This window comes from Protobothrops mucrosquamatus, unplaced genomic scaffold, assembly GCF_001527695.2.
Source record: "Protobothrops mucrosquamatus isolate PMUCROS unplaced genomic scaffold, P.Mucros_1.0 scaffold4, whole genome shotgun sequence".
NCBI classification, from domain to species: domain Eukaryota; kingdom Metazoa; phylum Chordata; class Lepidosauria; order Squamata; family Viperidae; genus Protobothrops; species Protobothrops mucrosquamatus.
Window position 1 is genome coordinate 1,996,369 of NW_015386391.1, and position 120,000 is coordinate 2,116,368.

The 120,000-nt window shown below is 42.9% G+C and overlaps 4 protein-coding genes across 4 annotated transcripts in view; 2 read left to right on the plus strand and 2 right to left on the minus strand.

The window, feature by feature from the left end:
* The first annotated feature begins 25,997 nt into the window (after window positions 1-25,997).
* LOC114922195 (coagulation factor IX-like) lies at window positions 25,998-33,333 on the plus strand. The gene is made up of 6 exons (XM_029282947.1): window positions 25,998-26,096; window positions 28,164-28,305; window positions 29,547-29,672; window positions 30,393-30,580; window positions 31,688-31,802; window positions 32,789-33,333. Exons 1-6 carry the CDS (start codon window positions 25,998-26,000, stop codon window positions 33,331-33,333), a joined length of 1,215 nt encoding a protein of 404 aa, XP_029138780.1.
* Window positions 33,334-34,031: 698 nt separating this feature from the next.
* F9 (coagulation factor IX) lies at window positions 34,032-45,845 on the plus strand. The gene is made up of 8 exons (XM_015832430.1): window positions 34,032-34,140; window positions 38,768-38,931; window positions 39,780-39,804; window positions 40,000-40,113; window positions 40,948-41,076; window positions 42,133-42,347; window positions 44,838-44,952; window positions 45,301-45,845. Exons 1-8 carry the CDS (start codon window positions 34,032-34,034, stop codon window positions 45,843-45,845), a joined length of 1,416 nt encoding a protein of 471 aa, XP_015687916.1.
* A 5,185-nt stretch (window positions 45,846-51,030) lies between these two features.
* On the minus strand, window positions 51,031-75,881 carry MCF2 (MCF.2 cell line derived transforming sequence). The gene is made up of 29 exons (XM_015832431.1): window positions 75,776-75,881; window positions 70,716-70,784; window positions 70,017-70,131; window positions 69,644-69,734; window positions 66,171-66,290; window positions 65,105-65,221; window positions 64,627-64,776; window positions 64,294-64,412; window positions 63,427-63,541; window positions 62,714-62,833; window positions 61,792-61,983; window positions 61,454-61,645; window positions 61,183-61,354; window positions 59,495-59,532; window positions 59,190-59,278; window positions 58,494-58,560; window positions 57,875-57,990; window positions 57,713-57,782; window positions 57,442-57,534; window positions 56,672-56,764; window positions 56,366-56,491; window positions 55,335-55,556; window positions 54,223-54,315; window positions 53,656-53,734; window positions 53,415-53,472; window positions 52,478-52,584; window positions 51,728-51,840; window positions 51,320-51,432; window positions 51,031-51,166 (listed from the first exon to the last, which is right to left on the minus strand). The coding sequence occupies exons 1-29, from the start codon at window positions 75,879-75,881 to the stop codon at window positions 51,031-51,033; spliced, it is 3,291 nt and encodes a 1,096-aa protein (XP_015687917.1).
* Window positions 75,882-80,536: 4,655 nt separating this feature from the next.
* ATP11C (ATPase phospholipid transporting 11C) overlaps window positions 80,537-120,000 on the minus strand; it is a 44,470-nt gene continuing 5,006 nt past the window's right edge. Inside the window, exons 2-30 of the mRNA XM_029282948.1 lie at window positions 107,029-107,148; window positions 105,518-105,607; window positions 104,661-104,741; window positions 104,318-104,425; window positions 103,688-103,816; window positions 102,339-102,442; window positions 102,122-102,172; window positions 101,066-101,130; window positions 100,785-100,866; window positions 99,675-99,825; window positions 99,372-99,569; window positions 98,587-98,727; window positions 97,841-97,998; window positions 97,267-97,338; window positions 96,197-96,270; window positions 95,888-95,991; window positions 95,100-95,281; window positions 93,995-94,246; window positions 93,017-93,191; window positions 92,679-92,781; window positions 92,319-92,464; window positions 91,421-91,480; window positions 89,266-89,393; window positions 88,851-88,986; window positions 88,497-88,562; window positions 88,066-88,169; window positions 87,507-87,660; window positions 82,201-82,305; window positions 80,537-80,555 (exon numbers count right to left, since the gene is read on the minus strand). Of these exons, the coding sequence (XP_029138781.1) occupies window positions 82,204-82,305; window positions 87,507-87,660; window positions 88,066-88,169; window positions 88,497-88,562; window positions 88,851-88,986; window positions 89,266-89,393; window positions 91,421-91,480; window positions 92,319-92,464; window positions 92,679-92,781; window positions 93,017-93,191; window positions 93,995-94,246; window positions 95,100-95,281; window positions 95,888-95,991; window positions 96,197-96,270; window positions 97,267-97,338; window positions 97,841-97,998; window positions 98,587-98,727; window positions 99,372-99,569; window positions 99,675-99,825; window positions 100,785-100,866; window positions 101,066-101,130; window positions 102,122-102,172; window positions 102,339-102,442; window positions 103,688-103,816; window positions 104,318-104,425; window positions 104,661-104,741; window positions 105,518-105,607; window positions 107,029-107,148 (3,336 nt within the window). The 3' untranslated portion in view covers window positions 80,537-80,555; window positions 82,201-82,203. The remainder of the gene's footprint in view (window positions 80,556-82,200; window positions 82,306-87,506; window positions 87,661-88,065; window positions 88,170-88,496; window positions 88,563-88,850; window positions 88,987-89,265; window positions 89,394-91,420; window positions 91,481-92,318; window positions 92,465-92,678; window positions 92,782-93,016; window positions 93,192-93,994; window positions 94,247-95,099; window positions 95,282-95,887; window positions 95,992-96,196; window positions 96,271-97,266; window positions 97,339-97,840; window positions 97,999-98,586; window positions 98,728-99,371; window positions 99,570-99,674; window positions 99,826-100,784; window positions 100,867-101,065; window positions 101,131-102,121; window positions 102,173-102,338; window positions 102,443-103,687; window positions 103,817-104,317; window positions 104,426-104,660; window positions 104,742-105,517; window positions 105,608-107,028; window positions 107,149-120,000) is intronic.

Consider the following 120,000-nt stretch of genomic DNA (forward strand, 5'->3'; position numbering starts at 1 on the left):
TAAATTCTTAATAAAAAAAAGAAAAAAGAAAAAAAAGAAATACAACGGAGGACCAGTAAACTTCTAACCTCCTTCAGAGCTGAGCAAAAAAAAAAGTCCTGGCACACTTGCAGATTTTGTTACTTGTTACCGCGAAGACCAGAAATTGGATTCTCAAGAAATGGAACCTGCTTATGTTGAACTGTGTCTTCAGCTGTCATATTTTCCTACAAGCTAGGGGGGGCTTACTAGTTCTTATGATCTACTGCTCCCAGTTTTAATGAGGCCAATCTCTCGAGCTACTTATACAAGCCAGCTCTTCTTTTTTAAATTCTCTTATCATGGTGCTTACTTATCTCCCTGAGCAAAGAATCCTTTAAACAGTCACACAGCTCTTTAGCATTGTCATGTAACCTTGCCTTCATTTTTTCCAAAGCTATAATACCATTTTTTGGGGGTTTTTGTTTTTTTTGACAAGGACACCCAGAACTCTAGATTGATTTTCACTAAGGCTTCAAGCCTGCCCTTTCTGTGCAATCTCTCCCACTCCTTTGTGTAACTTTCCAGGGACTCAGGCAATATGTGTGGCTTTCCATTTTCCACTTTTTTTGTGTTTTTGTATACAGAGATAGCCTGGAAGAAAATATCCGGTAGCCACGATTCAACATGATCTTAGTCCAGAAACTCAAGAAAGAGTGAGAAAGAGGCTGAAGATTTTCTGGCCTTGATTCTCTTTGGTATAAGAGAGAGGGAAGGAGAAACATTCCCAGATTTCAATACAGGTAGTTCTTGACCTACAACAGTTCATTTAGTGACTATTCGAAGTTCCAACAGCACTGAAAAAAGGGACTTATGATGGTTTTTCAAACTTACAATCATTGCAGCATCCCCCCATGGTCATGTGATCAAAATTCAGACGCTTGGCAACTGACATGTACTTATGACGGTTGCAGTGTCCCAGGGTCACGTGATCCCCTTTTGCAACCTTCTGACAAGCAAAGTCAATGGGGAAGCCAGATTCATTTAACAACTGTGGCAAGAAACATCGTAAAATGGGGCAAAACTCACTTAAATGTTTCACTTAGTAACATGTATTCTGTTATTTTAGCCCGTATCAATCAAGTCGAGTTTTGTGCTGATTCTTTCTGCCTTACCTCAAAGGTATTATAGTTTTCCACCTGTCCCTGCCTCTATTTTTCTTTTCCACCAAACGGGGCTGTTAAGAAGAAGCAGAATGGAACAGCAGCAAATATATATACTGTATATATATATAATCTTTTGACTGTAGTGCTAAAACATGGCTATAAGAACAACGTTCTTGAGAGCTATAGCCTTATTCTCTTGGTTTAAACAGGCAAAAGAGACCTTTATCTCTCTGGGTGAAGAATCACCCATTCATTTCGGCTTGGAATTTTGCAAAAGAGAGAAGCTTTTTAGTAACAATCAATATTTGGCCTTCTCTGGCCATTATTTCAAATGGTATTTTCTCATATTTTAGTCATCTGCTCAATATAAACTTGGAGTTATGCCCAAAGACATTGTCACTGCTTGGGCCTTTCCAAAAATAAAATTAATCATGAAGAAACAGCTTTTTTTAAAAAAAATAAATCTAAAAAATCCTAGAGAAAGAGCTAGAAAATGAATACGAAGTAGGTTTTCATTATAAAATCATTGCACGTCACCCCTGGACAGAGACCACATGCTTGTCTTCAAGTTTAGGCGGATCTTGAAGGAGTGTGATTGACTGACGAAAAGACTTTGTGAAAAAAGAACCACCAGTGAACGGGACCCATCGCTTATTAAAAAAGCAAGGAAATTGAATTCCCCTGCTGAAGTCATGCCTGTTTCAATTCTAAACACCACCGGTGATGTATGCAGCCTTTTATATAACACTGAAAATGGTCACACTGGACTGCAGTTTGAAAACATAAAAGCCCGGGTACAAATTCAGGGGTGCCTCTTTTCATACCTAAGTGGTAGATGAAGCAGAAGACCAAACACTCAACCTTAACCCTTGCATAGGTTGCTGGTTACAAATTTTCCCGGATCAGTTTTAATTCTTCAAACTTCGCTTCTAGCCCTATAGGAAGAAACAGGGACCAAGCTACCTATTTCTTTTTACTTTTATTTTTCATTATTATTTTTTTAACCAAATGTGTTTTCAGGGGGCTGCCAAGAAGGTTTGAGAAGGCTAAGCGATGAGGTTTCTGGCCCTTGATAGAAGGATTGGAGCTTTCTGGGCCTGCTTAGTTTAGGAAAGAGGAATGTAGCCTTTTTTTTTAATCGTTTAAGGATCATGTTTTTAAAAAGCCTAAGTTCTTCCCTGTAATTAGGATATTTAAGCTGTGACAAGGTTTGCGGTAGGAAGACACCCTTTCATCTTCAACTTGCCATGCAGCACAACGTCAGCCCAAACAGCCAAGCTAAGGCTTTGTGTTAATTACTCCTTTCATAAGCAAAGCTCAACAAATGAGGCTTGTTAACCCCAGTTTGCAGATGGAGGGCCCAGGAGCTACCCAGAGATTCTCCATCACCTGGTTGCTTTGCCTCCAGAGTTTGGGGGTTTGTTTATTTATATCCCACTGTTTTTATTTTTTTACAAATAACTCAAGGTGGCAAACCTATCCAACACACCTTCCTCCTGCTGTTTTTTCCACAATGAGGTGGGTTGGGCTGAGAGAGAGGGACTGGACCAAGGTCACCCAGCTGGCTTTCCATCCCTAAGGCAGAACTAGAACTCCCCGTCTCCTAGTGATTGACCTAATGGCACCCAGCTGGCTTTCATGGCTAAGGCAGAATTAAATAGAGAACTGCCAAAAATTCATTCCACAGTTTTAGTTTGTCAATTGACCCATTGCTGATGTTTTACAATCTGTTTCCTCAACTGCTTCCTTTTTTCTCCTCCATGTTTAGAGGGGAAGGAGGAGGAGGAGGAAGGAGGAGGAGAAGGAGAAGAGGAGGAGAAGGAGGAGGAGGAGGAGGAGGAGGAGGAGAAGAACGAGGAAGAGGAGGAGGAGGAGGGAGAAGGAGGAGAAGGAGAAGAGGAGGAGAAGGAGGAGAAAGAGAAAGAGAAGAACGAGGAGGAGAAGGAGGAGGAGGGAGGAGGAGGAGAAGGAGAAGGAGAAAAGGAGGAGAAGGAGAAGAGGAGGAGAAGGAGGAGGAGAAAGAGAAGAACGAGGAGGTGGAGGGAGGAGGAGGAGGAGGAGAAGGAGAAAAGGAGGAGAAGGAGGAGGAGATGTTACACAATGTTTAGGACCTCACTGTAAAAAGAAAGTTCTCATGCAACAAAGAAAAAAGTGAAGGATTCTCTAATCCAGGAATCCAGCTTTCCCCTCCATCCCAAGTAGGTTTCTTCAATCTTCTGAGAATCAGGGATAAACAACTACTGTATAATATTATTGGAAAAACACTGACTTCAATTATCGGATATTTGTCTAGGCTTTGCTGCAGTGCTGTCGCTCCCCGTGGAGGATCAGAATGAAAATTTGCCAAAACAATTCTGCAGGTTGTCCCCAAATTGCCAACTTTTTTCATTGCTAGCAGTTATGAAGAAAACAACTGCAGGTTAAGTCAGCTTTGGTCCAGCTTCTTCAGCCAGAAGTTCCCCAGCTTTTCTGTCTAAGGTGGGTCTTTCCGTGGGGCTGTGCAAATTTTTCCAAAGAGAAGTTTTGCAATGCGTCAAAGCTAAGCCAGACATCCAGGATCACATCAAGAAGCAGCTTCAGGAATCTGCAAGGAGCAGCAGCTTTGGAGAGAAGTTCTCCTGAAGCTCAAGAAGCATCTCATGTGAAGGACTGGGCTGCCTTAAATGTCTCCTCACCGCCAACCAGATCCTTTGATTGGCATGAACCTTTGAATGTGAAGCAAGTCAAGGAGATTAAGCACCGTTCCAACAGCCCAGGAATCATGGTTTCTTTCCATTTATCACAAGGTTATGAGATTATAAGAAGAGCTGAACTGGAGGAGCGATAAAATTCCAGCAATTTTTGAGTAACATCCAAAATGAAAACTGGGTTCTCCCAACCCACCTAATCATCTCATCCTTCTCAAATACAACATCCTCCCTCTCAAACACACTGGTTGATTGTATGAACAGAGCCTAAGGAGATGCCTAGATGAATACATCAAAAAATATACAACACATCCATTTTCTGTTCGCTCATCAACTCAACCAATTCATGCAATTCGAAATTCCCCGAATTGCTTCTAGCTACAAAAGCTTGTACAGCAGGACGTGATGCTAGAGAAACGTGATGATAAAGGCCGGGGACAGCAATATGAAAAACGTGCCTTCTACGAATTGCAAGACTTTTTAGGTAAAAAATATAATTGTCCCCCTACTCGTCTGCACACGTGCTCATACACTCATGTTAGATATGACTCAGAAACTTAATTGGGATTCGTCAGATGACAGCACCAAACAAAGCTAAAAGAAATAAATGATTGGCTTTTTTTTTAATTGAGCATATTGCTCCAAATCTTCAATTAACTGCACAACGAAAGAAACCAACATCTCCAGCCTGCAAAGGGAAAGAGCAAAAGTAAGCCTCATGTATAGCAATCAATCTAAGAGGCAGATCATTTTTATATCTTTTAAAGAGATAATTGAACGTGGTTGGCCGACGCATTGAATCAGTAACTTGTTATCGTTTGAAGGACCAAAATAGCCGAAATGGAGCCGATTAAGAAGAGAAAGACAAAAGGTGGGGGAGGAGAGGAATCCCATATTTGGAAAGTTGATTCAAGGACTCAGTTGGTCTATAAGGAAGAGAAGTCCCTTTGAATCGTATCTCAGTCTGCATTTTGCTATAGCCCTGGGATTTTGGAGAACTGGCAACCGTTTTCTTTAGCTCAGGCTGCTGCCACTTCAACACCTGGTTTCACAGAAGAATTGAACCAATTCAAGGAGATCGTGGGGATCAATGGTTATTAGCCATGAAGGTGGTCCTGGCTATCTGGTGGGAGATTTGTAGGCTTGCTTGTGCAGCTGGTTGGTTAGTTGCTGAGGAATTCTGGGAGTTGAAGTCCACACATCTTAAAGTTGTCCAGTTTGGAGAAACCTGATCTAGGCAAACAATTTTTTGCACACTAACCAACCAGCTACACAAGCAAACCCACAAATCTCCCACCAGATGGCCAGGGCCACCTTCATGGCTAATAACCATTGATCCCATTTAAGACTTTTGGACTTCAACTCTCAGAATTCCTCAACCATGCTGAGGAATTCTGGGAGTTGAAGTCCACAAGCCTTAAAATTGCCGTGTTTGGAGACCCCTGGTCTACATGAGTGATGAGTTTAATCTGGCTTATCTTCTTCTTATTTCCTTCAGGTGTAATAAGATCTCCAATTAAGACACCAGGAAGGTCCTCCATGACTACTTGTTTTCAAGAGAGAAAATTTCAAGATGTAGGCTGCTCCATCAAATGCAGTTAAAAAGGATGAATCACAACACACTAGCTCTATAAATATATTGCCAATTAAGCAGGGAAGATGTGCCACAGAATGGTGAGGAGTCCTACCAACTTCAAAAGGAATTTCGGATGAACTGAATTTCAACACAGGGGGGAAGAGTCAGTTCTGTCTATTCTCATTGCCTACAATATTAGATGCTGGTGAAGAAGGCTATTGAGATTAAAGATATCATGATCTAAAATCAAACCCAATTGATCAAATCTACATCTTTTGCCAAAAAGATGTCCCACAAGAGTGTACAATAACGATGGATAAAAGATGGGTAAAAGATGCTACCTATGCTTGCACTAGGACCAGCAAGATCCTGGTTCAAGTCCATGGTTAGCCATGGAAACTGACTTGGTGACTTTCAGTTGGTGAGACACCCAACTGATTACAAAGAGGTGTTGAAAAGATCAAAGGGAAGAGACTAGTCCACATATCACCTTGAGCTCCTGCAGGAAAAGCAAGATCTAAATTCATTAAATAAATAAATACATCAAGGAATATATTAAAAAAAGGAGTGAAACTTGAGATACCCCTGGTTGAATCCAGAGGAACCTTTGAAGAAACATCTATGCTAAGCTCCTACAATCTCACTGCAGGAAAGCGGGATTATATTATTTTGAAGGTTACCATGCATACCTTTATTTTATACCAAGTTGTTATGTTAATCGCAACAATATTAGCTCTGTCACAGTGCTTAGTTTTGTCAACAAGGAACCTGATTTAATACCATCCCTTTTTTTCTGCCAAGCTAATGCATCTAAATTCTAGAACATTGCTAGCTGATTGTTTTTCAAAGAGCTCTTTGGCATTTACATCCAGACTTGGTTAAAAAAAAAAAACACCTTTTGAAAGATGACACGGGCCAGCCAAGAAGTGCAATTTCATGGTCAAATGCAACTTTTACTTTTCATCTGGTTGTGGGCGATTAAAAACAGAAACCGGAATGGGAAACAGATGCAAATGATTTGATTAAAACTCATTTGACAAGGAAATTATTATAAAATCCAGATCTAATGGTTTCTGACTCTGCATAAATGAAAAGAGATATCACACTTGGCCAAGTCCATGGCTACAGATGTTAACGTTTCTCCTGCCCAACCCAACCCTTTTCATTCGTATTCAAGGCTCATCCTTCAGTGCCTAAGTGTGGAAGACAAATGCTGGAATGATTTACTTAAATCCTCTTTACAGTCAAATCTGATCAAAGGGATTTCTATATTTATGAACTTTTTTATGTACTTTCTTATCAGCAGGACCGTTAGAGTCTCAAAGTTTTACTTCTGAACAGATCCGTGCATTGCTTGAAGCTCTGCAGATCTTCCCTCCTGGAGACTTGTCATGGGTGGGGCAAAGGCCAAGTGACATATGGGCATAAGAAGGTTCACAAAGCCCAGGGTGCAAATTAATTTGCATCAGTCTGATGCAAATTATGTGTGTTATCTATGTGGTGACTTCATGAGACACGTCCGTGTGGACTCTACCAGGCACCTACGATGCTCATTGGAATGTATTACAGGTAGTTCTTGACTCACAACAGTTTGCTTAGAAGTAACTCTTGAGTAACAGTACTAAAATATAAATCTTGCAATTACAGTGTATCTTTTGCTTTTCATATGCCACTCATCTCAATCTTTTGTCTCACTGATTTTGATGGTGATTAGGGGGCTGGAGGCTAAAACGTATGAAGAACGGTTACAGGAGTTGGGTATGTTCAGTCTAGTGAAAAGGACTAGGGATGACATGATAGCAAAGTTCCAATATTTGAGGGGCTGCCACAAAGAAAAGGGGGGTCAAGCTATTCTCCAAAGCATCAAAAGGCAGGACAAGTAGCAATGGATGGAAACGAATCAAGGAGAGAAGCAACCTAGAACTAAGGAGAAATTTCCTGACAGTGAGAACAATTAACCAGTGGAACCACTTGCCTCCAGAAGTTGTGGGTGGAGATTTTTAAGAAGAGATTGGACAGCCATTTGTCTGAAATGGTATAGGGTTTCCTGCCTGAGCAGGAGGTTGGACTAGAAGACCTCCAAGGTGCCTTCCAACTCTATTATTATTATTATTACTATTATTATTATTATTATTATTATTATTATTATTATTATTATTATTATTATTATTATTATTATTATTATTGTTGTTGTTGTTGTTGTTGTTGTTGTTGTTGTTGTTGTTGTTCCATTCAAAGTTACAACAGCACTGAAAAAAAGTGACTTTGGACCGTTTTTCATAAAAGAGCCAAGGTTGCCTACCCCTGGTCTAGGGCATGCCTGTATTGCAATAAGTCCAGTTTCTAGCTTTAATTGTGAACTCCCTGCTAGAAACCTTGGATTGTCCTCTTAAATACAAGTAATTTTCTCCCAACTCTACTGTTTAGGGTTGAAGAGGAATTCTGCTAAAAATTTATCCATGGTGCCTCTGGGCTGTCATGAAGGTCATGGCAGCTGTTGACTCCTAATTCATCTCTCCTGCTGCAACTGCACAATGGTGAGTTGATTAAAGGCCTGGAGACTAAACCACATGAAGAATTATTATTATTATTATTTATTGACTTTATATACTGCCCTATCTCCCTTACGGGACTCAGGGCGGTGAACAGGCGATAATAAAAACCACAATAAATATACACAAATTTCTGTCTAAAATCAAATTAAATAACAGGCCTGCTCTAAAAATACCCCATACAAAACCCCCACTAAAACATAATCAAACTACGCCAGGCCGGCCGCACGGAATAGATGGGCCTTCAGGTGCAGGAATTGGGTATGGCCAGTCTAGAGAAAAGAAGGACTAGGGGGGACATGGTAGCAGCATTCCAGTACTTGAGGGGCTGCCACAAAGAAGAGGAACGGGTCAACTTATTTTTTAAAGCATCAGAGGGCAGGACAAGAAACTAATCCAGGAGAGAAGCAACCTAGCGTAGCAAAGGTCTTTAAGATACCCATGTCTTCTGTGGCTACCTCAGATGGACCCCAATTCCCTGTTGGATTGCAAGGCAAACTGTATAAACACTTTCTTTCTTACACACTTTCTTACACACACACACACACAAAATCAGAGAGACGGAGACACACACCCAGCAAAAACCCACATCTTGGCTCTTTCGTTTTCCAAACCAGGCTGTCTAATCAGCTCTTGGCAATGCTGATTAGGGATCTCTTAATTACTGTGGCTTGGCCCAAACACTTTTGCAGGCCTGCAACGGCTGCAGAAAGCTTCTGCAGCTCTTTCGAGGCTAACAAGCTTATTATAACAGGAAGTTAGTGGATTCCAGGCCATTTCATCTAGCCTCAGTTGGAAATATTTTTAGATCCGTGCTTGGTGGAAGACAGAAACAACTTGGGCCGGAGAGAAATTCAGTGCCAAAAGTACAGATCGTGATAATTACTTTTTAAACAGTGGCAATTCACAATATCCTTGCTGGGTGTGACAGAAACATACATTATTGAACTGATTAATACCTACAGTATTATAAAAAAAACCCCAATGCATTCCTAGGCTGCATTAATAGAGGGATAGAGACAAGATCACGTGAAGTGTTAATACCACTTTATAAAGTCTTGATAAGACCACATTTGGAATTCTGCATCCAGTTTCGGTTGCCCCGATATAAAAAAGATGTTGAGACTCTGGAAAGAGTACAGAGAAGAGCAAGCAAGATCATTAGGGGACTGGAGGCTAAAATATATGAAGAACAGTTGCAGGAATTGGGTATGTCAAGTTTAGTGAAAAGAAGGACTGGGGTGACATGATAGTAGTGTTCCAATATTTGAGGGGCTGCCACAAAGAAAAGGGGGTCAACCTATTTTCCAAAGCAACAGAAGGCAGGACAAGAAGCAATGGATGGAAACTAATCAAGGAGAGAAGCAACCTAGAACTAAGGAGAAATTTCTTACAGTGAACTGGTGGAACAGAACTTGCCTCCAGAAATTGTGAATGCTCCAACACTGGAGGTTTTTAAAAAGAGATTGGCAATGATTTGTCTAAAGTGGTATAGGTTTTCCTGCCTGAGTAGGGGGTTGGACTAGAAGGCCTCCAAGGTCCCTTCCACCTCTGTTATTTTGTTATTGGGGAGAGAAATCTGATCAGGTATATATTTAATCTCTTGCAATGCAACTGTCTGGGTAATGGGTATAAAATGCCACAGAGGGAAGGGAAGACGTAAAGAACGAGGCTATGAAATCCATCCAATTCTACACCAATGATTTTACTGACTGTGTTGGAATTGACTCCAAGCACTTCCAAGCATCTCACAGTATAGGGCTGTTTCTCATGATAAATATTAATCAATCAATAGCTGCCTTTTTTTCCTAGTCTTTTTTGTGGGCAGGATGACATTCCAGGAGTTTCTGCTCATAAGGAGCTTTCCTGATTATCACCATCTCTTCAATGCCAAAGCTGTCCGATTCCATTTTTCAAATAAAAGATATTTGGTAGCGAAGATCCCTGGGAAATATAATTTCCCAAGATTCCTGGGAAGGTAATTTAATTTAATAGGCTCCCAGTAGCCAAATTACTGTTGCAGCTTAATGAACGCTGTTCAGCATCACCATCCAGTAGAGATAATTTAGCCTGGGGTGGGAGAGGTTTGTTTTGCCTCTGTGCAAAGAGATGCCTGCAGAATTCATTATGTTCCAGATAACATCAGTAACATTAGACAGAAGCTGGAATTTGGCGTAATCATGGGCTTTATAAATGAACACATCTGGACCTGCTAAGAACTGTGTTTAAATCAGCTCATGTTTAAATCAGCTCGTGTAGGCTAGCCTGTTTTCTGTCAAAACCAGGAAACATTATCTGGTACTTATGTCAGTCAATGGCTATCTTTGCAACAATAGGTGGAGAAAAACTGTGGTTTTTCGTGGAAGATCTGTTCATACGCTCTCATGCACAATTACTAAAACTCCTGCTGGATGTATGTGGTTGGCTTGACTACCATCCAGACCAACCATCGTATTTTCTGGCAGGAAATTTTACTATTTATGCATGATTCCGTGCCTTTTAAATGGTGCTGAACAAGGCTTTTGTTCCTTAAAACCGGGTTCTTCATTCTAAGCTTCGTTTCGAAGGACCAAATGTGGAATTGTAAAGGAGGCTCACAATGGCTTCCCGTTACCAACTAGATGGAGCAAGGATTTCTCCTTTCTGTCAAAATAGAGCTGGAAGGGGCCGTGGAGGTCTTCTAGTCCAACCCCCTGTTCAAGCAGGAGACCCTATACCATTTCAAGCAAAGGATTGTCCAGTCCCTTTTTAAAAGCCTCCAGTATTGGAGCACCCCCACAGCTTCTCAAAGCAAACTGTTCCACTGGTTGATTGTTCTCACTGTCAGGAAGTTTCTCCTTAATTCCAGGTTGCTTCTCTCCTTGGTTAGTTTCCATCTGTTGTTTTTTGTCTTTCCTTCAGGTACTTTGGAAAATAATTTGACCCCTTCCTCTTCTTTGTGGCAGCCCTTCAAATACTGGAATACTGCTATCATGTCCCCCCCCCCCTACTTCTTGTTTTCTCTAGACTGGCCATACCCAAATCCCTGCAACCGTTCTTCATATGTTTTAGTCTCTGGATTTGACATACAAAGTTTGTTTTTTTAACTTTTAAAACTTACTTTGGCTTATTTGAGGCGAACCACAACATTCGCCTGTTGCTTCCTAATTGGGGCAAGGGTGCCGCCCGGATTTAGAGGGCACAAGGTTTGTGTAAATATGATTTGCAGACCCTGATTTTACCTCCTGGGGTCACGTGATCCCCTTTTGCAACCTTCTGACAAGCAAAGTCAACGGGGGAATTCACAAATGTTTCACTTGGCAACAGACGTTTTGGACTCAGTTGTGGCCGTAAGGTCGAGGACTACCTGTACTGCTACGATGGCAGACTCAACTTCTGGGTCCTGTTCTCAGGTGCTGCTTGGAAGGCCACTTCTAGCAAAGTTTGCAAAGTGTAAACTGTGACCCGAAGAAAGTTGTGTGGTATTGATCTGAGCCAGTGTTTCTCAACCTCAGCAAATTTCAGATGTGTGGACTTCAAGTCCCCGAACTGAAGTCTACACACATCTGAAATTTGCTGAGGGTGACAAACCCTGATCTAAGCAAAATAATAATAATAATAATAATAATAATAACAACAACAACCACCCAGCTTTCTAGGTGGAGTGATCCTTAAAAAGGTTTACTCCAAGTCTTTCAGCAAAGATGCTACAATAAAAACACAACTGGTTGGGATTTGTTAAGGAGCTTTCCGTCCAGAAACAATGCTTTCTGGAGTCCAATCAAATCTTTATTACAGTCACAGATCAGCCTAAGGAGGGTGGGGTACAGTCTATTAAAAAGCACATAAAATACACCAGAATCTAAAAATAAAAACGATGAAACATAGAGTAAACCCCACTCTCTCCTAGCACTGATGATGTTACTCAGTTGGGTTATGAAATGTCTGCAAGAAAACAGCCAAGCTTATAGAGCACCAAGGACCCCACAATCATTCTCCTCCCCCCCCCAAAAAAATGTTGAAAAACTAGAAGGTATAAAAATATATTAAAAGAGAAAATCGAAATGCTTTCTGAATTTTCCAGAATACATCAGGGCATCTTCCAAAACTATCCATTCAGCTCTCCCAAATCATGTGTGAATGAGCGATAAGTAGTTTTACTCATCTGATGACAGATCAATCAATGTCCACACACGAAACAACAAATCATCTTGTTCCTTAAGAGACTGCCAGCAGTCTGCCTTGCGGGTTTTTAACCTAACTTTAACACAGATGGATTTTTTTCAACCCCTTCTATTAACCAGCGTGAAAAATGAGCAGGATTCAAAAAGACGGTTGAACCCCAAAACGCAAAACACTGGCAGAATCGTCACATGAGGATGGACACCTTCCTTCTTCTGCCTCAAAGGAGTCAATAAAAACCTAGCTAGCACTGATGATGTTACCTAGTTTGGATCATGAAAGGTCTGCAAGAAAACAACCCAGCTCAGAGAGTACCGAGGACCCTTCATTTCAGCCCTGAGCTACAAATATTCTCCTTTATTGGTACAACAAAAAACGACGAAATGGAGTCTGGAAATGGCTGGAACCGACCACCACACAGCTTCCCACAGCAACACCCTGCCCCCCCCTTCAGAAACACAAAGCTTATAAATGCACATGCCTGTCATGAACGCATCTCAAGAACAAAAGAAGTTAGCGCACGGATCGCTTCGCCAAGAATGACGTGTGCTGAGGCCGAACCGGTCTCTGCAAATCAAAATTGCCCTGTTGGAACGTAATATTTAGTCTAAAAATAAAAAAGGCACATGGGAGAAGGCATCTGAAGGAGCTTCTCTCTTTCTCTGTCACACACACACACACACACACACACACACACACACACACACACACACACACACACACAGAAGGAACAAACTCGTTCAGATGATATGGACCCGGGTGGGGAGGGTGTGGGGAAAGAAATTGCCAAGGATTGTAACCCCAGACGGATTTACGCCTCTCCTGCCTGTTTCCCTTTGTCTAACAAAAGCAGAAAGTTAATCAGGAAAAAGATGGCTTCTAGGAAGCCCACCCCCAGCGTTAAAGGACCGAAGCTCATTGTGGGGGTTTCAAATGACTGAAGCAGCCGTGTCCATAGCCAGGAGTCCTCCTGTCTTTTCTGGCAGAGCTGGGCACCATGAGAGTTTGAATCCAACTACTTGGTGGTCACCTCACTGGAGAAGGAAGGGCTCATGCAAGAGGAACAAAGCAATTTAATCCCCCCCACCCCCACCCCTTGGTTTTCAACACAATAGTGCTCAGATCACAAAGCCTCTTTTCTTAGGCCCTGATTTACCTGGGAAAAAGGGGAGCCATTCACTCAACCGCCCTTCCTGTCTCGGCCGAGACATTCAGGTCGGTGCCCAGTACAAACATCATGACTAGGATGGATGCTGAAGATCAAACCATGAACACAGATTTCTATTACTTTTGGAGCATAAGAGGAAAGGGGAGAGAATGTCTCGATGGGTTGAATTCACCAAAGAGGCGACAATAGAGACCTTGCACCAACCTGGCTGATGTGAGACGATCATGTAGAAAGCCTCTTTTGATGCTGTCTGCCCCCCACACCTCTGAAAAGGGGGAGGAACCTTCCAGACATCTGGATTTTGTCTGCCCTTTTCCCCTGGACAAATCCAGAGGTGGCCAGACAAGAAGCGTAAGAAGAAGGCTACGGAGCTGTCCCTGGGAACCATCCAGCCTCCTCTTCCTCCACCTCCTCTACGTCCACCTCTTCCACCTCCCCCCTTCCGTCTCCATAGCAATTGTTGCCCAGTTTATATATTCAGAAGCAAGTCAGTCCACTGCAAGAGAAAAATATTTGCAAGAAACCTGGGGCAAAGCACTTCTCCTCCTTCGATTGTGAACCTTAGTAAGATTTTTGCGCCTCAGCTTTCTGCAGACACCACCAGCACCACCAATGCAGTGCCCAGAACCGGATGCCCACATTATTCCAACGTAGGAAACCAAGTTCTAATCTTGGGAGGGGGGATGGGAAAGCTCAATGGCACCCTGCTAGGACATCCCTTCCCTATCCATTGCAGCTTGATCAAAGGAGACAACCCCATCAGTCTTCAGGAGATCCTAAGGACTCTTTTGTTTCTCCTTGAACAGAGAGAGGGACCATATCTCCCTGGCCCAAGCTTCAGGGGAGGGTGAGAGCTAAGGTGCTACTTCCTAACCCTACCAGATGCCTTCAGGTGTCTATCAGGTGGAAGTACGGCAGTCAAGAGGTGCAGGAAGACTTCCGACTTTGGCCGAGGAGCACATAATGTTCCTTCTCGCTCCTGACTCAACCCCGGAAAAAAACAGTGTTGTTTTTTTATTTTAACAAAACAACTCCAACTCCCCCCCACCTCGTATAGGCTACATTACAGACCCCTCTTGGATTCCTCCTTGCAAAGATCCCCAAAGTGGGCTTTGCTTTCTGTTTCTCACACCCCCCTCCTCCTGGCGATGGGGAAGGTCTGAAGCCCCAGCCGTGCCAGGAGACAGCCTTGTGGAACACCATGCTCGCTCTCTCTCACACACAAAAGGGAAGTACAAGGGAAGACTGCAGTATTATAGGAGGTCTCTCTTTTACGGGGGTGGGGCGGGGGGGGGTGTAAATAGGTTAGTTTCCCCCCCTCCCCTCTTCCAGGGGCTGGGATGGGGAGGCAGTGAGGTGGAGGGAAGGAGAAGGCTGAGGAGCTGGGAAACAAACAAAACCCCCCAAAACGCAAAGGCTGAGGAGAAGGAAGAGGAGGAGGAGGAGGAGGAGGAGGTGGAAAAGGGATGGGTGAGCTATGGGGCTGACATGCCACTGCTCCCCCATCCCTTCCTTCCCTCATTTCCCCCCCCCCCCAAAGTTTAGCCAAGCCAGGGAAGATGGAAAGAGAAGAGGTTTTTTTGGGGAGGAAAAACTGAAGGACATTCAGACAGCTGGAGGGATGGAGGGATGGATGGAGAAGGGCGAGAAAGAAGACCGGGAAGGATGTGAAGGAAGACTCTTTCCGAGCCGAGATCCTTACCTTTAGAAGCATCTTTGTCTTCCTTCGGCTTGATCACCTTCCCGCTCATAGATCCCAGTTTGGTTGTAAAGATCCCCCAGGATACCGCGTGGCAGAGCGAACCAGGTTTCCAAGAAATCAGGGAATGAGACGCGCGCGCACACAGAGAGAGATGGATGGATGGATGGGGTTTTTTCTTCTTCTCCCCTCTTCCTTTTCTTTGGTCCTTTTTCTTTTCCCCTTTGTTGTTGCTCTTTTCCTTCTCTCGTAGATGGGGGGGGGAAGGAGGGTTGAAGAGGAGGGNGTTGAAGAGGAGGGAAACCCTAGAAGTGGGGGGGGGGCGAGAGAGAGAAGAGAGAGCGAGGAATAAATCACGGATCAAACCGGGACCTGACTGGCTGCCTGGTTCCTACGGTGGCGGGTGCCGAAGAATGCGCCCAACACCACCACGGAAGCTTGGAGGGCTTGGTGACCGCTGCTTGGGGGGGGGGGAGGTGGGGAGGGAGAGGACGGGGCGGGGGGCGGCGGCTGCCTTCTTCCCACCCCCTTCCCTTTGGGGAAGGATGAAAGGGGATTCGTGCTTCCTGCACTTTTGCCAGATTTCTCTGTCCCCTTGGGCTGGGAGGTTTGCAGGAGACAAACGCCGGATCTCGACCCTCCCTTCCCTCCGCGCACCCCTACACCCCCACCCTCCCCGGTGTTTTTTTTGCTGGAAGAAATCCTCCTCCTCCTCCTCACCAACCCCTTTTTTCTCAGGAAGCAGCAAAAACCGGCAGCCCTTCGGCCAGGTTCCCAAGCCCAACAGAGCTTTGGCAGAGGAACCCACCCTCAAAGGCTTCTGGAAGGCATGACACGCCCCTCTCTCCTGGCCCTGCTCCAGCCACCCAGGTTGGATGGTCTGGACTGGAGGGATGATGTGGCAGACAGCTGGCTAGGATCCCCTGGCTGGGATTGTTCCTCCTTCCCCTCCCCTTTGGAGAGTCTAAAGAAGTGCCCCCAGGAGAAAGGAGGGCGGGGGGGGGGTTGTACTCCACAGGAAGAGAACTTGCTGAGTTCCCAAAACCAGGAATCTCAAGGAAAGACTAGAGGAGATGTTGGGGCGAAGCTCTTTCAGTTCTCCAGGTGAGGCAAGCAGATCTACCAGTTTGGGACCCAGAGCCAAGTGGGATTGTAGTCTCAAACAGGAAAGGCAGTGGCGTATGAAGTCCTTCCTGATGCAGTTGGAGGAGGAACAAAGGAGCAGGGTTCCAATATTTGAGGGGCTCCCACAAAGAAGAGGGGGTCAGCCTATTCTCCAAAGCGCCTGAAGGCAGGAAAGGAGCAACGGATGGAAACTAATCAAGGAGAGAAGCAACCTAGAACTAAGGAGAAATTTCCTGACAGTGAGAACAATGAACCAGTGGAACCGCTTGCCTCCAGAAGTTGTGGGTGGAGGTTTTTAAGAAGAGATTGGACAACCAATTTGTCTGAAATGGTATAAGGCTTCCTGCTTCCTGAGCAGATCCCTTCCAACTTTGTTATCATGTTATTTTGAGCAAAGAAGTCCATCAGTGACCACTAGCTAATGAATGGGAGGGAAGAAAGGAATAAACAATACAACACTTTTATCTTCCATCCTTCCATGGAAGTAAAAATGCATAGGCAGATCCATAAAATTCTCTTGGCAATAATATAACTGTCTATGGAGATTCTCAGTCATGCAGATCGTGGTTGCCTGAAAGATGCTTTTTGCAAAAGGCAATTGGACTTTCTTGTTGTTGTTTTTTTCCTGGAAGACATTTCTCTTCTCGTCCAAGGAAGAAGCTTGGATGAGAAGTGAAATGTCTTCCAGGAAAATGCCTTTTGAGAAGAGCACTTTTGGGGCAATACAATATAATCTTCTTCCAGGATAATTTTCAACATCCCACTCTAGACTTCTGAAATGTTCTGGTAGATTCCACCCAAGTATAACCAACTCCGTTTTTTCAAATCAGCCAAGAAAAGTAGGCACTCACACCCAGGAACATCATCTTGAAAGATTTCCAAGGGTGGTAGAGAAAGAAATTCTTCCCCATATTTTTTCTGTTGGCTCTCCAGGAATTTCACAGGAGGAAGAGCTTCATCTTGGTCTTCCCATCTTTGTCCAATGGGAAAGGGACAGTCCTGATTCTCCTCAGATTTGGGGAATAGGCTAAACTATTTTCAAGGGCAGAGGGTGCAATGTGATCTGGATTGAGTGGTGTGGTGTGTCCTTAAATGATGCGTTGAAAGCCACATTCTCAAAAGGGACAACTGGCGCCAGGGGGGAAAACAACAATTGATTTCATGTGGCTTGATGCTTAATTCAAATTAAATATAGTTAATCAAATTCCTCTTTATGCATGTATTTAATAGCTTTCTTTGCAATTCAGAAAGAGTTTTGGAGGCCACCAAAGACCACACCTGAGCCTTTGAGGGCTTCATTACAGCTTTTGATGGTGGACCTCTGTTTCAGGGAAGGTCCCCTTGTCCATCTGGACTTTTGGGGGCAGCTGATCTGAAGCTGTGGAGTTGTGGTGCCTACAAATCAGCACGAACACGCAACCTCTCCTTCTCCCTTCCTCCAGTTATAAATTTGGTTTTGCAGTTTAATAACATATGTCCACCTCCATATGTCAGGATAACCTGATACGCTTCCGAGGATTTCTTCTACAGTAGGAAAAGAAGATATAAGATTATGTCTTTCTTGATGCTGACTTTTGGAAATCTGGACTTTTCCTCCCTCCCTCCCTCCTAAAACACCACATTGACTTTGGTCCAAGCTGGCTGTAATTCAACCATCTTGTGATCTAAATATTCATACTGAGTTTCAAGAAGAGTCATTACTCCCTGTACATTATACAGGAATGAAAACTGAAGAGTTGTACCACACTGCTTGTTATGGTTAAGTATTTTCTTCAGTCATTCTCTCATGATAATTCAGTATCTAAACATAGCTGGATATACCATTGTCCACAAGGACCTGTTGATTTGACTCCCAGCGCAGATGTTTTGCGAGGAAAGCAATCAGAACCCTTTGACTAACCACAGATTATTCAGGGCTATTTTGAGGATAAAATTAGTTGGAGGGGATTCTCAACCCTGAGCCGGAAGAGACTTTGAGGGGTCCTGGGTGCTCTCTGAGCTTGCTTGTTTTCTTGCAGACGTTTCATTACCCAAACTAGGTAACATCATCAGTGCTAATGACTAGTGATGTTTCCTAGTTTGGGTAATGAAACATCTACAAGAAAACAAGCAAGCTCAGAGAGCACCAAGGACCCCTCATTTCAACTCTGAGTTGCAAATATTTTCCTTTATTGGAGGAGAGTGTAAAAATACAAAAAAATAAGTAACCATATTATTATGGTTTTAAGCTTAATTTGCTCCTCAGAAGATATAAGACAGCCAAGACGGATGTGTCTTGCTTAACCAGAAAGCCCAAATCTCCAATGCAGGAAGAATGCAAGAAATATTTCTGGAAGGATTTATATTTTCAAAAAGGTAGGTAGAAGTTCTCAGAATTTCAAGCAAAAGGGTGTCAGGAAATAGCAAACTCTCATCTTCTCGTTGCTGGCCGTTCTCCAGTTTTGCAGAGTTTTCCAATATGGTCATGTATTATTTTTACTGCCTGTGTAGGGTTATTGTTGACAAACACTAGGAAGGCTAGGGCTGTTCCCTTGGGGAAACTGAGGAAGAAAGAAGGCTAAATATTTGTGAGAAAGAACTAAAGAAGGTGGGGTTGAGACTCTTTCCTTTCAAAAGAAAAGCATTCTTTCTGCATTGAGGGAAAAAGATGAAGAGACCAAGAGGTGGACAGAAGAAGTTTCATAAAGCCACGTTTGGAGAAAGTAAGTAGGGAGAAGTTCTTCCTCTTTCTGGGTGCTAACCTTATTAAACAATTTTATGTGGTTGTCCAACTCTAGATGACCTTCATGATCAAATGTTCTGATTGCACAGGGGAAATGCAACTTAAGAGTTCCCGTTACGGAGCTGGCTTCCATCCGTTGAAGTTATAATCACGGGACTCTTTCACACTATAAGGGGATGTCCAATTGCCCCCACCCTCTGAATTATTGCTGCCACCTACCTTAATCAGAGAAAGAGGAGAGCTGAAAGTTGAGAGGCTAGTCTTTGTTCTCAAAGACCACCATAGGTTTTAGAAAAACCCTGGATTAATCCAAGATGCCACACTTCTTTCTGGCTCGTTGTCCATGAATACAAGAAGCATCAACCTTGGATCTTCAATATCGCCTCCTGGCTTCCCCTGAGACTTGGGCTGCAGAAAATAATCCCAGCAATCTCCAGCTCAGAAGAACGATGGGATGGAAGCTTTGTTCTCTTCCCCAAATTGGTGAAGGTTTGGGGGGGGGGTCCACTCTGGAGATCTGTTGCTCCCAGGCAAAGAAGTGACAAGTCACAGGGTGCTTCTTCCTGCTATTTTTAGCGAAACAGAATTCTCCAAGCTGTTTTGGCTTCCAGAATTGCCCTGCCAGAAAGTGCCTGGAAAAGCAGCTGCGAATCGTCTCATTTTACAGCTTCAAGGCAACCTCTTCAAGCACTCGGAATACACTGGGGAGGTACAGACGGTGAAAGAGAGACAAACCCCAGGCCTTGTCTTTTTTTTTCTTCTAGATGCTAGTCATCGTCCTCGTTCTCACTTACGACATTATTTTTCACAGACTCGTCCCCCATCGTTCCGCTAGGCATTCGAGGCAGCAGCAGGAACTCTCCAAAATTCCAATTTTATCTCAGCTAGAACAGCCCTCCCGTTTCCAACAGGTGATGTAACAGACTTCAAAAACCAAAGGCTCAAAATAAACCATCATCATCAGAAGGACCTGGATTTGAAGAAATCTGTGTTTTGGTCAAGATTGTCTGGCCAGGAATCGGGTGCCCAGACCATTGGCACTTTTGGATCCAGAGACACTTTTGGGTCTTCAGACTGCAGTAAACTATCCCTCTCCTTGGTGGTGGAGGAAGATCCCCTCCATAGGAAATGCCCCTCTGAAAATGCACCCCCTCCCCCAGTCCAAACCTTTTCTCTGACTCAGAGAAATAACCAGAGCTACATCTGCCAAGGGTTAAGAGGCAACGAAGCCTTGGTCAATTCCTGACTGTAATCCAACCCCACGTGTGACGCAGACAGGCGAACTTGCCAACAGGTGTATGCCAAACATATTGGCAGGGAAGGGATTTCAAGAGGATGGGGACGCTTGTGATGATCCAGGCTCATTCTTGGAACCAGCCAGATCCTTGTGAAGACTGCAAATCCTGGAGGGAAAAGGTGGGGTGATTTTTAAACCGGGTTAAACTAGAGGCATTGCAAGCATTCACAAGGAGCAGAGACTCGTCTGTAGGCCGAGAAGCAGAATCCACCCGCAGTCATTTGAAACCGCATTTCTCTGACTTCCCAAATGCAAATTTCAACAACAATCCTTATCGCCAAAATGCAGGTTTTAGGAGAATATGGCCAAAATGCACCACATGATTAAAAGAATGTACACCCCTTTAGTGTGAAGTTACTAAAAAAGAGAGTTCAGTGATAAATCCTGGAGGGAAAAAATGGATGGGCTATTCTAGGAGCTGAAGTCCACACACATAGACTAGACTGGATGATCTTTGTGGACCCTTCCAATTCCACCATTCTATGCTCTGTGATCATAACAGAATAACAGAATAAATGAGTTGGAAGGGACCTTGGAGGTCTTCTAGTCCAACCCCCTGCCAAAGCAGGAGACCCTATAACCGTTTCAGATAAATGGTTGTCCAAGCTCTTCTTAAAAATCTCCAACGATGGAGCACCCACAACTTCTGGAGGCAAGAAGTTCCACTGGTTAATTATTCTCACTGTCAGGAAGTTTTTCCTTAGTTCTCGGTCTCCTACAACCCTTTCAAAAATTCTCACTTGGCTCCCAGTAAAAGAACTTTCCCTTCCTGCAGTTAATAAATCGTTACACAACTACTCCATTTGTCTCATTACTATCTCTTTTTCATTACAACATTCCCTGGCACTGCTCTAACAAAATATTTAACAGATTGAGAAGTAATACCCTGCCGGCTGGTGCCGGCAAGTCAGAGCAATTTAAATTCCCTTGAATTTTTTTGGAACTGACAAGTCAAGCAAACCTACAGAAAACCTACATCATTTCAGACAAAGTCCAATCTCTTTTTAAAAATTTCCAGTGTTGGAGCAGCCACAACATCTGGAGGCAAGTTGTTCCACTGGTTAATTGTTCTCACTGTTAGGAAATTTCTCCTTACTTCTAGGTTGCTTCTGTCTTTGATTAGTTTCCATCCATTGCTTCTTGTCCTTCTGGTGCTTTGGAGAATAGCTTGACTTCCTCTTCTTTGTGGCAGCCCCTGAGATATTGGAACACTGCTATCATGTCACCCCTGGTCCTTCTTTTCATTAAACTAGTCATACCCAATTCCAGCAACCGTTCTTCGTATGTTTTAGCCTCCAGTCCCCTAATCATCTTTGTTGCACCCTTTCTGTAGTCTCAATATCTTTTTTGTATCATGGTGACCAAAACTGGACACAGGATTCCAAGTGTGGCCTTGCCGAGTACTTGATGCTCTACAAGTACATGATAGGAACATCGAAGTGTGACAAGGAAGACTTGGGACGTTAGTTTGTTAAAAGTTTGGGACTCTTGCAAGCACATCTCCATGACCCTCTGCAAAATGTTAGAAGGATGGTGTGTGGGTCATATCTACCTTGGACAATTCAAAGCACAGCTCTGGAAGACTGTTTCCAAAAAGCTCCGATTAATCTCTTAAGAATGGGAAGGAAATCTTTTTTAAATCCACAGCAGGGAAGTCCAATTTAATCTAAGCTTTGCTGACCCATAATTGCTTGAGGTGTGCTAAAGAGCTCCCTGGGGCGTTGATTGGAACAACCATCTTCCTTCACCCCACGCAGCTGGTGTTTATTCTGCGCTCTGAAAATCCAAGGAATTTGTATCATTGATTTGTCACAACATGGTCCCTTGGCTGCCTCAGCCTCCATGTGCTGAGCTTAAACAAACACTTATTTCTCAGCTGTAAGAACTCTTGTGATGTAGTAAACATTTCCTTTCTGACTCTCCGCCCCTGTGGCCTTCTTTATGTCCTCAGATGATCTGAAAGTGGGGTCCTTGTTGCTCTCTGAGCTTGGTGGTCTACTTGCAGACATTTCATGGCCCAACTAGGTGACATCACCAGTGCTAGAAGGGAATGGTTTTTGTGGAGAGGAGGAGGAGGAGGTGGAGGTGGAGTTGGAGGAGGAGGAGGAGGTGGAGGAGGAGGAGGAGGAGGAGATGGAGGTGGAGGAGGAGGAGGAGGAGGAGGAGGAGAAGGAAAAGGAGAAAGAGGACTGTGGGGTCCTTGGTGCTCTCTGAGCTTGGTGGCTTTCTTGAAGATGTTTCATTACCCAACTAGGTAACATCATCGGTGCTAGAAAGGAGTAGGGTTTGTGGAGAGGAGGAGGAGGAGGAGTGTGGGGTCCTTGGTGCTCTCTGAGCTTGGTGGCTTTCTTGCAGACATTTCATGGTGACATCATCAGTGTTAGAAGCAAGTGGGGTTTGTTCCCTATTTATACACCAGTGGCTTGCCCTGAGTGTTGGTGAGAATGTTCTTGGTGGTTCCTTTATTAGGCTATGGTTTCCTGCTTGGTGGTTTGTCAGAGTTGGTAGGTCCTTAATTGGGGTATTGTTCACTGCTTGATTATTGGTCTAATGTTAATCTTGGTGTTAATCTCTGCTCCTCTGGGTGTTGCATGCTGATGAGCTATTGATTTGGTCTCCTTTGTTGAGTGAGCCACATCTACTGTACCTTCGACAAACTGGTGGCAATTATTATTATTAAATTATTTGGCGGAGGTGGGAGTAGGTAGAAGTGCTCTTTCTTTTACGTAAATGCAGTGTTTTCCAGATTTGATTAGAGGTACCGGCTTAATTAACCAGCTTCGCACTGTGATCGTCCCAAAGAAATCTCAGATTTCCCCAGTGAGGGATCCAGTTCACTTCTGTAACAGTGTTGGCTTCAACTGAGCCACTCCTTCTAAAAATAGACAAGAGCTCCTTAAAACAAAAACAAAAAAAGATCTATAAACATTATTTGGGGGAGGAGAAACCTGGGGGGGTGTGTCTTAAACAAAAGGCACTCATCCTGAGGTTGCAATAAAAGGCATTTCAGCCCTAGGAACGGCCAAGAAACTCTCTCTGTCCCACAGGCTGCTCTGTAATTCCACCTGGGATGTGAAAGACAATGGACTGGATGTCATGGAAACCAAGAGGAGAAACCTCATTTTTGCAGCAGTCGCCGTGGCTGTTATTTATTTAATTTTGATAAGCTATTTAACAACAGACAAGGATGCCAGGGTGGGAGTGATATGTTGGAAAGGTGCCTGCAGCGATGCTATAAATAGCCCACTGCTGTTATTTAAATCTGTCTATGTATGGTAACATTGGCCACCAATATCTACAAACATCGTTTTCTGCATGCCTGAGTGATGCAGAAAACTCTAGGAAGGTTTTGTTTATTGTGGTTTTTTTAATCACTGTCCGCCACTCACCTCCACTCCGCAATGGGGGAAAACATTAGTGGGGATTTCAATGCTGAGACTGCCCAGCCAATTTCAGGGCTGACCCTCGGGAAAACATTTTGAAAAAAAAAAAGATTCTTGAAAGACTGTTGTCTGTTTGGAGGAGGAGGAGGAGGAGGACTAGGAAATGGAGGACAAGTAGAAGGAGGAAGAGGAGGAGGACGTGGAGGAAGACTACTACTAGTAGTAGGACAAGCAGGAAGGAAGAGGACAAAGAGGAGGGAGAAATGGAGGGGGAGGACAAGGAGGAGGAGGAGGAGGAGGAGGAGGAGGAGGAGGAAGACGACTGTGGATCCTTGGTGCTCTCTGAGTTTGGTTGTTTTCTTGCAGACATTTCATTACCCAAACTAGGTAACATCATCAGTGATCCTGTTTTCAATTCACTGTGTTGTGTATACTCACAAAGCCTTCTGTGTGGTGGAAGGCTTAGTAGCTCTTCTCCACTTTCTTTCCAACATCTTCCTCCAAGTAAGAAGGCTAAGATTTATTGGGATACAACGAGGGGATTATGAACGACTTTTTGCTCCATATCTTCCCTCTTCTAGTTCTGCTGTCCATTCAAGGAGGACGACAGAGCTGGTGATGTGAAGAATATGAACATTTTGCTTCTCTTTCCTGAAGAAACGGGAAGGCGGGAGAGCCGAGCATTTTTGAATAGAGAGAGAAAGAAAAAAAAAAACCCCACAGAGAGGTAAATAATTGAAAGGCAGCATTAGGGGACAATGAAGTTAGCCAGGCTTCATAACAGGTAGGAATTTTGAGAAGGCAGGGGAAAAAAAAACCCCTCCTCTGAAGGGACAATGAGCCCATGCCAGAACTTGGTTTTATCATTTTGCTCTTCTGATGAGATTCGCAGTGGCTGTCGCAGTGCGATTTTAATCTGTTCCTGCTTACAGGTGTGAAAACAGGTGTTATATTACCTTCCTGCTGAGACTCTTGAGACTCAGACAAAACAGTGTGAGATTTTTATGAGTGTGTGTGCACGTGTGTCTTGAAGCAAACCCACAACCCCACATTTTCCTGCAGGCTAATTAGACTCAGGTGCCACCTTTATGGGGGGGTGGGAGGGGAAAAGAAGACGGACATTTCTGCCTTTCTGCACCTCCGTAAGAATTCCTCCTTTGCCTTCTTGTCTGTCCTTGTATTGGTGAGATGCACTAACCTTTTGTACCTGAGCTCCTTCACTGCTCGGATGATCTTCGTTATTCAAAACTGAGCCGGTGCAACTCATTTGCAATATGAGAGGAGCGAAAAAGCCAGAGATATTCAATCTCTCAACTCATGCGCCATGCTGCATTGAATTGGCTTAGCAGGCACCCAAATCTGCAAAAGGATTAAGTGGAAAGAGGGAAGAATTCACAGGGGAAAGGCATCAATCAGCCCAGCGACTGTAACTTTACTCTTATACGAATCCAGATTTAGAGTATGGTGGGTGTACATTGGAGGTGGATTATGGATCGCATAGTTATGGATGCCAGAGAAAGAAGTCCCAACTTTGGAGGAGAATTTGAGAAGCAAAGCCTATTTTGAAATATTGGTCCAGATCAACCGGCGCCCAAGGAGATGTTTAGGAGGAATTTTTGTCTGATTCCAAACTGCTTCATCAGCTCTTGATTAGAAAGAATTGCTCTGAGTTCCCTAATACCACCAAGGAGAATGAAACTTGACCCACTTTTGACCAAAAAACTGCTCAGAGTTTCTGAATCTGATCTAAAGAGTTTGCAATATGAAATTGGAAAGGACTCAAGGACAGGAACCAGAACAGGCAGTCAAGATAATCACGTTTGGTAGTGGATGGATGGATGGGCCATCTGTTGTCCATCCTTGGATTTCAGTTGACATCTTCCTCTTTTATTAGTTGAGACTATATCTATTTTTCCTGCTTACATTGCGTTACCCTTTCATTCCAGATCCCTTTCACTGGCACCATTATCCTACATCAAATCTTATTTTTTTGGCTTGATTCATTGTAGTTGTCAATTGTTGAGACCAGAAATCAAACTATCCTGAAAGAAACCAGAAACAAATCAAGAATACTGCTTACCAGAAAAAACATACTTGGATATGCTTATATAATTAAAAATGAATCAACAAAGAAACTTTTGTTTGGTCTTTCAAGAACCAAATAAAAATTTCCTAGCAGTGAGTACAATCAATCAGTAGAATGGCTTGCCTTCAGAAGCTGTGGGTGCTTCAACACGGGAGGTTTTTAAGAAGAGACTGCACAGCTACTTGTCTGAAATGATATAGGGTCTCCTGCTTGAACAGGAGGTTGGACTAGAAGACCTCCAAGGTCCCTTTCACCTCTGATATTCTATGTTCTAGTGCTATATTTAGAATTCCATCCATCTATCCATCCATCCATCCATCCAAATTCTCAAAACAAAACACTGAGAGATGAAATGAATAAAAATAAATATTTCTTTGCAACACAGTCACTTTTCTCTTTTATATACTAAATATCCCAATGACCTCAGCTGTTCCTCATAGGCCTTGGGTTCCAGACTTCCTAATAACTTTTGACTTCGCTGTACCCTTTTTAGAGGACCTGGTTCCCAGCCTCCAGGTGCATTCCAGCAATCACAGACTACAACCAGAATTTGTAGTGATCTGGATACAAAGCTTCTGTTAATGCTGCCCAGCCTTAAAATACATTTAAGTGCTTTTTTAACCGTTGAGAACATTATTAGCACGCCAGCAGGATCTGCCGGCTTGATTAATTACTCACAGTATTTACTCATCTTTTAGCTTGCCTTGGTATCATTCAACAAGGGAAAGGGCTTCTGAATGGAGACCTCTCAAAGCTGTTTTTGCATTTATTTATTTTTGTTTGGAGAGTGCTAGGCCAAGATTACTTTAACTGAATTATTGCAAATCACCGAGAATCATGAGCTAGATATAAGGGAACTCGCTGTCTTTCAGAAGTTTTGGTCTTCAGTTCCCACCCTTCTCCTACACCACAATCAAATGGTAGAATAGGTCCATCAACCTGTCTATGGAGATTCTCAATCGTCCAGGATATGGTTGTCCCCAAGGTGCTTTTTTCAAAACTGGATTTTCTTGATTTTTTTTCTTTGAAAATGTTTGGTTTCTTTGCTTCTGGGATGAGAAGTGAAACATTTTCAAAGAAACAAACCAAGAAAGTCCAGTTGTCCTTTGAAAAAAAAGCACCTTTGGGATGTCCATCAGCATGCTTATGAAATGGAAGAACCAGTTATTGACCAGTATAGTCTTCATGGGCATGACTGGATGGGAAAAACCCTTTTAAAAATCCCTTTTAGCAGGGTGATGTCCTACAGAAACTAATGCACCTTGTTTAGACTGATGTTATGCAACTGGAAAAGCCCACGGAAGGACCTTGGAGGGAAAAGATGACCTCTGTGTTAAGCTCAAAGCAAATATGTACTTGCACTTTGGAACGAATGATCCAGAGGTGCCCATTCATGTGACATTAGCAAAGCTGGTCTGAAGTTGAAAGAAAATGGCTCACCGCTGCTTTGCCTTGATCCTCGGATTGCTGGGATGCCTTCTTCTCTCCGACTGTGCAGGTTGGTTCCCTTTTCAGCTAAGTTTCTTTCAGCTGGAGATGAAAGCCTGGTTCGGTCACCAATTAAGGAATAAGCCACTGGAAATGAGTTTAACTTAAAGCTTCTAAAGACAGCACAGATATCAGATAGACAAAACAACATCCTTTCATTGCAATTGCAACTTTATGCATAGTTGCTTAAATGGAACTTGCTCCCAAGTCACCGTGTATAAATTAGATTTGCAACCCTAAACCTTTTCTACTTATTTGATTTATGTGGCCTTTGCATCTATCCAACCCATAAAGTGTAGATTTGGGAAATTGAAAATGGAAAAAGAAACAGATTATTAAAACATGCTGTTATACGAACAAATGCCAATTTAAAAAGTTAGAATAACATTGATAATAATGGAATTAGTCGTCCCAAATGTATATTTCAAATAGAATTTGGGTTGTTTATAAGGAGTTTACACTGCAATGAATCCCCAACGCATTGGTATTCTATTTGCTGAAAATGTTAATTCAAAAAGGCTAAATTACAGCCTTCATAAATTTCTGTGAATTCCTTCTGTTCATTTTAGGGTATTCTATGTTACTATTGCTGTTGATAAGGATTACCGAGCCCCTGTGGAAATCTCTTCTATTGATAACTAGCGATAAAAATCACTAGTCCAAATTGGAAGTTTAATTATTATCTTCCTGGGGAAGGTGGTGAAAGATTGCAGAGCTGCCTTTGATTTTATCAACTGCATTTCATAGTTTAGTCTTTTGATATTAATCAGTGAAATTTGCAACAAAATAATACGGTTTGAAGATGTTCCTTGTCTCAATAAAGACAAATCTACAGTCCTCCTGTGAATGTTAGGCTAAACGAAATAAAAATATTAGGTAGTCATATTGCCAATTAAGTATTTTCTTTTTTTTAAATTCCATTCTAAGCTAGTATGAAAGAGGCTGCATGGTTCTTTTGGATAAAATAATATACAAAAAAACAGGATGACAGTTATGAAGCAAAACTGAAAAACCTCAAACGTCTTTAGATATTTTTTGGGTGTTCACCAAGAGAACATTTGTGTCTATCACCTCTCATTATTTTTCATGCTGTAGTTTTTATTAATCAGCAAAAGGCAAGCTCTGTCTTGCACCGATACAGAAGATATAATACTGGACAACTTGAAGAGCTTCGTCAAGGGAATCTTGAACGAGAATGCCTTGAGGAAATATGCAATTTTGAAGAAGCCCGAGAAGTGTTTGAAGATGATGTTAAAACGGTGATTATAGGCATCAAGAGAACTTAATTTCTACTTCCTTCTTTCTTCCTCCTCCTCCTCCCTCCTCCTCCTCCTCCTTCACTAACAAAATGCCTATTAATCAAACAATTTTGTAATTGCAGATCACTCAGTTCAGATTGTTACACAGCCACTATCTTGCCCTTTCTGATCCCTATCCTGATCAGGGTGCCATAAATAGGTTTTTCCAGAAGAATTTCCTGGTCCTGATTTGAGTTGGGATGGTTGGGTGCCAAATCTTTTCATTTCTCAGGAATCTACGTAATTTATCAATGCATAGCTTGCAAAATAGATCCCCTAGATCTAGGACCTTCAAGATCAGGTCCAATATGACTTTCTTCAATTTCAGTAGGCATCACTTTATTCTTTCAAGTACCTATATAGACCAATAAAGTCTAGAAACTTTATTTAGATCTGAAATCAAAGGAGATACTCTATGGCCAGGAGGACCTTCTCAAAGCATGAGGCTTGTAGATCTGTTGTCTAGTTTATGGACATGGTGAGGGACAGGGTATACCCGAAAGACGATGAGATTATTATCACATATGACGTTTGGGTCTGAATTTAGAATCGAATCTATTTCTATTTGAATGCAATGTTATAAAATATTGGGTTTTTTTTGCAGGTGGCCTTTTGGAAGATATATATTGGTAAGTGTTCCTTCAAAAAACCATCAGCACATACCTGGCAATCTAGGTCTCAATTCAGAGAAGACTCTGGACTTATCTACCCCCTCCTTGTGGAACACTTAATTTTTTTAGCTGGCCACACCCCCTCATCACCTTTTTAGGTAAAGAATGTGGGAATCCAAGATTCCACTAAAAATAAAAAACCTAGATAAAAATCATCAGGTGTCTGGAAGGTAAGTGGCAAAGGAACTACTAAGTTCTGCCAGAGATGTCCAACCATGGCAATTTAAAGACCTGGGTGGGGAATTCTGAGGTTGAAGTCCAGAAATATTAAAGTTTCCAAGGGTGAACCCCCTGCTTTACAATAGAACAGGAGTCAGGACCAGGGCACAAAGACCTTCTTGGAGTAGAGGTGTGGGACCTCCATTTTTCCATCTTGCAGGGAACGTTTTCATTAGATGGAAAGTACTTTGGGGAAGTAGACTCAAATCCAAGTATCCAATAGAGCAACTTCCTTGCCTCCCTCTCATCCCAATAAGCTTATTCTTATTCTTTCCCTTTCATCATTAAAGATGTTTGCTCAATAAACAATGGAGGTTGCGAGCAGATTTGTAGAGATGGGCAAAGAGGAAGGCCCGATTGTTCCTGTGTTGATGGATACAATCTGTCAGAGGATCAGAAGACCTGCGAACGATCAGGTAAAACTGGGGGTTATTTCTTTATCCATTCCATTTCTATAGCTGCCCATCTCAATCATCTTTCATTTGAGAATCTCTTTTGTCTCTGATGCATTGAGACTGTGGTTGTATGACAACTTGGCAATGAGATGCATTGCTAAGATGGTTTGACTCACCATGCCAGAACCTCTGATGGGTCACATCAGTGACCAAGCATCTCCAAACATTATCCTTCTTAGAATAATATAGAATAACAGAGTTGGAAGGGACCTTGGAGGTCTTCTAGTCCAAACCCCCTGCTCAAGCAGAAAACCATCTACTATTTCAGATAAATGGCTGTCCAATATCTTCTTAAAGACTTCCAGTGTTGGAGCATTCGCAATTTCTGGAGGCAAGACATTCCACTGATTTTGTTCTAAGTGTCAGGAAATTCCTCCTTAGTTCTAGGTTGCTTCTCTCCTTGATTAGCTTCCATCCGTTGCTTCTTGTCCTGCCTTCAGGGGCTTTGAAGAATAGCTTGACTCCCAATTCTTTGTGGCAACCCCTGAGATATTGCAACACAGCTATCATGTCCACTGCTATTATGTCATTTCTTGGCCATTGCCTCCTTCTCTCAGAGAAAGGATGTTGTGTAGCACCGTTCCCATAAGAATCATGTGGTTATCAACCCCAACTCTGTTTTAAGCATGCACAAGACCCAGATTGTGGTTGGACAATTTGTTTCTCATCTTCTCTTTCCAGGACCCTTTTCTTGTGGAACGATTACATTTCCAGAAGCCATAACACCCAGTGTCTCACCGTACCAGAGCTACGTCAACAATACCAAAAGCCACCAAGAGAAGACAAACATTGCTCAGACTATTCTCCAGAGAATTCCTACTCAAGACTTGAATCAGTTTAACAGCTGGAAAGGAGAAGTCCCATGGCAGGTAGGCAAATTAAAGTAGTGGTTCCATCACACGCTCTGCATTCCTTCGGGTTGCATCACATCTTCTTGTGAAGAATCCGTCAAAATGATCAGTTCCTTGGGTTGAAATTGAATAGAATAGAGTTGGAAGGGACCTTGGAAGTCTTCTAGTCCAGCCCCCCAGTCAAGCAGGAGAACCTATACCATCTCAGACAAGTGACTGTCCAGTCTCTTCTTAAAAACCTCCAATGATGGAGCGTCCACGATTTCTGGTGGCAAGCTGTTCCACTGGTTAATTGTCCCCACTGTTAGGAAGTTCCTCCTTAATTCCAGGTTGCTTCTCTCTTTAGTCAGTTTCCAACCATTGTTTCTTGTCCTGTCCTCTGGTGTTTGGAAAATAGTTTGACCCCCTCTTCTTTGTGGCAGCCCCTCAAATACTGGAATATTGCTATCATGTCATTGTTATGTAGGCCAAACTCAGCCCCACCTCTTATTTTCCTTTAAGAGACTAAAAAAAGACATCATTACTCTCAGAGGAGGAATTATAGGTAGTTCTCAACTTGCAACTGGTCACTTAGTGATTGTTTGAAGGTATGATAGATAGTCCCCAAAGGTAATTATGAACCAGTTCTGAAGGCCAGCCCTCCTCTCTGAGGTCACATGACCACATGTGCACTTGGCAACCTGATTTACAGTTGTTTACTGTGTCTTGCAGTCACATGACTGCACTTTATGAAAGCTGGCATTACTTGCGATTTTCGGTAAAAGCAGCCCATAGTGAACAATAGATTTGCTTTGTGAACAATAATGTCCCCTTTATGACCACTGCAAAAAAGGTCATAAAAATGGGTCCGGTCACTTGATGGTCTGCTCCACGACCATGATGACTTACAATCGTAATGGACAGGTTCTATAGACAGGTGGAACTTCAACTCCCAGAATTCCTCAGGCAACATGGGGAAGTCACCAGAGAACTAGATTGTGCTTGGAAAGGATGAGGGTAAACAGGTTGAGATTTAATCCAGGAAAAATGCAAGTATTAATGGGTGGGAAATGTTCAGCCTTTGGAAGATCCTCTGTCCTGGCTTTGCACATTTGTCACAATCTGACACAATTTATCTGCTCCCAGGTTTATATGTTCAGCTTCAAGGGAAAAGGATTTTGCGAAGGGGTGCTGATTAGTGATAAGTGGGTCATCACAGCAGCACATTGCCTTGACTATAACCCTCACACAATCATGGCAGGTAAGGAAGCAATCATCTATGGGTGTGCAACCTTGGCAACTTTTAAGAACTATGGACTTCAACTCCTAGAATTCCTCAGCCAGTCTGGCTAGCTGGGGAATTCTGGGAGTTGAAGTCCACAAGTTAATTCTACTTTGTTGTAAAGCTACATTAACAGAATCTTGCATGTCTGCATGTACAGTTCTTGCACTGTCATCTTTACAGCCTGATAACTTAGGAAAGGTCCCTCCTGACCTTCTTGCTCTGTCCATTATGCAACTATAGACTATGCCCCCTCTTATCTAATCTAGGTTGCATCTCGGTCTCCCTAGATCATTCTCGTAGACCATTACACATTGTGACTGTACCCAGATCCAACTAGGATTAGAGGAGGTTTATGTAGCCAAAATAATTAATAGCAGCCATGTTGTATAAGCTTAAAAGAAAAGCCTAACCTAATGTTAACAGCTTTTGTGCTGCTAACCCAGAGAAGAAGTCCTGGAACAGCTTTGCAACATCTGGACTGACCCTAGAATGCCATCTTTCTGTTTCTGTTACTTTTCACTCTTGAACCTCCCCACAGCAATAGTGGGGGTGGTGATAAGCCTCTCTCTCTCTCCTGCCTAAGATAGTTTGATCTAAATGCGACTGGGCTTCCCTGAATTTTTAAAGCTGAAAGGGAGAGTGTCTTATCCCATCCTTGGAGATGATGGGAAGCAATCAAAGATGCCCACTTCCCATTTGACCAGGTCATCCATGATCATGTGCTGCTGGCTGAACAATTATCCTAAGGTTGAAACTTATGTGGGTCAACCATGTCATCTGAACCCTGGTCCTGATGCCTTTTCCTTAAAAAAAAAAGTATTTCAAACCATGTTCCTTCACTGCAACCACCTCATTGAGTTGCAGATACCAGCTGTAGGTACAAGATACATCTCTTAGATGTGATGCAGCTTGGTCAGCCTGAAAACACATCTAATGGGTTTGTGGTTGTTCTCTTGAATCAGGAGAATACAACACCGGCGTTTTTGAGCACTCTGAACAGCTCCGTCAAGTCCTGAGGGCGGTCCAGCATCCTAGCTACAATGCTACCACATTTGAAAATGATCTAGCTCTTCTGGAGCTAAACATACCATTGGTCCTGAACAAATACGTCACCCCAATTTGCATCGGGAACCAGGTGCTCACGGAGTACCTCCTGAAGCATGGAAGAAGCACCCTGAGCGGCTGGTGGCAGTTCGACTATTTACAGAAGGTCTCAAATATCCTTCAACGTGCAGACATCCAATACGTTGATCAGGTCAAATGTCTGCAGACGAACGAGAGCCAACTTTTGCCCAATACTTTCTGTGCAGGCCATCCTACCTTTGTTAAAAGGGTCTATCATGGCAACAGTGGAGCTCCGTTTGCTACAGATAGGAATAACACGTGGTTTCTAACGGGCATAGCAACTTGTGGAGCGGAGTGTACCGGGGATGAACCATACAGTATCTTCACTTCGGTAGCAAAGTATATTGAGTGGATAAACAATGTGATAAGAGGGGAGCAATGAGGAAGAGGCACAATGTAGTCTATCAGTTTCCCATTATCTCCTGACCATGTGAGGGAGGAGAGATATATGATTCCTAATTTCTTTGTCACTTTCATTTAATTTTAGTACATACACTCACACAAAAATGGATCTTGCTTCATTCTGGGGATGCGGGGGTATTATTTTCACTGAAATCAGTTCCAATTTGCACAGAAATTAGCTGAAAACATAATAAAAGGTAGAGGTGGCAGGATTAAAAAAAAGGGGTTGGCCAATGAGCCTGAGAAATGGGTTGAAATGCTGAAATTTGTATGATTATGAAGTATAATGAAAGTAGAAATAAATGGCAACATGAAAAAGATCACTGAAGGGTGTGTTCTTATCTAGCTGTTTCAATAAGGTGAAAATGTGGAGCCTTTGGTGCTCTCTGAGCTTGGTGATTTTGTTTCAGATGGTTCATTACCCTACTAGGGAACATCAACTAGAGGAGGAGGAGGAGGAGGAGGAGGAGGAGGAGGAGGAGGAGGAGGAGGATAGTGGGGTCCTTGGTGCTCTTTGAGCTTGGCTGTTTTCTTGGAAACGTTTCATTACCCAACGAGGAACATTATTAGTGCTAGTGAAATCATCATATTAGAATATAGATTTAATATATGTTTGCAAGAACATTGGCAGCCTAGATCCTTTGGATTTATTTATTTAGAAAGATGCAGCTTTGAACCATGAATGGCGTGGGTTCAGCCAAACATCCCTTGACAGAAAACCTCATCAAGGTTAAAGCTAGCCAGTTGGATCTAGTGTTTAAAGTCCCAGGCTACAAATCACGAGACGGTGAGTTCTAGTCCTACCTTAGGTATGAAAGCTGGCTGGGCCAATCACCAGGAGCCTGAGAGTTCTAATCCCACCTTAAGCACCTTTGGGCCTATCACACTCTCCCAGCCCAACCTACCACACAGGGTTGTTCTTGTGGGGAAAATAAGAAGGGAGAAGCATATTATGTATTTTTGCCACCTTGAGATGTTTATTCAAATAATAAAGGCAGGATAAAAACAATTTAATAATAAAGAAACTAACAACTAGGATTAATGTATTAAGCAAACACAGCAGCTAGTTTTTTGAAGTTTTTTTTAATAGCAAGGGTACTTATATACCACTTCACAGTCCTTTACAGCCCTCTCTAAGTGGTTTACAGAGTCAGCATATTTGCCCCCAACAATCTGGGTCCTCATTTTGCCGACCTCACAAGGATGGAAGGCTAAGTCAACCTTGAGCCGGTCAGGATCGAACTGCTGAACTGCTGGTAGCTGTCAGTCAACAGAAATTAGCCTGCAATACCCCTTTCTAACCACTGTGCCACCAGGGCTCTTTACATGGTTTTTCTGGTCAAAAATCAAAATGGAGGCATTTGTGGGTAACTGATCTGAGGAAGGATTTTGGGTGGCCGCGCGCCTGGGAATTCTAGCATCCTTTTTTGCAGAACGGGGTGGACATTTAGCCAAACCCTTCAAAAGGGGGACTGCCATTGGAAGACCAGCTGCAGAAACCCATCCAGAAAGATAACCCAGCAAGAACAAATATTGACTTGCACTTTGGAACTATTGATCCTGCGGCTTCGTATCACCGAGCATCAGGACACTGTTGTGAAGTTGAAGGAAAATGGCAAACGGCTTCTTTGTTCCTGCCCTGGGTCTGCTGGGATGTCTCTTCCTTGCTGAGTGTGCAGGTCAGTCCATTTTACATCTGTTTAACAAACATCTGGATTTCTGTTTTGGCTTGGGCGAAGAGAAACACATTCTGCTTTTGATGAGGAATCAACAGCTCAAAGCGAACTGCCTGTTAAGGGAGGGAGGGACGAGGGTGTACTTACAGGTAGAATTTCTGTTGTTAAGCAAGACAATTGTTAAGTGAATCGCGCCCACTTTTATGTCCTTTTTTTAACATGGTTTTTAAGCAAATTGCTGCAGTTAAGTGAATCACATAGTCACTAAGCGAATCTAGCTACTTCCATTGATGTTCCATGATATCTTCTCCATAGACACCTGCAAACAGTACAATCACTAGCTTCTGTTTTTGTATAAAATAGAATTTCTAAAGAAATGTAGGAGAATAGAATAGAATAGAATAGAATAGAATAGAATAGAATAGAATAGAATAGAATAACAGAGTTGGAAGGGACCTTGGAGGTCTACTAGTCCAGCCCCCTCCTCAAGCAGGAAACCCTATACCATTTCAGACAAATGGTCGTCCAGTCTCTTCTTAAAAACTTCCAGTGTTTAACATTCACAACATCTGGAGGCAAGTTGTTCCACTGATTAATTGTTCTAGCTGTCAGGAAATTCCTCCTTAGTTCTAGGTTGCTTCTCTCCTTGATTACTTTCCATCCGTTGCTTCTTGTGGTTAGATCAATACGGGACAAATAAGCCAACTTTCTCATCTCGAAAAGCGGTTTATTTTTCCTGAAGTTAAATGGCCCTTCACTCTATGCTGTAGAAAATTGGTTGAGATTCATTTGTTTTTAAATTGCAACACCAAGGGAAAACATTAGCTCTGAGGACCTCTTTAGAGCTAACCCAGGCCAGTAACAGCGAAGGGCAATAAATATAATTATCTCAGCGTTGAAGTACGAACTCCAGTAGATATTTAACACAGCTTGGGATATTTTGCAGGATGAACACGTCAAAAATGCTTGCTTCTGCATCAATTGACTCTTTGATTCCTCTTACTGACATTTTGCATCTACTTTTAGGATGATAGAACATAATCAACATGCTTGAATGTTGTTCCATGGGTTTCTGAATGTCCTCTTTTGTTAATTTTAAGATGCTCTCATAGTGAGATAACAAAAAAGACAATTACTAGCATTAATCATTAATCATTAAGATGATTAATTAGAAAAGAAGCTTCATATTGACGTGGTTGTTACTTGTAGAAATACTAGAAAAATGGTTATATTCAATTATCTGTTAAAATACTAAGAAATGTACTAACTTAAGGTTGATAAAAGAAAATATTACTGGGAGAAGAAAAAATCAAGAAAAGCAACTTTGTGGATTATGGAATTATAGAAACTAATTGTTATTCACACACACACATATAAAGACAATTATGAACAGCCCCCAATCAAATGTCGGTGTTTGTAGGGACCGCTGTTTTCATTCAGGAAGTTCAGCCTTTGGCTGTCTGGATTGGTCTACCTTATCTTGTACAAAGAAGTCACAGGTCACAACCGGAAGCTTAATTATTAATCTTATTGTGGGGAACGGATTATTAGCTTTGGGTCCAGCATTCGGAGGGCTTCTCATACCAAATGCTGCATTCTTCTGATAAACATAGCAGACAGAGCTTGGGGAGAGGATGAATACTTTTTCTACACCCCCAAGTATTGTAACAGGGTAGTATAAATACAAAAGGATTAGCTGCGGCATCCCCAGGGTCACGTGATTTATATTCGGATGCTTGACAACTGACCCACGTTTATGACCGTCGCAGTGTCCCGGGGTCACATGATCCCCTTTTGCAACCTTCTGACAAGCAAAGTCAGTGAGAAAACCAAATTCGCTTAACGACCGTGTTACTAATTTAAGAAGTGCAGCGATTCACTTAATAAATGTGGCGAGAAGAGTTGTAAAATGGGGCAAAACAAAACTTCTCACTTAGAAATATAAATTTTGGTCTGAATTGTTGCTGTAAATTGAGGTGTCCCCGTATTCTGCTTTAGGAGATTTTTACGCAGATGAATGCTTCAGAAAGGCAATCTGATTCGATCGAATTGCTTTCTGTGTTGTCCTTAAAAAACCTTTAAGGAAGTGAACTAATGTCAACTCCTTGTAACTTTGTTGATGTTGTTCAGTTGCTAAATTGTGCCTGATTCTTCGCAAACCCATGGACCATAGCAGCACACCCACATCCTCCCCCCCATCCTCCACTGCCTCGCAGAGTTTGCCCAAATTCATGTTCATTGCATCAATGACACTATCTAGCCATCTCATCCTCTGTCCTCTCCATCTCCCTTGTAATGTGTTGCGCCAAAAATATAAGTAAATTGGTGGGTGAACTGGGATTGGAGGAAGACATATACCCGTGTGCTATGGATACTACACTATACTTCCGTGTCAGAAGCACTAAAGTGCTTCTATAGTGAAAGGATCAGCTGGTGATATCTCCATTGCCCAGGGGATGCCCAGTTGGGCGCTCCTTTCATGTCCCCATTAAGTTGCCCAACGAAGTGGTACCCATCTTTCTGCTCAACGTTGCCCACTTTCAAACTGCTGGATCAGCAGGAGCTGGAGCGAGTGACGGGAGCTCACCCTGCCCATGTGGCAGTAACTGGGTCTCAAACATGAGCCTCCAGATCGTCAGCCCAGCATCCTAACCACACAAGCCAACACATTCCTGTATGACGGATCAAGTGGTGATGTAATGGCTGAACCGTACAAGTGGCAACTGGTATTTTCCAGGCAAGAGAGACAGTGGCCCGTGATCATTTAACTTGGAAAGGTGGGAGAAAACAGCCCAGAGTGGAGTAGACACCGGATCGTAAAGCGACATTAAACTTTGTTCTGCAATGCAGAGAGCGGCTCAGCATTTACGATTAACACATCGTTCTTGTCTGCAACCCAGAGTTTAATTGAGCTAAGTTGTGTCTGTGGCTTGCTGCCAAAGCAGCCTGTTCTTGAATAACAAATTAATGGTTTGGAAAGCTGAGGTTTACTGCTCCGGTATCAAACTTGAATATTTGGATGCTGATTACAGATAGTCCTCGATTCATAACTGGTTGCTCAAAGTTACGACAGATGTTCCTGACAGTTAGAACAATTAACCAGTGGAACAACCTGCCTCCAGAAGTTGTGAATGCTCCAATACTGGAAGTCTTCAAGAAGAGATTGGACAACCATTTGTCTGAAATGGTATAGGTTTTCCTGCCTGAGCAGAGGATTGGACTAGAAGACTTCTAAGGTCCCTTCCAACTATGTTCTTCTATTCTATTCTACTTCTCCAAAGCTACATATGACCCCTTTTTCAAAGTTACAACGGCTACACCTCCTGCAATCATATGATCACATTTTAGTTGCTTGGCAACCCGCTTGTCTTTATGACTGTTGTAGCATCCTGACCACAATTTATGATTTATTTATTTTGCTGGGGTTTTGGCCTTTACTTCCCATTTCTGGCAAAAAAAAATATCCATTGGGGGAAACTGATTCGTTTAATGGCTGCAGAACCTGCTTAACGACCGATGGGAAAATGTCAAAAAAAGAAAGAGTCACGTTTGGTCATCTGATGCCTTGTCTTATGAGCACAATGACTTATAATTGTAATTCCAGGCTCAATTACAGTCGTAAATCGAGGACTAACTTTATGGCCTCATCCCAATCTCAGAATTGCTCAGGGCTAGATCCAAGTACTATCTTTTTGGCTCACGCTGGCTTTCTTCTTCTTCTTCTTTGGCATCCTGAAGTTTTTATAAATCAGGAAGAAGCCAGCACCGTTTTGCACCGATACAGGAGATTCAACACTGGGCGCCTTGAGGAAGTCCTCCAAGGAAACCTCGAACGAGAATGCATGGAAGAGATATGCAACTACGAAGAAGCGAGAGAAATATTCGAAAACGATGAGAAAACTGTGAGTCGCCTGGCGGGAAATCTGAGGTTTTGAGGAGGGGAGGAGGGGCCTTTAGGTCATAGGATTCATGGCTCCTTCAGAAAGACCACACCCCCCACTGTTAAATCCATAGAGGGTTTGTAATATTGATTTAGAAGTTGGGAAGTGCTCCAAGCTCAGAGGAATATCCTTGATCAGCCTGGAAAGTTACTTGCGCAAGAGACAATGGTCTGCTAAAGTAGCCCAGATCAGCACTGGATTTTGCAGAATGAGGTCCATTAAACAAATGCTATTGTCTTCAAATAGGCTTTGTTTGTTTTTTTAAACTACGTTATCAACCTTCTAATTTTGCTGGACATGAGAAGTGGCCACTGACTCTGATGCCAAAATTGTTGGCAATCTTTTTCCAGTAGCGTTTGGGATTCTATATTCTATTAGTTCTTGGTTCTGATTTATTAAGGTACTGTATATCTTTGCTTAAAGACTGCCTCCCTCCCCTCCCCTCTCTCTCTTTCCTGTGTTCTGGAGGTTTTGTGTGAATGCACCTTCCGGTTTTCTAACTAGACGTGCACCAGGCTAAATTGTTCTAAGGGTAAAAGTCCTCTCAGTGTCTCTGGAAGGAAGATGGAGACCGCTTCTTTCTAAAGTGCACCATCAATGATTTGATTTGATTGATTTGCAGTATTTGTAAATCGTCCTTTTCAAAAGAACATCTCTGGATGATTACAGCAAGGAAACAATAAAAATTATGAACTCACAAAGAACCCTGTGGAGTATAGAAATTTTAAAAAATGTTGTCACCATCATCTATTAAAAATAAACCCTATATTTAAAAGCCTTTGAATCCCATGTTTCTGCTTTCTTTGCAGATGACATTTTGGACAGTCTACATGGGTAAGTGATTTCTTTTCCCCCCTTCTCATTTTAGTGGTACGATGGAGCTCATAGTTCAAAATAAAAATATTTCTGTTCCAGTCGGAAGAGAACAGACAGTCTTATGGATTAATTGACAGGGTCACTGAAAAGCGATGAATAAAATAAGAATGGAGTCAACCACCCTGCGTTCATTGTCCATTCTCTTTTTCAAAGATGGAGATCAATGCGATCCCAACCCCTGTAAGAACGGAGGACGTTGCAAAGACGACACAAATGACTATGTCTGTTGGTGTCCAGGTGGTTTTGAAGGAAAGAGCTGTGAACTCGGTACGTTGAGACCTTACTCTTATTCTTTTATTATGACTCAATGGAGGGGTTTTTTTTCGCTTTTCCTTTTCAGCAAATGGCAAAACTATCTGGGGTCCTAAAATTAGGTGAGGGATTAGATGGACATCCCAAGATTGAGAAGTCAAAAGAAAAAAAAAAAAGGGGGGGGGAGAAAAATCATAGAAGACCAAAACAGGCGACTTCTCTTGCTACCAGAGTTGAACCCAATTTGAAGACTTTATCTTCAGAAAGTCTACATATTTTATGGATATTAAATACCCTTCAATATGTCTGTGGGTATCGGCATGTGTTGCTGAGCTACAATTCCTGTTCTTTCACTTCTGGCCATTTTAGAAGTTGTAAGTTAGCAATATCAGGAGTGTCACTTGTTGTGTGTCTTTGCTGCAACCCCCCTCCCCCATGCACATGTATGCATATGTATGTCAGTTCTGGGTCCATACAAACCTCAATATACTCATGTTTTCTCTCTCAGGCAGTTGGGAAATAAGCTTTAGATTAAGATTCTTTCAATCTGTCCATCGTGATCTTTCAAATTCTTCTGTCTTCAGATTTTAAGCTTTGATTGATGGATTATGTGCCATCAAGTCATTCTGAGTGACTATTGAGATCAATTTTCCCCATGAGGATCTGTCCCCAACTTGATCCTTCAGATCTTCCAACAATGCACTCATCACCATTGTAACTGAGTCCATCCACTTTGCTGCTCGCCTTCTTTTCCACCTTCCCCAGCATTACAGCCTTCTCTAGGAAGTTGGTTCTTTGAATCACGCGTCCAAAGTACTTAAGAGGAATATCTGATTTCCTCCAATATAGATGCTACCTGCAAAACCAAAAATGGAGGATGCAAACAGTTTTGCAAGGACAATGAAGCCGGAAGAGCAGTTTGCTCCTGTGCCACAGGATACAGACTGAAGGAAGACATGAAAACCTGTGAACCAACAGGTAGGGAGAATGTCTAGAAAGCAATGCAAAAACTGCAAGAAATGCAAAAATTACCCAGAACAGCATCTTCATGGTGGGTCAGGCTAAAGGCCTTCTTAATTCAACGTTTTGTTTCTCAATGCGGCCAACCAGATATTTCCTGGTGGTCTAATGCGGTGTTTCTCAACTTCAGCACCCTTAAGATGTGCGGACTTCAACTCCCAGAATTCCCCAGCCAGCATCTCTGGACTTCAGCTCTCAGAATTCCCCAGCCAGCATCTCTGGACTTCAACTCCCAGAATTCCCCAGCCAGCATCTCTGGACTTCAGCTCCCAGAATTCCCCAGCCAGCATCTTAAAGGTGCTGAGGTTGAGAAACACTAGTTTAATGGAAGTTTCCAAAGTCCTTTTAGTTCTACCCTGTGGTGGACGGGAAAAAATATTTATTCAATTTGACACCCAGTACTCTGAGACAGGAATAGGGTTTCCTCTGGCAGTGTGTCTTTACGTCTGAATCCCAAACAATCAGGGATTCATGCCTGGACACCGATTGCTTTAATACAGATTGGCTGAGAAAAAAAAAAGTTGCTGGAAGACAAACAACTGATCTTCAACCTTAAGTTCAGGGGAGGAAGATGAAAGATAAGCAACTCTTGAGCATTGGAGTAGCTATTTTCTTACTTGTGTTGTTGAACTCTTAAGAATTGTAACAGATCTCCTTACCAACCTATGAAAATCTTCTTGGAATCTAATAGTTGATCTTGCTCTATCTTTGGTTCAGAAGAAGATTTTCAGGAGCCCAGTTTTTCTCAGGCTCAAACAACCAGTCGCCCATGAATAGCTTTACTCAACAACTTTATAGACTTCTACCTGTGTTACAAGAATCTTCCCAGACTACTTACCTTTCTCTAGGAATAACCAGATAAGGTTTCATGAGTCTTGGGGAAGAACAGGCTTATGCTGCTTATGGCTGCCCAAGGATTCCAAGCTAGGACCTCGCTTGACTCCTCCTTCCAGCCTGAGTGGCAGTTTCCCAACAGTTTTCCAACTGTTTCCCCCCCTTTTGTGTCTTCCTCAGTGCCCTTTCCCTGTGGAATGATCCAAGCTCCAGAAGCTAAGAGTAAATTCACTCGCGCCCATCCATCAAACTCATTTGATCATTGGATCGTCTCAAGCAATGCCACTGATGACGGGGAAGAAGGCTACAACCACACTCAGGTTTCCTTTCATTTGGCGTCCAATATACGAGTGGTTGGCGGCATGGACAGCAAGAAAGGAGAAGTTCCCTGGCAGGTAGGCCATTGAGATGTGTCCACAATTGTGTCAAGACTGATTCACCCTTTCACTTTCATTTTTTCCTTCACTCACAGCTTGACACAAAAGGAAGGGGTGGCGGAATGCAAAGATGAGTGGAGGGTATCTAGGCAACTGAGGCATCTCTGGAAGTTTTCAAGGACACCGAGCGTGGCTAGCTGTTTTCGCATAACAAAATGAACAGAAGTGATTGGTGGACATAATGGACTGTGGGTGGCTCAGAGGGAGAAGGGGGAAATAACTATGCTTCCGTTTGCATGGGAAATCCAGAGCTGGTTTTGCTTCTTCTGTGCCAATGTAGTTTTTCAGTAAAGCATTAAACTCTTGGTAAAAAATATGTCCCAGGAATTTCTTTTTCTGGAAATGCCAACTGACAGTTGACAAATTGCTCCAGAATTGCTGCTCTCCATCAGAGCCATTGCAGAGAAATGATACTAAATGACAGTTAGCCCTCACTTAGTGACAACGTGGACTAGCAATTCAGTCACTGAGTGAAACCATCACTAAGTGAAACTGTGAATGTGCTTCTGACCTTACTTCAGTTTTCCTTTGCTTCACAGATCTCAGAAGATTGTAAAAGGAAGGAATGGTTGTAACATCACTATAGGAACTGTAAAAAGTCCAGACTTTAAGCAGTCCAGTCGCTAAACAAGGATTATCCTTAGTTTAATAAAGCCATCTACTGGGCCAAGGATTAGACATCAGACTTCGCTCAGGGTCTGAGCAACCCAGAATAAAATGGCATGATTTCTTGAATGTTTTGAGAAACACACTTTGTTAATTAGGGTTTGAAGCAACAGCTGGAGAGCTCCTAAACACGGCCACCCTATACAGGGCCAAAATTGCTCTCCGTACAGTCATATACGTGTGATGTGCCCATGTGGGGAAACAGAAACCGTATATACTAGAGGTGTCCAATCTTGGCAACTTGAAGACTTGTGGATTTCAACTCCCAGAAATCCCCATCTGGGAGTTGAAGTCCATAGGTCGTAAAGTTGCCAAGGTTGGACACGCTTGGCATATACTTTTTAGCAAACAAGTACTCTCCTTTGGATGTCAGCAGTTTAGCATTTCAGTTGCCTTTCCAGATTCCCAGATTGTTAAAACATCTCATTGTTTTGTTCCATTGTTTTGACGTTTCTTTTGGAAAAATAAGACTCAGATATAAAGCAAGGTTTGACAAGCTGATCCATTTCGCTGCAGTTGGAAAGACAGAGCAAAGGATTTTAAACTTTCATTCAATATCTTCAACTTCCTTTCTGGGTTCTTCCGGAGAATTTCAAGCTCCCTGTGCTGAAACTGACCAGACTGAACAATTATTTTATTTCTATTCATCAGTGTTCAGCCACTTCTTATTGCTTCTTCTGGACAAATGCACCAGGTTAATGCATGCGACTGTGTCCCTTCCCCCCGCCCCAAATCATGCAATTCAAGGACATGGTCAAATAAAAATAAAGATTAAAAAATTGAATTAAAACACATCCCATCTTTATAGCCCCAAAGTCCTATGGAAATTCTACCAGAATCTTGCTGAGAGTTAACATAAATTATGCTTTGCCTAGTTAATTTCACTTTGGTGCCATCTAAAGGCAACTGTTCTCATTACTATTTTAAAAGAATTGAGACCCGTTTCCAAGAATATTTATTACCCATCATAATATAATAAAGCACATTCTGATGGATTGGGAACAGGTTATGTTCTTTTTGTTCTTTCTGCAACACATTCATCCATGGCTTGAATTGTTTTATAGCATTTTACAACCCTCCCTGGAACGAAAAGGGATGCTGTAATAAAATTGCCTTGACTTTCATGTACTGTCCGGGGAGCTCTTTTATTAATGGGTCCAAAATCTGATTATTGTTGACAACACCGAAATGCTGATTAACCAAGGATATTTTGTGAATGGCCAGAAACAACCTGGCTATCTATCTACAAGGCTTCAAAACAGTTCAGAGGCCCTTACAGAATGCTCAATAGTCAACATTTCCTTGTAGTCAAGTTTCACACTCAACTCTTCCCAACTCAACTTCAAAGCCAACTATTGATGGCTTCATGGACACAGCTACATCACAATAACAATATGGAAGTTTTCTTCTGAGATACTTCCTAAATCTAGCTTACAGCTCCAGGACTTTCTGGTAACCAACCTCTCATCCAAATACTGGCCAACCCTGCCTCTGCTTAGCTTCCAAACTTAGACAAGGTGTGTTAGGTGCTATCACCTGCTAAGATATTCATTTGCGCTGCCCAAAATCCAGATTTCTAAGGCCATCATCCAGTAGAGTTTGGGCTCCTGTCTGTCTTCCATCATGTTCCACCAGATGGTTTCAGGAAGCCCACAGCCTAGAGAGACATGAGTTCACCTGAATTTCATTACCAAGATTTTGGCTTTCCCTTGCAATCATTGAATTACTCTGTTCTTAACCAACAGTACTTGACTTTGTATGTTTTTGTTCCCCTGTTCCCAGGTTTATTTGCTCAATTCCGAAGGGAAAGGGTTCTGTGGAGGCACCATCATCAATGAAAAGTGGATTGTCACAGCAGCTCATTGCCTTGAGTTTCACCCCCAAACAATTGTCGTAGGTAATCCATCAACTACCTGTTGTGTTGAAATGCCCTTTTCCTGGCTATATATTTACTTAGTGTGTCAGTGACTTGGTTTGTGATGAAATCCAAGAGGCAGTGGTGGAGGAAGAAACAGGCAGAAGTAGCAGGCATAGTTAAGCATTAACAAACACGAGGGGGGGGGGAAAATCTCCTGCTTTAATTATGTTAAATAATCTTCTTCTTCTTCTTCTTCTTCTTCTTCTTCTTCTTCTTCTTCTTCTTCTTCTTCTTCTCCTTCTCCTTCTCCTTCTCCTTCTCCTCCTCCTCCTCCTCCTCCTCCTCCTCCTCCTCCTCCTCCTTTTTCCTTCCTCTTTCCTCCTCCAGGTGAACACAATGTCTATGCTGTGGACAATACCGAACAATACCGCAACGTGGTTAGAGCAATCCCTCACCCTACCTACAATGTCACTAACAAGTACCACAATGACATTGCCCTCCTTGAGTTGGACAGACCTTTGGCGTTCAACCACTATGTCATCCCAATTTGCCTTGGAGACAAAGAGTTCACCAACAACCTCCTTAAGTTTGGACTGGGCACCGTGAGTGGATGGGGGAAGTTGGCTTACCAAGGCAGGCAGGCGAGCATCCTTCAGGTGCTGCAAATCCGGTTTATTGACCGACCCACCTGTCTGAGGAGCAGCAGTTATCCCATCTTGCCGAATATGTTCTGTGCAGGTCACCCTGCTGAAGTCAAGGATACTTGCCAAGGGGACAGCGGGGGTCCATACACCACGGACATTGAACACATATGGTTTCTTACAGGGATCACCAGCTGGGGGGAGCAATGTGCAAAGAAGGATAAATATGGAATCTACACCAGAGTTTCCAGATACGTTAAGTGGATAAGAGAGACCACCAAACCGACATAAATTAATCCAAAATCCAAATAGAGTTCCTCTTCCTTTCTCAAGAATCATACAGTTATGGAGCAGGGTATTCACACAGAACTGTAACTGCTTCAGAGAAATAGATTTAGAAAATTAAAATCAATTGTATATAAGAATGGGAAAGGCTGTTAGTCCAGTCACTTGCTCGGCGCTGGAATCCTGTCTATCACACAGCGGGGGAAAAAATGATAAGGGAAATACTATTTGTATGAGCAAAGAAAAATCATGGCACAACAGCCCAATGGGTAAAATACTTAATTTGGATCACTAAGTTTGAAATTCAAGAAGAGAGGCTGGGTGGTTTTTCATATGTTCCCTACCATTTATTTTTTTTAAAAAAAATATGTGTTTCGCAAGATTGCTAACAGAGCTAAATACAGTATTGAAAAGCACATGGGAAAATTAACAGGCATATGCATTTCGACGCTACATTAGCTCTCAGTGCAATGATGATGCTTTGTGATGGAACACAATAAAACCAGCAATGAGTTGCAACATGAGAAAAAAGGCACCTCTTTCTTCTGAATCCAGGAAGCCAACCCAAAATTCGCAGCACAAAATGAAAAGTCTTCAGATACATTTCTTTATTTAACAAGGTTCATAATTCTTTTTAAATATAGAGTTAGCTCATTCTTACAATGACATTTACAGAATGCTTTAAATAACTGGACAGGGAAGACATAGTCCACAGTTCAGGATCACAGCTACATTTTACACCAGCCTATTTTTAAGAGGCCCTCAACGGTTTGTGCAAAGTTTTCAAAGTTTAGAAGTGCAATCCTATACGCATCTACTCGGAAGTAAATCTCAGAGCACAGCCTAAAACATTAGAGTCAGACTTGCTTACGTACGTAGGTAAACCGAAGCATGTACAGTTTAGAACCTGGTAGACAAAGGTTTAAAAAGATTGAACGGTGCTGTGCACGTGAGGACAAACACTTTTAAAAATGGCCTTTATTTGGATTATCCAGGCCTTCCGACCGTAATTAACTTATCCCCGTTTGAAAAGTGTTCTACTGTGATTTCAATGGTGGTTCATATACAAGGGGAAGGAAGGGTATGAAAATGGCTTGTTTGGGAATTCTTGCAAGGAATTCCCGCAGCAGCAGCAGCGTGATCTTCAGCAGACTAGGAAAGTGCGTATAAACGGAGATTAAGAGAAGAAAAGTGCAGCAACATTTTCAGAGGTCCAGATGGAAGCTGGGCTTCTTCAAAAAAATTATATACCCCCCCTCCAAAAACCAGATGTGAGACATAGAGGAGAACAGACCAATGGCCACTTATATCGACAGTGTTCTTTTTAGGCACACCACTCACTGCCCTGAGTGGTTGTGAGTAACCTGTCACAATAGTTACCCTGTGATTAGAAATGCTTTGGGAAGTTAAATCTGTAACCATTGTCTGTGCACACCAAGTTACCTGAGCCTACAAAGAAAAATTAAAAAATCATGAAGGTGCACAGGTAAATAAAGGATGGAAACTCCCTTAAAAAAACAACAACTACTGTACAGTCCTTGCCCAAATACAAGTGCATTCTTAAAGAGCTGAAATATATAGTCTGACTACTAACAAGGACAATCTTAACACATATAGTGCAAAAGGTTCCTGGATTTAGTTATGGCACATACGTTCCCCCCCCCCATTACCCTTAAAAATTACCCTGCAAACTTTGAGAGACCCTTGGCTTGGCCCATGTAGAGGAATCCACAGTGAGATGTCTACAGGCTGGATTTGCCAACTGACCAAGTCTTCAGACACAACCCATGGATGTCTGGTGCTTTAGACTCTTTATAGCAAAAACAGAAGGACATGATCTCAAAGTTCCTGCAAAACCTACTGAAGTTTGTCTTGTTAGGGCAATTATTTCCTTGAGACCCACAAGATCTTAATCAAGGCCAGCCAATCCCAGCAAAGAGTGGCTGGAAAAAACAGGAAGCACATCCTTCAACCTTCCCCAAAGCCATGGAAGAGTCATATGCCTTCTCAAAGGAAACTCAGGAGATGCTGTAGAGAGGAAGATGAGGTCTCATCCTTGGGTCAAAAGCAATAAAGCTTTTCCAGAAGTAGGGGAAGGAAAGAAAATGAGAAGGAAGAGGAAAGAATGGCTCCCAATCATGGTCCCACTTGGTGAGGATGTGATGTTTTGATGAATAAAAAAGATAAAAGTTTCTTTCAAGTTGAGGACAACTCGTGATGCTTACTGGGATACGTCCATAGAGTTTCCTCAAGAACTTTGCCATCATTTTCTTCTGGAAGGTTTTTCAACTTCCCCTCTAGCCTAGCCCCCTGATATTCTCCCATCCAAGTACTAATCAGGCTTGATCCTGCTTAGCTTCTGAGGCCAGACCAGAACAGCCAAGTGCTGTCCTTTAGTTAGGATGACAGATGACGGAATAAGTCTAATTGCCCTCTTTGTCCCTTGTTACCATTCCAGGTCTCCACTGAAGTATTCACAAAGGGCTGGGCCTTAATTCGTTAAATTCAGGGAGAGCTTAACTTCCTCATCCTATTCTCGCCAGCGTCTAAAAAGCAATGGAGAGCAGCATTATATGTCAGAAGGCACGGAACCCAGAACGCGTGGCTTCTCCTCATATTCCTAGCTAAGGGATGAATGAATCGTAAACACAGGTGTGGTTGTCCAAAGCTACCAAAAAGGAAATCTTGACCTGCCTCTTTAGCAGAAAGACAGACAGGGATCTAAATTAAGGCTATTTGCACACAAGCTCGTAATGGAAAATCTTTAAAGTGCATAGGAAGTGCAACTGAGTGCTTTGCAAGGCTACAGATCAATTTTTTGGAGCAATAATACCCTCCCTCTCCCCTCCCTCCCTCCCTCCCTCCCACCCCTCCACCCCCACCCCGATACCTGCACAATTTTATCAAGCAAGCCTGCAAAAAGTTGAAACTCAGATCTTCCCCCTCCAACTCCAGTGTAAATGAGAAAGCTTGATTTCTACTGATGCAGGCTTTCATGGTCAGTGTCAATCAAACCGTGATTAGCTTCTGGGCTAATTGGCCGTGGTCTAATGATGTGGTATCCTGACATTTTGCCAGCGACAGAGGCTGGCATTTTCAGAGGCAAAGGGATGTATTTCTTAGCAGCTCGCAGGCCCGACAAGCATCAATTGACTGAGCTCTTGTCATTGGAATGAGTTACTCTAATTGGATCTTGTCAGTTGTGAAAAGTCAGCTTCGGATGGGATGTCTTGGGAGATTCTCCACCATCCAAGTCATGGTTGTCCTAAATCTGCTTTTCAAAAGGCAACTGGGCTTTCTGGGTTTTTGCCTTGAAAACATTTCGTTTCTAATCCAACTGAAGAAACTTCTGGATGAGAAGCGAAACCTTTTCAGGGGAAAACTCAAGAAAGACCAGTTGACTTTTGGAAAGCACCTTTGGGATATTCCTGGTGGGTTCTTCATCCAGGTGGATTTGTAATTGGTCTGATTTGGAGATGTTTCAAAGGAGCTAATTTTTGATTGGCACTCTTTGGATGATACTAGAGAAGTTATCAGGAGAGTAGATTAGACCATGGCCCATTAACCTGGATGTTCACTCTTTGATTTGCTTGGCATCTGCTTGGAAAACTCATGCTATAAACTAAACCTTTCTCAAAGGAAGTTTTCTCCCTACTGGAGTGACACTTCCTTTGATGTCTTCCATCTGAGGTGCTCCATACCAAGAATGGACAATGTGAACCCAAAGCATTGAGCAGTCTAGTTCCCATCAGTAGTTGGATAAAATATTTTTGGTGGGGAAACAGAAGATGGTTTGGCAAGATTTGGCAAAATCAGGCTCTTTTTAAGACAATGTTTCTCAACCTTGGCAAGAATTCCCTAGCTGGGAGAATTGTGAGTATCTTATTGGTGCTGTTTGAATACTATTTTCAGGAACCAAGGGGAGGGGAACATTCAAATCTCCATATCAATGAAGAAGAAGAAAAAACAGGAATCTTATATTAACTAATGTGGAAGCCAATAAATGGCTTTGTACTCAGTCAAGAGTTGCAAACGATTGTGACATTGTGAAAAACTGAATAAGTGAAATAAATACTCTTAAGGATATAGAAATGATTTAAAATATTTTGAGCAATTAATGGTGGATGTTACTGGATAGTCCCACAGAATAACAGAGCCGGTCTCTTTCCATAATCAGCCGCTATTCTTATGACCACATTCATTTTTTTTCTTGTCAAAAACTGATACTCGCTTTAGGAATATTTATGGCCATAACAACAATGGAGGTGATAAAACACAACATCTCCCCGCTTTTTAAAAAAATAAATAAATAAACAAAGCAGATTCAGCTTCTTTGCACAGGATCTTAGCAAACCATCTTCATTCCCAGTCTGAACAAGCAAGCATGCTTCTAATCCTCATAACTTACAGTCGAAAACATCATTCATGCATCCAAACTTGGCAAAAGGGAACAATTCTCATAGGCACATCTGCTACCCAGCGGCAAGACAACAGGTATGGCTTGCTTGGACTAGACATTACGTCCTCTCATTCAAGTAGGTTTCTTTTTCAAGTCTTGATCAGTTCAGTTGTTGTCCTCCAAATAAAATCATAAGAGAAGGAGGAGGACGAGGAAGAAAGAGGAAGAAAGAGGAGGAAGAAGGGAGAGTGGAGAGTACATTAGAAAGGAAGAGTGTTTAGTATTACCGCTAAGTGCTAATTTCTTGGAGTATATTAGGAGGGAGAAGAAGGAGAAGGAGAAGGAGGGAAGTTGAGAAGGGAAAGGATGGAAGGGAGAAGGATGGAAAGGAGATGAGATGGAAAAGGGAAAGGAGATGAGAAGGAGAAAAGGAGAAGGAGAAGGATGAAAGGGAGAAGGATGGAAGGAAGAAGGGGAAGGATGAAAAGGAAATGAGACAAAGATGGTAAAAAGATGAGTAGGAGAAGGATGGGAGGAGAAGGAGGGAGGGAGACAAGAAGGAGAAGGATGGAAGGGAGAGAAAGAGGAGGAGGAAGAGAAGAGCAAAGAGGACAAAAAAGAAGAAAAGAGTGCCTAATACTATTGCTAAATACTAACTTCCTGGAACATATTAGATTATTAATCCCTCCTCATCCTCTGCTTTATTTTAGCAAAAGTCGGGTTTCTTCTAAGCAAGCAAGCAAAGCAGTGACCAGGCCTCCGAACTTGTGCGCATGCCAACGCTGAAACAGTTCAGATGAGCAAGTCACTTGTCATCACAGGGATACCTGTGACTCCGGTGCTGCGAAACCTACAGTCCCCGAGGATTATCTGCAGGCTGTTGGTGGGCACCCATCCTTCTTTACTTCGGTTGAGGTTTTTGACCAGCCTTTCAGATAAAGGAAGGAAGGAGATGGTGAAGATGAAACAAGCCTGAAAAAGCTCTTGGTAAAGCTGTAGAGCATTCTCACTCTTCTTCTTACTTATGGCAAGGTTCTTGTCTACTTTTGTAGACCAGAAGTTGGACATCTGGATCACCTACCACTGACCCTCTCCATCTTCGTGCAAGAGCTGAATGACATCCCCGTTCTTCACCAGAAGTTCATCTGAGTTTCTCTTCTTACAATCTGCTAAGGCTTTATATTTTCCTGGAGACTAAAGCATGAACAATAAATATGTGATTTACACCAGAAATATAACCCTCCACCTTAAAATGTACCATTCTAACTTCAAAATCAGCTCTTCTGAGTGATCCCAAACCAGTCCAACCATGGTGCAGAAGGCCCCTCATCTCTGTGACCCTCAGAACAACACTTCTCCACGTTGGGATCATTCCATGGTAGACTGTTTTGCCTACCTCTGGTTTAGGACAACCTTCCTCAACCTGTTGCTTTGAAGTTGTGTTGGCCTACAATTCCCAATGCGTATTTCACCCCATGTGCCCACTAACCAGTTGGTTGCCATCTTCTTCTTCAGTGTCGGAGCAGGTTGAGAAGTAATGGTGGTTGGACCACTCTTCAAGACCTTCACAGATTTCTAATGAATGGGACATGCCTGTCCAAGCTGCATGAGAAGAGAAGAAATAATCCTCATTTTAAGATGTCCAGCTACTGAAAGGTTTTTTTTTGCCTTTTTTGGCTCTGCCTCTAGATGTGCTAAAAGGGTTGGGAAAACACTGGTTCTGAATTTGGATCCATGGGAAGACAGAAAGATCATTGGAAAAATTCTTAGATTTTTGTTACTGGCATCTGTTTTCTGTTAATTGTGCTTGTTGAGTGATGCTATACAAATATTCTCCTTCAACGTTGACAATCTTTGCAACCGGAAGCTACAGCCATACCTTGTGGCTGAACACAGTGCTCCTAGACTAGAGCAGGGCTCTCCAAACTTGGCAACTTTAAGACTTGTGGACTTCAGCTTCCAGAATTCCACACCAAGCATGGCTGTCTGAAGAATTCTGGGAATTAAAGTCCAGAAGTCTTAAAGTTGTCAAGTTTGCAGGCTCCTGCCCTAGGGGATAGGTCCCATTTCTCCTTCAGCTTCATAAGTCCTACAAAAAATGTCAACCCCCACCCCAAACTTTGCATCGTACCCCCTGTTGTTGACAACCACCTTAAAGCAAAGTACCATTCCCTAATCCCCAAAGGTGATCAGATAAAAAAGAAGAAGGAGAAAAAGAAGACTCCACAGAGATACCTACGTTTGCTGGGTTTGCTCGAAGTAGAGGAAGCTAAGTTCTCCACAGCAACAGGGCTGGTATGTTCAGAATCGTTCTCCTCTGAGCTTACAGAAGCTCTCAGCTTTTTCCTGGAAGCACACAAAGTCCATTCAGAAGATCAGAAGGAACGAGGCCCAGGTTAAAATCTTGGCTTTGCATCTTTTATAGAGCAGGCTTAATTCATGTTTCCCGGGTCAAAATGGACCACAACACAACACAGCTCTGGGCTGTAGGCTTTTTCAGGCTTTGAGATCCAGGATTCAGTTTGAAAAATGGAACAATTAAAAGAAACAATTGGGAGGGGGAGAGGACAAAATATGCCCATTTATGAAATTTTCCAGGCAAAAATGCATATATTTTGAAATCTCTTTTTGATGGACAATCGGAGGGGGGGGGGAGAAGCATCTTTTAATCCCAAATGTTCACTGAACGGGGAGTGTAATTCATTCTGAACAATTTACGGCATTTGCATAAGGACTTCATTAGGCAAATGGAACAAACGATGCCATTTGCATCATTTATGTAAGGAAGTCACCCTGCAAGTTTGTCATTTAGATAATCGTCTCCTTAGGCCAATAATAGTAATTAGCGTGGAATATTGGTTTGTTCCACGCAGTGTCCATTAAACTGAAGTCTGATAAAAGTTTCATTGCACTGGAATGGATGTAATGGGATAATAATGACGTTACAAGTTGGAATTTTTGTTTAAAGTCAGAATGATATGGAAATTCAACGGCAGGGATTTATGAATAAGATATATGAATTATCCAAAAGTTCCTTGGGTTGTTTCTTTTTCTTCCTAACGTACCCTTCACTCAACGGTGGAGAAAGTTGAATTGTGTCAGTACACAAAGGTGACACTTGCTTCTCATCTGTGAACATGATACAACATCGTGTTAGATCCATATCTTTTGTTTACCAAACATTCTCACAGTTAGAAATGGGGAAATTGTCAATATCCAGATCTGGGTATTGGTCTGGTCCAGGAAATAAATTGGATCAAGAGGTTCATTGAAAACTCCCATTATTAAGGACATCTGTTCATGGATTTAATATTTAGCTGTCCAAAAATGGGCACCCATCTCCCAGTTCAGACACTGGAGTCAAAATCATCCAGGTTTGTATATTTCTTGAAGAGTTTCTAAACTAGGATGTCTTACCTTTGATGAGCTGCTGTTGCTTGAACAAAATCTTTCGGATTTCATTTAGCCAAGCCATCTTCAAGTCAAAGGTTTGTGCCTAATAGAAGATAGTAAGATCTAAAATCAAAATTCCTCTTTAGAATCTGGCAGAAACCGTTCAAAGAACGTGAACGTCTCTCTCAGGAGTGGCCTTCCCACATACAGATGTGTCTATCAACAGAAGATTTATAGCTCGGGGTTGAAGGGAGGGGCCCTTGGTGCTCTCTCTAAACTTGGCTGTTTCCTTGCAGATGTTGCATTGCCCAAACTAGGTAACCTCATCAGCGCTGCAATTTGTGCATCCCCCAGCAAGTCAAATCACACCAAGGAAATGGTCACGGTTTTGCAAACTGTGTTGAAAACTCATGGTACTTTATAGAACTTAATTAGCAAAGTTTCATATCATGCCAGCTTTATATGAGGGATGTTCATCCTAAGGAGGGCCAAGAAATTGCTGGTTCACCTCCAATAGTTTCAGTTTCGGTTTCAGAAATCCCAGATGCGTGTCCCTCAACGTCAAAGTGAGAGAAGTTACAGGAAGACTACCTGTACCACATAGACCTCTTCTCGGCCGCTGTACCAGATCTCAAACTTGCGAGGGTCTCCCTTCACGTTTTCTGTGATCCCAACAGCATTCATCTAAAAGAAGGAAGAAATTCACATGCAGAACTTGAATGAATAACCTTGGCTGGTCATCACCATCCTGCATGACCTTTCATCAAGGTCTAGCTTTGATTTTCATTGTTTTTTACACTAAAAAATATTACTACTGATTTTCTCCTTCCTTGTTTTCCTTATAGTAACCTCTTCCTCGTCCTCCTCCTCCTCCCTCCTTCCTCCTCCCCCTTTCTTCTTTCTAAGCAAGGAAAAGCTGGGAAGATTGAAAAGTTGACTGCCTGGCCTAGTTATTCCAGATTGCAGGCGGCCAAAGCACCAGGCTGAGTCACTGGCCACGGCAGAAGATGGCCACATGAGTCACGTCATGCAAACACGGCCCTCAAGCCCGTCTTTTCAGAGCTGCCTCATTGCCTCCCCACCCTCGAATGTCCCTATCGAGCCAGATAAACAAGGTTCCCTGCAGATACAAACGACCATGTTCAGGGCTTCTCTCGTGCTTGTGAATGACATCTTGCGCTGCCTGCGTGCACAAAACAACAGGGGCAGGAGGAACGGACGCATTCAACAAATGGGACCATCTGGCAAAGCGTCTGTTCTCTCTTTCTGCTCTGCTTTGGACATGGCTTTCATCCGCTGTGATAGATGGCCTCAGGACAGCCTCAACCAATCACAAAGTCCTCTCTGCAAATGAGGTTTCCAGGCCCAGCTGGAGAAACAAATCAGACCCTCAGCTGGAGGCATCTGAGAGAGCTGCGGATGTGTCCAGAGGCGGAGAACAGCCAGGCAGAAAACTGCCAGTCCTTTTTCCTGTCGTCTTTCCAAGAAAGGATTTTTCAGGTTTTAGTTGACAGGCAAAACAGGAAAAGCCGAGCCCTTGAGAGCAAAGCCATTGTTATGGACCACAGTATGGCATATGTGTCTTTTTTTAACCCACAACTCTTCAAAAAGCCACTCTGCGGTTGAGGCTCCTTACCCTGCCGCTGAAAATAAAATTGGGACGCGGGACACCGCCAGCGTCCGAGTGCTCAGCGCTTCCTTACCTTCAGAAAGTGCTTGAAGCTGTAGGATGACCGCTTGTCGTAGCTGTCACAATGCTCCTCCCTTTTCTTGCAGAAGACCAGGGCTTTCTCGTAGAGGAAAAGGTGCCTCTGCATTGGCTTGAAGCGAGCCAGGTCCTTCATCTTCGTGGGGCCCTTCCGGTGGCCCACCCACACGCTGAAGGAGCCCTGCATCAAGACTTTGCCAAGCTCACCCAGGTCCCCCTGGAAGGAAGGGGAAAGGTTTACGTCAGGCCATGGATTGGCAAGGCCGGGGTTGCCTCTGTTTGCAGAAAACAGGCCCTGAGCACAATGCGTTAAGAAGACAAAGGAGCAGTTGCGGACCCAAGAAGGCAATGCGATTTTTTTTATTTATTTTTTTGCATCACAAATGTCTTTCTTTCTGCTTGCTGAGTTTGTTTTCCTCCTTAGTTTTTTCTTTTTTCTGCTCTCTCTGTGTGTTTTTTTTTTTATTCTATATTAGTTTGGGTTAGTTTTCACGCTCTCTTTAAAACTTTTCGATATGTATTTATATGGTTGTGGGTGCTCCATCATTGCAGGCTATCAAGAAGACGCTGAACAGAGTGGTATAGGCCAGGGGTAGGCAACCTTGGCTCTTTTATGACTCGTGGACTTCAATTCCCAGAATTGCTGAGCCAGCTGTGCTGGCTCAGGAATTCTGGGAATTGAAGTCCACGAGTCATAAAAGAGCCAAGGTTGCCTACCTCTGGTATAGGGTCTCCTGCTTGAGTAGGGAGTTGGACTAGAAGACCTCTAAGGACCCTTCCCATTCTATTATTCTATGTTCTATGTTTTGTGTTCTATGCTTTATACTCTGTGTGTGTGTTTGTACACTCACCCACGCATATGATATAAAGTTTATTGAACGTGCAATGTTTGTATTCCCCTTTCCCCTTCTTTTTCCTTTTGTGTTGCATCTCCTTAAATTTATTGAGTGGAAAGTCTGGAGTTATCTGGAGATCCCTCTCCTGCTGAATGCATCTAGAAAGGCCTCTACCCTGAGAAGAACTTACATCGTAACCAGTGATGGAAATCTGATGCATGGAGTCATTGACTGACTTGACCAAATCCAACATAGCAACTAAAGCTTCTTGCAATTCCTGCACACCTTCGCAGCTTGTGCTGTACTTCAGCAACTCCTGCAAGTTAAAAAAAAAATGGTTAATACTTTTTCCAAGGACATAATCCTGAAAAAAAAATCCCCCTAGCTGTTTCTCAAGGGAATTTCCAGTAGATTCCAGAATCCTCCAAGAAGTAGGAAGAAGGTTCAATGGGGATCCAGAAACCCTTTGAAAGATCTCAGCCAAGAGCCTCCATACCTTGAGAAGCAGCTGGTATTTGGTTAATCTCTGCACCGGTTTGAGCAAGTATGAATCTAGACTGAGCTTGTGTTCTAGCTTCTTCTGGCACTCCTGCAGAAGAAGCATAACTTATTTTCCATTGGGAACATGGACACCCATCTTTCTGATCCTGGATGTCCACCAAATGGGTGGAGGCAGATCCCCACATTCCTTAATTAATAGGGATCCTGCTAACAATTCTGGAATTTAAAGTCCCCCACAGCAGAAGAGCCTACATTAAAACAAAAATCGAGGAGATGGGCCTGTGGTCAAAAGTCAGGATTAAATAAGAGTGGGTACTAAAGAAACATTTAGCAGCTCCAATGCTTTGCATTCAATGAGTCCAATTTTAAATGGTTAGAAATGTCTCCACTTATTTATTTATTCAGTTGCTATGGTTTCTATCTTAAACAAATGAATCTGGGTGGCTCACAATGATCCATCAATGGATTATGTGCCATCAAATTGCTGTTGACTTGTAGACAACACATAGATCCCTTTTCTTCCATGATCCTTCCATGTCCCTAACAACATTGGCAGGGACATACCCCCAGACAGACCCAAAAATAAATAAAATAAACAATTGGCTGTTGAGATAAAAACCTCAATCACCATCCATAAATCTGTCTCAATGTACCCATTTCACAGGCTCCAACTGATACTCTGACTCCTCCATCCAGAAACATAGCTAACAACCTAAGTCCATTTCCCCACCCCAAATACATTTGAAACATTTGACTTCTCAATACCTGGAAAAAGAGGCTCTCGGCATACTGTCGCCAGAGAGATTCCGACTGTGGTTTATTCTGACAGTACTTCTCATACATCTGAAAATCCTCCCGCTGCAGAAGGGAACAAAAAAACAAAGACAAACATCTACGTCAAAGACTGCAAGGGAGCTTTTAGAGTTAGACAACTGCAGAAATGTCAATGGTGTCCCTGGGCCCATCTGGATCTACTGGAGTTCCAGCCTTGGTATAAAGGGGACCCACAATCTGTTTGAAAAAGGTGCTTACAAACCCTTTCCAAGAAGCAGCACCCAACTCTCTCTGGAGCTTCAAGGCAACTCTCCAGATGATGGAGGAAGATACTGCACAAAAGGGAAAAGACGGATGGGGAATAAATCAGTTTCTTGAATTGATGACGAAAGCCGAGGAAAGCTTGAAGAAGATGTCAGCTTACTTGTTGTGGAAGTCGTAGATCTCAGGCATGTTTCCAAAGAGAACATCTCTACAGCTTCTCAAAAGGGGTGGTAAGAGGAAGGCCATGGTGGGGTTATCCATCTCAGCTCGGTAGCCCTGCCAACAGCATCACCCAACCGAGCATTAGGCAACCTTAGTATTGAGCATCCTGAGCCAAAAAGCAGCATTAGGCACGCAACCTTCTTCAGTGCTGGGATATCTGGCTTCGTGGCATTTAACATTTCTTTTTTCTTTTTAATCCAAAAGTAGCTTTCTAAGAGCCTCTGAACAATTCCAAGAGATCTAATTTTCCTTGGCTGTGTCAAATACACTAAGTCCACGTTGAAAAGCTGGCTTCTTCAGAAGCTGGCACAAAGTCCAGACTGTTCCACTCGCGTGGCAAATATTTGTACTGCCTCTCTTTTGAACCGCATCAAAGACTTAATCACTTAGCATTTGGTTTGCCTGGGAATATGGGCCAAGAAGTGGAGGATGGGCACAGAAGTAGAATAGGAACACTAGAATACATTTAATGGAACAGTAAAGTTGAGAAGTTCCCCTAGGAGTTGGGCGACCATATGTGTGTAAAAAAAATAATAATCCAGTAAATAAATACTCACCATCAAAACGGTGAAAAGTTCCTCAACGTACACTCGTTCAGTTTGTATCAGTTCATGTATGACGTGGCTGGAATGAAACCCAACTGAAAAGCATCAACAGATGACGCTACAACTATTTCACAACAAAACAAGAAGATGGCGTCTTGATGCTCTCTGAGCTGCTTGTTGTTTTCGTGCAGACGTTTCATGAGCCAAATTAGATAACATCAACATCGCTAGCACTGATGATGTTTCCTAGTTGGGTCATGAAATGTCTGCAAGAAAATCACCAAGCTTAGGGAGCACCAAGGACCCCATCCTCCTCCTCCTCCTCCTCCTCCTCTCCACACACTCCACTTTCTTCTAGCACTGATGATGTCACCTAGATGGGTCATGAAACGTCTGCAAGAAAAGAAGCAAGCTCAGAGCGCACCAAGGACCCCTCATTTCAACCCTGAGCTACAAATATTTTCCTTTATTAGAAAAACAAGAAGAGCAAGTGAATTCAGCTTTTGGTAGAAACCGTAAAAAACTTCAGCCTTCATGCTTAGGGTCATAGTGGTGGATTATTATTTTTTTTCATGGATCAAGAATTTTCAAACATCTTAACTAAACAGGACCCAAGGCATTTGTTTAAAGTTTGCTTGGATGATCTAGCCTTTCTTTTCAGATTAAACAAACTTGATGGGAAGGAGATAAATGGAAAAGCCAACACACCTTTTCAACATATCTAAGCTGTCTTCACTTTCCGTGATGTAATACTGCAAGGAATTTCTTTTCTCTTGGTAATTGTGGACGACTTCAATCTGGAGAGGTCAAATAGAAATAGACGCAATTAATCAAGAGTTCGTTTTTAAGATTGCCTTGGCATTATGCTCTCAGTGTATTAGAATCCTGTCTTTAAGGCAGCGTTTCTCAACCGTTACAATATCTGGACTTCAACTCCCAGAATTCTCCAGGCAGCATAAAATTTTGGGGCAGCTTCCATTGGCATTTCATTAGTTGCTATATGTATATCCTACCTTGCGGGAATTTTGAGATTTCCTTGAAGTTTTCTTGCCTGGTAGAGAGATATCGAAGGAAAATTTCAAACTGGAATTGAAATCCATACCTTGGAAATAAAAATATTATTTCTTGTTCAACTGCTCTCTTTTAGTAAATTCGACTCCTCCCCCTCCCAAGGGAATGTTTTTAAAAAAAGGGGGGGGGGAAGTCAGCCAAAAGGAGGGTGATTTAGTTGAAGGATGAAATTTAAAAAAAAGCAGAAAAAAGATCAAACAATTTGAAATGAGTGAAAGAATGAATATATGCATGTATATGTGTGTTTATGTGTATGATCCTTCTCTCTCCCCATCCCCCAGGAGAAATCAATCAGTCAGTCACTCAATCAGTCAGTCAGTCAGCTGGTCCATCCATCCATCCATCCATCCATCCATCCATCCATGCATGCCATCCATCCATCCATCCATCCATCCATCCATCCATCCATCCATCCATCTTCCCAAGCTATCTAATGTTTTCCAATCTAATCCCCCATCCCTCCATTCCTCTATATGCCTGTCTGTCTGTCTGTGTCTGTCTACCTACCTACCCACCCACCCACCCATCCTAACATCTATCTATCCATCTACCCTTCCATCCATTTTTCCAACGAGTCTAAGGTCTCTGCTCCTGTGATATGTGCAATAGAGGCCAGCAATGACTGACCAATTAAATAAACTTTATATAGCTGCTCATCTGCTTAAAGGAACTCTGAAGATCTGAAAACATTCTGCCTAGACAATATGAAGATAGTCAAAGATCTTTCAGGAGAGCTACCAACCAAGCTAGCACAATTAAGGACATGCATCCAGTGAACAGGAACAAATTTAATTTTTATAAAGGGGAGATGGTTCATATGGATAGGGCCAGAAGCAGAGTCTAATGTGAAATTATTCACTGGGGCAGCTCACCCAGGCGATGAAATATTGAGGCCAATTCTACATAATGGGCTCAACACCTGAACAGAGGTAAGAAGCCATGCCACAAGAGGCTCCACCATTCCACCCCATTGTTTTTGTCTAGATTTAATATCTATGAAATTTAAAAAAAAAAAACTTCGGTGGAACAAAAGGAGCAGTACTGTATGCAAATGTGATCAGCATCTAATCTGCTGCTATTTAAAGGTTGAAATATCAGGTATATAGAAGAAGCACCTGGGATGTAGCAATGGGCAAAAGAGGTAGGGAGAAAAACAGATGCAGAAGAGTGTAAACAGATATGAAGAGAAGATGTCTGATCTTCAAAGTGTGCTGTTGCAGGAATAAAAAAGAGGCACCAATTAGGTCAGGATTAGGAGAGGGACAGGGGGAGGGGAGAGGGGAGGAGAAGCTGGTTGGTGGAGATACTACAGAAGGCACTGAATTCAAGAATGGGACAGATAGGATTCCAAATTCCTCCTCCTATTCACTTCATTTCCACGTGGGATGAAGGAAGTCCTGGAGAACTTCCTTCAAGAAGAACTTGAAGGTATTTTTTTTTCCCGAAACATGGCAAAGAGAGTTTGGGGAATGGAGGTAGAAAGATGGCGCAGTGACGTCATTGGCGCTTGCCAATACAGCCCACCACCCTGGATGGATTCTCCCCCATGCATTCCCCAGTCCTACTCCTACTTCCCCAGGGTGGCTCACTCATGAGTATTTCTGGATGATGGAACTCAAATGCAGGTTACCATGTCTGGGGGAAAACAGCGGAGATTTAAACCGGGCTGTGCATTCTGGCCGGGGAGCTACAAGCTGCACTGGACGGACTTGCTTGTCTGCAAGTTTTCTGAAGCAAGCCTGCCGGTTCTCAAACATGCTGCGCACGTTCTCCAGCTTGATCTGGACCATCTGTATCCGAGCCTGTGGATCCCCCCCAAAATAAGAATCTTATAAAGCAACAATCACAATTTATGCAACAGTTACAGATTGTGTTAGCAGTGTGAGAACCTCTACACATACTTTGAGTTCCGGTGTTAAGATGAGATGAAAATTAGAAGACAGGGCTTGGGGATCTATGTTTAAATGCAGTGAAGAGCTGTCAAGAAACTTCTCGATGTCTTGTAGAGCTTTCTGAGCCCCTTCCCGGGACTGGCATTTGTCCAATGGCTGGTTGGCTAGAAGATACACACCTTCATCACAACATTCCAGGGCCTAACAGAGATGGCAAGGTGGATAAGGAAGGTTTATGAGTAAATCAGAAAGCCCCAAACAATTATCCCATCTGCATCTCCACCATCTCCTACTGAAGACAAAGGTGGCTGAAGCAAGGTTTTCATGCATCTACATCCGTGGATTACCTGCTGCAGAGAAGTGAGGAGGTCCAATGTTTGCTGGAGCCTGTTGTGTTTACTTTTGATTTCTTCCAGCAAAATGTCCGAATGATGGCGCAATTCATTGCACTGCTGGCAAATCAAGTTGAGGGCATAATGGTGGTTGGCCGCCATTTGATGTCCGTGAAGAATCACCATTTGGGCCTTTCTTGTTACATCCTTTTAAAGGCAAAGGGGATGGGGGAGGGGGATGGAATGAGATGTCAAAAGCATGAGGCCGTGTCACCTCCCATAACTTGGAACTCTTCCTTTCTCAATTGTGCTTCTTATATCATATGTCTTTGCAACTTTCATTCTCTCCCTCTAAACATCGATTGCTTTAATCTTTATATTGCCTTTGACTGAAAGTTGCAATGTGGCCTCCAAACTATTTTATTGGACCTTCCCAGGATTGTGCTGTCAAAGGAGCCAAATTCAGCTCCTAGGCCCCTAATTCCTTGGCCACAAGACCATTGCTGTTTGTCACTATCTTTTCCTGGGACATTTTCTCAACTTCCCAAGGAAGCCAACTGCCCCGAGATTCTGCAGGGGTCTCCAATTCAAGTAGCAACCAAGTTGGGCCCTGCAGAGTTTCTGAAATCAGTCAGGCCTTCTGGCTAAATGTGTTTCCAGTCAAGCAATCCAAAGCGAATGGATCATTTTTTCCCCCAGACGAAAGTGAAATAAGGCCCATATGATTAGTTTAGCCTCTTAAAATAAGAATCCCATCAAATTCGTGAAAATCCACATGTCTCATCTCCTCTCATTTGCATGCCATAATACCCTTCTCCAATCTTTCGGAGGAGTTCTCCTGATCAAAAATAATATTAAGCTAAAAGCATCCTTTGTCAACCAAAAGGAGAGGCTGGTCCACATTCACAAGTCTGTTTTCCATGGCAACGGGACTCACCTGTACCCTTTGGTCCAAGTTATCCAACTCCGAGAGCCTTTGCTTCACCTGAGCGATGTTTTCTCCCGTATCCGACAATTCCCGCTGTTGGGCCATCAAGAATTCCAGGGCTTTACTGAGCTGAAAAGAGAGAAACTTTTCTTTCAAAGGAAAGAAACCCAAAACCAACAGAAGGTGGCATCATTTATTCAAAACAGGCACAAGCAGCCTGTGACTCTGATGCTGCTTGAAAAATCAGATCCACCTCCTGTTTTTTTTCTTTTGGTGAGATCTGGTGCTTCTAGCCCCAGAAGGTACTGATGAAAATGGGATATATTTTAAAAAAAAACTCCTTCAAAAATACTTGGTTTAAGTATTGGTGCGTACTTTATGGTGAAGATGAAAAAAAGAGAAAGAAAGAAAGAAAAGAAAGATGGGAAGGAAGGAAGGAAAGAAGGAAGGAAAGAAAGAAAGAAAGAAAAAGAAAGAAGGAAAGAAAAAGAAAGAAAGAAAGAAAGAAAGAGGGAGAGAGGGAGGGAGGGAGGGAGGGAGGAAGAGACAAGGGACTTCTTGCAATCCTCCAAAGCCAAAATAATTCATTTTTAAAATGTACCTCCGCTGATATCAAATCTAGCTAGAAAACTAATTTCTCCCTATCTGAAATCATCGGAAACGATCCCATACTTCTCTGAAACATCTCAGAAAGACCAAAAGTCACGTCTCTTTCTTCTCACCTCTTGGAAATTCTTCTCAAACTTCCACAGTTGCAAGTACTGCTCCATCTTCAGCTGATGTTTCTCCCAGAAACCATCAAAAGCTGTTTCCATCTCGTGCAGTTGGGTGAGTAAACTTTCCTCGCGGGAGCAAACAAAGTCAGTCACTTGGTGGATCTGTGCGTGTTTCTCAATGTCTTCTACGTCTATCCAGGGGGCTCGTAGGGATTTACCCACAGCTAAATCTAGTACGGGATCCATTCCAGAAAGTCTAGTTTGGCCTTGATATCAGCCAGCTACGAGACAGCCTTGAGATTTATGGCCTTCTTAAGTGAAAACTGGAGTGGGGGAAGAACTATTGATTCATAGAAAGTGGCTAAAATAACATCCATAAACTGGGTTGTGGGACACAGTATACCCCTTTATATTAATTCTAAGGAACTTTTCTATTCTTTTCGACCCATATCTTTCCATATCTCCAGCAAAACTGGCCACCGATCCCTTTCCAATTCACCTACTACTCTATATCCTTTTACTTGGTGTTTGAAGGAACTGACCTGGGTCTGCATGGCTGTGTTTGACTCTTAGCCTTAACTAAACAAGCACAAACTGGATAGAGGCCAGGAAGAAGTGGTGAGAACAAGAACAAAGGATTTCTGAGCAGAGATGGGCTGTGAAATTTTTACCCTGGGCAATTGACCGGGATCTATGAATTTAAGAGAGTTTGAGCCTCTTTTAACCACATGCTTGTGTCATTGTATCTCTTAAGGTGACTTCTTTGGGTCAGCCAATGTTCATCTGACATTCTCTTTTGCATTGCTTTGGGCAGCTCCACCTGAATTTCTAGGCACCCAACCTAAAACTAAGCTTCAGGCTCATGATACCCACCGATGGACAGTTTCCCAGTCACTGGATCTCTCTTGTTGCTGATCTAGATCGTCCATGTTTGGCTCTTCTAAACTACACAACAACATCTTCCCTTCTTTGGTTACTGCAGTGATGTCTTCCTGCAAAAGACAGCATAGCTCTTCTGATCCAGATGACTCATCAACCACCATGAAGATTATTCTAGGAGGGACTCAGTTTCCCCTTGTCTTACTCAACAAACTAGGTTTAAGTGAGCCAGGATTTACCATGACGTATGAACTGAACCCATGACAGAGGGTTGGCAAATTAAGACAGCAACAGCAAGGAAATGGCTACAATTTCTTTCCAACTTACCTTTAGCTGATAGTATTTCTCTGTCCGCAGAGCCAGGATGTGCTCAATGGAATATGTTTCATCCGGCAGTTGTGTTTCAGCTAACTCCATGCCAAAAGACTGCAACATCTGAGCGGTTTCCTTCACTGTGAGTGCAAAGCTTTCTATAGCCTAGCAAGCAAATATTGTTGGTTTAGGCATTTATTCAGTAAAATTGGACTGAGGTTCCCCCTGAGATACTGATGGACCTCACCCTACTGGTGTCTTGAAGGGGTCCAGTCCTGAGATCTCCCTCCCAGTCCCAAAGATTTGATTGCTGGACAATGATTTCTGGACAATGAGGAATATTTCTTATTAAATAGGCAGGGCTACGTTGTTTCTTATATGAGCAGAGATTGGCCACATCTTTCCATTCCATCCAGGTGCAGACATGGTGCCCCAGAGGCTAACTTCATAAACCCAGAATGTTGGCATAAAAATGTTAACATCAGAGACGTACCGTTCTGAAGATGACCCATTCGCTATGGCAATATTCCAAGGTGCCTCCGAATTCAGGTGTCAATTGCTTTTCATCGATGTATGTCAATAAGTCACTGACAGAACTCAGCATTACCACCTAGAGAAGGTGGGGGGAGGGGAGGAAGAAAAGACAATCACAGTTGTTTGTCCTAATGAAGTCCATTTCCATAGAGGTCTAGAAGCTCGATTTGATAGAACACTGCAGGTATGTTCAGGGATTGATTGGATTCAGCCAGAGGAGCAGACAAAGACATTTTGGGGTGCAAAGATCAGAGTCACATAAGTTGTGTTATTCCCTGGAAGTGAAAACCGAAGAAGCAGGAGAGGAAGAGTATGGATGCTTTTGAGCCTTGGTGTTGGAGGAGACTCCTGAGAAGACCACAGTCAGCCAAGAAATGAAACAAATGGATCATGGAACAAATCAGAGTTCTCACTCAAGGCACAATTTGTCCTATTCTGCACACAAGGTGCATATCTAGCTCTCTCCGGTGGGAGATGCTGGGAATGGTGGAAGAAGAGGACAATCAGAACCAAAGCAGATGGACTCAGTTACGGCGGCATTGAGAGTATTGTTGGAAGAGCCCAAGGACAGATCATCTAAGCAAACACGAGAGTCAGCGGACTTGATGGCTTGCAAGCATCATCAAGCAGAACGTTCAAAAGAAAACTACCGAGTTGGCAAGGTCTACAAACTCACAAGCTAAATCTAGCTCCTATTCTCTGGGGACCCTGAGCTGTGGCAGAACCAGCCGAGAGACAGGATCACAACTAAATTCTGCTTCTGCTTCCTCTCTCTTTCTCTTGTGTAAGAGAAGCCATCTTTGGCCAAGGACATCTCAAGCTTCATACAGTTCACATTGATACTGCTGAATGAGGTGCAAGAGTCCTTCAAGATATGGCCCAAAGGCTCCACCTTTACACCTATTACAATTAAAACTGCACAATGGGAAATAGCTCTAAAACTTCCCACCTTGTAGAGGTTTTTAAAAAATCACTAAATTCCAAAGCTGCAGCATTAATGCATTTCAAAGCAACAGGGATCTTACCGGAAGTTTGAGAAGGAAGTCCTCTTGGCTAAACCGGAAACCAATGTCGGTAAAAGTGCGCTGGAAAAACCCAGTGGGACGTAGGACCATCACAAGGTGGAGATTCCCAGGAAAAGAAGTCTGGAGTTAAAAAGAAGGCCAAATAAATAAATAAATGTTATTCTTCTCCATAATAGCCAAATCCTAAATGAGCTACAGAAAGAATGTTCTACTAGACACATAGCGATAAACCACACATCACTCAGAAGAGACAGTAAAAAAAACTAAGAAGGAAATAAATAGTCCAAAACACATCCTAATAGTTAATATCCAGATAAGCAGGGATTAATACCAGACAAACAATGGTGTACCATTTCAGACAAATGGCTGTCTAGTCTCTTCTAGTAAACCTCCAGTGATGGAGCATCCAGAACTTCTGGAGGCAAGTCATTCCACTGATTAATTGTTCTCACTGTCAGGAAGTTTCTCCTTAGTTCTAGGTTGCTTCTCTCCTTGATTAGTTTCCATCTGTTGCTTTTTGTCCTGCCTTCAGGTGCTTTGGAGACTAGTTTGACCCCCTCTTCTTTGTGGCAGACCCTCAAGTCCTGGAAGACTGCTGTCATGTCACCCCTGGTCCTTCTCTTTGTTAGACTAGACATACCTAGTTCCCTCAATCTTTCATTGTCCATGATCTCACTTAATAATGGTTTCATGACCAGTTCCATCCTCACCCTCGAAAGACACCACACTCCCAATAATGAGCAGATGCAAATGAATTGATAACATGTCCAATTTAAGCCGGTGGGAATGCTGCCAGTTGGCTCTTTCCATGCCTTTCAGCCTGGGAAAAACCAGGCAAACTCGGCCGGCGTCCTTTGTCACTAAAGGCTCAGAAATAGTTTGCAAAAGCTAGACCTGAGGATCTTTGCCCCCAGTTCTCCCAGAGGACCACAGAATGAAGGTTCTCAAGATTAACCAGACATAAGTCTTTGGAAAGTGGATGTATTAATTCCAGTTCACCTTTGTCTGGATGTTAATTGGGGGGGGAGGGAGAGATAGAACCACAAGTTGTATTTGGTGCATGCGAGTGTGTGTGTGGGGGAGGGATTGCCCCACTTCTAGGGTACCCAATAGAACCAGTCCCAATATAAGGCCTGCTCACTCTTCCAAAATGAAAATTGTTTTCCCTCCCTTCCTCTTTCTCTCTCTCTCTCCCTCTCTCCCTCCCTCCCTCCCTCCCTTCTTTCTTTTCTTTCCTTCCCTCCCTCCCTTCTTTCTTTCTTTTCCTTCCTTCCTTCCTTCCTCCCTTCCTCCCTCCCTCCCTCCCTCCCTCCCTTCCTTTTCTTTACAAGATAGAGATGGGACTGAAAGCTAAAGAGAATACAGTGCTTTTTTTTTGCTTTTTTTCTATTTTTAAGAAAAAGCCATTTCTTCACATATTGTGAGGGAGGAGGGATCTGCAGAATAACAACAACCCTAACAACAATAAAGTCTAATAATAAAGCCAATTGGAACGTATTACATGCAACCTCCTATTTGAGCAGCTTAAAAAGCCTGGCCTGCTTTTTTAAGGACTCCCCCCCACTAAGGCCTTGAAAAGGAGAAAGCAGTTTTGAGTCATTTATCTCCTTCACTGTTCAAGGATTGACACCTCTCTCTCTCTCTCTCTCTCTCTCTCTCTCTCTCTCTCTCTCTCTCTCTCTCATTTATGTCTCTATGCATATATAAACACCAATCCCAAATTCATCCATGTTTTGCAGGAGGTTAAAAAGAAGAACATAAAAAGAGAGGTTCAGACAATTATTTCCGACACACCATGTTTCAACTTGGATGCCAACCTGCCCGTGCCACCACAGAGAAGCACCTTGGATGATTAAAAGGAGGGGGGGGGAAAGAAAGGTCAGCTGCAAGGAGCCTCCGCTCAGCGCGCCACGTTCTGCCTTTTGTCCTAGACCTAGAAGATGCCCAGCCAGGATTCCTGCAGCTTCCAACCGGCTTTCCAAAGGAACAAAAAGGACAAAGCCTGCAGGCTCTTACCGCATTTCTTCGGCACCACATCTTGCTTCTTGGCGCACCTGCCTCGGCCATCTCCCCCACAGCAACCCACACGAGAGGGAGGCCGCCGTGGACCTCTCCTGCCCTAGTGTCAATGCGGCATTGTCAAAAGGGGAGACTCCAGCATCAAGCAGGCTTTCTCCCTGGGCTTCTGCACCAGCAAGCCTTGAGTTTCCCAGGATTTCACCTGGGGAGACCTATGCCCGTAATCAGATGCCCTTTCCTTCAAAACTGCCCATCGGATAATCTGATACCTGAGGCTGGTGAAAAAGAAAGGGATGGCGGTTGGCCCAGCTACCGGTAAAAGAGAGGGCAGAAAAGGAGAGAGAGAGAGAGAGAAAAAAAAAACCCAGAGAGGGAGCGAAAGAGAGACACTCGGTGGCCAAATACAGCTGTGCATTTTTAAGGTGGAATGCAGAAGTTCCTTTTCTCTTTGGAAGAAGCTATCATATTCAGAGCATTATGCTAGTTCTAGAAGTCTCTTTTCCAGAATGGGGGAAAAAAATATCCTTTTCTTAGTGTATTTTTAGACCAGAAAGCTGGGTACAAAACACGTACCATTGGTGGCTGGGGGCTACTAGGCATGGGGGCTACTAGGCACAGGACAGAAATGCATGAGAGATCATCTGGCAACTTTAGAAGAAGAGGGGAGAGGGGAGAGGGAATGGGGGAGGAGAGGCAGGGGGAAGAGGAGGAGGAGGAGAAGGAGAAGAAAAAGAAGAAGAAGGATGGAAAAACAGATTAAGATTGAGGGCAATAGAAGAAGGGGACGACAGAGAATAGGTGGCTGGATGGAGTCACTGAAGCAGGAGGCGTGAACTTAAATGGACTCCAGAAGATGGTAGAGGACAGGAAGACCTGGAGGAACGTTGTCCATGGGGTCGCGATGGGTCGGACACGACTTCGCAATTAACAACAACAACAAGGAGAGAAGGGAGAGTCAGCCACAGCAATCCTCTTGAATTAAGCCCAGAAGTGAAATGACATCCATCATGAACTGGGTTTGATAATTTCTAGTGCTTTGCCATCATTTAGGACAACAAAAGTCTCAACCAATTTCTCCTTTGTTTTGGAGCAGTAATCCTGCTTCTGGACTAAACTCTTGGTTTAAAAGATACATATGAGTTACTCTACTCAGTTTTGGTCCCGAAGGACTTTCTAACTCAACCCGAGAGTAAGAACTACAGAATTCGGATTCATTCTGTAGGCTTCCAATTTAAAATGTGGCAATACACGAAGTAACAGGAGACCTATTTTTTTCATCTGAATCTTGAAAAGTAACCACTGGTTCGAATAAGATTGGCCCGGAACAGTGTTTCTCAACTTCAGCAACTTTAAGACCTGTGGATTTCAACTCTCTAGTTGGGTCAAGAAAGCAACCCAGCTCCTACAGCTTGACTCTACCCCTCGAAGCTTGGCAAAAGCCCACAAGAACTTACTGCTATTCTTTGGAGAGCCATTTTGATCGATATCCAGGTATCTAACCTTCTGTCCAGGATGAGAATAAATTTGCTTTCTGGTCTGCGTTGGCTAGAAAGTAAAGGGAAAAAAAGTTGATAGCACAGAAAGAATATTGCAGGGGTCAAATCTACATTGTAATGCAAAACCAGAATGGATCTTTTTTTTAAAATGGCTTATGGGAGGAAAACTTTGCAATGGGATTCTAAAGCAGAGGTTCCCAACCGTGGCAATTTCCAGGGTCTTGAACTTCCACTCCCAGAATTCTCATCAATGGCCATGCTGGCTGGGGAATTCCAGGCGATAAGGTCCATGCCAAGGTTGAGAAACACGGCACTAAATTAAGAGTTGTACCTTGGGATCCATGAGAGGTAGGTTAAAACTTTTGTTATGACCTCCTCAGGCACTTGGCTGAAAGTGGGATTTTCAGGAAATGTGACAATCCACTCCTTGCCTTTTCCTCTCCCGCCTAGACAAGAAAAATGAAAAAAGGAATCAAAGCCACTCACTAAACCACATTCTCTAGTTTTCTCCCTCCTTTCAATCTCCTTCCTTCCTTCCTTCCTTCCTTCCTTCCTTCCTTCCTTCCCACACTTCCTTAAAGGAGAGACCTCAGCAAAGAATTCATGCCTTCAAGAGCTTTTCCTGATGTAGGCAGCCTACAATAATCAGCTCAAAGTCACCACCTATTTTTTTGTACATTAAGACTCAACATCTGGAGAACAAGGCAGAAAAAGAGATGCCTGTTTTCTTCCTCCTCCTCCTCCTCCTCCTCCTCCTCCTCCTCCTCCTCCTCTCTTCTATGCAATGGAAGACAGCTCTGACCCCCAGATGATTGAGACCCATAAGAAGGGAGTCGGCAGAGGGCTTCACCTTCAACCTTCAGCCTCTGGAGAACAAGCTAAGGCCAAGTCATCTGATGGACCTTCTTCTTCCCATTTCTCAAGCTGCATCGACTCTTGGAAGACAAAGTCTACCTGCTCTTACAGTCAGCCCACCCCTCTCAAAAGAGACTTTCTAACGGGCAGGAAGAATAAAACCGATTCCACTCACCAGAAAGAAATGCAATTCCTTTCCTCAGGTCCTCCGCAAGGTCCTTGGCCCGTGATGGGGCAGCTGATTCTAGCAAACACAAAAATGCAACGTGTGTGAGAACAAACTGGCTGGGCAGCTCACCCTCATGGCTTCAGGGTCCTTGAGTTTCCCTTTTGGCAATTTTGGGATCTTGTTCCTCATGCTTGTTGCAAAGCAGTAGCTTGTTCCTAATTTCTTTATCCGCTGGATGCAGTTTAGCCTTCTCATCCTTTTTCCTCCTCCTCCTCCATCCTGTCTCCTTCTGTATGGTGGAACATCTCCCATGTTCCTCCTATGATCATCTTGGTGTCTTTAATGAAGGGTTGTGAGGGAGAACCCCTAACAGGCCCGCCCTTGAAAACTTCCTGCTATTTGGAGGAGGGAGAAGCAAAAATATGGAATTTAAAGCCTAAAATCCCAACCCACATTTAAGAAGTCACTTTTGCCCACTTGTGAGATGGTCTTCAGCTCCACCAAACGTTATGGGCAGATCTTGGCTTCCTAGAGATTGTCCATCTCTACTCTTACTTCTTCCAGTCTCCTTCTTCCCCTTCCCTTCCCTATCCCTTTTTCTTTATCTTGCTGCATTCCTATTTTACCACATCTCTATTTTACATGGTGTTTTGTACTCTGTTATTGTGTTTTACTCAAGCCTTCTGTTCCTCCAGTTTGTAGGTTTACTTTTCTTTTTAGGTTTTATATACCTGTTATATTGTCTGTCTTGTATGGAGCCATCAGTGCTGAGCTTTTTGATACATTTTGCTGGTGGTTCACCATAACTAAATAAATCTGCATTTAAATTTGAATTCAGTCGCTTGCCTGCTCAGTGCCCACCATCAATGTGCTTTGCTCAGCTCTTCTCCAGCCCCCAAAACATTTCTCCATTCACTCGATTCACCCCAGTTTCCTCTCCCCCCACAAATCTTCCTAAAAAACCTGAATGTTCCATGATGTCACCTCAATCCAGCCAATCGGCACCAGAGACCTGTGACAGCCAGCACAATCCATTAACTTGCAAGGACTCTCATCAGAAAGTTACATTTTGACTTGTAATTTTTCAATTAAAATGCCCGTGAACTGCTTTTATTACTTAGGGAGGTCAAGCAATATTTATAATATTGGGCAAAAATGATTTCCAAGAGAACACACAGTCACCATTTCCAAATACAAAAGCTCTTTTTATTGACGCATGGAACAATTTCCCATATCCAGGCTCTCCGGCCTAAATGGAAAACAAATCAAAGGGCAAGCTTTTCTACGCAAGGCTGATGGAAGACAATACAGTTTGAAATATTGTAGACAAAAGCAATATTATAGCCTTTAAAAAAAAACACCCTGGAAAATAGGGAACAAGCTGTGGTCTGTACACCACGAAATTTTCCAAGTCAAGATCCCATTCACGAATTGATCAATGATTCTTCTGTTTTGATGGGCTGCTTCCCCAAAGACACGGTTGAATGGCGGCAGTTTATAAATGGAATTTGTCCAAAGTCGGAAGTCAATTGTTTTTCCTTTTCCCATCTACCCTACACTTTTCTCTCTTCCCCTTTTCCTCCCGCATTTTACCTTTATTTTCGTTTTTCTTCATATTTTTGCATTTTATGCTTTGATAAATTAATAAAATAATGCACTGAAATAAAACGAGGACTACACCATTATCCGGAGAGCCCAAGAGGGTTTAGTAGACGCTCCTATGAAAGGGAAGGCAATAATGTATACCCATTAATTTGCAATCCTAGAGACACCTGCCTGGCCTGAAAAATACACAGAATTGCAGGATAATTCATTAATCTTCAGGGCTCTCCTTTCAAAAAAAAAAAAAAAAAACCAACGAAACTAATCTCAAGGAAAATCCATCACTGGGATTCTTAAATTAGCAGCCTTGGGCTGCCAAATAGGATTTGTAATTATTTTTTCCCCCTCCTCCCGCTCCCCCTCCCTGTTACTCTAATCCTCTAATGGGTTTCCAAATTAAGGAGGAAGAGTTTTAATTACTTCAAGTCAAACTGGATTTTCATTAGTTGCAAAAAGGAACTCTTCTTTGTGGGGGGTGTGTGTGTGTGTGTGTGTGTGTGAAAAGAGGAACTTTCAACCACCCTGTGGTCAAAGAAGAAATTGCTGGATGCTTGCCATGTTGTTGGGAAAACGCTGCGGGTTACGCTACTTTGGAAACCGAGAATTAAAATCAACAAAACATCTGGGTGTAAATCTCATAACTTCTGCAGCGTGAGCTGCTGCTGTTTCGTATTCCAGCTAGCACCTGTTCTAATTTGAATTTTCTGCTCCTTCACCACCTGCCCAGAACTAAATCTCTATTCTGCTCCAAAAGACAAACCCCTGTCCTCATTTTGGATGCTTCCCTTATATTTGTACACCTCAATATTTTTTGTGCTTCTGCAGATCTTGGGGTTCCCCTCAAAACTGGGGATTCCCCCTCTAGGATTCAGAGACTGGGTCCAAGGTTTCTAAAAATCAGCATCAAGTTGATTAAACACACTAATTAGCCTAGAACAGTAAATACGTCCACCCTTTTAACACACCCTTGTAGGTTAAAGATTAAAACCACAGCTAAAGAATAAATCTGCACTAAGGCATCTCTGCTATCAACCAGGTCAGGGTGTTCCTTACTTCACAGGAGAAAATGGAAGAAATGGGGGCTGAAGACCCTGGAACCCTTTGCTGCCTGTATAGACAGTCCCTGTACATGGAAGCTCTAGCCGTTCGGCCAAACCGGACTGCAGATCCAGAAAGACAATTACGAGCACAAGAGCACCAGGATTCAGAAAGTGCTTGAAAAATACGAAAGGGAGAAAAAGAACAGTGAGAAAATCAGATTTCCCCGCTTGCAAACACGTTTTATGAAATATTTCTAAGCCCAGAAAATACTTGGTTAAGAACGAAAGCAATGATTCTGGTCCAATATTCCTTATGCAGTGCAGGTAATCCTCGTCTCACAACAGCTTGTTTAGTTACAACTGACGAGAATATTTTGAATACTGATGGGAAACTAAATTTAAATAAGAGCTCGAAAATAAGGATCTCTATCGATTCAATAAGAAGACCTTAAATGTGAACCTAGTCAATATGTTGTTTACTAAGCACCAAAGATTGTTACTGTAAAAAACTTAATAATATATACATATATATATAAAAACAGTTTGTTTAGTTACAAAGTTACAATGGCACTGAAAAAAGTGACATATGACTGTTTTCCATACTTATGGCTGTGGCAGCATCCTCAAACGATCAAAATTCAAACGCTTGGCAACTGACTCATATTTATGACGGTCGCAGCATCCTGGGGTCACACAATCCCCTTTTGCGACCTTCTGCACAAGCAAAGTCAATGGGGAAGCCGGTTTCACTTAATCACTGTGTTACTAACTTAACAACTGGGCAAGAAAGGTCGTAAAATGGGGCAAAACTCACTTAGCAACCATCTTGCTTAGCAACAAAAAGCTCAGTTGTGCTCGTAAGCCGAGAACTGCCTGTATTCAGGCTTTTCCGCTCTTCATTTATCTCTCTGGCTAAGACAGGACTTAATTCTGTTCAGCGCTGAATTTTATGCTCCGTTCCTAGAGAAAACTTGCACTTTCCAATCCCTGCAAGAAGAAAGCTAGAAAGGCAAGGAGAATTGTTCTGACCCAGCCAGGCTATTTCTTGCTCTCGTCTGCCTACACCGAGAAGTGTGTTTTGCAACCAAAAACCTACTACAATGCCCATTGACAACCACACATTTCACGGGTTTCCTTTTCTGCCTGCGTTCCCAGGCAAGCTTGGCAGGGCTTCGAAAGACCGCTGGCCAATGCAGAGAAGGCTCAGCCCACTTTCCTGGCTCAGGATGCCCAGATTGATTAATTACCTTTAGGAAACAGAGAGGAATATTTTGTTTATTCCCTCGCCTAGGACCAACTAGGTTTTATTTCTCACTGCAAATCTAACTGGATGAGAATGCCGAAGATGCAGGGATGAATTACAGCCAAAAGGCGAAGAATAAAGAAGAGGAATAACAGCAAAAACAGGGAGGGGATCGTCTCCCCATCAGGAGGGCTGAAGGAAAGAGAAGGGAGCCCCCTCCCCAGTCCATCACCAGGGCGAAGGGAGCACCTGGTCTTAAGGAAAAGCTGGAATCTGATTGGAGGGTTAGCAGCAAGCCCCCTCTGGGCCAAAACTGGCTGTTTGCTGATCTCTGGGGGGGAGGAGGGGGGACTGAGCCCAGGGGTCTCTGTCCTACCACTCAGAAGAACGGCCAGTCAGGCCCCGTTGGCATTCCGATTTCCAAAGCACAAAATGCACCAAGCTTCAGAGTTCCCTTGCAGGAAAAAGACCCTCTTCCGGGCATCCTGGTTTCAACGCAACCCTGACCCCAGGCGACAAGCAAACCTGCCTGCATTCCCATGAACAGCACCAGACCCGGGACCCCCACGTTTCCGTTCCCTTTCACCAAACCCCCCCATTGCTGTAGGACGGTCCTTGCCAGCTTCCCTGCCAGCCCTTCTCCTTCGGGCTCCTCTGCTTTTCCTAGGTAGGCAAGCTTCAAAGGGAAGAAAGCACCCCTTGGACTCCCGGCAGCGAGCAGCGAGGGTCCCAGGGGGGCACCTCTTCCTGGTCAGTTGGCAACCCCAAAGTTCCTCTCTCTCTCTCTCTCTCTCTCTCTCTCTCTCTCTCTCTCTCTCTCTCTCTCTCTCTCCCTTCCTCCCTCTCTCCCTCTCCCTCCCTCCCTCCCTCCCTCCTTCTCTCTCTCTCTCTCTCTCTCTCTCTCTCTCTCCCCTGCTCTTTCCCTCCCCCTCTCCCCCCCTCTCTCTCTCCTGGCAGCATCCCAAAACCTCTTGAGACACGGGATGCCGGGGCAGGAGAAATAAGGAAGGGGGGGTGGGAAACGAGGAAGGACACCCCCAGCAACCCCCCACCACCTCTCCACTCCAGCCCTCTTTCTGCAGCGCAGCGACTCCGCCGCGGCCGGAGCGCCGCCGAGCCGGGGCGCGCGCGCGGGGGTGGGGGTCGGAAGAGAAAGGATGCGCTCCCCCCGGACGGCTTACCGGCTCCGGCCAAAGCTTCGGCGCGGGCGGCGCTCCGCAGCAGCCGGTAGTAAAGGGCCATCTCGGCCTCGGAGGTGCGGCTGGGCGGCCGGGAGGGCAGAGCCATGGCCCGCCGCGGGCTCCTGCGGGCGGCTGCAGCGGCGCGCCTGGCCGGGCTGGGCTGGGCTGGGCTGGGCCGGGTTGGGCCGGGCTACTCCGCCTCCTCCGCCGGCCCGGGGGCGTCTGGCTGGGCAGGGCAGGTGGTCCGGCCTCGGTGGCCCCTCTGCTTGCAGCGGCCGGGCGCCCAGCCGGAGGGACAGCGGCGCCTGCCCGCCTCTCCGCGCTTCAGACGGGAGGCCGGGGACGCGGGGCTGGCTCCCTGGTCCCCAGGGCCAGGAGGGGAGCCGAAGGGAGCCCGCGAGGGGCTGGTCCGGAGCCGACCCCCCCAAAGGAGGGTCCCTGCTCCTCGCGCGTCCCGCATCACGTCGGAACTGGCCTCCCTCCCTGGGCGGGTGGAGGGTGGGCTTGGCAGCGGGGTCTCATCCCCTCCGCCGCTCCGCGCCCGGCGATTTGCAACCGAGGAACCAGGAAATCGCCTTACAAGGAGTCGGACTGGTTGGACTGGGTGGATCAGCCCTTCTCCAACCGGGCGCTCTCCGGAGAGAGCCGGCCCGGGCAGCTGTCGCCGTGCTAAGCTGGCTGGCCGTGGGGAATTCTGGGAACTGTAGTCCCAGCACATCTGGCAGCTGCTGGAATCCCGTTCTCCCGGTTGGCAAAGCCTTAGGCGGAGGAGAGGCCGGCTCGGTGAGGCTGGTTTTCGGGGTAACAGCGGCAACCCGAACAGCCCAGGCTCCTCTAAGCATCTCAGCCCCTTCAAAAGAGAAGGACTTCGACTCCCAGCCTGCTGGCTGGGGAATTCTGGGAATTGAAGTCCACAGGTACCAAGGTTGAAAAACACCGCTCGAAAATCTTTTCCAGCTTCTCAGCTCACAACAAATGTTACAAAATACGTGCCCCCTCTTTACGTGCCGGAATGGAATATGAAAAGGACTGAAATTATTTGTCTGAAATAGTATACAGTATACTAGGTTTCCTGCCCGAGCAGGGGGTTGGACTAGAAGACCTCCAAGGTCCCTTCCAACTTCCTCCTTTTTCTCCTCCTCCTCCTGTTATTGTTATTGCTGGGTATCCAGCAAACTCTGGATATCCCTCGAAAGCCAGTAAATTTTAAGAGATTGGCAAACTGACTTGCTTTCTCCATTAACATTTCTGTCACGTGTCCTTAATTTGAAGTGATGTTGACTGCCCGTAAAACGGGCAGGTAAATATTTTCATATCTGGATGACTTCATACTTGCGACTTCACACGTTATGACTTCACACTTACCATAAAAACAGGACCGCCGTGGCTTGTGTACAAGAAGTTTACCCGCAACACCCCAACGCCCCCCCTTGAAACCGAGGTCATCTTGGGTGACAGATGTAGTTAAAACTCATCATCAGAACATACCAAAGTTTATTGATCATTTCAAAAGAAAAGTCAAAAAAATTGTAATGAAAAAAGAGCCGATTGCATTCATAAAATTTAACATTCCACGATTATTGTATAAAGCAACATGAATATATAAAATCACAGTTGAAGTGATTAACATAGTCCTGGGTTGTGTTTTTTTTTTTTTTTTGCAAGCTGAAAAATGCACCTTAAAATCTTTACAGAATGTTTACACCCCAGCTCTGACTGTTCCCCATATTTACACATCCTCTTTCTTATATATATATATACACACACACACACGTGTGTGTATATATATATGTGTGTGGTATATTTACATATATTTTCCTTCTGCTTTCTAATTTGCAAAGATCCATTGCTGGTTTGGTCAGCTGAGTACTCTCAAACTGACCACTAGTCTCTGAGCCTATACGGCTGAATTTCTAATTATTTTAGCTCACTGAGATAGACAGTCTTCAGTTAACTAACAAACTGGCAGAGAGGAGCACACCCAAAGCAGATTTCATTATCTAACTTGGGCAGAAAAGTGAGTGCCATCCAAATTGGAGGAGACAGAATTGTCCCTGATTGTGCCAAGTCAGAACGGAACATCCTCTGTTTACCATGATTTGTTATCTAGAATGAATCACAAGCTTTGATTAAAACCTATCCTTTAAAAAAAAAAAAAAAAAGTGGGGGGGAATAATGATTATTTTTGCTGTGATGTTTCTCTAGTGGCAAACAGCAAAATTCCAGATGGATCAGAATAACGTAAAAAATGTCAAGTATCCCCCAAAGGGATGGGCAGGTTTTCATCCAGAGCTTGTGGTTTTAAAACTATATAATTGCATTTTTGTCATGCAGCAAAACTGGGGAAAATGTCCCTCCCCCCCTATTTTTAACCTAGCTCTTTTTTGGGATAGGAAGACAACCAAAATGGAAACCGAATGAGCATTCTCCTGGCTTTGTTTGAACGATAGGCTAATTCTCAAACTCCCTAGTATTTTTGTTGTTATTTTTTTTTAAAAAAAGAAATATACCCTTCCCCCGTTCCCCAATTAAACATGGATACAGGAGTGGTTTTTGGTTACAAGCATCAGGAAATCAATGTAAACATCAAGACCAAACAAGTAGTTTTTTTTTAAGTTGGAAAAAAAATGTGGTTAGTTGATATCCTGCAGGCTTTTTCATTTTCCTTTTTTTTAAAGTTCTATTTGGACTTGGGTTCAGGTCTCCATTGTTCCTTTGGGGAGGGGAGGACAAAAGGGTGTTCTTAGCTTGTTAGCCTTTTGCAAGGTTGAAAAAAATGCAGCTTATTTGTCAACACACTGAAAATGAAATTGCTCTTGGATGATGGTGGGGTGTGTGTGTTTTGTTTCTAAAGGGCAACAGAAACAGTTCATTTTGTCTCCATCTCAGCAATAATTATGTGCGTTAAGGGCACTCATAGTAATTTATCACATCCCTTGTTCTTCAGGGCTATACAAACCTTTTTTCTGTCCATGTCCTACTACCAACACACTCTGAATATCTTCAGCCTTGGTTTGCTGGGGAAGAACTGGCTCTACACATCCAAACTTTGACTCTTTCGAAATCCAACTTAGATCTTCCTCCATCACGGCTCGCGTTGCCACGAACACTTTGTGGGAAATTTCACTGATGCCACCGTTGGTGTCAGAAGGAGAGGTTTTTTTTTCATGCTGCAAAGGACTCTGTCAATTTGCCTGTGAATACATGCTTTGCTGCTCTACTCATGCAAATAGGCCTTGTGTTTGCTTTTTCTTAGGTGCCTCAAAAGATTTTACAGGACACCTTCAAAGGATGTGTAGATCGGTTGTGAAGATGTGGCATGCCTTGGAGAAAAAGTGGACCAGATGGTCGTGATTAAATAGCCCAAATTGGGCTGTAGGGAACAGATGAACACTCTAATCCAAAGATTAAGGTGGATGGATCCTTGGCCAATGGTAGATGAATCCAGGAAGGCCCAAACAAAACCAGGGCTGTTTGGGTCTAACACAACTCCTTTGATAATCCATATTGTCTCGAGTGGGTGACCAGATAGTCACCTGCTTCTTTTCTTCTTCTGAGCAAAGTCTTAGAAAAGTAGGGTGCCTCTAGCAACTTGACCTCTGTTTCCATACTAATCGGTGACAAAACATTGATGTGAAGATCCCAGATGTTTTGTAAAGCAACGTGCTAACACATCCAGAATGTATTGCTTAAGTATTCGTTCTTCCCTTTTGTACACAACAAAAAAAGTTTTGGGTTGGTGGTAGCCAACTAATACAGCCCAACAGAGACGTAGACCTTATCTCCTCTCAGACCTCCCACAAGTTTTAGAAGGGGACAGAATTTGCACGGCAAAAGATGACAAGCCCAATCTACCACTGGCCAAGTCTTGTACTCATGATGTTCTAACATCCAAAGTTCTTCCAGTGTTCCACAAGACCAGGATAGTCCAGTGGAAAAAAAAAAAAGAGAGGGTTGAAGCCCAGGCACTTTAACCAGCATGCTCTTCTGAAAATAAACGGACCTTGATTTGGATTGTGTGAAAGCCTCAAGCCAGAGGGAACAAAAGGATTGCAGAGGTGAGATTTTGGTGCATCTCATTAGCTTTCGGGAGTTTTCCCATTGTGTGTGTTTTTTTTATTAAAAAAGTGGCTTTTATTACATCCTCGTGGGTGCTTGCAGAAAAAGTGAATTAGCAGCGAACATGTCTCTCCACTTTTCCTTAATAAAACCAGTTTGGTTAGGAAGAGGAGGGGGGAAAAAAGATATATTTCATGACCCAATTTGTTGGTAGAAGAATGGAAACACCGTGAGTGCAAGGAAGCAGGCTAGACAATGCGAAGAGACATAGTCCAACTTTACGCTTGCAAAGTGAGAATTAAAATCTGTGCTCTTTTACTGGTTCAGAAGGGAAAGCCCAAAGCTAGAAAATTGTCATTTTTTTTCCTCGCTGATAACCCACTGCAAAACAGAAGCTGTGTCCTTTGTTTCAAAGGTCCCAAATCTCTCTTGATTTTCACAATCAAAATGGCCAGTTGGGGTCCTCAGGGCTGGCATTAAGAGGGTAGTGGGAGAGATCAACCACAAGTCTTCCGGATTTTGCACCCAGTTTTAAAAAGGCAAAACAAACCAATGTCCCTTTTTTTTTTCCCAAACAGCAGAATTATAATTGTTGCATTTGAAGAATCCTGAGATGGCGTTCAGCCAGATGTGTGAGGGCCTCTCTGGGTTTCACTTCTGCAGAATGGCTGTTCTCTAGCTGCTTGTATGAAACCAGCATCGGCAACTCCGAAGGGTCGGGCTGTTTAAAATCAGACAGGCAGACAGACAGACACACACACACCACACACACACAAACACAGGAGAGAGGGAAAGAGAGTCATTTAGCCACATTGCTGCTACTGCTGCTGTTACCGTGGTTTGCAAAGACACACAAAATGATCAGGTATTTGGGCTGCACGCCAACACATATTAGATTTATAATACTTCAGGAGGAAAAGAACATTGTAATTTCCAGAGAAAGGGAAAAAGAATGCCAAAAATGTATTTTCAGTGAAAGAAATATGCAATTAATCTTTGGGTTATTATCGAATGAGCGCTGAGATTTTTAACTGCTGGTAAGGCAGTTCAGAGTTTTGATGAACTAATCAGCTATGAACTCTACTAAGTTATACTATAAAAACAGAAGACCCCAAATTCAGAGAAGTTGTAAATTTGAGGGAAGAAGAAATAATGAAATCTCGATGGAATCAACCTTCCCAAAGTCAAAGACACTCTGTGCATTTTAACAAAACAATGCAGTGGTATGATTTGCGTCCATGTTAAGGGCAACCTGTCAACCTGTCAGTCAAGCTAAAAGGGAGCATTTCAATAGTAGCTATGATTAAATAGATTCTAGGCTTGCCCTCCTAGGACATGATCAACTTGACCGTCTTGAGTCCTCTCGGGGGTTCGCTTACCTTAAAAGGAGCTAAATCTAAGTTGGTTTGATGGCCTGCTGGTAGCTTATATAGAAACAAAATGAAAAAGGATTACATCCATTTTTCATTCCACATGCATCACCTTAATCTAGATTTTGTTCCAAATTAATGTAAATGGTTGTCCCATCTCTTCTTAAAAACCTCCAGTGTTGGCGCACCTAGAACTTCTGGAGGCAAGTTGTTCCACTAATTGTTCTGTCAGGAAATTTCTCCTTAGTTCTAGGTTGCTTCTCTCCTTGATTTTCTTCCATCCGTTGCTTCTTCTCCTGCCTTCAGGTGCTTTGGAGAATAGCTTGACTCCCTCTTCTTTGTGGCAGCCCCTCAAATATTGGAAGACCTCTATCATGTCACCCTAGTCCTTCTTTTCATTAAATTAGACATACCCAATTCCTGCAACCGTTCTTCATATGTTATAGCCTTCGGTCCCCTAATCATCTGTGTTGCATCTTGATTACCCTGATTAATTACCTTGATCACCTTGATTAATTTTGATTAGAGATGACAAAACTTTGGAAATACCATGTGAGCGTGGACAACTGGCATCTACAAGACTAGAGGAGAGGGAGGGTTGAGGATCTGGTGCAGAAGATAAACATTATAAAAGCGGGGAACCTACAGCACAAAGTGGACAATCACGTCCCTTGAACTTCTGAGCCAGTAGCAGAACACGTCCATCCTTCCTAAGCCAATAGACCCTTTTTATGTGCAACCCAGGGGCTGCAAAAACTTAACACATATTTTGATGCTCTCAAATGTGCCATAGAAGCTCGCATCAAAACGAGGCCTTCCAATTTTAATTTTTATTATAAAATTACGGCAGGCGACGCACTTGTGTTCTGCTGGGCTAAGATAGTATCACGACAGCTGAGATTAAAGAATCATATCCAGATATATATTCAACTGATTCCAGGAATCACTTGGTTATTTTCATGCCTTCCAGAGGAGCTTTTGGGAGGAGGGAAATACCTGTTACGACATATTAGATGTTTCTGAGAACGCCCTTAAAAGCAGAGGCCTGACCGATGGTCTCTCTGGTGCTGAATCCCTTGCAATTTTTCTGCGGGGTCTTCTCTGCAAACGGCGAGGCAAAAATAAAATGAAGGATATGAGCGGGCATTTCTGTTTTAAACAGTGAGGTTTGGCATTGAAAAACAAATTTGGTTCCTCAATATGAAACTAAAAGGAAGTAAAAATGAAAGGTTAAGAGAAACCCACAATGATGTCTAAGAGACCTTTTGTTTGGAACCGGAGACAAATTTGGTTGCCACTTTGCTTTTTGTTTGGATGGGAAGAGCTTCCCATCAACAAGAACCTCCTGGTTCAACAAAGGCCAGGGCAGTATTTCTCAACCTCAGCAACTTTAAGATGGGTGGACTTCAACTCCCAGAATTCTCCTAACTGGAACTCGGTATATTGAAACTCTTGGTTCCCTGGTCAACTTCAGCAACTTTAAGATGGGTGGACTTCAACTCCCAGAATTCTCCTAACTGGAGAATTCTGGGAGTTGAAGTCCACCCATCTTAAAGTTACTGAAGTTGACCAGGGAACCAAGAGTTTCAATATACTGAGTTCCTTTTACTGTAGAAATTAGAAATTTGCCCTAATAGTCAATCTTCCTTTCTTTTGGATGTAGCCCGACAGTTGGCCAACAGGTTAACAGGAACTGACTAGTTCAAATTGTAGCAAAGCGTGGCAATGACCACGGAGCTTGGCCAGATTATGAAGGATCTGGATTGGATCTGGCTAGAGTTTGACCTAAAGAAGAGGCTGTCCATATTCGATCAACAGAAGAGAATCTTCTCCACAATGGACTTGGCTGTCTTGCAGAACGTTTCCATCTGTATGGTTGGTTCCTAAACTATACCTGAAGCAAAGTCCCACCAGTAGCTTATTTTTAATTTTTGTCTTGGTCTGCAAATTATTATTTAGGGTTATAGTGGTCATCTTTTCATTCGTGCTTTTAAGCATTTCCCTGATTTGTATAGATCTCTTTTCATTTAGAGTTGGCACATTTCTACAGAACAGGACATACAATTGATTCACGTTAAGTCAAGAAGTTTATTCTGGAATTTGCAACCTTCTATTTGGATCCTGCCAACCATCTGTAGCCCATCACTACTAAAATCACCAGCTATCTTCCATCCACAGCTTTGGGACAATACCTGCAAACCTACCTTTGCTTCACAGGCTGCTGGACTATCAACAGTCATTGCATTCAGAAACACGTCTGAATGCACGCAAAACCTCACTTTGCTTATTGGAAGAATTCTTGATGTAACTTCTCCCAATTTCACACGGTCGAAAGTAGTAAGGAAGATGTCTCCAGATGCTGAAGGAGAAAGTGCTGGTAGTCCTCTGAATGTGAGGTATCCAGTCTTTGCAAACTACACCATCCAAGTGAAAAGCTGCTGTCCTTGCCTTGCTAGACTACCTTTTAACTAGCAAAGACTCCTCCCCATTTTTTAAAAAATGCTTCCAGAATTTTGAAATAATAATAGGAAAACTTTGTAGCCTGGCTTTTAGATTTTGGCTGTGGTTTGTTCTCCAAGCTTGTTTCAATATAATTCCTGAATGTTTCGTTGCCAAACTAGGTAACATCATCAGCAAGATTTTCTTCTCCTATTTCTCTTTAGCTCACAACTGACCACACTGGCACATAAGACGCTTATGAGTTTGGTAACGAAACGTTCAGGAATTATATTAAAACAGGCTTGGAGAACAAACCACAGTCAAAATGCTTCCAGAATGCTAAGATGTTAGCCTTTCAGCCTGGAGTGGCCCCATCATTTCTATCCTTTTGAGACACCATCTCTGCTTCTTACTGCAAAGGCAACCTTGGTGGCCTCTATCATTTGATCCCCAGCAGGGATTCGGGAGCAAAACCATCCAGTACACTTAATTTTGGCACATGAGTGCAGAGGGCTGCTTCCTCCTGCAGATGCTGGAATTGCAATTTCACGACAAACTACCCTCCAAAACAGCAGCTGGATCGGTGATGACATGGGCAGGGAAGGAAAGAGGGCGGAGATGGAGGGGAAAAAAAAAAAGGAATGGCAATTAAGCAGGGCTTTGGAACTGCAGCAAATATATGAAGTGTTCCTTCTTTTTTAAAAAAAAAGAAAAGAAAAAGAAAAAGAAAAAAAAGCAAAGCAAAGCAGAATGCAAGGGAGACAGATAAGCGCATTATCAAAAGGTCAGACGCGCGGAAAGAAAGCAAAGGAGCGACTGCGGCGATTGGCAGCTTATTAAAAAGAAGAAAATCACCTTATTCATTCAGAGAAACTGTGATTACTGGAGGTTTGAGAGAGGACGAAGATAGTAGATGTTCCCGAGGAAGGAAGACGCCGGGTTACCTGGTTCACGACGAGACAAAAGGAAAGTGGGAAATTGGAGAGAGAGAGAGAGAGAGAGAGAGAAAGAGAAAAGAGAGAGGGAGGGAGGGAGGGAGAGAGAGAGAAAATCAGGCAGGTGGAAAAAGCAGGACAAAAAATAATATATTACAAATTAGGTTGGTTTTTTTTTTACTCCGGTATGTTTTTTTTTTAATGGAGGAAAAGTACTGATAATAAAAGTTGGGAACGGAAAGGACGTGTTAGAAAGAAACTGCGAGGTTAGGGACGGGGGCCAGGCAGCTTTTGATAGGAAGGCTGTCAGTCACTATGGCATCACAATGGCGATTTCCAACCCGGAGGAATAACAGGCCTCTTTCTGCACGGCGTTGCCTCTCTTGCCGTAGTCAAAACTTGAGAATTTAACTCTCTGCAAACCTGGAGTTTGGCACAGTCGGTCAAATGGGAAGCCAGACGATTGAGGCAACTTCTTCAGCGGCACCTCACGTCTGGGGAAGCGTGCTCTTGGACAGAGAGGCTCTATTTAAAGTTCTGGAGATCTGTCCTGCTGTGTAATGGGTCAGAGAGAGTCTATGGAGATTCTCCGATCATCCAGGTCATGGTTGTCCCAAAGATGCTTTTCCGAAAGGCAACTGGACTTTCTTGTTTGTTTGTTTGTTTCTTTGAAAGCGTTTCGCTTCTTCAATTCTGACTTCAAACCAACCAAAGAAGTTTCTTGGATGAGAAGCGAAACGCTTTCAAAGAGACAATCTGAAAGGCCTCCAGGCTGGGGGTCACCATCACTTTCAGGCTGCAGTAGGTCCACTAAGGAAGGGTCAGGCAAGTCCAGCCCGGAAAGATTAGGGAACTCTGCTTTAAAGAAGCGCTTCTCAACCATAGCACTTTGAAGCTGCATGGACTTCGACTCCCAGAATTCCCCAGCCAGCATGGAGTTCTGGGAGTCGAAGTCCACCCAGCTTAGAGGTGCAAAGATAGAGAAACACAGCTTCGATCCGTCTAAGGTGATGGCCCTTGGCAGATTTCAAAGCTTCATTATGCATCGGGTAGAGAAACGGCGGTAGGGTCTTGCACCAGGGCAGGGGTTGAACTAGATGACCACTGGGTTCCTTCCAGCTCTTAGGTTCCATGAGAAGGGACTCTCCCTTTCGTCCATACCTCCCACCAGAAGGTCATCCCAACCCCACCAGAGATGGCTCTACAGGGGATGGGAAACATCTCTCATTGCTCTCCAGTTGCAATTTGGCAACAATTTTGTGTTGCAGTCCCGTCCTCCCTTCTCTTCCTTTGGCTCTTTTCAGATTGGAAATGTGAGGACATGAGCATTGTCTCCATGAAGAGAGACAGAACCATACCACAGATAGTCCTTCCGTAGCCTCCATTTTTTAGAAAAAGCAAAACATTGTGTTTTCACTTTGCTCTCCCCTCCTTCCTGTTTTATGGTTTTTGCTGCTTTTGTCTTTGGTTAGAAGTTGGGTGGCTATATAAATGTTTTGTATTTTAAATAAATTGTATACTCTAGCAAAAACTATTCTTCCAACATATTCTTTGTGTAAAGTTTACTGGAAAACTACATTACAAGCCAACACAAAGCAGAGGTCTCCGTTTTACAACTCCCTGTAACAAAACCACTCCCTCCCTCCAAAAGACCCCGCTAACACGTCAAACGGACAAAATCCCTCTGGACAGTCCCAACTGCAACACCTTAAAAGACAAAATAATAAAAATAATGTCTTGCATTCATGCTCAAGTATGGACCAAAACCTCAGCGCCTTAGTTGATCTTAGTGTAGTGAAATCCCAGTTAAGGTTTCAGTCTCAAGCTTTGCATTTTCTCTCTCTCCTCAACTAACCACACCTACATGGCCTCCTCTTTTCCCTTCTCAGGTGTAACCCCCAATGGCTCCTCCTACCTACGCGGCCTCAAACCAAGCTCGGGAGTAACCAGATTTCTCCTTTCCCAGCTGTTTCTGAAACAAACTCCAGATAAGGCTGGAGAAGGAAATTAATGAACGCACCAGCCGTGACTATGCTCCTAAGTTTCAGAACGGCTGTTTTCAGCCACAGTTCTTTTGGGTTCCTTGTCTCCAGGATCCCAAATCTGGAAAAAAATAAAACTGGCTGGAAACGGCAGATTGATCAGCACAACCCACAACACTGGCAGTGGACTCTTCATTGAGACTCAAAGCTTCATTGCAAAGCGTGGGATGTTGAGAAAGAGAGAGAAACTCAGCCCCCCTAAGGAGACCACCTTTAAAAATTCAACCGGCATGTTTTGGGGATCTGCTCTCCTGCAGAGGAGAGAGGAAAAGCAGAGTGCTCAGATTTCAACTGGTTGAGGGCCTCCTAGACTGGAGGTCCCCAACCTTGGCCATTTTATGACTTGAGGACTTCAACTCCCAGAATTCCTCAGACAGAATTCTGGGAGTTGAAGTCCACAAATCGTAAAGTGGGCAAGGTTGGCGACCCCTGTCTTAGACTAAATTCTTCTTCCTTGAAAACAAGGCACAGAGAGAAATATCTACCCTGGACTTGGTTCCAGCTGAATTCCCTAGAAGGCAAAGTTTGAATGGGAGGTTGTAATTCTGGAAAAAATAAAACCTCTCCTTTTCAGACCGGTCCTGATCTGGATGGATTCTACCAGGATGATACGGTGGATGGCTAATCTATCTTCAGACAGAAAGATGGGGACTGCTAAACACTAGCTACCCTTCTGTTTGCTTGTCCGCTGTAGCTGAGTTGAACCAGATGGGAATTGTTTGAACATTCAAGAGAAAGAAAGAAAAAAGAAAAAAATAGATTTTTCTTTTAAACAAAACAAAACACAACAACTGCAGGGAACACCTGTCCGTGATTTCGCTTGAGGCCTGGCTTAGAAGAGTGGGATCCATTCTTCAACTTCACAGCCTTTCTGCTCCACTCTTACCTCGCTGCTTTTCCTTTTCAGGTGTCTAAAGACGAGGCCGATGACCTCGGGGAGGAGGGAAACGAAGATCAGGCAGATGATCGCCAGCCAGGAGGAGGCGAAGGACAGCAGCTGGGCGAAAACGTGATGCATCCGTTGCTGCTTCAAGAAAGGCCTGGGAGGAACGGAAGAAGGGAGTGAGGAAAAAGCTCCGAAGAGACCGTCCCTAGTTTCTCAGATGGCGGGAAAGTTCTGCTGATTCTGTCGTTCTAATTTTACATTAAAGTAGAATTCGCTCATCTGGTTGGGAGGCTTGTCTCGTTCATCCCGTAAGGATGACACATTCCCCATCCTGGCCCTCTGAGATGGTCATCTCTGAAGCCACTTCAATTTGGAGGGCATTTTTGAGGAGAAAAGACGAACCACCTCCAACATTTTCTTCCAAGCCTCAGAGATAGCTTATGCTTATTAAAGTAGGGTGTCCATCCATTTCAAAATGGCTTAAAGGTTAGGAATCTTCAGAGGAGTTGGTGAAGGGACCACCCTGTGCTGGTGACCCGTGAAGTCTTAGTATGCTTACCAAATGATGCCTCCCCAGAAGAAGGAGAAAAAGACATAGAAAATCAAGGACCCCCAGATGACAAAGTGGTTCATCCATGTCCAGAACCGAGTATCTAATGCCAGCTATGAAAAAAGGAAACAAGAAATTTAACATTCCTACCTCGACTTCACATTGCACTGATTTTTACTGATCCTAATCAAAATCATCACCAGCACCTTCAGGCTGGCCCATTCAAGATGAGTTGGCTTCCCTGTCATCTGGTGGGCCTTGAGGACAGGCGTCACTGAGATCAGGGCAAGAATTTAATCTCACCAGGATCTGTAATATCAGACCCAGCCTGTCAAAGGTGACTGTAATAATAATAATAATAATAATAATAATAATAATAATAATAATAATAATAATAATAATAATAATAATAATAATAATAATAATAATAGAGTGCTAACCTTTAGTGTGACTGTAAAGACCAAGACAGTGAAAACCATCGTTCCAAATGTCCAGAGCCCTGCCATCTGAAAAACATGACGTCAAAACTTGCAATTAAGAAATACTGCTGGATTCTGCCTTGAAAACAACAGTACCTGTTAAGATAAATACAGGTTTAAAATAAATACACTTTAAATAAGATGCAGCCAGAGGGAACATTGACTGGATGTAAGGAAGTACGTTACCTATTCCTTTATAGGCGCATCAAAGAGATAGAGGTAACATTATGGCCTGTGTTGCCACATACAAACACACACCTACCAAGCACACACACAAATGCACTATTACAAAGAATTGGGTCTGTCAGACCTCACCTTTCCATTGTCCTCTATAGAGGCAGATTGAAAAAGGAAGTAAGCACCAAAAAAAAAGACGCAACCATCAAAAAGGCCCAGGAAGGTCCAGTAGACGAAAGGCTTCAACTGGAGCATAGCGTTGTCAGAAACATTCCTAGCAAGAAAAACACAAATTTGGACCTCAAATACAGGCCAGGACATCAGAAATGCAAGCTACTTCCAAAAAAAAGTCTTCAAAAGGAAAAATGGAGCAGATCAGAAAGACCTTAAGAAGATAGGTTCAGCAAAATAAGACCAAGTTCCCACTTTGGAGCTGTTCTGAGACTTTGCTGGAGGAGGAGGAGGAGGAGGAGGAGTGTGGGAAGGAAGAAAGGAAGGAAGGAGAGAAAGAGAAGGAGAAGGAGGAGGAAAAGGAGAAGGAGATCATACTCACAAATACAACTTTGGGAAAGTCATCAAGACATCAATAGGGACGTGCTGTTCCAGGAGACTGTAGGCCACAATTGGCAGAGAGGTGAAGCAGATGTTGAACATAGTCAGGTAAGCCGCATCATAGAGAGGCTGGAGTGAAAAAGAGAAGGACTTGAGCATGATATATTGCATCTGGCTTCCTGAATAAAGGAGGATAAGCACCATTCGTGGTTTCCTGAAATGCCCAGAGTGAGCTGCGAGAAAAATATAACCTTGACTTTTTTCTCAGCATAGACCTGCTACGATTCATCAACCCGATCACCAGCAAGACTACATCTTGGGGCGAGACAATCACTCTGTGTTGTTCTTGTTTGGCAAAATGCCTTGAAACCTTTTGAGGAACAAGCCAGAAGCAACCGAAGGCAGCGTGTCAGCATTGTTCCGTCCCACTTGCAACGTTCCAAGACCTGGAAAGTACGAAACCAGCTCTCTCCGAAGCAGCAAAATCACGCTCACGAGTCCAGCTGGGATAGGACCTGGTGGAACCGTGCATCTGTTTGCTCATTATCTCCTCCCAAATGAGATTTTCCAGAACAATGGCCCTTTGGCAAGCCCTGCTAATGAGGCAGCTCCTCACCTAACTAAGGAAGACAATCAGGCAGGCAGAGGAAGGAGAAGGAGGACTCCTTCTTGGTGAAAGCAGCAAAAAAAACCAACAACAACCCTGAAGCCTTCAGAGGGCAGCTGCAGGCCACTTCCTTCTCCTTCTCCAACCACGATGGGGACAGCTGTGAAACGGCGGCGGTGCCTCGGCTCATTCAGGGAACAATCGTTCAAACCTGCAATGGCTTGGACTTCTCCCGCACAACAGCTTCTCCTCCGTTCACACCTGCCCTTTGCAGGAGAGTCAGTTCAATGCCGGAGTGGTTTGAGGCTGCAAGTGGATTCTTTTGTTGCCCTGGGGTCTTTTTCCCCCCAAAAGGAGGGAGGGAGGGAGGGAGGGAGGGAGAGGGTTGCCCGCAGCTGCCTTTTGCTCTTGAGAAAAGGACAAAGAGGGAGGCTGAAGGAGCAGCTTCTCTGGGCTTGGCGAGAGGAAGTGTTAAAAAAAAAAAGAAGACGACAAAATGAAAGGCATTCTCTATACAACTGGAGAAAGCTTCTTCTCCCAGTCGTCCAAGCTGGGAAAGGCTACAGACTGGGCCCTCCTTCACAAAAAGAACACCAAGCTTCCAGTCCCCAGACGTGCAAGAATTTTTGTCACCCCAAATTACAGGTAGTCCTTGACTTATGACTACAACTGATCCCGGAATTTTGGTGGTTAACTTGTGGCAATTGTGGAATCGCCATATGACTGGGTTCGATCTTATGTAACCCTTTTCGGGCAGCTGTTAAATGGATCACAGGGTGACCAAGTGGACCATGTGGTTGTTAAGTCCAAATCCAGCTTATCCAATGGGCATTTTTGGCCTCAAAATGGCAAAAAAATGTTATAAAGTTGGAAGGGACCTTGGAGGTCATCTAGTCCAGCCCCCTGCTCAAGCAGGAGAACCCATGCCATTTCAGACAAATGGCTGTCCAGTCTCTTCTTAAAAACTTCAAATGTGTTGGAGCATTCACTGCTTCTGGAGGCAAGTCATTCCACTGGTTAATTGTTCTAACTGTCAGGAAATTTCTCCTTAGTTCTAGGTTGCTTCTCTCCTTGATGAGTTTCCATCCGTTGCTCCTTGTCCTGCCTTCAGGCGCCTTGGAAAATAGCTTGACTCCCTCTTCTTTGTGGCAGCCCCTGAGATACTGGAAGGCTGTTATCATGTCCCCCCTTGTCCTTCTCTTTGTTAAACTAGACATACCCAATTCCAGCAACCGTTCCTTATATGCTTTAGGCTCCAGTCCCCTGATCATCTTTGTTGCTCTTCTCTGCACTCTTTCCAGAGTCTTTCTAGAGTTATAAAACTTGATCACATCATCGCGAGATGCTGCAACCAGTCATAAACCTGAGATGGTTGCTGAGCACCTGAAACACAATCATGTGACTGGAGGGGCAGTACAGCAATTGTAACGTCTACATAAGTAACTTTTTTTAAGCCGATAGTTTCTTTGAACAGTCATTAAGCAATGCGTCCTAAGTTGAGGACTACTTTTTGATCACAACGTCAGTAACAACACACAGGGCCACCTACCTGCTGTGAAAAGCCGCAGAAAAACTGATATAAAAACTGTGGGAAAATGAAGCAAAGGTTCTAAAAGAAACATGGGGGGGGGGAAGGGGAGAGAGATAGACAGAAAAAAAAAACATGTTAGCAAGAAAACCAGATGATGTAAACGTTGTTTCTGCATTTAGAACTGAGAGTCAGAAGCTGCTCCCTTTAAATAGTCTATCCCAGCCTTCGGCTATCTACATTCGGCTCTCAATTCCCATCAGATTGGCATGAGGGTGGACGGTGCTTAGGTTGTTTACCATTTTTCAATCCTCTTTGTTTGTTATTCTTTATTAGTAGGTCCCATTTTGCATTAGACTTTTATGTCTTATATCTTTATATACTTTTGATGGAGTAGAGTAGAGTAGAGTGGAGTGGAGTGGAGTGGAAAATGGAATAGAATAGAATAGAATAGAATAGAATAGAATGTAGAGTAGAGGAATAGAATGGAATAGAATAGAATAGAATAGAATGCAGAGTAGAGTAGAGTAGAGTAGAGTAGAGTAGAGTAGAGTAGAGTAGAGTAGAGTAGAGTAGAGTAGAGTAGAATAACCAAACAGAAGTAATCCTCAAGTTATGACTGCAATGGAGTTTTCTAAACAATTGGTCATAAGTTGAGGACTACCTGTAGAATGGATTGGAGTAATTGAACGTCAGTGTGATGTTCACAAAGGGCGAGTGTTGCACTCCGTCATTCTGTTCACCTCATTTCACTTTTGCCCCCTACCCCAAGGATCCTGCTGGCTCTGCCACCTCCTTCCAAGCGTGTTTTGCTTCCCTATTAACCTTCTGCTGAACATCCCCCAAGGCTTGGCAGTGGCATAGTCCCCCCTGCCCACCTTCCCCTTGACCCCCGAAACCAATTTGCCATTCCCTTTACCTTATAGAAGAAATACTGTACAAGATGGGAGATTCGGACATAATACAAATGCCCGTGTGCCAAGAGCAGTCTTTTCAAGTGTTTAAACTTGGGGATGGCATAGTCGCTGTTCCGGGCGGCTTGGCGTCCCTCTTTTCCCTTGATACCTGGCCGAGGAGAAGAATGGAGCAGGTCAACCTTGCACGTCAAGAGGCCTCAATATACTGATCAGCCAGAAGTTGATATAAACTCTCTCAGCTTGGCTCCTATATGTTTGTGGAGCTCATATGCGCTGTTTCCTTTGACCGAGGGTCTCCAAACGTGGCAACTTTAAGATTTGTGGACTTCAACCTCCAGAATTCCTCAGCCAGCCATGCTTACCGATGCCCACGTGAGCTTCCAAAATCATGCTGACGTCATTGGCCCCGTCTCCAACAGACAGTGTGATGGGACTGCCTTTGGAATTCTTAACCATGCGGACGATCTGCAGGGAAGAGAGATGGATGGTGCATCAGGAGAGGTTGGTTGAGATGTTCCTCACCCAACTTTGAACCAGTTTCCCAAGGACTACACCACCCTGAAAAATGAACTCAAGACTAGACCAGACATTTGTGGCCACTGGCTTCCCAAAAGAGGTGCCTCCCCAGCAGAAAGGATGCCGTGCAAGGTTCTGCTGGGACAGGAAGTGACTTGGCTCACTACCGAGGACATTAACACACCTGAGCCTTTTGCAACGGGGCCATCCGACAGCACAAGATGGCGGTGCATTTCAGGCAAATCTGAAGGAAGATGTTCTTGTAATGGGAGAAGTTGGAATCCTGTGAAGGGTTCAGGATCAGGGAAAGGGTGGCCCCATCAATGACCAGCCCATAGTCAGAACCGGACAGCCAGTTTCTGAAACAGAAAAAGGTGACGTTGGCTGGAGACCTTGATATGACTCCAGCTGTATCCAAAAAGAGCCAAGGAGGAAAAATTGAGGATGAATGAAACTCAAGGAGTAGCAAATCCTTCTATTCTTCTGTCCGTTTTAATTCCTTTAAGAGTCAGACATGTAGGAAAATGTGTTTTATGTGCTACTTAAATGAATTAACCTTCTTTAGCTGAGAAGGAAGAGATGGAAAAATAGCATTTCTGGGTTCTCTGCAAGGAAGACATCAAGGCAGAAAAACAAGGAGAACTTAAGATATCCAGCAGCTTGGTTTAATGGGGCCAAGGCAGGTCAAACTGAGATCAGCTCTTACAATAAAAGTTGATGCACTTGGGAAAATGTGAGTTCCAAATATCTCAGGCCACAAAAGTCCATCCTCATGGATCTCTCCTCTCTCTCTACCCCTAGATCAAAGGTCTCCAAATCTGGCAACTTTAAAGACTTGTGGACTTCAACTCCCAGAATTCCTCAGCCATGGATGCTGGCTGGGGAATTCTGGGAGTTGAATTCCACAAGTCCTCAAGTTGCCAAGTTTGGAGACCCCTCCTCTTGATTATTGCAAAGTGCTGCAGTGGCAATTAGCCCATCTCCCAACCCTTCAAATCGATGCTTCTCAATCTCAGCAACTTTTAAGAGGCGTGGACTTCAGCTCCCAGAATTCCCCAGCCTGCACCTATGGCTGAGGAATTCTGGGAGTTGAAGTCCACGCTTCTTACAGTGGCTGAGGTTGAGAAACACCGCTTTGGTTACTGCTTAGGGTCCCACTCACTTCTTCCCTTGAGGCGCGTCAGTCACCAACTTTTTGTGATACTCCAGCAGCAATTCGTGAAGCTGCTCCATTTTCCTGTCCCCTTCCTCCACCGTTTTCGCTGTCAACAGCAGGAGCTCTGTGCTGGTGTGGAAGAGGCGACAAGCATAGCAGGTGGCTTGGGCCGTCTCCAGCTTGTCCCCCGTCAGCACCCAGATCTTCATGCCTGCCGCGTGAAGAGCTTCGATGGTTTCTGCTGCAAAATCCTGGAGTCTGCAGGAAAATCAGTGGAAAGGACTCAACCAATGGGTGGGGATCTTCCTCAAAGCTCGCTCTCTATTTTGCCTTTTTTCCCAAAAGGACAAATCACTGGATTTCTTTTTTTAGAAAAGGGGTCCTTCAGAACACGTAGCAAGGAAGCAGTTGAGCTACACACATCAGCCCACTGAGGACAGCAAAGACAAGAAGACTATGTAGAAGAAATCTAATCTGGATCAACACAAAATTAAAAGTGGGTCTTCTCCGTCCACTTCTCCGGGTAACCACTTAGAGGGATTTTCCCATTTTTTCAGCCTGATTTGACAAGTCAGTCTTCCCTCCCCTGACACTCTGGTCTCGAAGTCCCATCTTCTGAAGCTAGCTTAGGTACTTAACCTATCAAACATTTCTATCATGGCATCTTTGACTGGTATGAGCAGTTGTGGTTAATTATAGCATGGGGTACGTTAAATCATTCAGGTGTCAAACACTTCCTTAATTCTGGAGTGCCTTTTGGGACACCAAATTTAATTTAAAAAGCTTTTTTTTTTTTAAAAAAAAAAGTAGCACTTTGTTTATCCCTCTCCTTCCCAGAAGTCCTCTGCTCCTTGAGAAAAAGATGAGAAGGGGGTTTAATTGGGTGGTCCCCACATTTTCTGAATGCAGAAAGTTTGACAAAGAATGGTCTACAAAGCATGTCCCCTACTCATGGGGCTACTAAATGGGCAAATTCAACGTTTCGCACTTGAACAGAAGAATCTGGGCACGTTGCACCTTCATCTGATTAAAGCTGCCGATTAAAATAGATTGGGACTTCAACTGCCTGGGAAGGCACAATGGGTTATCCTAACTAGCCAGTGGGGCTTACTTGTCTTCTACAGCAGTGGAGCCGATGAGATGCATGTCCTTCTCAATTTCATCAAAGACCTTGGCCATCCTGGCTTCTCGGTTGTGTAAGGCCACGGTGGCTTCCTTAATCTGGGCCTCTAGAACTTTGTAGACTGCGGGAGGTATTTCTTTGTAGGCCACGCAGAGAGTCCGATAGCCGTCCTGAGAGACAACAAACAGAAGACGTGATCCCTGAAGCCAAGATATTCCAGAAGAGAGGCATCCAGAACCATTCTGAAATATAGTCCATCATCTCTTAAAATGGGCCAGACTGGATCAGGTGGATGACAAATGCAACCTGAAGGAAGCACGGCGCTACGAGTGAGGTCTTGAGAACATCACCCGTGTGATTCTCTCTTGGTTTGCCACCTAAGATATGAGACTCGTCCCAACCCCACTTCTTGTCTATGCTCTTGGATAATCCCCTCCATGGAAAAGAAGAACCTGGAAGCTGTAATCAAAATACCATGAAAAATGTGTCACCCATGGATAAATTGACCCACAATTTCCATGGTACTTTTGGTTAAAAATTTGAAGATCTCCTTCACTGTGGTAGTCTTCTTCCTTCTTAATTCTAAATATGCCCTCTTGAAGGAAGGAAGGAAGGAAGGAAGGAAGGAAGGAAGGAAGGAAGGAAGGAAGGAAGGAAGGGAAAAGGAGGAGGAGAAGGAGAAGTGGGAAAAGGGAAAGGGCTCCACCAATTTCTTTCCTTGGGGTTTAAGTTGAGGAGGATGGATTCCTGAACATCTACAAGCCCAGCTGACTTACCAATGCATTCTGTTCCACATGGATTTTTGTTTTTTGTGCTTCAGCCTCGGGGACCCTTGGGAAAATCGAAGAATCTGCTCCTTTGCAAAACAAGTATATTCTTCCTAAAAGACAGGGAAACAGAACATTTGGATATTAGTTAAGGGGCAGGGATACATCCATACGCAGACCTTCTTTTCTCTAGCTAGCCAAACCCAGATCCTGCAATCGTTCGTCATATGTCCATCCATATGAACATTTCTCCTGGGGAGATGACAGGGCTAGTTCACACTCTTCCTCCTATATCAGTTTCCCTGGGTTTCCACTCACCATCCGGCATCTTCACGAGAACACTCATCCGGCGACGGACGCAGTCAAAATCAAGGACGTTCAGAAGTTCGTATCTTATTTTATTTTATGTTTAAGAAGGAAGGGGAGAGAAAGAATATTTAGTGGTGAGGAAACTGAAAGGAATTCTAACCCCATCAAGCTCAAACGAGAAAAGTGTCAGACATGAAGAATCACAACCACACGTTGTGATTTATGCTAACTCTTAAATACAAAACACAGGGATAACTAGAAAAATTTAAAACATAAAGGTACCTGTAAATACAAGCAAGACTACTTGCAGCACAGAATAGCAGAAACACCTCCATTCCAGGAAAACCACATTAAAAAGCTATGTATGGATGTATGCATCTCTTAGGCAGTTTTTTCCCAAACACTCATTGTCCTGGCTTTGTTTTTATTTTTTATATAAAAAAAATAGCTGTCCCAAATATTGCAAGCCTGTGAACGCTTGTGGGATTTCATGGATCTCAGCTCCAAGGTATAGACCCCACGTTGAATGAAAAGACTAAAAGCTTCCTTCAAATCTTGAAGATTTCATCTAAGAACATTGATGTTTTGATGAGGACGATGGTGATTATGATCATGATGAAGGTTGGAGTAGAAGACCACCAAGGTCCCTTCCAACTCTGTTATTCTGTTATCTGTTATTATCATCATTTTTGGGATGATCATCATCATCACCCTCATATTTTACTGAGTTGGGGAGGCAGGATCCATATTTCAAGAGGGGTTGAGATGGGCCACTTTGCTTCCAAGTCCTGCCTAAAGTTTTAATTATGTATCGGGAAAACATGGATGGAGCTGATGGGTGGACCTGACAGGTCCAATCGTTCAACACATCCTGCTGGCTCCTCAGAATCAGAAATGAACGTGAGAAGTTTGGCATGAAGCTCAACAAACAAACACGGCTATATAAATTGGACTGGGAAAAAGCCAAAATTAAACCAGCTGGTTCAATTCTGGATCCTTTTCAAAACTAATTCGTGCTGCCGTGACTAGGCCCGGCTTCCTTGAGGAGACCCCTGAGGCTAGCCTGCAAACCAACCTACCTTTCAATTTGCTTTTTGGAATTTTCTACCATCATGAAGTTATTTTCTTGTCCTAGAAAAGTGAAACCATACCTGTCAATGAACAAAAAGGACAGAATGGCGTTGAAAAAAAAAAACCAACACACACAGTCTCTCTCTCTCACACACACACACAGACACGTACGTGCATCACACATGCACACCCTTTAGATACGGAAAAAAGTGAACTAAATAAAACAAAATAAAATAAAGACTGCAGAGGAGTGAGATTTGAGCAGAGAACAACCATAGTGTTCTCTGAACAACTGCCACAAAAAAAGAATGTAAAATCGGGCAGGGTTACATGGTGTCCCAGTTAATGACCGCCATGATTTATGTCTATAGTTCTGGGCTCAATTATGGCTATAAGTCAAGGACTATCTGTATTATGGGGGCACGAGAGCAGAGGTCCCACTGAGTCAATCATGCAATATGTCAAAATTCTCAGCATCCAAAGATAATGGAATTGTCCATCCATCAACCATCTGCATGACAGTGAAGGCAAGTGGGAGGGGGAGAAAATACAGTGGGGGAAAAATGGACAAAGTGGTCTTACTTCTGAGCCCCCTGTATCAAAGCCACTTCATCTGGAGAAGCTGCAACATAGACTTGGGTCTTTTTGGGCTGCAATGTCGCTGCATCGATTTCATCTTTCTGCTGGACTTGAACCGTATGGCAGACACACAAACCTCGAAGGAACAGTTCTTCTTGACTCTAGAAAGGAGGGTAACCAAGAGGAGAAACGGCGTTAAACTGGGAGACATTCCGTTCCTACAGTCCAACATGGCTTCTAAACAAGGTTCTGCTCCAACTGTCCAACCGTCCCATCTTTTCTCCTCAAGTCAAACCTGGGGGAGGTGGGACAACCTTGATCATATCCTTACCCCTTGATCTGCTGAGATGGACAGCTGGGCATCAGCATTCTTAGCAACTGCCATACTGTGTAAATATTAAACCACCTTAACTTAAAATTAACTGGACAGAATGTCCCTTCTCCTCACCCAGGTCAACGGTTAATGCAAGCAGTTATAAATCCAAGGGTGTCAGGACCTAGCTCACAAGGGCTACTGATCTTCAACTTCAGAAGAGGTACTCTGCTTCCTTATTCATTAGAGGTTCTCCTGAACAAGGGCCTGAGTCATGGTAGGGATCTACCATGACTCAGGCCCTGAGTCTACCATGTGTAGGCCAAGCAGATGCAGCTATGAATCCCACAAAAAAGGCATCTAAAAATCAGAAGAAGCCCAGGAGTCTTCTGTTCTCCAACCTCCTATGTTGGAAACATGGTGGGGCATGTTGTACCTTGTTTGCTTTTCCTGTAGACCTCTTGGCATCCACTTCTGAAAAGGAGTCGCAGTATCGGAAGCCGTCAATGCTGCATTCAATGAATTCCATGGTGTTTTCCGTCAAAGTTCCCGTTTTATCAGAAAACACATATTCAACCTAGAAGGAAAAGGAGACCATATTCTTTTTAGAAGGGCGCAATTTTAGATTAGATAGACACAATTTTCTGCCAGAGCATCTGTGGGTTTTTTCCTCCCCCAAATAGTGACATTTCAGATAAAACAAAGTCAGCAGTAACACTTGTGCATGGAAGGGAAGTAATAAAAAAAAATTAAGGAGTGCCATCTTCGGTTCCCTTTCTGTCTTCCCTTCCTTCCTTTTAAATTTTTGTATGTGTATATTGTGTTTCAAGATATGACAAATCCTAGAGAGGAGTAATTGAATCATGTTTTTAAATTGGTACTAAAGCCGGAGACTAAACTAAAGGCTCACAACTCACAAACCATGCGCCATGTTTTCTCTAGAGACAGTTCTCCTTGTTAAGATAGTTTCTTTGGAGAAGAAGCTACTGTAGAAAGAATTCAACCAGGTGGACACACACCAACTGCAAGAGTAGCATTTGCCCTTATCGGATCTGAGATCCAAGAGTAGTTTCAGCTGGTAACAAGAAACCTAGGTTCACTATTGTTTGGTAATAAGAGACACCATCTCTTTTTCTGCAGAGAAACAGATGCAAGAAGATTAGAAGACCAGCCAACATTTGCCTGTTGAATGGTGGAAGGCATGGGGGAGACATTACTGACCTGTCCAAGTTCTTCATTGAGGTCAGAGGTGTTCACCAACGCACCTTCTTGGATATTTTCATCATACATCTCTTTGTCCCACGTAATGAAGAAGGAACCCAGAAATTTCTGCATCTCGACAGTCACATACATGGAGACTGGGATAATGAAGTTGAAGAGGACCATGAAGGACAGGAAATCGGTGAACATCTTTAGCAGCTGAAAAGAACACAGACACACACCGGGTAAGATACGCTAAGTACTCATGCATGGAACAAATATGAGTGTAGACAACTGCCAACCAAGAAAAGTCAACCTTTCTACCTTGAATGTTTCTCTCTCTCTTTGGGTTTTGGGATTGTACCAGGGTTCATCGTGATATGGGACACTCTGCCAGACGTATTTCAAAGTAGTGCATATGATAGCCTTGCTCACAAGCAGGCATAAGTAGAACAACAGGAACATATTGATTGACCTGGAAAAATCAAACGTTCCAAGAGTTAGGGCGATATCGTGTGTTTCACAAACAATACACATAATGGGATGAGAGGTAGTGTTAAAGCAATGGCTTAACTGAGGTTAGACCTAACCAGGGGTGCACAATTAATTTTCTCCAAGGGCCACATGAGAAGCGGGGACTGTTCTGGAGGGCTGAATTAATATGGCTGTGAAGATGCATAGGCATGCACACATGAACATACACAAACTGAAAAACAAAACAGCACTTGCCTTCAAAACAAAAGCAAGCCATGGACATGGACAGCCAAAGGGCCGTAAAATGCCCAACTCTGATCTAAACAAAACAGCTTGCTGAAACCCAACAGCAATAGCACGTAGACTTATATAACCCTTCACAATGCTTTACAGCCCTCTCTAAGGTCAGCCTATTGCCCCCAACAATCTGGATCCTCATTTTACCAACTTTGGAAGGATGGAAGGCTGAGTCAACCTTGAGCCCCATCAGGATCCAAGTCCTGGCAGTGGGCAGTGAGTTAGCCTGCAATCCTGCATTCTAGCCACTTAGGCCATTTTGTCTGATGCATTAGCTCAAGAGTGCAAAGAGAGAGAGGCTGAATCCCAAAATACGATCCATTAACTAATTCCACATGTGATCTCATTCATCAGTTGCTTATCTCAAGAGGTTTCTCAGCTCACAACTTGGACCATTAAGCTGAACTGTTTGCTTCTGAAGATCAAGGGAGGGGAATCTGTGATTGCCCATGGACTGAAGAATCCAACTTCAGGAATTACAGGACCTGTGGCCTGGGTCCCTGTCCCATCTGCAAATATTAATCCCTTCCTGGTGTGAAGAAGGCATAGAAGAGACTACAGCATTTTGTACACAATCCAGACTCAAAAAAACATCTCTTTTGTTTTGCTTTAAAAGAATGTTTATAAACACAAAGAGCAGGGGAAGATAGTCCTCCAGCTTACTTTTCAACCGCAGAGCGTTTCTGAGACTTCCCTTGATAGTTCAATGCCATCTTGGTTTCCATTCCAGTATATACAGCGACACCTACGAAACAAACACAGTTGTGAGAGAGAAACTTCTTAACAATTAAAGAGCTAGAAAGAAAAAAAGGGGCAGCAATATGGTTAGGCACCAGCCCTGTCTTCTATATGCCTACTCTGAAGTAAATCCTAGACATGCCCAGGATTGCAACTCTCAAGAAAATCAATCGATGAGAAAGAGAAGCAGGAAAGCAGTTGCTCACCATAAATCTTTGGGGTAGTTTTCAATTTTGCTCCTTTCAGCAAAAGATTCTCAGGACCCAACGGCCTAAAACGAAAAGGGAGGATCAGAATATTTATAAGAAGAGAAGCAACTGGAAAATGTCAATGGCCAATCACTGGTTGAAAAAAAGAAAAACTATTTAGAATATGACAAAGCTAAGGTCGCTTATGACATCCTGGTACATGGGGAAATGTGTAAAATTATAGGTGGAGGAGAGAAAGAGAGGTCAGAGGCAAGGATTACAGCACTACCATATCTGGACTTCAAAAATTTGGATCAGCGCTAAGATGACAGCCAAAGATTAGCTTGTCTGTATCTCACAGCTGATATCTAAGGAACATCTTGATTTCTCTAGCCTAAATGTGATAGCCCTTGATATTAAAAAGAAGCCGTGCCAGCCCTTTGAGGTAGGGCAGATCAGAAAACAGATCTTGTCAGAAATGCTAGAACTTATGGATATAGGCTAAAACGTACATTATTGGAACGAATGAAGGCAAATCTATATGTCCCAGGATAACGTTGCAGGATCCAATCTGGGTCGGTCACCAGGATCAGAGGTTTCGTCTTCCGAGCTTTTGGACTCATGCTACAGCCCATCCTCAGGGAATTTCTCGTGTGTGTTTTGGAATGTCCTGTGTGTGGTATTTGAAACATTACAGGAACAAGTTCTCTCATTCCACTATGTGCACTGTTTGTGAAATACCACACACAGAACAGTCCAAAGCACACGGTGAAGTTCCCTGAAGATGGGCTCCAGCACAAGTCCAAATGCTTGGAATGGAAAACCTCTGATCCCGGTGACCGACTCAGACTGGATCCTGTAACATACTGGAAGCCCGTCAACGTTGAACTTATAGCAAAGAGAATCAAGGTGAAGCCTTCTTGAGTTTCTTCCTCACCCGTCCTGTTTTCCCAGATAAGCTTCATGTTTCCCCAACTTTGCCATACAGAGCTTCTTCAAGGCTATCTCCATACTCCTCTCCAGCTAATTAGCTACAAGATGTTAAATCCCAATCCATCAAGCAAAGGAACTCACCTGGCTAATGGCTCTGGTTCATCAGTGTAGATATTAATTCTGCCCACAAATCTGTTGAGACATACACAGAACAGGATATTGATGTACTCTACATGGCTCATTTTCATATGGGAGTTGCAGCAATTTAAACTTAAAGGAAGGAAGTGAGGTGTGGAGAAAGAGACTATCAAGCTGTGAGGTTCTCACAAAATGAGAAGATCTCCACGTCAAACCTCACCTGTACAAATCTGGCTGAGGTTGTTCACATTCTATGGTGGCAACCACACGGTTCATGTCTTCAACTGTATTCATCTTGGCTGTATCTTGCACAGCATAGTGAGTCTAGAAAAGAAAAGACACACCAACAGCTGACTCCTGCCAATTTTAAATCTGTAATCTGACCCATCGTTGGATGGGATTCATTGGTATCTTGTTGCCCCATAAGCTACTTCAAGTTTTTAGATTACAGCTGCGTAATTATTTTATTTTATTTTTTTTTACAAAAATGTGCAAATAAAAACTAACCTAAACTAACAATCAGGAAGAAAGATAAAGAGGAAAAAGCGAGACAGAAACAGGGCTGCAGAAAGATATAAAAAGGGGAAAACTTTACTATTCTCTTCCTCTATTTCTGTCCCTCTTTTTCCTCTTCTTTTTTCCTACTTGTTAGTTTAAGAGCTCTTTAGATTACAACAGAAGACAATTTTTAATGATCCACCCAAAAAATGCGGGTATTCATTCTATGCAGCAATGAGTGAATGAACTTTGTGATGGGAATCAAACCATTTCGTGATTAATGTCAAACCTCTTGGCTGTTCATTAGACGCTCAGTTCCACTCTGACTTTTAGGCATTCACAAGAACATAGCAACTACCAAACTGATAGGGAAAAACAAGTCCCAGCTTCTAGTATCACTTTGATTTCCAAGAATGTCTCCGAGTCCAACCTGTCTCCTAAGTATCTCTGGAGGGCAGCTGTAGACCTCACTGCTTTGCTTGGAAGGATGCCCAGAAGAATAGACCAAGGTCATCCAGGTGGATTTGAGGGTTGAATGGTTTGTGAGGATGACCTTGGGGTACAGGGGGAAGAGCCACAGAGTAGGCAATGATCAAATAAGAGGCAGCTGAGCCCACAGAAGTAATGGAGCATGGCAAACATTTCAGAAAAGGCCCTTCTTGGGTTGTAAAGACAGGATCAACTGGTGATGAGAGGCATCTCAATTTTTTTAAAAAAAATTACTCCATAACTTTAAGCTGAGATGGTCAGGATTGTCAAGACTGAAGTTTTTTTTTGTTTTTTTTTTAAAAGCTTTTTAGCATTTATACCCAATCCTTTCTACATATTCTGATGTGTTTTGTTTTTTAAGAAAGCAAATTCATTGGAAATCAGCATAAGAGAAATTCAGATGTTCATTCTGGACAGAACAATTAACTGTGTGTAGAAAGGATTGGCGTCCCCTTCTGATGTAGCAGTTAAGACACCAGTTTAGAAACCAGGAGACTCCGAGTTCTAGAAGAAGACTAGAGCTAACCACACCCAGATCTCTTGCCAAGAAAACCACAAGGGTATGTTCACCTGTCCTCTTACCTTGTGATTTGATTCTCCATCTAGACTGGCAGTCGTGACGTAGCAGGTCCCTTCCTTGTTAGTTGAGGCCAGTAAAACTAGATCACAAGGAAAGGTTTCATCTACCGGCACTTCTAATATGTCACCAACCTCAAAACCAAAACAGAGAGTTGTAATTTTTGTAAAAACAGTCTGCTCATCTGTCTATCTATCAATCAGTCTATCTATCAGTCTGTCTATTAATCTATCTATCTATCTATGAAATCCTCAAAACATCCATCCATCCCTCAAAACAGTCAGTCAGTCAGTCAGTCAGTCAGTCAGTCAGTCAGTCAGTCAGTCAGTCAGTCAGTCAGTCAGTCAGTCAGTCTGTCTGTCTGTCTGTCTATCTATCTACTCCTCAAACATCCATCCATCCATCCATCCATCCATCCATCCATCCATCCATCCATCCATCCATCCATCCATCCATCCATCCATCCATCCATCCCTCAAAACTGCCTGTCTGCCTAACTTAACCTTGGCAACTTGAAAGTGTGTGGACTTCAATGCCCAGAACTGCTGGTGAGGAATCTCTGTGAAATGGAGTCCATGCATCTTAAACAGCATTACTCTTCAGAACTGAGGAGAAACTGGTTCCCCGCCTGTTACCTTGATCTTTTCACACTCCTTCTTCACACTTTCTCCATTTTCAATCACAAAGACTGCACTTTTGTTGACTTCCTTGTCCGCTCTGTGCCGCAGCCAGTCCTCATATCCCTGAAGAAACAAAGGGGAGGAATACACAGACCAGAAAACTGGAAAAAATTCAATCCCAGAACGCAAGGGACAGAAGAAATGGGCTCCACTTGTTTTAAAAACAGCCTTCCAGACGCAAATCCCTTTCTCCCTAGTTACAAGAGCTCACGGTTGTAGCAAGATCAACTTAAAATACCAAGAAGTGTGTAGAAACAATCCTCTTACTTTGTTTGCTGTGATAAGGAGCAAGATTTACCTGTTTAACAGCTGTGATAGTAATCACAAAAAAGAGAGGGAGACCACTTGTCACGGGGCTGGTTGGTGTGTCCACAATCACCTAAACAGAGATGCAGAAAAGTCACAGGATTGGACAAAAGGCAACAGCTATTCCTTGATTATGCTTCTAAATTGGGTGCCACTTTATAGAAGCATTTCTCCAACAAGGGAAGAGGCGATCAAAAGTCAAAAGAGCCTTCCTTCCCAAGCATGTTATTTGCTTGTGGAAGACCATCAGGAATTTGTGATGGTCTTCTGGAGGGATTTTGCTGAAGAATCTGCCACTTGAAGGCAACTTTGGAAGCCTCCATTCTAGATCATCCAGAGTCAAAAGATCCCTTTTTTGGCCCCAAACTTTCGTTTTGGAAATCCATTTCTTAATGCCCCAACACAATTATTCCAGAGGATTGATCAAAATCAAATCGTTGACAGAAGGATTATGCAAATATCCACACATGACCACGTGTCTCTTCTGGCATGGTTCTCTACAACTGGTTAATTAGTTCTGGACTAAATTACCTGTCCCTGAAAACATGGAAAAGTCACACCCATGGCCAATGGCAATTTTGATTTATCTCAAGTTAGGTCAGGTTCCTTCACCCGATTCAAAGCCTCCAGGTATTTGGGGAGTTGCCAGGTGACATTATGGCAAACCTAACCACAACATATTTAGAAATAGCTTCACTCTAGTCCTTTGGGGTGCAGCAACCCCACATTTTCAGAATCTACACCCACAACGGAGGACAAAAAAATGCCGCTGATTTATCTTTTAAAAAAATATAATAAAAGCAATCCAAACTACATCTGTTGATGGTCCTTCCTTTAAGGTGGTCTTACCTGGACAAGGAAGATGATAAGAAAGTAGAAATTGGCAATTCTTCGGAACTGTTCAAAGAGATTCTTGGGAAGAAAATTCCAGACTGTATACTGCAAGGCAGAAATGAGATAGGATACATCTTAATACCACCAAAGGGCAGGTTTTATAGGACTTCTCCTGATTTGCTGAACTCCAAATCTTTTTTTTAATTTTCACTTTTTTTTAAAGCATTATTTTTTTTCTTTGAGTAGGTATCCATCAATCCTACAAATCTGTTATCAGTCCACTATCAGTTCACCAAGAAATAAATACCATTCTCAAAATGACTTTGAAAAAGTGAAAAGCTGGAAGGCAGACCTTAATGAATATATATGCTCTAAATTTAATATTTAATATGAATTTAACATGCTGCAAATTTTTATTCAAGTTCCCTATCCCAATACAATTACATAGGTTGTTACCAAAAAAAAAGGGGGGGGAATGATTGAAACGAACATTCTGAAGCAAAGGAAATCAGGAAATGTGATGGGGTGAACTATTTGATTTGTTTATAGATTTTTAACCTCAGCTTCCTAAAAAAAAGAAAATGCTGAAGAAGTGCAAGATTAAAACAGAAAAGTAACTCAATAAAACACTTCATGCTATAAAGCTTGAAGAAAATTAACCAACCCAATGTTTATTAAAACACATAGATATATACACATTGCTAGATTTAACCTTTCCTAAAATAAAAGCAAAAGTCAACAGAGTTATACTGAAAACAAGCCTAAAAAAAAAATTGCAAAAAGCAGGTTTCTGCTACAGTAACTATGGAAGACAACATTGTTTTCACTGATCCTTTTCTGAATTAGAAAACTCTGCAGAGTTTTGGGAAGTCTAGATACAGTCTCGGTTCTATAGTTGGGTTCAGCCAAAATTTGATCTGGCTGTTTAGAAGCCAACATATTGCCTGAATGCAGCTGGCTTGGTGTCAACCATTCAAATGAATAGAAAGAGGAGATTTTCATTATTCATAGGAATTACACTTTAGCTTGTGTTAAACCACAGTTTAGCATACTATGTGATGCCATATTTTGTGTGGACTGGGATTAAAATCAGAAAACAATAGGGTTAGGTTCACTAATCAAGTTGAGACTCTAAACCAGGAGTGTTGTCCAATCTTGACAACTTTAAGACCTGTGGACTTCAACAATTCCTCAGCCAGCCATGCTGAAGAATGTCTGGCTGAAGCTAAGTTAGGTTGAAGTCCACAAGTCTTAAAGTTCCCAAGGTTGGACAACCTTGCTCTAAACTCTCTTGATACTGGAACTGTAAAACCAACCAGTGTGACGATCTGAGGTCCGTTCCCATATCTTAAGTCAGACTACAGTTTCCATCATTCCCAACCAGCATGGGCTATACACCTGGAAACCTCTGGAAGGCAACCAGTTGGGGAAAGACCTTCTACATTCTAAGCAGGCATTGCATGGATCACCCTCAAGCTGGCCCTGGTGCAGAGGGATCCAACCAATTAAGTTCCATCAACCCCTACCTTGGAGGAGACGATCTGATTGGAGCAGAACTTTTGGGGCACATAAGCTTCAATATGAGGAACCAAGTGGTGGCCAACCACTATTGTCCGAGTCCCAAATCGTTTTTCTTCCCCAGCGAACTATAAAACAAGAAAAACAATGAAGTTGTGAATGATCCATGTGTTTGTGTGTGTTAATGTTCTAGGAATTTGCTTTTCCACTAATGCAGATTTATGCATAAAGGTTCCTTGCCAATTACTAAAGGCAGCTTTCTCCAACTGCTGCTGTCATATTGTGTTGAAAGAACAAATTCCAGATTTTGCAATGAAGATGTAGACCAAGAATGGACAACCATGTCAATTCATTGGCAGCGTACCACATTGGAGTCATCTGGTTTAACCGGCAGCTGTGAGCACGCTGTTCACATTGATTTCTGGGAAAAAGTCCAATCATTCTTACATTAGAGGAAAAGCAGACTCTCCGATCTTAAGATATCCCGCAGAAGTCCCCACAAACAGTGAAAATTCTGAATTATTTTTATTCTTTTAGAGCAGCATCTAGAATTTCTAGGCATTGGATGAGTTCAGTCTTTCTTATTATGCAGAAATTATGCAGTTTTCCCCATTGCAACATTTGTGCGACAGGTAGTAATTACCGTTTTCACAAACAGCAGAAAACCTCGTGCCAAGAATCGATGGTGTTTCTCTCCCGTTTTAAATTCTAACCGAGCAATCCCACTCAATTTTTTTTAAAAGAAATGTATATATCCTGCCTTTTCATCCAATTGAAATCCACAGGGCAGCAAAGAGTAACATCAAACAAAGAATTAGCACAGTAAATGTTTTGAAAATACAAAAAAAACAAGTTCCCACAGAGCTTCCAAGCAGTAGAGGTAACAAAATTAAAGAAGGCAGCATCAGCAGAATTCCCAAAGTCTTTAAAAATTGCATTATGCATCTCAACGATTTGGAAAACATTCAGTGGGAAAAGATGGCCCTATTAATTCTCGTCCACCCTGTTTAGTTGCTAGATGGAAATGAAAAAGAACAATCTGGAAGCAAAGGCAACCCCCCCCCACATCATTGCCAAGAAAACATCAATGTGATGAGCAACCATCTTGCTCAACTGGATAACATAACTGGTTTTGTAATGACTCCCAGCATGAACAGGAATGCCGGTCAGAAATGGAAGGACAACAGTTTATTTGACATACCACCCATTTCTGAAAAACTCAGGTTCAACAGATCTGAAGAACATCAATTTTAATTCTCATAGAACCACCACAGCAGACTTCGAAGGAACAAATGGACAATTCTGAACTTTTCTAGATCAAATGGAAATCAACACTGAAGCCTGCCTGAATCCTAACAAGGCTGCCAACTCTACCACCAACACAGAAGACTCCAATCTCATAACAATATCTTCACCAACCATCTTTGCTGGAATATACGCAAGAACCTTCTCCAGCAGCAGCTTCCTGCCATTCTGGAGGCACTCTAGTAAGTTCTACAGAAGAGTTCCTCGGTTAAAAAAAAAAGAAAAGAAAAAGCCATTTTAAACTAAAGAAGTTCAAAGCCAACATTCTTCTACAACATGCCCTACCTCGTGGCTATCAAGGCACGTTCTAGAGAATGCATGTGGAGTCGAAGGAACGTCAAAAATGCCCCAGAATCAACTTTGATGTCAGAGATTCAAACTTTCCTGGTTGCAGAAAAGTTTCCACCTGGTAGCTTTCGGTTCTAAAGTGTCAGGAAAGAAGGAAGAGAGCGAGAAAAAAAGACCAACGTACTGTTGCTGATTCAGAGTCCATCTTTATCCAGTCCATCTTTCTCATAATGGAAAATGGAAAGGGACTCAAATAAAAAGGCAGCAGCTTTTCAGTTACTTTTTTCCCTTCTCTCCTATGACCTAGATAGTCTCTCTGATTTGAGATTGGCTAAAGCTCCAAAACCTTTTTATGATCTAAACAGTTCTCTGGAAAAAGCTGATCAGAACCAAAAGAAAAAAAAAGACAAAGAGAAACTAAGAATATGTCCTTCCTCTTTTGGCTTTGGTGGAGGAAGAACTTGTGGAAATAAAATATTGCAGGGTTGCCGGGAAGGTGGTGGAAGGAAAGCCATCAGGCCAAAAACTCTCAAGGGCATCCTGTACTGGAAGATGTATTTCAACACAAAACCCTTGAGGTTTTGTGTGATGTGCGGCCAGATTTCCTTGTGGTTGTGTCAGTGGACATTCTTGTTCCTTCCACCCCACTTTTTTTTTTAATTCTATGAAGATTAAAATCTTGGAGGACCCTTCCAAGATATCTCTATGTAGGATGGAAACACACACACCTAGATTCCCAGCTTGTCCATTTTTGTCCCTAAAATAGAAACTGTATTTTAGTATATCCATCTTTCCTTTCCTTTCCTTTCCTTTCCTTTCCTTTCCTTCTTCCTTCCTTCCTTTCTCTCTCTCTCTCTCTCTCTCTCTCTCTCTCTCTCCCTTCCTCCTTTGGTCTTCCTTCCTTCCTTCCCTATCACCTATCCATCCATCCATCCACCCACCCACCCACCAGGATGTTGGATGCCCAAACACCATAAAATTGAGGGTGGCAATCTGCTTGAACCTCAAAATTGGGATTCACACACACTGCTACACCTGGCTTGCTTTAATCACAGTTTGTCCACTTACTAAACCAAACCATAGTCTGCTTTGTTGGAGTGTAGCTTGCTGAATGTATCTAGCACAATTTTAAGCCATGATTTAAGGCTCAGTGTGAGGTCTGAATCCAGGAATTTGAGATGGTCAGTAAACCAAAAGAAGAAACAATGATTTAGTAAGAGATAGCAACTCCATCTCTGATTTATATTCCAAACTCTTTATCAGAAATATAGTTAGATTATGAAGGTGATAGCTGATTAATATGACACAAATATAAAATAAAGTCAGGTCCTTCCCTTCCCCATTTCACAGAGATTAGTAACCCCAAAATTTCAGGCCCCAGTTCCCAGAAGCCACAGCAACATGACCAGGGGATGCAAAACCACAGTCTGAAACAACCTAGGAAACGACGTAGCCCATCTTATGTTAGGACTAACAACCTCCCCACCATGTCCAATGACTCAGTCCATCCCCTGATCCCAATTCACAAGCCATTTAATCTACCCCACCCTAATTATTGTAGTCCGCCTTTCAAATCCCCAAAGATGGCAAGGCGGCCTACAATACAGAAAACAGAAGCAGTGCTTGTTAAAACAATGTCATCAACTTTAATCTCAACGCCCACCGGATCTGGCACTTTGGGGTCCATGGAAGGTTCTAGAATAGGGATGGGGGATCCTCCAATTTGGGACACTCAAAAGCCCATAAGGCTGGTCCAGCAGCAGCAAAAAAGAGGAGATGCTGTTCCTAGAGAGGCGTTCCCATGACAACCACTCAACCCAGGACTGGCAGTTGGCTGTGGAATTCCAGCATCCAGAAAAGGGGGGGGGGGGGAACATCCGGAAATGGCAATAGGAAAATGCATCTGTATTTTTTTTTTTAAAGATACAGGGACACATCTATGCTGTGTTCAGTTTGATTCAATTTTGTAATACATACATCAGCTTTTGAAAATATTAGTTGAAGCAAAACATTTTTTTGCATTAAATTAATTCTTAAAAATAAACTTTGGGGAAAACAAAACAGAAAATATATTTTTCACATACTAAAAGAAAGGCAGCATACTTTGACCTCAAGGGAAAGCTCAGCTGATTTACAGGCAACACGCTTGCATAATATAATCTGTGTTACTGGCAGGACTCGACAGACATTATAATGACAGAAAAGTGGCTTATTCCAAGTGGTTCATTCCCAAATGATTTTTAAAGGCATCACACATATTGAAAAGGAAACCAATTCAATAGAATTAATAGAAAGAACAGGAAATCTAATTTGAAAGATTGCCTAACTAATGCTGATATTTCAATTAGTTCCTAATTAAAAGAAAAACACATTTTTTAAAGCAAGTAACCCATTTGCAATTCTTTTAAAAAACTCCCTTTTGCTGAACGGGAGGGGGGGGGGAAATACTTGAAGCAGGCATTCTGGTTTAGCTACTTCTTGCCTGGAAATTTCCTTTGGGTATAAACAAGAGATAGATCTTTATTTTATTTATATAAACAAATTTATTTAGCCGCTCAACTTGCACCATAGGTGAGTCTGACCGGCTTATAAAATTTAAATCTTTGCCCTGTGCCAGGTCCCACTGAAGCCAAATCCAGAGTGAAACTGAATAAAATCACCCCAAACAAACTTACCAAATTTGGCCAAGCTCTCAATACCACATCTGGGCTTAAAAAAAATTCCATTTCTTGCAAGACAGCCAAATATTTTTCATAGGGGAAGAGAAGAAACAGAGTGCAATGATCTAAAAATGGATTTATTCACACCAAGAGCAAAAAGGCAAATAGGCTTTCCTAAGAAGATGACAATAATCAGATTACTCTAGGCTGAAAGGCATTCAATTTAAACAAACACCCCTTCCAGAAGGAGGAGTTATGGGTTAGAGTAAGCCTGGTTGTATTTTAAAGCTACAATCCTATTTTTGCTAATAAATACACCCAACAGAGCAGCACAATCAGGGAACCTAATAAATGAATTAAAAACTCACAATGCCCTAAAACCTTCACTACAAGGCACCTATTTTGGGGTAATTTCTCCCCAAGAGGTCACATTTCAACAATCAGTTGTGTGCAAGATGTTAAAATCACAGGTGCGTCATTTATATAAACCCAGGTTACCATTAGCTATTTTATGTACAACTGCAACAGGCCACATTAAAAGAATTTGCTGGAACAATTCAATGTAAATCAATTATTTACTATGTTTTGGTTATATAGGACCAACTTTCACATTTCCAGTTATAATAGTATTATCTGCAAATTCATTTATAATGGGCCAATAACTAAGCACAGCCCACACATGGAATAAAAGCATCGATCCGTCCCATAAAATACTAGTATTAATTCTAAAATGTTAATATAAGGAGCTCCTAGAGCAGTGTTTTTTGGCAACTTTAAGATGAAACCTTAAAGATGGAATCTAAAATGAACACTTAAAGTCTTTTTACGCTGAAGTCCAGTTCAATCTTCTCAAGTTGAAGCCAATGCATCTTGAAGGTTGAAAAATATTGTCCTAAATTAAAAAGCATGTCACGTACATTATTTCAGTCAAGACCTTCCTTAGGGTGGGATCAAAAAAAGGCACAAGCACAGACCTCATGTTTCAGTCCTCTTTCCCCCTGTCCAACATTAGCATCAATAGCACTATGGAAGTTGTTTGACCGAAATGAAACTCTATAGACAAAGGCTCCTGTTTGCACTATTAAGTAACTTTAAAAGTTAAAACTGACTCCTACGCAAACAGGACTTTGACTCTACCAATGAAGCAATCTATTTAAGAGGAGCTCTATGTTAGTCACACCAACAATCATGCAGGAATACTTCAAGAGCTCGGTGTGATTCAACACACCCCGGGAGATAATCAACTCTTGCTGGGTGTGTTTCTACATGCATGTTTCCTCTCTTAAAACCCCAATTCTACGAAAGCAGTTTCCCACCCGCGTTGAGTTCATTTCCTTTAGGCAACACTTAATGCAGGACCAAAAAATTCTCTCTGGGCTTTGAAGACCAGGCCCTCTGCAAGCGTTCCAGTAAAAAAAAAAAACTGGGAGCAGGGCTGTCTTGACCGTGTCATCAAAGGGCATCGGTGTTCCATGGTTGAGAGAGATGGACAGAGATTTCTGTAGCTGGGGGCAGTGACATGGTTTCAAGGCTGAGCATGATCAGACTTGACTAATACTTAGATAAGAGATAGCCATAGAATAGCAGAACTGTGGGGAAGAGAAAGAATTGAAAAGAAATATATCTTAGTAGATAGCCAGTTTGGGCTAGACTTTCAGAATTGAGATTTTCCTCCCAACGACATGCGCTGTTGAACAATTGAAAGGGGCTAAAATCTTGACAATTGATAGGCCATCTTCCAGAGGATGTAGGCGTTGCATTTTCTGCACTGACAATCTTGGGCTATGCAGCTTTGTGGAGGGAATAACATTTATTCTATTAAGCCCTGCAGTGAAGCTAAAAAAAGAAAAAAGAAAAACAATTTGACCAGCATCTTCCTTCTTCCTGTATTTAAAAACCCAATTCTGGGAACTGGAACTCGTAAAGCACAGGGTGTATCTTAGAACTTTTCCTTATCTTTATTTTTTAGTTCTTGGGAAACATTTATTTTACTGGGTGTGAAACATTTAACTGAGCATGAAACAAAAGAATCCATCCTAGGTATTGGATTTAAAAGCACCTGGGAGGGAGGGTGCAAAACCTCTCCTCCATCAAATCTATGGAGTTCTTTTGGTTTCTCTCCTAAGAAGGAAATCTTCATAATCGTAAAACTCAAGAAGAAGCAAAAATCAAGAGTTTCAACCTTCTTTGAATCTTAGGTTGAGTCACCTTTTAGTCATTTTACATCATAGTTTGCTGAAGTTAAATCAAATTCCAGAATGTAGATGCTTGAGGGAGAAAGGTTAGCTTGGTTGCTCAATAAAATGCAGCTGTTAATAAATATTGGAGAGAGAAACTTTCAAACAAGTCTTTAAAGGTAAAGTCCCTTTTGAAGTGAATTTAACTCCTGCAGACTCCAAGATGGGAACCATGCAGAGTATTCTTAGCAAATACCCAAATCGGTTTTGTTCAGTTTTAGAATATATTTTTTAAATTAAAGTTTATCATAAGATAAAATGCAAATAGAAACAAAAGCCAGGAAAGATACAGAAGGAAGAAGAGAGGCGCAAAGAGAAAGAAAGAAAGAAAGAAAAAAGTAATGACTTTTGACTTTTTTCAGTGAAGTAAAATGCAACACCCTAATCCTATCTTTTGCTTTACGTTTCTATTTCAAACCATTTCTAGAACAACAAAGTCAATCTAGTTATTGAAACCTAAAATTAATGTTTGGATTTTTTTTTCAGGTTCAAACGCCAAGTGCTTTTTTTCCAAGTTGAAACAAAATAGATCGATTCTTCTCTCTACAATTATCTGTCTGTCTGTCTGTCTATCTATCTCTATCCTGCATTTATTATTTTTGCAAATAATGAAGTGGTGAATATATCTAACACACCTTCCTCTTCCCATTTCCCTCTGCAACAACAATCCTGTAAAGTAGCATGGGCTGAGAGAGAGAGAGGGACTGACCCCAAATCCCTCGGCCAGCTATCGTACCTAAGACAGGACTTGAACTCACTACCTCCTGGTGATTGGCCCAGGGACTTCCTTCTGATCAGAAGAACGAGAGTTAACAGTCATAAGGGCGAGAAATCAATGGCAGAAATTAATTGGACAAAAGGTTACAGCAAGGGTGTCCGACCTTGGCAACTTTAAAACTTATGGACTTCAACTCCCAGAATTCCCCAGCAAGCATGGCTAGGGAATTCTGGGAGTTGAAGTCCATAGTTCTTCGAATTGCCAAGGTCAGACACCTCTGATAAAGAGTTTATTGGGGAAATGAAATCCAGGAAGTTAGCCCCTCCAGACTCTTCATTTTTGCTCAGCAACCAAAGCTGAAATAGCTAAACAAAATAATGCAAAAAGGGAAAGAAAGAGAAAGAAAAGAGAGCAGGAAGTGAGGTGACAAGAACTGCTAATGTCCCTGAGCCAAAATAGCTTTTTCTTGCAATACTTTTCTTTCCACTTAAGAGCTTTTAGTTTAGTTTTGACTCCTCACTTCTCCTCACATGTTCCGGCAGTGCATACTTGCAGCAGTCATAAAATACATCGGAGCCTTACATTAGCAGGCGACTGTTACGTTATGCTTACGTGGTGCACTAATTGTAACATTAATTGTAATTTTGACTTCGCTTGTGTGGATTCAGTCACTATGTTTGTAAAGGAGGTCTTTCAGCACACCCTTGTGTTCTGAAGTAGTGGTTAGACTGATTGCCAGATGAATGTTACTGAGTCCATCAGAGGTGATTAAACAAATTAGATTCCACACAAAAAAACTATCGCAAACATTTCCTTTAGGAGTGGGAAACCAAGGTCAGCATAAATATTATTATTTTTAGTTGATAAAGGAAGGAAGCCAGAGGGCAATTCTAACATTCGGTGCTGATACACACAGAGAGAGTAAATATCCCATTATATTTGCAGAACATTTCAATTCCTTTCCAAAAGTAGCCATCAAAGGTTTAGATGTGAAAAAATATGCCTCAAGGTTGACTAAAGCTATTTTCAGAGTTTTGGAACAATTGGCTTCCTCTGTTTTTTTTTAAAGATTAAATTGACATTTTGCATTTTACTTGTTTATTCATTTTCATTACATTTCTACCCAGGAACCAAATAATTTTCCCTGGCCTACTTTTCCCTACAACAACTCTTTGAGGTAGGACAAGAATGAGCGATTACTCCTAATCCTGAGTCAACGAGAGCTCTATTGTAACAGAAGTGGATTCAAACCTAACCCAATCTCTTAAAACCACACCGTTCTGTCCAGTGGTGGGATTCAGCCAGTTCGCACCAGTTTGGCAGAACCGGTAGCTAATTTTTTGTTGCCCAGGCCCCGAATGGATCACTAAATGAACTGCACACAGTTCTCAACCCAGTTAGAACACAGAAAGACACGCACGCACACATGTGGCTGTCTTGTCTCTGAACGCAGCTGGCACGGGGATCCCACCAGCTTCTTAAATCATTAGCTAAGTGCAGAGTAATCAGTAAAAAATAAAACTAGTAGCATTAATAATAACGGCAGAGTTCCTCTGCGACTGGCGGGAAGCAGTTCTTAGCATGCCACAACAGAACAAATCTGCTTTCTTTCTTTCTTGTTATGCCTTTCTCTCATTTATTTACTGCTGCAATCCAAAACTCCTGCTGTTTTTACAGCCATTTAAAAAAAGAAAGAACTGTCTTAACACAAACCCTCTTCTTTGTGGGTTGTCACAAAGAAGAGGGAGTCAAGCTATTCTCCAAAGCACCTGAAGGCAGGACAAGAAGCAACGGATGGAAACTGATCAAGGAGAGAAGCAACCTAGAACTAAGGAGAAACTTCCTGACAGTTAGAACAATTAACCAGTGGAACTGCTTGCCTCCAGAAGTTGTGGGTGCTCCATCACTGGAGGTTTTTAAGAAGAGATTGGACAGCCATTTGTCTGAATTGGTATAGGGTTCCCTGCCAGAGCAGAGAGTTAGACTAGAAGACCTCCAAGGTCCCTTCCAACTCTGTTGTTCTGTTCTGTTATTCCGTTAACACCATGCAGATAAAACCACAATAAAGATCAGATCCTTTGCTGCCTTGAGCACCTTCCTGAAAATCAGGATAGGGGCAAAAAAGTCAACACGGCTGCCACAACAATGTGATTAAAGTTCCACTTTTTAAAATGTGTGCCGTGATCATTTTTTTCCCCCCAACGGTATCGGTCTTGTCTGAAGTTTTCCACAAATTAAAAACTAACTTTTCAACTAACGGCTCACTTTGTGCAAGCTGTGCATGAATGAACAGATGAAATGGCAGTTAAATATAGTCTGAAGGTAATTGTTGGGTCTCTGAGATGATTATGCCTCTAAGGAAAAAAAAAAAAAAGAGAGAGAGAGAGAGAGAGAGAGAGAGAGACAGAGAGAGAGATCCATTACAAAGTATGCAGAAAGCTGTTCTGTGCCAAACTGTTTCTTAAATCCCTCAAAGAACATAATTTCCAAATCAAGCCAAATCTTGAGCACAATTCATAAACATAACCTCAACAGAACTTCCCAGAAAAACAGATCAATGAACTTCATACTTTTAGGAAGTGTTTTTTACACTGGTCATTTTTATTACCAAGAGAAAGTCCCTAAAATCTGGAACATGTTACTAACGAGAAGTAAATTTTTGCACTAATTTCTTGCAAAAAAAAAAAAAGAAATCTTGGCCGGATCTGGGACCAATATTAAACTGTGGGCTCCCTGGTGCTCTCTGGACTTGGTTGTTTGCTTGCATATGTTTCAGACCCAACTAGGTAACCTCATCAGTGCTAGAAGAGTTTGTGGAGAGAAGGAGGAAGAGGAGACAGAATATAGAATAACAGAGTTGGAAGGGACCTTGGAGGTCTTCTAGTCCAACCCCCTGCTCAAGCAGGAGACCCTATACCACTCCGGACCAATGGCTGTCCAGTCTCTTTTTTAAAACTTCCAGTGTTGGGAGTACTGACAGGAGGAGGAGGAGGAGGAGCAGGAGGAGGACTGTGATGTCCTTGGTGCTCTCTGAGCTGAGCTGTTTCTTGCAGATGTTTCATGACTCTACTAGGTAACATCATCTGTGCTAGTAGGGAGTGGGTTTTGCTCTCTGTTTATAAATAATAGCCTGCCCTATCAGTGTTGGTGGCATATGGTTTTCTCCTTCATGGTTCCTTATATTATTTATTGCTTGATTTGTTTATCTGGTGTTAATCCCTGCTTATCTGGATGGTGACTGATGGAGAGGTCTTATACGACAGGTGTCCCAGAAACAATTTCTTTCAACAAATACACTTCTGCTTCTATCCCGTCCCAGAAACTGGAAAGGGGAATTGCCCAACATATGTAAATGTTGTTGTTTTTTTGTTTTCTGGCCTGGCTGTTGATCTGGCTGTTCCGGATCTTACTCGTGAGCTCATCAATAAGCAAGAACCAATGCAAAAATCTGCGGTTTAATTCTACATCACCACAACAAAACACTGGAACTCATTATTTCCCCCTTCTTATTCACCTAACATTTCTGTGCTGGGTAATGAGCAAATATATTTTTTATGGAACGGGCTGTAAAGATAAAAGCCTGACTAGGAAGGAAACACGATGAATGATTCTTGCGTGGTAGAAGTTTAGAATAGTTAAATGTTGGTGGGGGGGGAAAAGAAACTAAAAACTTCAAGAAGCATCTTAAATTTGTTTTTGAAACCACTCACCAATTCCCCAAATGAAATGTTTTTTTTTAAATGTTGTCAATTATGTTACCTTTCCAGGAACACCCAGACAGACAGAGCTGGGCAAAGGCATCTTTGATAAAAGTCTATAAATAACAAAGTGGTTGCAGGAATCCACCCTGGAAACTGCAAGAGAATAACAGAAGCAGAACCTGCAGCCTTAAGGCTATCACAAGTTCTCCTGCAACAGAGAACTTTAGCTCCTCACAAATGGAAGTTGGTTGTTTTTCAAAATAACTTTTGATCCAAAGAGAGGCATCTCAAGATGTCATTGAGTTTTTCAGTTCCTGATATAGACTCAGATCTGATTTGCAGCTTTTGAGTAGGATTCAGGCCCCTCCGCAATTTTACTCTGTAAGATGCTAGTCCTTACGGTTTCTGGAAGTATGGCCGAATCTGCGGGGCTTCAATGACAACCCAATTACAAAAAGCCCACTACTTGAGGAACACATGAAGTCCTTCACAGCTGCACATTTTACAACAGTCCTGTGAGGCAGGTCAAGATAATTATGCACAATCTCTCAACTGGGAGCTGAGCCCAACAACAGGAGAATCTCAAAGCCGGATCGCCCATTTACGCTGTGTTGTTTTGAATGTTTTTGTGTGTGAGTAAAACTCTGGAGACACCACAGTTGATTGTCTTATTTTAACGGTGGACTCTTGTTTTATCTCACTTGCGTTCTCCTTGAAGGCTATTTTTTGCATCTTTTCTATGCTGTACAGCCCTGGAAGGAAGAATGTTATAAAAATATAACCCTGCTTTTGTTTTTCCTGGCCGCAAAGTGGTGTTTAAAGCAACGGCACAAATATTGTGCATCACACCAGAGGTCTAGAGGGCATTTTGAAATCCTGGGACAGAGTGATAAGAGTGGAAATGTTTGTTCTTTTACCCTCTCTCTCTCTCTCAACTTCTCCTATTTTGTCCTTGCAAATCTGTTTCAGCCTTTCCCAAGTTTTGTAGGTTTTCTTTTTATCTTTCCAGGTCTAACAGGAGCTGGAAACCCTCGGAGACAAGCCGGGTTTTGCAAAAAGCAGTTTCAGGAAACATCCATCTGCCGCCTCTTAAAGCAGCAGAAGGCCTCTAATGGGCTTGGCAGGGAGGAATGGAAAAAGCCCATCAGACTCAAAAGGGAGAAAACTCAGTAGGAAGAGGAGAAGATTTCAACATTCGTTTTCAATGGGGGAATTGCTGCTTCCAAAATATGGTTTTGTTTCGGCTTTGAACGGCAGCCAAAATTGCAATCCGGTCACGGGCATGTCGAGTGTCTCGGTGAAAGTCTTAGAACGCCCAAATTTTGCTCCTTGTGACCAGGAAAATATTTTAATTTCGCGGAAAGCATCAACAAGTAGAAATTGGAAGAGAAACCCTCGTCCCAAAAAGTGGATGATGGAAGAGGGCAAAAATTGGAAAGCTTCGTAAGCTACAGTACCAGCAAGAAAGCAACAAGGAATATTTGTTGGGGTGTGTGTGTGTGTGTAAACAGCAAGGGATTGTTGTTGTTTTTGGTGGGGAGGTGTTTTTGGTGGGGAGGTAAAAGATGAACATGATTTAGTAAGGGAAGGCCAGACCAAACAAGTACAAAATCACACCAGAGGAAAAAGACAGGAAGAGCCCAGCACATATACTGGAAACACCTCCTGGCTAGCTAAGGAATTAATCAAATCTATCTTTATGGCGGCCTTTAGCGAGCACAAAGCAAACAGAAGGGAGTAAAGATGAAACTAAAAGGAGGAAAGTAACTGACAGAAGTGACAACAGCCTAAGAGCAAAGCCTAAAATAAGGCACCGCGAGTAAATCTTAAACAGAAATGAAAGCTAAAACAACATTTAAAGGTGAAAAAGGATCGCTTGAAAGGTGATCAGTTTAGGAAAGAAGCAACCAACCCAGAATAGATCAGTGACATACTTAAAGCTAGTTTAGAAATTAATTAGGACCAAGAAAATTTCTAACCTCGGACTTCTGAGAGAACCACCCCTAGTTTGTAGGCGAGACCAAACAACAGAGTGTAACTTGACTGAATTCACGGGTTACTTTTTCTGCTG

Excerpts from the sequence above, each read along its gene's own strand:
- LOC114922195 (XM_029282947.1), top strand. The coding sequence starts at position 25,998 with ATGACCTCAGCTGTTCCTCATAGGCCTTGGGTTCCAGACTTCCTAATA. Across the intron at positions 26,097-28,163 it reads ACCTGGTTCCCAGCCTCCAG|TTTTTATTAATCAGCAAAAG; the intron begins GTGCATTCCAGC and ends TTCATGCTGTAG. Across the intron at positions 29,673-30,392 it reads GAAGACCTGCGAACGATCAG|GACCCTTTTCTTGTGGAACG; the intron begins GTAAAACTGGGG and ends TTCTCTTTCCAG.
- F9 (XM_015832430.1), top strand. The coding sequence starts at position 34,032 with ATGAATGGCGTGGGTTCAGCCAAACATCCCTTGACAGAAAACCTCATC. Across the intron at positions 34,141-38,767 it reads AGGCTACAAATCACGAGACG|TTTTTATAAATCAGGAAGAA; the intron begins GTGAGTTCTAGT and ends GGCATCCTGAAG. Across the intron at positions 39,805-39,999 it reads ATTTTGGACAGTCTACATGG|ATGGAGATCAATGCGATCCC; the intron begins GTAAGTGATTTC and ends TCTTTTTCAAAG.
- MCF2 (XM_015832431.1), bottom strand. The coding sequence starts at position 75,881 with ATGGCTCTGCCCTCCCGGCCGCCCAGCCGCACCTCCGAGGCCGAGATG. Across the intron at positions 59,279-59,494 it reads AATCTCAAAATTCCCGCAAG|ATTGAAGTCGTCCACAATTA; the intron begins GTAGGATATACA and ends TGACCTCTCCAG. Across the intron at positions 58,561-59,189 it reads AGCTTAGATATGTTGAAAAG|CCACGTCATACATGAACTGA; the intron begins GTGTGTTGGCTT and ends GTTTCATTCCAG.